Here is a 144,179-nt window from a genome sequence, read left to right on the forward strand (position 1 = left end):
CAGTCAGCCTTTGCTTATGCATTGAGGAAGACGGTGTTTCATTATCTCATCACTAGCATTTTCTTCTTTTTTTTTAAAATTTTTCAACAGATATTAATGGCGAGTGTTGTTAAACAGTGATCAAACTTCAGGGAATATTTTACGATATTCGGCGATAAATATGATTAAAAAACAAACAATCGGCTAGCGCCGATGTATACAAATATAGGTTTTCTTCAGAACAAAAGCCACCTTGTTCACAACTTTGAGTGCACATTCCTGCTAATCATTTTTTTAAAAATTGAGTTTAGTTTGTCTTTGCATATCTTCAACTATTCTCTGAAATTTGACCAATATTTTACTATAATCGGCATATCAATTCGCTGAAAATTTTAAAAAAATGGTGAAACATCATCTTCCGCAATGCAGAAGCATAGATCGACAGTGTTCGGAATACCACTCAGGATAGTTCCGTGGCGTTGCTCTCAGAATAGTGCGGAGTATCGCTCTGGCGCTGCGCGATGTTTGAAGCACAAATTCCGCGCGATTGACTACAAAATAAATGTCAGTGGTGTACACTGATATTCGTATTCACTGTCAGTGCCAGCCTGTTGTGGATACTTTGTTTGGTTTACCTTCATTTTAACAATAATTTATTTTTGTATTCCACGTATTTTCGCATTTTTGTATTCCATTATGTTGAAGTGCTCAAAGTTCAGAATTATTGTTGGACACAGATCCGAGCAAAACAACACATTGGTAACAAAGCATTTTGAGAAAATATTGGTCTCATTTCTATCTACAGAAGGCAAGAACGCCATAATATAATTTATGACAAGTTTAATTATGAACACAACGATATTCTTCATTAAATTTCGCATGCCTGGCAAAAATGTTTCGGAGACAAATGTCATTGTTAATTTGAAAGTGGCTACACAGGTAAGTGATATATGAATGACGATACAGCCTAATAGGAGTGGCAAATACATTTTATTAGCTTATCGACCTGGTGTGCCAAACGGAGGCAATTTGCGAGTTACAATACGCCATTACCCTTCACCCCGTCCCCAATAAGTGTGCATATCTTGCAAACTTAGTATGTTTTAACCTCATCACTGTGCTGGGCACCCAAGCAACTCCCCCCTCCCCAATACCAAAAGTTAAGCGTCTATCTCAAGAAATGGTTACTTCAAAATTTCCGCAAAATCTGTTCAAGTTGCACTTTTAATACTCGTAATTCAAACATGCTTGCGATCGAGGATTTCTCTGTTTGCGTATTGTTTCATACGTAAAAGCGAGTCGATTAAGCATAGTATCGATATGAAGTTAGAGTAACACCCGCGACCTTCCCTTGTTAGTTTTTGAGTTTAGAATAGTAAACAATAAATATACTTTTTTAGAATTAAACTTTTAGAAAGAAGTTTCTCGATGGCAAATACCATTCAAATACGTTCCACAATCTTAAGCATAAAGGAGGGGGGGAAGAAGACGATCACTCTTAACTGATTCTGTTTATTAAAAGTATCCAAACTTCTTTTGTGTTCGGAGTTTGTACCGTATATTCCCCTCATTTCCCTTAATTCAATCGAGAGTCTTTATAAATATTTGAATAAACTTCCCACCACAGCCCTGTAGTGTGAGGTGCTTATGTAGACAATAGAACACTATCGTCCAATCAATCTTTAAAGAAGGAAAGAGGGTTGGGAAAAGAAAAAAAAAAAAGAATGTGAAAGATCTATTAAGCAACACACACATCAATATCACTGATAAAAGCAGAGAACTTGTTAATTAGTAATTTTTTTTTCATTTTCTAACCTTATCACGTCACTTGCAAATTTCATATCCCTCTTTCTTACAAAAAAAAGTAAAAAAAGTAAAAAGAAGAAAAGAAAAATCTATAGACGATCACATATTGTTGACGACATTTCAATCTACGCAGTCGATAATTTATCGTGGACGCGTAATTTGTTAGTTTGCCGACAGGTGTCAGCAGCATACAGTGACGAGGTGTGATGTAGCTGCACAGGATGTTACAACGGACAATCAAGCCACACTTCATCTGTGCGTTGCAAATATTTTTTTTTAAAAAAAAAGTAAGGACGAAACTAAAAAAAGAAGATAATTGGCGAAAACATGCCCACCCTTCATCATAACCGTGAAATGTAAAAAAAAAAAAAAAAAAAAAAAGAAAGAAAGAGAGAGAGAGAGAGAGAGAGAATATTTCATACTGCAAGATGCTGATTGGTTAGTTAGTAATGACGACGTGGTGGTATAAAGGTTTTAAAAACACTCTTATTGACAATTCATGAGTTATCCTGGGGTAAGTGGAAATAATGTATTTTTTAAAAAATGAATCCGTTTTATTGACTCACAAAAAGTGAGCATAATTACCCTATCGTTATAGTGAAACTGTACCATTTTAAGTACTATTTTTTAAAAAAATGTTTGTACTAAGCTCTCCCATATCAATTTGATTTCATTTTGTTTTCGCAGTTCCCAATGCACAGGGTAAAAAAAAAAAAGGAACGGACAGGAAAACATTGGCATTCTTCACCCTTTAGAAGTAATAAAAAAAAACCCTGCAAATATGAAGATTTTTATTGTCAAAGTGTTCATAACTTTGCACTAAATTCAATTGAATTTGACCTACACGCTCTTTCCCCCGCTCAAACATTCTAACGTTCTTATAGCTTTATATTCTATTAAAACTACCAGCATTTTCGCTTTAATAAGATTAAAATTTTATGGATTTTTCGCTTTTTTTCCTTCTGCATAGAAAATATAGTGTAGTTGAAAAAAAAACCTTTATGGAGGCGCCATGTAGACGGTCTAATAACCATGTTTGTCAGTCAATACTTGTTACTTGTTCTTGTTCTATTTGTTTCTATACGTACTCTCAAAGTCAGCAAAATCTCAGCTGCTGACTGTATCATTATATACTTTCTCTTTTGTTCGATTACTAATGGGGAAGTTTGAGTTTCCTACAGGAAACATACAGTGAATATGTGTTTCCTTCAGACACAGTACTTTTTTTTCTTTCATCGTTATCTTGAACAAGAAAGTTAGCAGCATTAGTGATAATTGAGTCAAAGGTTTTTGTTTAAAACTAAGTTGAATAATGATATAACAGTAAATTTGTGTTTAGTTCTTTTCTAAATACCCTGTAAGTACTCTTCTAGGTCAGATAGATGACCATTGATTGCTAAGAAAGATGAGTGAATGAATTGAAATATAAAGCTTCATGAAATAAAATAAAATCTTTGAGTTTTACGTCGCATGGTTATGCCGGCGAGGCTAAAGGAGACGGTGATGATGAGAAATTAATGAAATGGCGTAATGAAGAAGTAGTAGGAAACGGGAGAACCCCGAAAAAAATCCATGCACACGGTATTTTTCTACTACAATGTTCACTTGGCGTGAGCGATCGAAACAACGACTTCATGCACCAGAGGTGAACACTCTACCACTGACCCAACACAGCCCTAATCGTACTTAAGAGACCTCATCCCGGCGAAATTAAAATACCGCTAATTTTACAGTAATTATGTGATATCTTCCAATAGATAAAAGGTAATCGAAATGTGGAACAAGTGCGCCCTAGACAATATTATTTTGCATGAGGTACCGTTATCACAAGTCGCCTAGTGGCATTCCGTTTTCAGCCGGTTAGAAACGCGAAAATAAATGCCGATTCTGAAAATATCTCGAAATCGAAAGCAGATAAGTGAGTCGGGATAACGGTATCTCATGTAAAATGATATTATCTAGGGCCCTATTGTTCCACATTTCGATTATCTTTTTTCTAATGGAAGATATCACATAATTACTGTAAAATTAGCGGCATTTTAATTTCGCCAGGATGAGGCCTCTTAAACGTAGGACATTTGGATAAGCAACAATCTTCAACAACTTAGGAGTTAGTAAACATAACACTGAATACGTTGTTTTCCTCTAACTAAATAGATTAGGTCATAAAACTACAAAGTTATATGCGTTGAAAAGAATGAATTTCTAGTTCTATGTCCCATTGTATTGCTGTTTAAGCGAAAGAAGACAGGTACCCCTAGAGGACCCCTAGTTCTACCACATAAATGTCTGTTGCTGATTCTTAATTTCTCTTTTTGACATTTGTGGCTACTACCAGACTAGACAGAGGCACGAATACAGAAGCATCTAACTAACTAACTAACTCTATGGCCTATGGAACCCGGAGGTTCAATGCCGCGTTCACAAAAGCTCTCCACTGACTTCTATCCTTAGCCAATTGGATCCAGTTTCTACTTTGTATTCCTATCTCTGCGAGATCCATCTTAATATTGTCCTAACATCTGCGCCTAGGTTTCCCTAATGGTCGTTTTCCGATTGGTCTTCCAGTCAAGACTTTGAAAGCTTTTCTACTTTCTTCCATTCTAGCTACATGACCTGCCCACCTAAGCCTCCTAGACTTGACGACCCTAACAATGTTGGGTAAACCGTATAAATTATGTAGTTCCTCGTTATGAAGTTTCCGCCATTCCACATTCCCGTTCCTCTTGGGTCCGAATATTCTTCTCAGGATCTTGTTCTCAAATACTTTCAGTCTATGTTCTTCCCTCAGAGTAAGCGACCATGTTTCGCAACCATACAGAACAACAGGCATGATTATCGTTTTGTAAATTTTAAGTTTCAAATTTCTCGACAGAATTCGCGACAAGAGATTTTGAACCGAATAGAAACACGAATTCCCTGCTTTTAGTCGACATTTAATTTCTTCGTGAATATGATTTTCGTCTGTTAATATTGGTCCTAGATATTTGAAAGTTTCCACTTTATCAAAAGTATTATTTAATATTTTAACGCATCCACAATTTGCACCACAGAAGCATCTAGGGTAGTTAAAAAACTCCTTCGCCATTTAGACGGACTGTCGGTTGCCTTAATATGTTACTGCTCGCTACACCCCATTGGTACCACTAATCCACCGTATCTCCTTTATTCCGATTGTATAGTGTGTTCACTCAATAGGAGTGTAGTTCGGTAATTGTCTTTGAAGTTCCTATGCTGAATTTTACGAAAAGGAGAAGGCAACCCTCCTCCCTCCAACCCTCTTTTGATCGCTTTTGCGGGGTTGTAACACCCACTACAACTGTTCTTTCTTCCCAGCACTATGACTAATATGAAACAGATGTCATTTGGAACTGTGGCAACCAGGAGTCCACGTGGAGTTGACAAGTGACAGTCGATTGTTTGAAGTGAGGTTTCTGGTTGGCCATTTAGTTATTGTGGGTGTTTTTCGCAAAATTCATCCGATGATGACTTATTTATGACATGAGCCACCACATGGCGGCATTTTTTGTATACAAAATGCACTCCGGTTGAAGAAACGAGCTATACTCTAACTTTGGTAGTTGTACGAATTGAAACTATAAATTGAGTTGTCACATGGATTGAACCGGCAGTAACTTCGATAGTTTGACAAATTAAATCTTATTTTTTTTCTCTGCTTATACGAATCGAACACACAAAAAACTTCGAAAGTTACACGGATTGAACATGCTATAAGTTTGTTACTTAAATGAATTGAAATTACAGCAATTTTGCTAGTTATAAGGATTGAATATACAATAATTTCGTAGTGAATAAATTGAACATACCATAACTATTTTGGTTACACGGGTTGAATGTACAGTAACATCAATGGTTATTTGAATTGAATATACACAGGAGTAAAAGTGAAGGGGAACGCAAGACGACATCGTTCACCCACTTTCATAGACCATATGGCGTTCCTGTACTTCCTAAAAAATTGCAATGGGCAATGATTTGCACGGGGAACGAAGTGATGTGATGCGTCTCCCTACTTTTTAGATCCACTTTTAACCCCGAATAATATACAGTAATGTTGATAGTTGTATAGATTGAACCTGTGGTAATTTTAATAGTTATACGAATTAAATATAAAATAATTTTGATAGCTATTAAGGTTGAACATACTTAATTTTTGTAGCTGTATGTATTGAATCTATGGTAACTTTCGTAGTTACACGGATTAAACATATACTACAATAACTTTTTGTTATACTCATTGAACATAAGTAAAATTTTTTGGTTATGTTTGTATATACTGTGAAGATATGTGTATTTGGACACATAATGAAACATTTTATTTACGACTTTGGGACATTTTATTTCAAAATTCAATGCAGTGAAAATCATAATCGTTTATTTAATGTTGAATCACTTTTCGTTTCTTTTTCTAAGTTCGTTTACTTTTCTTACAAGGAAGTTTTCTTGCTATCTGTTTGTTCCTTCTACCAGTGGCGTATTTACGATTTTGTTTCGGAGAGGGCTTTGCTAACTTTCGGGGGGAAGAGCTTTGCCTGAAAATGTGAAAATTCTGCAAGATAATTCATATAATTACTTTACTATAGTAAGTAAGATTTGGGGGGGCTTAAGCCCGGAAACCCCCCTAAATACGCCACTGCCTTCTACACATGTAATTTCTAAATCAATAAAAACGACAGATTGTTTCGCTGTCAGTCATCACCTATCACCACCTCACCTTTGGTTAATCTATGAGCACGCACTTTTCATCGAGACTGAAGAAATAGTTAACAACCCGGGACATTAGCCCGGAAGGGACATCGAACAAAAACCATTGAGAGACTTTTGGAAGGGGTAGTCCGGTTTGGATTGGAGACGAGTCAACATCTAGGAACACGAGCTGCAATTTCGAGTTCATGAGAAATTTACCTTACTCTAGCCTAGAGAGCACCTTGTCTTAGCTGACGTCATAGCTATTAATTATAATGGATAGTTCGATAAAGAGTAATTCGATTTTGGTTAAATTAAATGTTTTCGGAACGTTAGTTTTCCTACCCGGTTTCGCAGACCCTTAACTCATCGACTACCTGGACGCCCAGTAGACCAGAGAGAGAGGATGGACGGACATCAACCCACTGGAAGAATCGTCGAGGAGGAAACACCGAAACCAATCCTAAAAGTTATTCCCTTCTCACCCTTTTCAACACCTTTGACATCACAATCTGTTTCTTTTGCATATGCTCGATTTTATTTGAATGCAACCCAGGTCAGATCCTGTACTTTGTGCCCTACCAAATTAAATGTCTACAAAATCCTGGGCGCAACTTTTCAGTTCTGACATCCCCAATTATACAACTAATTAGCACGTTATCTGAGCTTTCAGACTGACAAGGGGCAACTGCACAATACATTGAATATACAATAACTGGTGGATACACATTGGACACAATAGCTTTCATAGTTACATAGACTAAACAACTAATAGATTTGATGGTAATAGTATGCATAATATAGTAACTGTCGTAGTGATAGAATAAATATGTATGCTTTCATTAATAATACACGTTGTTTCACGAAGAATATTTTAATTTTTAAATCTTCCAATTTTCACCGCCAGTGAATAAAGCTTATAGTATTTTAACGTCAGTAGTTTATAGTTTCAAATAATTGCTGCTAGAATATACTGTTAGCATTCAAACAGACACTTAATAAGATGGCTTATACGCAACGAAAAACGTTTTGTGTTCTATAATTTAGCAAGACTGTATCAGTGATTATGGTGCAGTTTGCATTTCGACAATATTATGGGGTTTATCCATCAGTGGCAAAGAATATTTATCGTTGCCAAAAAAAAAAAAAAAAAAAAAAAAAAAAAAAAAAAAAAAAAAAAAAGCCGAATATTTTGCGATGGAGGTTTTCTTTTCAATAAAAAGCTGGATTTTGGGATCAAGAGAGAAACTTTTGCTTTTTTGACTTTTTGTTACTTTCTTGTTCTAGTACTATCTTTTTCTTTTCTTTTTTTTATGTAGCGGATTCTACAATTAAAACAGCACCTTCACAATACTCACTACTTCTGAATTCTATACTCCGTCAGGGACTGGCTATCCTAGTTTGTTTTCAAAATGCCATTTCTTCAGGTACAAGGAACCGTGAGTTATGCAACCCACATATCTGTTTTGTCAATTTGGTTGCCTAAACACCTAATTCAGTATCTGTAAGTTATACGGCTTGCCATACATGTTTTACGAGTTGCTTAAATTCAAACGTTCAAGCAAGAAACAGATACAATACCATTTCGGTTTTTTGATATACAATTTTGCTTGCATTTACTTCTCCGTTCCGAAACACTATTGCGAGTTTCAGATATTGTATTAGAGCCTATAATAATACAAGTTCACTTTTTTTAAAATTAAATATACTAACGGCAATGCTGGAATGGTGTTAGTCAACGGTCATAACATCATAATTATCCAGAAAACTGCCCTTTTTTTATTGTGTCAATATAATTTAAATAGGAGCCTTGAGTATCAGCTTTCTAACTGTCATTGTCTCTCCCTCGAAATCTAAGGACCTCAATAAATGTCCTCAATGCATCTAAATAGATATTTTTTCCCTGTAATAGCTTCACAAGGGTTTCTTGTCGTCCGATTTTCTTCAAACTTAGCATATATATACTAGACTGAAAATAAATCGACACGTATTTTTTTGTTTCTTTCGAAAAATAGGTTAAGGGGGGCAAAGGCTCCCTTTTCAAAAAAAGGGTCCCCTTGACTAAAAGGGCCACACTAAAGAAACGAAACTCACCCTATGCAAAGATGACTTCAAAGTAGAAAATACAGGTTTTGTCGCTTTTGCAAGAAAAGAGCTTCAGGGGCCATTGGCTCCCTTCGAAATGACAAAGGACCCCGCACAATCCTTACGGAAACTAGATTTCTGTGGAATTGCTTGGAATCGTGATATGTTGTAGATATTGTGTACCTGAGAAAAAGTCTCAATGGGCACAGCCAAAAATCACTGAAAGTTTGGCCACTACAGGGCCACTTTTTTTAAAACAGCCGAAGATAACGATATTCTGGATTTCGGTAAAAGTGACTGAAACCGTGATATGTTGTAGACATTTTGATCCTGAGAAAAAGTCTTAACGGACATAACCACCAATCACTGACCGTTTGGCCACTTTTTGGAAAGCAGCCGAAGATAGTGACATTCTGGATTTCGATGAAAATGACTGAAACTGTGATATATGTAGATATTGTGAACTCAAGAAAAAGTCTCAATAGGCACAGCCACCAATCACTGACCGTTTGGCCACTACAGGGCCACATTTTTGAAAACAGCAGAAAGTAACAGTATTCATGATTTCGGTAAAAATTAATGACACGGTGATGTGTTGTAGATATTGTGGTCCTGAGAAAAAGTATCAATTTGTATAACCATCCACCACTGACTGTTTGGGCACTATAGGGCCAGTTTTTTACAGGACGGATAGGGATTTCAAGAAAATCGCAGACCTTTACATTGGGGCCTTAGTACCTCTTCTAATTGTTACAGTCACATGAACATGTTACAGTCGTTGTAAAGGTTATGGAACGCATATTCCAACGAGCGAACTTTTGTGTTCCTCATGCCGAACTAGTAGGAGAAGACGAAATGTTTGAAGAAAATGAGATTTTTTTGTTTACTGTTACTTGTCATACGCAGGAAAAATATTTTCACGTGTACACCAGACATTGGGTAAATCATGTAAAAAAAAGTGAAAGGCGAAAGTTCAATAATAAGTGAGAAAAAATTCCGAATGTGTTTCCTACTAGAATCACCCTATACATATTTTTCAAAATGTTTTGGTCTATCCTGACGGCCCTAATTGCCACAAAGATATAAGCCATACCTCGTTTAAAAACTTATAAGACACAAGTTTCAATGAGGTTACTTTTGTTCTCCTCGTGCCTTACCCATAAAAGAAGAAGAAGAAGAAGAAATTAAAAAACGAAAAGAAAATACTCTTTTTTTGGAAGCTTGTGGAACTATTGCAACACTATTACAATTCACGTGTACACCAGACATTGAGTACAATCATGTAAAAAAATGAAGGGCGAAAGTTCAATACCAAGGGAGAAATAAATTCCAAACCTGTGTCCTACGAGAATCATCCTATATATATTTTTCGAAATATTTTGTTCTATCCTGATGCCCCCAATCGTCACAGAGATATAAGCCGTACGTCGTTGGAAAGCTTATGGAACACATATTCCAGCGAGATTACTTTCGTGCTCCCCGTGCCTAACCCGTACAAGAAGAAGAAAAAGAAATTCAAAAACATTGGAAAAACATACAATTTTCTAAGCTTGTGGACTATGGCAACTCTGTTATTTTTCGCACCATGGAAAACATATTTTCACGTGTACGCCAGACATTGAGTACAATCATTGAAAAAAACGAAGAGCGAAAGTTCAATACCAAGTGAGAAAAAAAATTCCAAACGTATGTTCTACTAGAATCGCCTTGTATATATTTTTCGAAATATTTTCGTCTACCCTGACGCCCCTAATCGTCACAGAGATAGATGCCTTACCCCGTAGGAAAGCTTATGGGACAAATATTGCAACGAGATAACTTGTGTGCCCCCTCGTGCCCAAACAGTAAAAAAAGAAGAAGAAATTTAAAAAAAAGAAATAAAAATACAATTTCTCGAATTTGGCAACACTGTTAGTTGTAGTGCGCAAGTATGGCCATACGCAAGGTATCATTAGTTAGGATCTTTATTTATCTGTATTGATACTAGTTTTTATGCTTGTAGCTCCTTTGGAGGGAGAGTTTTCCTCCTCCAATTGCTGAGAGGGAGGAGGAACTGATACATCCAACTTCTCCCCCTCCTTTTCCGCTGAAAAATTGGATCTTGAGAAAAAGTTTCAATGGGCACAACCACCCAACACTGACCGTTTGTCCATTTAAGGACCACGTTTTTTGACAACATTAGAAGGTAAATCTGGATTTCGGTTTAATTGGTTGAAACAGTGATGTATTGTAGATATTGTGATCCTGAGAAACCGTCTCAATGGACACATCCACAAATCACTGACCATTTGGCAACTACGGGACCACATTTCTTAAAACACCAGTGGGTAAGGATATTCTGGAATTTTGGTGGAATTGTATGAAGCTACGAAAAGTCATATCCTACAACCCGGAAAAGGGATTGGGAGAGTAGCGGCTAACATCATTTAAGCATAGACAACATTCCGATGTTCATCTTGAGGGACAAAGGAAAACATTAAAATGCTCTAGACAATTTTTCTCTGGATCACGATATCTACAACATATCACAGTTTCAATCATTTACACCGAAATAAAAAAAATATTAAATATTATACTCGGCTGTTTTAAAAAATCTGGACCTGTAGTGGCCAAACGGTCAATAATTGATTGTCGTGTCCATTAAGACTTTTTTTCACGATGAGAAGATCTATAACATATCACACTTTTACTCATTCTTACCGAAATTCAGAACATCATTATACTTGGCTGTTTTCAAGAAAGTAACCCTCTGGTGATAAGTGATCAGTGACTTCTTGTTGCCCATTTAGACTTTTTCTCAGGATGGTAGTATCTACAACAAATCACGGTTTCTGTCATTTTGACCGAAATCCAACATATCACTATCTTCGGCTCGGCTGCTTTCAAAAAATGGCCTCGTACTGGCCAAACGATCAGTAATTGGTGGTTTTTCCCATTAAGACGTTTTCTCAGGATTACAATATCTACAACATAACGCAATTTCAAGCAATTCCACCGAAATCCAGAATACCGTCACCTTCTGCTCTTTTTTAAAAATGTGTCTCTGCAGTGGCCAAATGGTTGGTGATTGGTAGTTGTGTCCAATGAGAATCTTTCTCAGGATCACAATATCTACAACACATAACGGTTTCACTAATTTTACCGAAATCTAGAATACCGTTACCTTCTGCTGTTTTCAAAAATCTGGCCCTGTAGTGGTCAAACGGTCAGTGATTTTTGGTTGTTATGTCCATTAAGACTTTTTATCAGGATCAAAATGTCTACAACATATCACGGTCTCAGTCACTTTTACCGAAATCCAGAATATCGTTATCTTCGGCTGTTTTAAAAAAAGTGGCCCTGTAGTGGCAAACGGTCAGTGATTTTTGGCTGTGCCCATTGAAAATTTTTCTCAGGTACACAATATCTATAACTTATCACGATTCCAAGCAATTCCACAGAAATCTAATTTCCGTAAGGATTGTGCGGGATCCTTTGTCGTTTCGAAGGGAGCCATTGCCCTCTGAAACTCTTTTCTTGCAAAAGCGATAAAACCTGTATTTCCTACTTTGAAGTCATCTTTGCATCGGGCTATCTCCTTTACACTTTCACTTTTTGGACTTAACGGGTTTTTGCTCTAAAGTCTTCAATTGTAAATTATAATGTTGTTCCATAAAATCTAATAGATTATTTGATTGATTCGGGATATAGCATCCCGTTCAGCAGTGAAGCTATATGAAACATAGACCTCGAGCTGAATGCAGAATTCGAACTACGCGAGGTTCTTTTCGGAATCGAACCAAGGTCTCCCGCGCCGAAGACGCGCACGCTAATCATATAGCCACAAGGGAGTTCTAACTACTACATTTTCAAGAACATTAACAAAATATCTACTAAAACACTTGGTAGAAACTACAGAACCCACAGTGTCAATTGAAGTGCATTTTCCTTTCCTATCGAGGAACTGATTTTTCTTTGATTCTTGAATTTTTCGTGTTTTTTATTTCTTCGGAATACAATAATTAAATGTTATTTTATTTTATAATTGAAACAGAAGAAACAATATATTGTTACTTCTTCATTAAAATCGAAATCGTTAAAAAAAAGTACCAAAATTTCCTAGGCAAAAAGCAGTGGAAATAACTTTTTTTTTTGAAAGGCAGGTTTTCCCAAGTCACTACATTTCTAGTCGTTAAGGTGGATCACTAGGTATCCTCGGTGCTATGCTAAACGCTACTTGAGTAGTGCGACGTTGCCAGATAGTGTCGAGTCGGTGTTGAGTGTTCACTGATACCAGATAATAAATGAAGTAATCCTAGAATTCTGCTTGGATACTTACTGGAGAAATTACATTTTGACCCTTACCGCAATTCACAGCAAAGCCTCGCTTCTCGAACTGCAATCTTAGAATCCAGGAATTTTCTTATTGTGACTACCACAGTAAACGTACAAATTTGACAACAACGCATTATGGCGTTCTCCGCAAGTTTCTTCTCAAAATCTATTTCCTTAAATGTAAATTAATATTTAAATAAAATGTGAAACATAACACGAAAAACAGTCAAACAATATATCTATTTCGTAATGAGATCGTTACTATAAAATACTTTACACATACAAATAAACATTTCATAAAATTCTACAGTTCTAGTAAGATCTAACAGTGAGTGCCATCTTGTGTGTTCATTGTAAAACAAATCAAATATTTTCTTTTATTTGTTACATTTTTCAGTATCAGGAGACACAACCAAATGAATCAGTGTCTTGTGCTGTAGCTGAAACAACACTCTATTTTATAGTACAATATTCATAATATGTAACGTTTCATTGTGCAGTAGTTAAGGCAATGAGCTAAAATATGAACTGACTTCGGGTAGTGATCCACCTTAATAGTAATACGTAGAGAAACAAGGTTTTCATATAAGGACAAGCGTAATGAGAATCAGGTACATCAAAGGGAAATGTTTAATGAATTCAAGCGGTCTTTCAGGACAGCCCGCCTTGATCCACGGGTTGTATCAGCTGGGAACTTATCACTTCCCATTAACTATTTGGCATATTCTTATAGACATGCAATCCTCTCTGCAGAGACCGAATCAAATTAGTCTCGCGGTGTCAGGTCCGAGATATACAGTGGATGCATTAAAACCTAGTCAAGTTCTCTGAGTTTCTAAGAGCTCCTAAAGATGCATGCAATCTGACATTGTCAGCATGTTATACGAAACTCTTTATGTATAGCAATTCTTGCGATACCTTATTAATTGCTAGGTGCGCTAATTATTGACAGTATAGGTACGAATCTATCGTTCTGCCAAGCTGTAGCAGGACGTAATGTGTGATGCTCTTCCAATCCTAACAAACCTGGGTGAGTTTTGCCACAGACTATGGAAATTCTCGACTCGATCACGATCTTTATCACACATGTTGTTGTAGGTTTTCTATTCACATATCAATTTAGTGTGGGATTCCCAACACCTTTTGAATGAAAAATTTGTGTCCATGGGGCACTCGCAGGATCCCAGGTGGGGTCCCACTCAAAATTTGCAAATGGAACCGTGGGTCAAGTAGCATATTGTATGAAAGCTATTGTTAAATAAAAGAAGATAGATCAAATCTCAGCTCTACGATAACCCTGTGCAAACTGGCAACTGGTCAAAATGTCAATACAACCTACATCAGAAAATATATGGCCATGCTTCTAAATCCGTTAAGAGGCGACAATAGCAAAACAGAAAAACACGTTTAAAAGTGCAAGGTATTGAAGTAAAGCAAATTACTACAGTCTCTCACAGAGTCGCACAACGGACCTTATCCAAGTATAAGTGTGACTTCGAATGACCAATGGGCCATAAAATGACCATGACCATTGGATTGCGTGTCCGAGAAGTAAAAGGATACACTGTCAATTGCAACCGTCGTGGAGAGTAAGAAGTTCAAAAGGCAACGATATATGCTTCGCAAATCGGAACCACAAATTCGCAGAATGCATCGTGAAATTTCTATCGGGGGATGTGCTAAATGAGAAACATGATGGTAAAGACGAAAAGAATTGACCTAAGCCTAAGGATGAGGGAGATGGGGTAGCAAACGTTCGCAAAGAAAAGTCGTTTGCAAGGCAACTGTTCGAGATTTTGCAAAATTTATTAGGTGATGATCTTTGGTGGAATCGGACTCTACACTTGTACATTGCGACAGTGAGGATGAATATTGCGATATCGATGCAGAAGAGATAGAACCTTCTTTCTGCCATGAAAATGATAAGGATCTTACTGACCTGTTTAGGTTAGACCCTATGCAAACAATTAAGTAGCTTTACGATAGTGGAATGTTCCCCAAATCACTAATGACTTTGTATCCCAAATTTAAAAGCCGCACGCAGCTTTATAGAATTCTGGCGTATGTTACAAGAGAAGGCACCAAACATCAGAAATGTAATCTATCTTAAGAAGGAATTTAGGAAAGCAAGAGACAAAGACTTACCAGTGCACGATGTCGATCTTAAGAGGTGGGTTAGGCAGAAAGGTAGCGAACTAAACGTTTGCAATTTTGTTGCCAGTGAGTTCTTTATCTATAATTTAAAATAAGAGATGCGGGTGAAATCAAAAAAGGTTACCCACATAGTTACAAATCGTCATTTTGCGGAGGAAGTTGATCGCAAATCTGTTGAGGACCATGTAAATGAATGAACGTTTAGCAGAATACGCTGTAGTGTTCAACGCCGATCAGTCGAGTTTTGCAATGGAATTCACGTCTACTCGTACGCTAGCTGATGTTGGCGACAAGGAATGCCTGGAAAGATATCCCGAGCCCACGTACAGGATTGAGTAAACAACTGCGTGAAGGCAACGATACCCACCGAAGGTGAAACATTGGTTGTATTAGATAGCTGGTCCGGGCAAAACACCTTGTACATACAAACACTCCTTGCCGAATTGTTGGATTCAACGATCCTGCCAGATGACGCCGACTACCCCGAAGACTGCGAATGTGCACATGATCATCGGATTGACCTTCTACAATCCCTCCGGGAACAACAGCTTTAGTACCTAATGATGTGTACTTCCTCCGGCAATGGAAATGTTTGGTACGGGCCGTTTATCTTCGAATTTCACTGGAAAGTATCAACATTGCCCAAAACAGGCAGTTTCTTTTAAACGTACAATCTTTGGCACATAACCAATTACGAGCTCTTGTTTTTAGAAACATGATCATTTATGCATGGGAGAAATGCGGATATAATGTTCAACATGTAGAAACTTTTCAGAATGTAAATGAAGTGTGTTTTTCTTTCACAACTGACCAGGAAAAGAGTCAATAAGATAATTGTTCTGATGGAGTGTTTATTCGATGTGTTTATTGTAACAAGTGTATTTGTTTAATACATTTTCTGGAGAGAGTCTGTTTTCATTGAATTTTATGATATTTGTTTTCATTTTGTCTAGCGCAATATGTTTTTTTTATTGAAGTAACTTTCTGTAAATATACCAACACGTATATGCGAAGTTGTATATTTATTTTCTTTGGACATAGTTTTGTTTACTTATATTTCATCCACATATTCTTCCAATAAATTGCACATTGCTGCAAATCAATATTGTATTGTCACATGGTATTTTGTGTGCCAATATTGTATGACACACTACCTTCTGGTACGTTCACTGTTCTGGCTCGTCTCCCACCCCACTTGGATCTCGTTTTCTTTCCCGAGTTTACAATTACCAAACTAGTTTCCAACTTTATATTTTAACGAAATATTATTCTTGACCATTCCCTATAGCCCTAGAAAAGCACACTCCGATATATTTATTTCTGCACCATTATTTCAGTTTTCTCCAACCCCACTCCTATCCAATTTGCTTCACAGTTTCAAAGTCACTCATTTACGTCTTTACTATCATGTTTCTTGTTCAGCAAATCCCCCGATAGAAATTTCACGGTGCAATCTGCGAATTTGGGGTCCGAAGCATATGCCATTGCCTTTTGAACTTCTCACCCTCCACGACGGTTGCAACTGACAATGTATCCTTTCTCTTCTAGAACACGCAGTCTAATGGTCATGGTCACTCTATGGCCCATTGGTCATTCGAAGTCACACTTATACTTGGATAAGGTCCGTTGTGCGACTCTGTGAGAGACTCTCTAGCAATTTGCTTTACTCCAATACCTTGCACTTTTAAACGTTTTTTTCTCTTTTGTTATTGTCGCCACTTAACATATTTAGAAGCGTAGCCATAGATTTTCTGATGTAGGTTGTATTGACATTTTGACCAGTTGCAGGTTTGCACAGGGTTATCGTAGAGAGTTGAGATTTGATCTATCTTCTTTTATTTAACAATAGCTTTCATCCAATATGCTACTTGACCCCCGGTTCCATTTGCAAATTTTGAGTTGGATCCCACCTGGGATCCTGCGAATGCTCTGGGGACACAAATTTTTAATTCAAAGGGTGCTGGGATCCCCATACTAATTTGATATATATTCTCTGAGTTTCCTTACCCGACCGTTTCCGAAAAATCTGACCCGGACTCTGACTTTGTAATGTATAGTATGGAGCTCAATTTCTAACTTTTCACGCTTATATCTCCGCAACAGTTGAGACCGAGGATGTATTCCTTTTCGTGTTATGTTCTTTTGGGTCAAAGTATCCAACGGTCATAGTATCGACTCCAGTCAGAGTTACACTCGGATAGGTTCCCTTGTCAGTTAGAACAACATGTGCGAAGTACACTCCATGCAAGAAATAAAAATTTGCGAACTGCAAAAAAAAAAAAAAAAAAAAAAAAGTACTCTTCACACAAATGCATCAAGATACTTTAGTGAGTGAGTTTTTCAAAGACTTGTGCCAAGCACTGATAGCAGCAAACATTCCTTGGAACAAAGTTCAAGTGCCAAAATACCGTGCTTTTCTGGAGAAGTACTGCGGGCGTCGAATTCCTGACGAATCCACTCTTCGAAAGTGTTATCTTGAAGTTTGTTATAGGGAAGCTATAGATACCATTAGGGCAGAAATAGGTAGTTCATATATTTGGATTTCTGTGGACGAAACAACATACGTTTTGGATGCTCCATCTAAATCCTATTTTATTGCGAGTAAATTGCTGGAACGCACGAATCATTTCACGATTGCTCGCTTTGTAAACGATGGTCTTAAAGTGTTGTGGCCGGGAGGAGTTCAGGAAGAAAATGTCCTTGTTCTCTATACAGGCAGTGCAGCGTACATGTTAAAAGCGGTTAGATCACTTACAGTTTTTGTTACCCTCACTTAATTCATTTCACCTATATGGCCCATACTCTTCAGCGTGTTGCTGAAGAGGTGAGAGACAACTTTTGCGAAGTAAATCAACTAGTTTCTTCCACGAAAAAAATGTTTGTTAAGGGTCCACAACGTGTTCAAATTTACAGAGATCAACTTCCAGACGTGCCACTTCCTCCGGAGCCTGTGGTAACGTGATGGGACACTTGGATACAGGCAGTACATTTCTGCAATGAACATTTTCAAAAAAATTAAGCCTATTGTTCATTCATATCCATCGGAGTCTGCTGTGTCATTTGGCATTGCTCAGAAACTGTTTAATGACTCAAAAGTTGCGTGTGACATCGCATACATAGACAACAATTTTGGTTGACTACCTACAAACATTAAAAAGCTAGAGACTGTTTTGCGGCCTCTTTCGGAATCAGAAAGGATGCAAAGAGACTGCTGCAAGGTGTGTGTGGAGATGTAGGAGAAAAAGTTCGAAAGAAACTAAATGCAGTGCTGGAAGGAAACCCGGGTTACGACATCCTATTGGCAGTGTGTGAGATTCTCAGTTGTGAAACAAGAACCCCCGTGAAGATATTTCCCCCAACTACATCCTCCTGTTGAAATACGCTCCTATTACCTCATGTGATGTGGAGAGATCATTCTCTGCATACAAGAATCCGATCGGCGAAAAAATTTTACTTCTGATCATTTGGAAATGTACCTTGTAACCCATTGTGCAACAACACACAGTTGAACTGCAGGCACATCTTTTGCAAGTACTTTATTTTAAATTTATAATGTTCATTAGTGGAAATATTCTTCAATCTTAGTTCCGCTGGTATTGTTTAAAAGATATAGGACTGCTTTTCCCTGCATGAAATAAATATATATAAAACAATACATTTCGTCTTAAGTTGCTTTTAGTATTTAAATTTGTATATTGCGTATAATTCATTTGAAGATTGGGTCGTGGTGACGGATGTGCATTTAGTGTAAAAGGATCTAGATTTGAAACGGGACCACACCACATCATATGAGATTTCTGACGTACAAATACCGTATACATTGCTTTTCTCGAGGCTTTCCTGTTTCTCTCTAGCCGATTCACATCTTCCTTTATTCGCGTCTGATTTTTATTATCCTGCAATCAGTCACGTCAGTGAAGTATGGCTGTCTCAGCTGTTCAAGAATTTCACTTCATTGGGGGACTTGCATTAACCAGGATAAAGTGTAGTAGATTTTCCTTTTTATTTTCATAATTCCTTTAAATATTGCATGTAACATATGTAACATTACATATCCTTATATAATATTACATATTTCTTACATTTTAAGCGATTTTTGTTACATATTTATATACATATTTAGGGGGTTGATATTACATAAAAATCTGGACTGTAGTCATAATTCACACTTACAGACCGTTTTCTGCAAGCCAAAGACCGAGGCAATAAGGTATTAACCAACATTTTAAGAAAATACCACAAATAAAATTTGTTTCTTACCTCAGGAGTCGGTGGTTTTGCTGTTCGACACTCCAATCATATACTCTGGGTCATCAAAACTGTTGTCACCGAGTAGGTCATCTTCTTCATCAAGATCATTGTTATGTGCGAAATTGTTGAGCAGACCTTTCTCGACAGCCGCCATTTTCCTGTGACTTGACACATTGCGCACAACTTTCCGCTTGTACGTTCCTTTTGGAAAAGGGTACCACGTGGTTGCACGCGAAGGCGACCCCGCACCAGTCCCATCTGTTGGTGAATGAATGAAGCAAAAGTTCATGTACTACGTACTGCACGGTGGATCTCAATTTTGACAGAAGTAAGGGTTAGCTCGTTATTGTACCGTGTCCTTCATTTATTTCTTAATAATATTACAAATCGAAAAATGTCAAATCACCCTGTTTTATTCCACCAGTACACAGTAAAAAATGGTTGTGTTAATTCAACTCAATTTTAACACAGGGCAGTGGTTCCAGCGTGACTACCACTATGCGATGTTAATCCAACACAGACCCTGTGGTGTTGGCGTTTAACACAGGGGGTGTGTTACGTCTTTAACACACAACCGGTGTTGAGCGGTGTTAAATTCGGATCTGTGTTAGTATTGAAGTGTTGATTCGACCACCATGTCAGGTTCAGTAGTGTGGAGAAAAGTGTTGAGTGTTACTTGTAGCGGTGTTGGACTAACACGAAGAAAGTAACACAGTGTGTGGTGTGTTAATTATTTTGTGTTAATATTACATCATGTCAAGTATCAATATCACACAGCCTCTGTGTTATTTCAACATCATTTTCTTGTTATTTCAACACACAATCTGTGTTATAATTCAAGGTCAAAGCCGTGTAAGTAACACCGGTTTGGTGTTTATTCAACACTCCCTGTGTTAAAATTCAAGGTCAGACTACCAGATTAACAGCATTTTTGGTGTTAGTTCGACTCCACTTCTGTGCCACTGCGAAACCTATTTTGGTGATGAAATAACTCCGTGTGTGGTGTTGATGTAACCATTTTTCTGTGTTGGAAAACCATGTGGTGTGCATACTTACGCTTACCGAAGATTCTAATTTTAAAATAAGAATAGTAAACTGCAGAATACTTCATATAGAAAATCTTCATAAAATTTTTTGTCCCCTCCCCCAACATTTATTGTGCAGTATTTCTCAATGGTGCGAGACACAACCTTCACCAACATGTTCAAGAATGATAGGAAACTCTTACCCATATCCTCTAATAAGTTTGCCTCTTAATCTCTGATTCTACTTGTTTTCCGCCATTTTTAAAGCACAGTCCCCAGTGTTGACTGGTTGCAGTGTAGAAGTGACACAGTAATACGATGTTTTTTCTCGCTGTTAACATATTTCTTTAAAAATATTATGTAAAACAATTGAGAACACATCGCGCGGTATGCATGTTGAAATTTTGCGTATACCTGGATTTGTTTAAGTATTTCATTCTACTGTGTTTGTCTGTAGCTTCATTTCATAAGCCTTTATAATTAGATGTCCAACATATTTGGCAATCACGCAGAAAACAACACCGATGATACTACACTTGTGTTAATTTAACCACAGGCTGTGTCATTTCAACTACCGGCATTTGGCACACAACTCCAAATGGAGAGTGAGTTGTTCTAACCATCTTTTTGTGTTATATTTTAACACACTCGTGCTAACACATAGGCATGTCGTTGAAATAACACAACGATTTTTTTTACAGTGTGCACATATGAATCTTGTGTAAAAATGAAAAATAGCATGAGTCCCCAATCCATTTTGCCTTATGATCCAAAACCGAAGGCCCAAGATCACTCGACTCCCTAGAATTCGAGAAGAAATCATCACAATGAAACCAATAAAATTTCATTTCATTTTAAAGATAAGAGAAGATAATTCTATCATATAATTAAACCATGGATTAGAACTAACGTTAGCGCAGTCCTCTCTCACTATTCTTGTGGTTAGTGCTTGTGCCTTTGGTGCACGTGGTCACAAGTTTGATTCCCGTTTGGAGAGCGCAAAAATTTAATTATCACCATCATTTTACACTTATTAACCATACGTCTCTTTTAGTCTGAAAGACACCAACGTAAGACGTTAAACTGAAATTTAATTATATTTCAAAGATATCGCAGGTACTTAGCACAATTAAAGATTGGACACCACTTTACCTTTGCCCCTGTCATTTATTATGCATATACGTACTAAGAATACCGTAATTAAAACACTTAACAACACAACCAGATTCTTTCTTTCGTTTATGATATACTTCTCTTCAAAACTGCTAATTCACGAAATATCTCAAAAATTAATTCTATCTTTCACAAGGAACACTGAACAGAACAGAATAACAAACGTGTGTTTTGAGATACAAAGCATTTATGCGGTTTTAAACACCTTTGGAGACTTTCACATTGTCAAATAGGCAGCTACAATTTCGTTTAAAAAAATCTTTGTTAGGATACAATGGTGGTAGGTAAGCTTTATTAATTCTTAACTAGATTAATGAACTATTCTGTAGATTTTCTAAAGAATGGTCTGGTTGTTTTTTTCACAGTAAAATCCTATAGAAGAAAACAAAAGATGATCTTTAATTTAGCGCCATAAAACATTAGAGCTCTTTGTTCCACAGATTGTGCTGCGGAAATGTATAATTTAATTGATGTTTACTGCGATGTTCACTTATTTGCCACAACTAGAAGATAAATTGCGGTTTTGGCATAGGTCTTGCGGAGATAATACATGAAAGTAGGAGACAAAAGTTTTCGAGCGAGTCTTTTTAGCCATGAACGAAAAGCCTCGTTAAATAGAGCTGTGTCAGTATGTGGACTTTACGCTCTATGAGCTCTGGGGTCGAGACTATGTTTCTCCATAGAGATTACAAGTCTCTAGAGTTGCCCGAGCGTGGCTGCGGTGACGTTTATTTCAGCTACGTCATCCATCACGTGGTAGGGCGTTAATTACCAAGCCGCTACAGAACAAGACCTAAGGGACATTTAGTCCATAGAAACCTCGGCCAAAACCCTTCAACTCGGTTGGTGCTTTTTTAAGCATTGAGTTTCCCCACCCTTGGTTTCTCCTCTTCGTCTAACGGCTCTGCCTATCCACAAAATGTTTCTTTTTTTTTTCGTGCTTAAAAGAACATGGAGACAGTTGCTTGAAGTAATACAAACTAGGAAACCCAAAAGTTATTTCTTTATACCCTAGGGAGTTTCAATTTCAACGCCTAATTTATTTGCTGTCAAAGTATCCTTAATAACAAGAGTTTGAATTTCCATTACTGTCAAAGTTGCAAGCTAAATACACTGTAATGTAAATTTTATTACGACTATTTACTTGCTGTAGTATCCTAAACTAAAAATAATTCCCTGCAGTTAGAGTGAACAAAGGACTATGAAAAGTCAAACTGGTATTCATTGAGTGACGTAGTCAGAATAAGAAATCGATCTTGGGTCTCGGTCATTAAAAGCGCTTGATATTTGACACATTTGTGAAAACATTGTTTTGAAAGCTAGTACTAGAGTAAGGGATTTTTATTTTAGAAATTTCATTCCAGTTAAAATTCTCATGCTGAGTTCAGGTCTTAATGCCTTTATCACTGATCAATCTTTCCAAATGATTTGTCACTCACCAAACAACTTGTAGTTTCTTATTATTATTTCTCACTTTTACAATAACTTCAACTTAAAAACCATGGAAAGTGTGTTTTGAGGTGTGTTTACAGATGGATGATATGAAATTGCCGTAAACCGAGCAATTAAGCAGAACTTTAGGATAAACAGTTTAACATTTATTAGAAGAACAGGACTTCTATAAATGATTTTGTTTCATATCTTGTGCTAAAAATATAAAGCCCAGAGTATTGGAACGTATTATATGAAAAGAAAAGGAAACAAAATTTTAGCTACAAACGTTACAAGTGCTCGATATGTTCTCCTTTAGTCACGTAACAAACATCCACACGGAAGTCTTAATTTCATCCACACATCCAAACACATCGGGGCATATAAAGGTCAATTCTGACCTACACCCTCTCTAATCTGATTCGTCAAAACATCCAGATTAGCTGCAACAGTGGATATCACAGCACTTTCAAAACCGTCCACTATGACAGTGGTTTCCAACATTTTTTTTTTCGATTGACGTTTCATTTTCCACGATATCGCAACACATCTATTTGAGAGCTCATTCGTGGCTAAGGGTTAGTATATGCGCTTTTGGAGTGGAAGACCCGTGATAGGTTCCCGGCGGGAGCTCAATGTGGTTCGGATTCCACATTAATCAGTATATCCACGTTTCATATAGCTTCGCTATTGAACAGGACGTTAAACTCAAAACCAACAACACACCTATTTGATTTTTTTCATTTATAGACTAGTATTATAAATTATAGTATAACCTGTGAGTTTCTATAAAGTGTATCTAGCATTGTTGCTAATAATGGAGTTATTCACTGGCACAGTTTATTTCAAAAATTGTTTTCAACTAATTATGAAATGCTTTCTGATTTTTAAATTCTAAAATTTTGCCACAGAACATGGTTTGAATATAGTGTACGGATTTCTGCTTTCGAAAAAATAACGGAAAATTCGACCTCTCATAAATTGAATCTAATCCAGCAAAACAATTTTTCATCTCTACGCTCATCATGGCAATTTTTTTTCCCGATCTGATCATTTATATATGCCAGTATATGGGTTTTGGTTTTTTTGAAAATATGATGCAAAATTTGATCGACCGTAACTCTGGAGTCTTAAGCATACACAGCATAATATTCATTCACTTATATAGGAGATCGAGGTATACTACCATACAGACCTTGATCCCGATTGGATGAGTTAGGCTGAACTCGTACGATATGTGGTGTTCTTGATTTTTCAGGAGAAAATCAAATAAGAAACTAAAATAGATTCGATGTCGCAAAGGTTGGACCCAGCGGGATTTTGGACGGCGAAGTTTCAGAAAGGAGATTTTGTTCGTATACCGTCGCGACACACCGATTAAGAACCATTGCGCAATGGTATACTAAGTTTTCTGCCTGCCTTTAAAGTAGAATTGCTGTAGCTTCGTACATGAGGTTTTCTAACGCGCACCTAGAGGTCAAACCCAATTACACTTCTAACCACAAAAGGTGGCCTTCCAGAGACCAAGCCCAAAAAGTTGAACTTAGATGCTAATGTTCCTCGGATCTCCTTACAAGGAAATTCTGTTACACACCAATGTGTGCATTTTCAAACAGTCCGTATTCTCTGTTCAAACTGGAAGCGGTTCAAACTAGCCATTTTCGATTTCAACACCTATGGTCTTAGAAGAAAAATGATAATAGATAGTGGTAAGCGGTACTCTGCAATTGATTCAGTGTCTCAAAAGAGCATATCACTACTAACAAACCAGAAGCGTTTGAAATTTACTACTACTTCCAGTTTCAAAACTGATTTTCATAGAGCAAAAATGATAAGATATATTGACGTGCAATTTTTTGCAATTTATTCAGCGTCCAAAATATAAGTTCCACCTTCACCGTTAACCCTCTATTTAAACTAGAAGTAGTTCAAATTAATCATTTCCGATTTCAACATGCATTGCCAGAGATTAGAAATGGTATTAGAAAGCGACAATGGGATTTCTGCAATCGATTCAGCTTCCCAAGAGTAGGCCCTATCTCCTCCATTAATCAGCTATTCAATCCAGAGATGGTTCAAATTAACGATTGTCGGTTTCAACCTTTATCGCTATAGAACAAAGGCAGTAAAACATACCGAGTAATGTTTTTTTTTTTTTTTTTAATATGGTTTCAGTGTTCGAGGAACAGGTTTTTGTCTTTGACTTTATCAATTTATCGCAACCAGTAGTTTATATAGACGTACTACTTAAGTTTGAATGTTGAAATCCCTTAGTTTGGAAGTCTACTGTAATTTCACACTGAGACGAAATTCACATGTTTAAAATTAAGTTTTAAAATAATTTACAACCACATTCTGTTTTGTTCAGCTCTAATCACATTTTATTGGTTTAATTGGATGCAACCCTAATATCTTTCGTGGTATTCAGGTTGCATAGTCACACAGGCGTAATTGCGTTATACTGTATTGCATTATCTTTGTCCGTCGCTAGTTGATTCGCGCGTTTCGCCTACTGAGCTACCAATTTGTTCGATTATTTTTATCTTATCTGTAGGCGAAACGGGTATCCCCGTTAGCTGATTTTCATTTCGCCTATCCTAAATTAGCTAGGGGAGAATTTTCTGAGAAAGCTTCACTAAGAAGATTCATTTCTCAACGTAAACAGGAGTTCTGACGTGATTCTAAATAATTACGTTCCACTACCAGTTCCCAAAATGCACCATTTGAAAAACGACTCTTAAAAATGGTTCTCGTGTATTAGTAATTAACTCTTCAAATTTACTTTCCAGATAAACATGTAACTAGAAAAAGCTGTAATTTTAAACATATTCATTAAGAACTCATTTTTCAGCGTAAACAAAAGCAAGGATAAGTACAAAAAGTGCACTTATAGTAAAGAAAGATCATTCTTAGGATATGTGTAGTATACTTGCAAATATAATTCAAAAGAAGCTCATATGTACTACAAAGTCACAGGTAAACTTACGCTTCAAACTTCAATTTCCCAGGTGTAAGCTGTGAACTACTGTATCTACATAATGTATTAAGTCGATAAATATTGAATGAAGTCTCACCATCTATTATAGGGAGCTAGCTTGTTTACCAGCGGGGGCTGAGGTAAAGGGGGGAAATATCAACAATTTTTCTGCCTGACTCTTGCAATACTCCCTTACCCTCCTTCTATATGTCAGCATTGCCAGGATTAAAAATTTGTCACATGAATGTCATTCTGAAGAGTTAGTGTGAGTTGGTTATTTGTTGTGTGCTGTTGTGGTTGCGGTTTTGTTGCTTATTATTCATTTGACAATGGCTTCACAGCGTAAGAGAGGGCAAACTATACACAGCGAAGCTAGAGAAGCAATAAGGAAGGCCATAGTGCAGTGCGACGAAGAAGCGAGGGAGAAAAAACTGAAGCATTTGTTATCACAGCCTAATTTGCGTGTGTCCACGTATACAGCGATCTTCGATAGGGATTGCATAATTGCATAAACTCTTTGAATTAAGTGAGTATTAGCTGAATTTTTTGACAACGCACTGGCAACCTTGCCCAGGACCGTCGAGTGACCGTTTCTTGGCAACGGGGTGGGGAACCTGCCAATCAAATCTGAATTCCTCAGCCTCGCACTAAAGCTAGCTCCCTATAATACAACATTCCATGGTCCACGTCTATCCATGTTCCACGTATCTCGACAAGAAGACTTAGCAGATAACCTGGAATTCATCAAAATATTGTTTGGACAATATTACGCTTCACGTTGAAAAAACAAAATGAGCCTATTACGTGCAAATTTTGCATAAGTTGAAGGAAAAGGACCATGCAACGACAGCAACAAGATATTACAATATATCGCAGGCATTTAAGTTCGAAGTCTTAATGGAAAATGTTAGTAATGAAGCAACCTCCACGTGTGTGGGTTAGTCAACAGTCACAATTGTAGAAGTTGGGCTAGCAGGAAAGGATTTACACTAATAAGGTTAGTGCAAATCGTAAATGACCAAAAATCTACGTTTGGACACAACATTTACACTGCCTTCAGAAAACTTACGGCTCAACGTCACAGGAATAAAAGACCAATACTAGATTCTGTCGTATTTGAATCACGTCCAATTTGAATTATTATTATGATGATGCAAATGAGACTTCTGATATTGTAATGTTAGCCTTTCTTACTTACTTACCCCCTTTACTACTCGCGATAATTAATTTTTGAATCCCATTTATGTACTAAATAGGTAGAGTGATTACCTCTGCCATATTCGTTACCGAATTCAATCCGTTAATATTTTAACGGGTAACGCTCACTTACGACAGTCTATTAATGTACATAATAACGCTCGAAAGAAAGTGAGATTTTGAAATCTGCTTTCTCAAATAAATAGCTACTGCAATTATTCCGCCAAATTTGTTAAGGGAATCAGTCCGTTAACATGGTAACGGTTAACGGTTACTAACGTCTGCCACCATTACCCAACATGATAACTGTTGAACGAAAGCGAATTTTTAAATTTTATTTTTTTCCAAAGGTAGTAGAAGTTACACATCTCACAGTTAAATGGTAAGAATCGTCCTTGATTGACATCTACCGGACGAAATTAAAACTTCCAGTCTGGGGTCCTTTTTACTGTCCTCCAGGGTTTATTATATAAAGATAACCAAGAAAGTTCTGTCGCTTTTCACCTACACCAACATGTCACCTACGACGTATCTGGAAGATCAAAAATAGTCACCATCAGCATCGACGACCTTCTGCCAACATTCTGGAAGGCCATGGGTTCCATTGCGGTAGAACTTGGTGGAACGTCGAAGAAATTATCAAGTGCATTTTGCACTCTACTAGGGATTTGAACTGGCATCCTCTAAGGTGATTGTCCAAGGAATGGAACAGGTGATAATCGGACGTTGCAATGCCCGGGGAGTATGACAGATGCAATAGTGTGTACCATCCAAGCCGTAGAATTGTGTTCCGGATCATCGTAACCACGTGGAGCTTAGCGTTGTTCTGTAACAGAAAGACCGCTTTGCGATTCAGAAGTGCTGGTCCAGAATAGTTTTTCTTGAACACGGCTCAACTGTACACAGTATATAATTACATTGATGCTATGACCAGCTAGTAGCAGTTCCCGGTGCACGATGCTCCAGCAGTCCACCAAACACACAGGAGGACCTTCTTCTGGTGCAGTGCTGGTGTCGGCTGTTTTCGAACCGGTTCGTGGGATGCTAACCAACGATGACGGCACCGTGGAGCTTCGTAGAGGACCCACTTCTCGTCACATGTCAACACCCTGTCCAGAAATGGCTCCTTCCTCAGACGAGACAGCAAAGAAACACAGGTGTCTGCTCGCGTTGCCTTCTGGCCCAGAGTCAAATCATGTGAGACACATCGACCCAACTTGTAGTGCTTCCCATGTTGTTGGAGTTGCTGCTAAATTATTTCTCCACTCACACTGAATTGTAATCCCAGTTCTTCACATGTTTGGCTACTGTTGGCCCCAATTGCTGCCTGAAGATCTTCATTTTATATATGTATTGGTCTTCCGGTAGGTGGTGCGTCTTCGAATGTTTCGTCATTGTCCTTAAACTTGTTAAACTCCCGTTGCACTGTCCCCGTAGTCACGATGCTCTCACCAAAGTACTGGCATATCTTTCGCCCCACTGCAGCGGGGTTTGACCCCAGTTTGAACTTTTAGAGCACACACGCCCTTATCTCGCTCTGTGGAAGTCCCATGTTCACTCTGTCCTTAAGTAAGTTCACGGTGTAACTGAACTGCCGCAACCAGGTAGTATGTTGTATATACCCACTCCAACAACTTCTTGGTTTTCTAAAAAGGTTTCTTTTCCAGAAAGCTTCTAACTAAAATTAGTAGGTCTATATGAACCAATTGGTTGCTTTCAGTGCTAATGGAATATGTTATTCTTTTAAAATAAATATCGAGATATTAGTCCGCAATATATTTGAAACTCGATGTGAAGTTATCGAATCACTTGTTTTTTTTTTCTGCCTTGAAAATCATTGTAATATCTTCCTTACAGTTGTTATTTAAATTTTGAAAATAAGGAACTACTTGATTGCATACCCTGCACATTGTATATACTTAAAATTTCTACTAGGTGGGGAAGAATAATGGCTAGACATTAAAGTCTGGAAAGAATTATTCTTACGTAGTGATTCCACTTTAATTGCATTCCTTCCGGAAGAGTTGTGGAAGTTTCCTTTTTACTCTTTCTTTTCTCTCTTTTAATATATTATGCACACAGAATGTTTATGTTTTATTTAGAATTGTCTTATGTATATTTTCCACGAAACATCATGAATATTCTAGTTTTTAGGTCTACTTAATTTTGCAAAACATATTTATTTTTCTTTTGCTCATTTCGTTGCTTTTTTTTTTTTTTTTTTTTTTTTGTAGAACCTAAAATTTACGGAATGTGAGCACGCTTCTGTTGTTAGTTAAATTCTTTACGGACAGATGGCTCTGTCTGCCAACGAGATGTTCATTCTGCTTGTCGACTTCAGCGCGACGGTTAGTATGATAGAAAAGCTCCAAGTCAAATATTACGCGTACAGAACAAGATGTTGACTAGTGTTCGTAATCAAATAAATATAATTGCTTATCTGTAGTATGTATGTAGATAAGATAAACTACAAAAAAATATGCGTGTTTTTGTCAATCCTTCATTCTTTAAACTGTGACAGTTTTTCGTTTTTATTGTGCATTATAAAGATATAAATGTTCTCAAGGTTTCTTTCATAATAATCTATCTGGGGTGAGCGGGGTACTTTTAGATGTATGGGGGAATTATCGAAATTACTCAGAGGCGTATTTAGATATATCCATAGGACTTGAATCCTCCTTTCCTAAAGAAAAAACTTAAGTCAAACTTTTTTGGATCAAAAGATCCAATATATTTCAATCAAAAAATTTCTTGTACGCCTTATATCTGTAGAACTACATACAGTGTAGCCAAACCCAAACGATCACTTAACTCACAAGTAAAGAGTCCAAATGAATGAATCGAGTTGCGAGATGAGATATAGTGCGTCTGATAGAGGATGTGAAAATATGTCTATGTGCAAAGTTATAGCGGCTGAACGCCATAAAAAACGGAAAGGGAGGGGGTCAAAGTTGATGGGAGAGTCCTATGCTATGTTATAGAAATTCATCAAATAAACTGTTGAGACGTAAAAATAGTGAAAGATAGACAATACAAATAATACAGTTTCACATATTGGCAAAAGAAGAATGGGCAGAGTAGATCATGAACCTCCGCCGCCATCTTGAAATTCGCCATTTTGAAATCTGTGATATTTTTTGAAATGGAAAGGTAGTCATGTGATATATCAGTTAGGGCCAGCATGTTCTCAAAAATTCAGTTATGAACTTCATTGATCATTATGTGTACTTATTTGGAAGATTTAGGATCAACTTTATAGTTAGACCTATTTACGAAAATCTAGGAGCCCGATATTTGTGTGCTGAAAGTTCGGACTATCACGAAAACAAATTTAAGTTAAACATATCTACAAGCCAAGAAAACTAACAGTGAAATTTGATATCCAAGATGTATATTAGTACATTATTATTTATGATATTACTTCCGATTTGCTTCATATAGTGCCGAAGAGAACTGTTCCGGTCTGTAAGGACTGTTTTCGCTTTGTTTTTTGCTTTTGGTTGAAAACAATGTAGAGTTTATATAGCGACCTTTTGTTAAATGACATACTTACTAACATAGACCATAACACAATAAAATCTGATAGAGTGGAATGCAATTATAATGTACTGTATGTAGACCATCATTTTTTTCACAATTTGTTATATTTTCACTCAACTTTCTTTGTCCACGTGATATCTGGATGAAAAGTGGGCTACTGCAGTCGAATGTATTTTCGTAATAATCCAAACCTTTTTCGTAAATAACTGTAAAGATAATCCTAAATCTTCCAAATAATTAAAGATAACGATCACCAAAGTCCATAATTGACTTTTTGAGAACATGTGGGCCCTAATTGACGTATCACATAACTACCTTTCCATTTCAAAAAATATCACATATTTCAAAATGGCTGATTTCAGGTTAGCGGCGGAGGTTCATGATCTACTCTGCCCATTCTTCTTTTGCCAATATGTGCAACTACTGCTGTTCGCATTGTCTATCTTTCACTATTTTTACTACTCAACACTTTATTTGATGTATTTCTATAACATAGCATAGGCCTTCTCCCTCCAAATTTGACCCCTGCCCCTCCGTTCCTTATGGTGCTCAGCCGCTATAACTTTGCACATACACATATTTCTACATCCTCTATAAGACGCGCTATGTCTCATCCCGCAATTCGATTCATTCATTTGGACCCTTTACTTGTCAGTATGATGTGCTTCCTCCCTAGAAAATACGAAAACTGGATGTAGGGACCCGTTCAGAAAGTTTTCTGGCCCCTCGTCCAAAAATGCAGCAAAAGATCCGACATATTTCAACCAAAAATTTTCTTGTACGCCTTATATCTGGAGAACTACATACAGTGTAGCCAAACTAAACTACCACTTAACTCAGTATGATGTGCTTCCTCCGTAGAAAATACGAAAACTCGATGTAGGGGCATGTTCAAAAAATCTTGTGGCCCCTGATCCCGAAACTAATTATTGGCCAAGATCGCAATCTTTCGATCCATTTTTTTAAAATCATTTTTCAAATTCTTGCTTTTCCATTGGATATGCAATACATAATGATATATTTAATTCAGATTTACTGCTGTTTCGGATTTAGCCCCCTCGTCTCCGAAACGAAATCCTAAATAGGCCAGTGGTGATACTGTTTGGAAATAATAAAGTTCACAGATGAGTTTTTTCTATGGATTTTCCATAATAATGATACGAGACGAAACTTGTTACATTTTTATACTGTTTTGTTTTTTCCTTATTTTTCAAAAACAAAAGAAAAACATTCACACTAGTTCAAATGATTACTAAATAGATTTATAAGCAGTAAACAATAAATCTTATTACAATGCAAACATATTTAATCCAAGTTTAAATTTATCATGATTCTCGAACTGAACTATTTCGAATTTCTTTTTTAAATGAATAACAGATATCAAATAAATTTGTTTGAATTAGACCTAATATCTAATGCTGTAATTCGAATTAGCGTAATCAGTCACAAAACTATTTTTTTTTTATTCTAAACAGTGAACACACATACGTGGAACTTACAAGGTTATCTGCATTTTATTGCAAGCGTCTAATCATATATATATATATATATATATATATATATATATATATATATATAAACACCGTTTTACTTATAATTTATATTAAATCATGTAACAATTTTTGCAAAGACATTCCTTATTTAAAGCAAACGAATACTTCCTTGTATATGGCTCAAGAAACCTGAATTAAAATTTCTTCACTTGGAGCATTTTCTCCTTAACAGATATTCTCTTGCAGTGGTGCACTGATCTGTTTCCTAGTCTATTTTTAAGTCTCGTTATTATTGAATTCATTGTGCTCAAAGACTTTCCAGCGGTACTCCTTAACATAGACACAATGAATATTTTCACACATGGGCGTTTTAGTTCAATCATAATCTACAATTGAACTCAAAATATATTTTAATAGTGTTATTCACACTCTTCACCAAAAATTTCAAGGATTTTACATCTGCTTAAAAATGACTTTCATCTATGTCATGAGTAAACTGACAAATATATTGTGACATCTGGGGTTTTTTTACAAACTGGGCCAAAAACTTCAAATCAGGAGTACAAGGTGATTAAATCTCCTGTATCTCTGTTAAATCTTCTATCAAAGTTAGCTAGTACTAAATCTTCTATCCGACTTAGCTACAGTACTAAAATATCAGTTCAAATTAGCTAATAGTAAATCTTCTGTTCAACTTAGCTAGTACTAAATCTTTTGTTCAACTTAGCTGGTACCAAATCTTCTGTCCATCTTAGCTAGTACTAAACCTTCTGTCCAACTTAGCTAGTACTAAATCTTCTGTCGAACTTAACTAGTACCAAATCTTCTGTCCAACTTAGCTAGTACTGTCGTGGTAAATTCTAGAAATATTTCCAAATATTTTTCTTCTATATTACTAATACAACACAACACAACACAACGATGAACTAACATCATGCCTCCAACGTAACAAACTCTGTACATTTCCAGCAAACAAACTGGGGTACCTAGACAGAATGAAAATGTTCAGTTTAACGTCTCATGATTCTGCCCTTTAGGCTAGGAGAGACGGTTACAGAAAGTGATTGAAGATGAAGGAGTTGTTGGGATGAGAATGTGGAAGGAAACGGAAGTACGCCGAGCAAATCCACAGACAGATGTTGTCCACCACAAACTTACCTGGCCGGGGATCGAACCAGGAATCCGACGCACTAGAGGTAAGCATTCTACCAGTCAGTCCCCGTGCAGTATAAAAGAAGTTCCGAGTGAGTAAGTGATTTATCAACGCCCAGGCCAAACCGCTTAAACTAGAAACTTGAAATTAGGACAGTGCATATAATTTGTTAACTGGGAAAGGATTCTGGGAAACTCAATGAGGAAAGGGAGAAATAAAATAATGTATGGAAATTATTTGATTAAAATCTTTATATTTCGGAATCTCAGAAGGTTAGAGACATAAAATTAAGTGTGATTAGTCTCATGTTCCAGCGTTTGTTTTTTTGACACTTGACCTAGAAAGAAAGAAAAGGGGATAGGAAAGAAAAAGTAGTGGGGAGCACAATTACTAAAATAGAGTGTCCATATCTCGGAATCGCTTCAGGTTGGAGCAATGAAATTCAGTATTTGAACTTCTTATTTAAAACAAATTAGATACGTATTTCAGTGTTCAAATTCCTCATATTTGATGTGGAAAATGAAGAAAAGACAGAGGGAAGAAAAAGGATCAGGGTTACAATTATTAACAATAATATGTCTATATTATACAAGGTGGTCACATTTCAGAATACTTCAAAGCTAGAGAGAAGAAAGTTTCAGCAGATAGATATAGATATAGATATAGATATAGATATAGATATAGATATAGATATAGATATAGATATAGATATAGATATAGATATAGATATAGATATAGATATAGATATAGACAGTGGCGTATTTACGATTTTGTTTCGGGAGGGGCTTTGCTAGCTTTCGGGGGGGCTTTGCCTGGAAATGTGAAAATTCTGCAAGATATTTACTTTACTTTACTATACTAAGTAAGATTTCGGGGGGGGGGCTTAAGCCCGGAAGCCAGCCCCCTAAATACGCCACTGGATATAGATATAGATATAATTATAGATATAGATATAAATATAAATATTTATCTTCTGAGGGAAGAAAAATATAGGAAGAAAGGGGGTTGGAGTTGTAATTATTATAACAACATATGCATATATCGGAATCAGTTAAGGTTAGAAACATGAAATTTGGAATGTGTACCATTAAATTAAAATAATTCAATATTTGTTTAATCATTTTTTTTAAAAAAAAATATTTGTCTTAAGAGAGAAGAAGAAAGGTGAGAAGAAAAAGGAGTAGAGGTTGCAAATTATTATAATATCTCCGAATTACTTAATGTAAGAGACATAAAATTTAGTGTTTGCAATTTTTATCTAAAATAACTAGCCACTTGTTCCAACATTTTTCGATATTTGATCTAGAATAGAAGAGAAAGGGATGGGAATGCTCGTACGAGATGTTCGAGTTTTGTGCAGGCGAATTGTATATGAAAATACAGAAACAAAAACGAAACATTTTGCCCAAAGTAATACATGGGAGTATTTGCTAATATATATAATATTTGCTATATCTATCTATCTATCTATCTATCTATCTATCTATCTATCTATCTATCTATCTATCTATCTATCTATCTATCTATATATATATATATATATATATATATATATATATATATATATATATATATATATATATAGGGTGGGTACAAAGTCGCTTTCTGCAGTATATGAAGGAATAAGTTAAGCTAGGTGACTTGACAATATTTATTGCAACTACAAATACTATTCAAATTATCTTTTACCAAGTTCAATGCACAAGATACGCCCCTTCAGACTGATTTTGCAAACATCATCGCACAACAGAGAATTGACATCCAATCTCTCGAATGATTGTTTGATTATCTGTTTGATGTAACCCAAATGCTGCGGTTGTTCGGAAAGCACCTCATCTTTGACAAGATCCCACACGAAGAAGTCGCATGGTATGAGATCACATTAATAGAGTGGCCACTCTTTCGTACTATAACAACCAATCCAGTTATCGAAATGTTGATTCAAGAAATTCCTCACAATAAAACCAAAGTCATGTGATGACCCATCGTGTTGTCTTCGTAACGAGGGTTATTTTCAAGTTCTCGAATGATAAGTCACTGCAAAATCTAAAAGTATATGTCACTGGTAACAGTTCCTTTAAAAAAGAATAGTTTAATCATACATTCATCCCAAATACTACCCCAAATAGTGACACCAGGGATGTTTAACACTTCTGACGCAACCTCGTGTAGACTTGTAATATTCCAATAAATACAATTGTGTCTGTTTACGCGATCGTCCATCTTGAATGAGGCCTCATCTGTCCACAAAATTCGTTTACAGGAGTCTGTCACGAATGTGAAGTTATTCACAGAACTCAACACGACGGTCCTGATCACATTCGTGCACCGCGTGCAGATGCTTTGGCCAGTAAGTTTTTATCTTCAAATTCTTTGACATGTTTCAGGGCACGTACGCCTCATTTCGTACACTTCCTCGGGCAAGATACATAACTCTCAGCAACAAGTTCAGTATTTCTTCATTTCGTACATTTCGCGGTCGTCCGCTCTGCGGTAGATCATACCCAAGACCTGTAACCGCGAATCGTTGGTTTAGGATTCTCATGGCTTAAGGTTATGGGCGACCGAAGTGGGATCAGGACTCTCCTGGTTCACGAAAATATATTACATTTCTTAAGTTTTCCTTAATACAAATTAAAAATACCAAATGTAACCAGGAAAGTGTCTCCCCCCCCCTAGAAAATTTTCTTAGGTCGCCCATGCTTGAGGTGATTGTGGTTCCTCTCCTGGAAATCTCCTAAAGTCTGCCGTCATCACATTTGTGGTTTTGTTGTATTTCCACTAACTTGTAAAACGAAAACACGTTTTTCCTTTGTTAATTTGCGACCCATTTTAACACTTGTACTATCCGGCACAATTCCACTCACTAAACAACTCTTAAACAAAACACGTACGAAAACATGATTACCAGTTCCAGTCCAATAACACACACAGTGGTGCCAGTTCTGGTACCAAAAAATCACGGATAGCTTGCATATTTTCTTTCCTCGCTTGTTTTGGAAAAAGTGACTTTGTGCCCACCATATATATATACATATACGTCATCGATTAAGCAGACTATTTTAAGTTCAATAACTCGCAAGTGGTCTGAAATGCTATTATATATATTACTTTCAATTTCCAAGAAACGAAAGACTTGGAAAATGAGTAGGAGAAAATTCTTTTCGTAAAGGAGAAACGAATAAGAGAAAAGGAAAAGAAGAAACAATAAGAAAAATACTGTTAAAAGAACAATTCCTTTTTTGCCTATGAAGTGGAGAAATATATCTCGGATTTTTTGTATTTCTTTTCATTTAATTTTGTGCTAAATCTGTGGAGCAAGTTATTTTCTCCTCTCGCCAGGGGTCTCTGTAATACGCCAAGCGAAAACCAATAACTTTCTACCAAGCTGGTGCTGATGCTTCGCAGCTTTCCCAAGTTTTTTTTTAAAGAAAAAAAGAAAAAAAGAAAAAATATTGTAGAAGTTGAAAACAGAGAATGAGGACCAAGCGGCCCTGGAAAACTGGTTCGCTCTTGCCCAGCTACCATCACCACTACTATAGACCATACACTCTGCCCCACCGCTCTCTATATTCTCCAATTCAACTTTTTCCACCCGTTTACCCTACTTTTGGCCATTTTAAGTTCTTGCATCATTTGTGAAACTTACCACCCGAAGTTCATATATATTGCATAGTTCCGTGCTGTTGAATCGAAAAGAATGCAATTTCATATACTTTTTTTTGGTCTCGGTTCTTATTTTTTAAAAAAAAAAAAAAAAAAGAAACGAAAACAGGGAAGGAAGTAGGTTTAACTTTATTTTTTTGTAATGATGCAATCCGGGAAATTCCATGAACCACAAACACAAAGATAGAAATAAAGAAGAATGGAATTGTATGTTTTCTAAACCAGCTTTCTCTTCTTTTTCTCCTATAATACGAGTTTCTCCTAGGGATGGACAAAACCGGTTTTTATAAAAACCGAAAACCGGTTTCTATAAAAACCGAAACCCGAAAAACCGACTTTTCGGTTTTCTCCAAAACCCGGTTCGGTTTTTCACCGAAACCGGTTTCGGTTTTCTCCAAAACCGGTTCGTTTTTTTTACCGGAACCGGTTTCGGTTTTCTCCAAAACCGGTTTCGGTGAAAACTTTTCGAAAACACATAAAATTATTTCTGTGGAAATGGATTCGGTTTCCGGAGAACAACGAAACACCATTCTCTTCAGAAATAGAACAAATTTAAAAAAAACGGAATCGGTTTTGAAGAAAACCAAAACCGGATCTGGTGAAAAACCGAACCGGTTTTGGAGAAAACCGATAACCGGTTTCGGTGAAAACCGAAACCGGCTTTTCGAAAATTTTCAAAAACCGGTTTCGGTTTTTCTAAAAAAACGAAAACCGAAAAACCGGTTTTTGTGCCCACCACTAGTTTCTTCATCTATTTTTCTACTGTCTGTTTAGTCTGAATTCTGCAAGAAACTCTCTGATCATCTTACTAATGTTATAGATTTACAGATAATCCTATGCAAAGTGAAAGGAAGTCTTATAAAACTGTTATACTCTATGTCTGTCTGTCGACCGGCATTCAGAGCATAAAGTAAGAAATTGTAATCGGTCACTTATAAACAGTTTCGGCTTTAGCGGGTAGGTCGGGTAAGCACGGACCTACCCAAAATTTTTGAAAAATATATAAACGCTAAAAGATAGAATAAAGAGTAAATATATTTTCCACTGTTTACGTTAATGGTAGATAATTATTTAACAAATACCATCAACCACTACTGTAAAAGTAATTTCCTCCTATCATTAATCAATCAAATGTGTACATGTGTCCATAAGTGAGGGAGCGGGCCTACTCAAAATTAAATTCCTAAAGCCGCCCCTGCTTATAAACTTTTATTTCTATTGTACTTTGACTTCAAATTTAATGTTAATTGTTAAAAAAGATGAAGAAAGCAAGGAAAAGATTTCAATAATTTCAGGTCAAAAAATCTATTGCAAAATGTTAAAATTTGTTATGTAGTTTTGTTTGCAAATTCGTTTTATGTGCTAAAAACAGTTTAACTTACATAATGAACTTCCTCATTATGAGAAAATTGCGTGGACAAATTCAATCGTCTAAACCAAATTCCATCTTGTACTCGAATCTGATTTTCTGGGCCACTCTTTCGATGGCGTGGTTCTATGTCATAACCACGGGTACTTTGGGTAAGAACCTCAGCAAGAGTATTAATATAAAACCTCAAGAGAGAGCCATGGTGTGTTACTCAATATTATACCTAGGTATTGTTAACTGTCCCCGGTGTAGCTTTAAAACTAAAATTGTATGTTGCCTTCATACTTCAAACATCACAGTCAGTATCTGTTAAAGTTAAAAAAAAAAAAAAAAAAAAAAAAAAAAAGATAACAGTTTCATCAAACAACAAACTTCTCTGTAAATCTCTACTATTTTAAATATTTGTGCTGAATTGCGCTCCAGGTGATTGTGTTGTGGGACAATAAGTTCAATAAAAACGCAGGTATGTGCTTTAAAATATCTGTCAGCTATCAAGCATGTTTCAACACATAAACAATTCAAAAACACCATATTACATCTAATCAAAAACATTAAATCAATCATTCATTAAAGCTTTTTACTTTTTATCACTTTTTATTCATGCCTAAATTTACCAAGTTACATTAATGTTATTAAACTCTTCTATCTAGAGTATAAGAAAACTTTGTAATGTTTAAGTCACGAAAACCTCTCGCAACCTCATCTTGAGCCTCAATTGAGGAGTTTGATGTAATAAGGATGTAAGCAAGTTTACTCTTTTTTTTTTTTTTTTTTTTTTTTTTTTTGCATCAAACGCATTTGTGGCTTTTGCTATGCCTGTTTAGCCTCATGGTAACATTTCAATTCAATATCGGAATAAAATGCTGCATATTACATTGTTTTATGTAAGGAAAAACAAAAACAACTTAAACATTCAACATCATTTTTCTCCAATTGTATGTTTCAGACTTACGCCCTTACTGCATCAAACTCCTCAATTAAGATTTCAAGTGTAAAACTTAAGCTTAACTACAAAATATCAAAACGTGCTATTTTGGAGTCGATTCAGCGTCCCGAGAATAGAACGCATTTCCTCCTTTTAACACTCTGTTTAAACCGAAAATGGTAGAATCGACTATACAAGATTTCAACGTTAATCACCATAAAGCAAAACCTATAATATATAACTAAAATGAATTCAACATCATAAGAATAGGTCGTATTTCTATACTTATATATATGTTACAACTCAGAAGAGGTAAAAATCCACTTTCTCATCTGGTTTTAATAATAATTCCCATGGACAAAAACGGTAAGATGAAACGAGAAATTGCATTTTGATATGGACGCAGCGGCGTCCCAAGAATGAATTTCGTCTCTCTATTCAAACTAGAGCAAGTGAAAATTTATAATTTCGGGTTTCAATAGTGGTCACGACAGTGGGAAATCGGTAATAGAAGGTATAATACAGTTTTCGTTTTGTAAATAGTATTATTATTATTAGCCAACAGCAGAGGAGAAAGTAGGTAAGTCATTTAAACTCTGAAGTAGTCGTGCATACAGCCATCACTTACATAGTTCCCTTAGTGAAACTATTATAAAAAAAAATAATGTATTACCTGCATTGTAACAAGTAATACAATGTACTACTTTCATTCCCTTGGTTTTCACTAATAAAACTTTAATTTTTGCCACTCACACTTCCCTCACAAGCCGATTCTGAATCTTGTTGTAATTCTTACCACAAATCTATTTTCTCAGTGCGAAGAACAGGCATTTCAACTTGTAAGTAAACATATGAATAAAACCTTGTAAATCCTTTGACAATATAGTTGATAAACAACTTAAAGGCCCCAGTACGTGAGGAGCCATCACAGAGAAATTAAAATACCGCTATTTTTTTTAGTAATTATGTGATATCTTAAAATAGATAAAATACAATCGAAATGTGGAACAAGAGCGCCCTAGACAACATTATTTTACATGAGATATCGTTATCACGACTCATTTATCTACTTTGTTTTTCCAGCCATTTAGAAAATCGGCATTTATTTTTGCGTTTCTAAATGGTTGCAAGCGGAAAGCTACTAGGTGACTCGTGATAACCGTACTTCATGCAAAATAATATTGTCTAGCGCGCTCTTGTTCCACATTTCGATTATCTTTTATCTATTTGAAGATATCACATAATTACTTGCAAAATTATCGGTATTTTAATTTCGCAGTGGTTAGGCCTCTTAAATGTAAACTATTAAGTCATTTTCAGGTCGACTTGGACCAACAACGAAAACTGAAGACCACACAACTTGTGGTGAGAAGAAACAGATTGGAGAGCTATACACGAACATCATGCCTGGTGTGCAGAGTGACAGACGATTCTGTTTTCGAGTGAACTCCCCCTTCAACCTGTCCAAGCCCGTAGCCAGTCCAAAAATTTAGGGGGGGCGGTAGAAGTTAGGGGGGGACTGACCCAATCATATTATACTTAATCACCATATTATAGTTCATTTGCAAGCCTACCGTGAAATTTTATGGGGGCCAGCCAAAATTTAGGAGGGACCGGCCCCCTCTTGCCCCCCCGTGGATACGGGCCTGAACCTGTCCTATATATAGGGTCGAACACGCTTAAGACGCTTTAGTGGTAAGCATAAATATCAGTGTGCATTGCTGAAAGTTATAGTGGACAAATGGCACGTGCGATGGTATGGGTCTTCATTTGTATATACAACATGTGTTCTTAGCTACTACATTGAAGAAACTTGACCTGTCATCATACGTAAGAGAACTTTTAAAAGTACAGATAACACTAGACATGAACTTCCTGCAGACAACCCTGGACATCACATTTCATCAGGCCAATACACGACTACATATATCCAGAAATACAAGTCTTCTCAGAATAAGAAAACGGGTGTCACCATTTCGCTAGTCTGCATGACCGCCTGATGTATCACCCGTAAAAACAAACGTGTGTTAACGAGTTGATTGGTAGCATCTCCACCACAGTCCACCAAAAGGCAGTGTTGGTGTCTTATGGTCTTTCATACAAGCAGTGTGGAGGATGATTCCTAAGGAACACTTCCAGCGGTGCAAATCTGTCTTCAACATTGTAGGGACGGGTAAGACTGTTCCCATATTTTTTTTTTTTTTTTAAAGCGATGTTCAGAATATTTATGAAGTTGAAAAAACAATGTTGTGGGGATCAGAGGAGCTGAGTTGTCTTCAACATTAGAAGGCTGGCAGATTTGAGACTTATGCTGGGGGGCACATCACTCTTTCCTTTGTGGCAATCTGACACAAATCATCACATTTCTTCCCCCCCCCCCAAAAAAATAAATACATTTCAAATCGGATTATTGGGTCAAACAGCCCTCATTTCCAAGATTGGAGAGGACATATTTCCCTCATCCACCTCGGGATTTGCGCCAGGGAACGCTTCCAAAGCATGTTTTGTCGATACTGTGGTTGCAACTCTAGAAGGAAAGCTTTAGATTAGCTTGCAGACAACGTGAACTTTGAATGACATGTAAGCGTTATTTGACTTTAAGGCTTTCAAATCTACTTGGAATATTTAGGCAATGTTAACAGCAAATACTTTCATATATATATCTTCTTCAATCTTATTATGCGCTCCATTGAGCAACGTTACAATTCATTAAAAATGGCGTTTCCTGATGCACTATTTGAAAATAAAATAGCTCGCAGAGAAAAAAAAAACATCTGAAATTTTTTGTGTGCTAATCAATCACATCATATGAATTCAGTAGAACACGTCTGTGTCTTTAGGCTATGCTTGAATATTCAGTAACAGAACATTTTGACAACCTTGCTTCTCACATAGAATTGTTATGTAACAATGAGCAAACATTCCGAAGAGAGGATAACAGAACTCATTAATTCTGTGGGTAAAGTTTTCAAAATAAATAAATAAATAAATAAATAAATAAATGTTTGGCTCTTAAGTTATAAATTTATAATTTATACAGTTGTACCAGTGACATAATAAAAGTAATAAGCAAAGTTTTCTTGTTTATAGAAACAAAACGTCAGAATCTATCAATATACTCTCGAAATCTACATAATTCACGGAATACGTCGAAATAGTGTGACGTCATTAACTCCGATTACAATAATTTCTTTCCCAATAGAAGGCAAAGTACGTTTTGTAATCAAATTTCTTCTTAAAGAGGGAATTTTTGGTAGGTACTGAAATTCGTGATAGACTATAATCTCTATGTATAATATATATAATCTCTATGTATATATATATCGCATGCAGATATATGCTAACAGTTAGATGGTGAGTGAAACGTTTTAAAGATAAAAACACAAGCATTGAAGAACAGCCTCGGACCGGTAGTCTACAAACTGCTTCAATGTAACACTGCTCGGAAAGAGTTAACAATATCACTGAAGAAGATAGATGAATCATTGGATATATTATTGCAGCAATTATTGACTGTAAGACATGCGACGCAGGAAATGTTCGTATGGTTATAATATCGAGGACACTTTTTTTTCTCGCTGGACCTCACTTTACTGACAGCTAAAGACAAAAGTGTAGCTAAAAACACGGCTCAAGAAATTCTTCAGGGATAACGAAAGAAATATAATTTTTATTGAGTATTGGGATCTGTGACGAAAGTTGACGCCATTATTATGAACCGAAAACAAAGCGAAAGACCGTGAAGCAACACAATTATACTTTCCAGGAAAAAAAAAAAAGACACTGCTGGCTGCTGATAAAGTAATGGGCATCATCTTGAATGCAGAGAATACATTACAGTTGATTTTTTTTTTTTTAACTTAAAAATTCATAAATTCTCACAAACACTTCACGAGCTCTATCGTGTCTTGTAAAGTAAACGCCGTGGAAAGGAAGTCTTCATTCAACAGGATAATGCGTGTCCGTACTGTGCTCCGTTCACCACGAAGAAAATTGGGAAAATACTGTAAAGAATTTTGCGTCACCTCTCCTATAGTCCTAATATAGGACCGTCTGCTTATAATCTTTCACGTTTCGTAAAGATCCGGATACGAGGCTAACGCTACAAAATAACGGGGAATACGCAAGAAAAGAATTGCGACAACGTCTACGAGAGCTGGAATGGAATTGTAACGCAACTTTATGTTCTCCGCAAAAGTTGAAAAATATATGCTGAGAAGCACGGGCATCTCTGGCAGAGGAGACGAGGGGGACGCGTCCCCCCAAATATTTTGAAGTACAAAATATTCAATATTCTATTCTAATTTAATTTATTTACTAACGACAAAATAATATATAAATGATATTAATTATATTTATTTGGAATGCAATATTCAGTCTGTGAAACGATTGTAACAGAGTTCTTGATATGTCTCAGGGGATCCGTGAAGGTAAACAGAAAGGTAACAAATGGAATCGAAGGTAATAAACAGGTTGGGCTAGGTACTACCATTTAAATCTCTTTCTTTGATGTCTTCACTAGATTTTTCTTGCCAGAGACGCCAGTGCAGAGAAGTTGAGACCTTGTGTAAAGAAGAAATTGTAGATTAGGATGTATGTATATATTATATTTCTTGAATTAAATCTAAACTTGATATATAGCATAAAAGGATCTTATTACTTTTAGTATTACCCTCGTATTAAGACAATACAATGAAACAAATTACAATACCAAAAAAAAAAATGAATTTTCATTTGATTGTATTCGAAGCCAGACTGAATAATAAAATTATAATTTTTTCAGAAGTCATGATATTGGAAAGTCTTTTTTCTCCCCTTAGTACACACGTAAATGAAAGCACATAATCTGCTACCTATTTTTGAAATACGAAAGAAATATTAAAGTTCGTTTTCAGTTTGCGAAAACGAGTGGAAAGAAACGAAAGACAAGTGTGAAGCACGGTACATTAAATTTGGCCACAGCCATGACGCAGACTACTCAAGAAAAGAAACGTTATACGCAGTAAGAGACGAAAATGTGTAATGACCCAAACACACTGAGAACTTTTTTCCTTTACATATGTAAGAAGAAGGAGAATTGCAAAGGAACTTGTGGGTGTTAAGCAAAGACGGAAATACATGATGAAGTGGAAGACGATAAGTCACAGGGGCATGAAACTGAAATGAGAGGGGCGTAAAAAGTAAAATAAAAAAGGAAAAGAGGAAAAGAAATGATTGCAAGCGAATGAAAATAAAAAATTGATATTTTTTTACAGTATTGCCAGCCACAAAACTTATCGAAAACCAACAAGAAAGAAAAATAACTAATTTAACGTCTAACTTCAGCAGCAAAGCTCTATGTAATTTAGGTCTTTAGAGTAGTGGTGTTGAGTGCTTGCACCAACTTTGATTCATATGAATAACTAGTTTTCTCTTTTTCTGAAATGGACTGAAATGTTAGTAGTTATTTTATTTATTTCTTGTTCTTACTTCTTGTAAGTTTTACGTCCTACGCCTATGCCGGTTAATCTAAAGGAGACGGTGATGGTGAGAAATGCATGAAATGGTGGAATCAAACAAGTGGGAGGAAACGGGATAACCCCGAGAAAACCCACGCACACGGTGTTTGTGCACTACAAACTTCACTTGGCACGAGCTGCGATCGAACCAAGGACCCCATGCAATAGAGGTGAACGCTCATCCACTGAGCCACCGTCATATGTACTACCACTCCTGACCAAATATGTAGGATTTGGTTGGGAATACGAAAATATTTGGTTAAAATGATCCAGGTTTGGTTCTTAGAACTAAATAATTTTGTTGCAAATACTAAACCTGCATTTAGTGAATTTAACCAAATGTCCCATGCCAAACTTGATTTACTAAAACATTTGGTAGCAATTGTTAAATACTTTAGTTACAGGTACAAAACTGAAATTAATATGATGGTTATCGCAAAAGTCATGGGACCTTTTCCTAACGAAAATGGTAACAAAGCAAGAAATTATGTAAATATTACGTGTAGGTTGGATGAAAATATATATCTCATAATACGAAGAATTATTTTTACTCGTGCGAACTTACAGTCACTAAAATAACCAACACACATAACCTAACAGTAAAGTAAAATATACGAAAAAGTAAGCATATCTCGAAACAGGTCTATTATGTGCGGTAACTTTCATCTTCTTATGTTGATTACATACTAGTAAATTTTCCGTAGCCAAACAAATACTTTTCTTTTAGTGTTATACGTTTTTTTGTTCCTTCGGATTCTTCCGAGCATACACAACAATGTCACATTAGTCCAACACTAACCGCTAGTTCAGTTCCCATTTTATTCCTATAATTATCCAGAAGTCATGTAAATACATGTGACATTGTAACTAAATATTTTGGTCAGGAAAACCAAATAACTTAAGATTTGGTTGGCATAATAAAATTAATCAACCAAATATTAATCAACCAAAAAAATATAGCGTTAATGACCAAACACGTTTGGTATAAAAGACCAAATTTTGGGTAAACTAACAAATAAAGTGACCAAATGTCCTGACCAAACAAATTTGGTATTCCTCACTAAGTCATTTTTATTTCAGTATATCATCATCATCATCATAGGTATTCTGCCTTTATTGGCAGGTCACTTGCCGCAGCTGAAAAGCTTCCATGCTCCACGGTCCTCCGCTAACCTTTTCGACTTCGCGTATGATCTTCATGTTTTAATATCATCCATTAATTGTAGTCTCCTTCGCCCCCTCCTCCTCTTTCCCTCCACCATACCCTCTAGGACGTCCCTCATGATACAATCTCTTCTTAGGCAATGTCCCAACCAGTTTCTCTTCCTCTTCCTAAGAATATCTAAAAGTGTTCTTTTCTCACCCACCATTTCTAACACTCTCATTCGTTTTCCACTCGACCCAACTAATTCTTTCCATTCTTCTCCACACCCACAGTTCGAAGGCTTCTAGTAGATTTCAGTATATAAGGACCATTATTCATAGATGGTTCTAAACTTGTACCGAAAGTATCCTACCATCAATACAAGAATACGTGTGAGAAATTAATTCAATAATTATCGTGGAATAGTAATATTATTTGAGTTCAATTGATTTTCATGTAGACACAATCTACTCGCGTATGTTTCCGAAGATAATCAAGTTGCCTCATTGTTTTTGATGTTCGGTGGAGTTACATATAAAAAGCTCACTAGTCTTGAAAATCAAAAGGTGACATAAATGTCTCAATCACAATCGAACTTTTTTACTTAATTGAATTTGTTTTATTAACTCCTCCACCAGTGATCCTAGTGTCAGGGAAATTTCCTTAATCTAGGTCAATTTCGTAGGCAAATTTAACAAAAAGGGAATTTTTCGATAAAACGTGAAAAACCAATGAAATTCTGACGCTGATTTATTGACCAATATATGACCAATATAAATACTTAAATTTTTCTTTGTTCTTCATAAATTGCAATAGTTTGTTAATGTGTGTGTGTGTGTGTGTGTGTGTGTGTGTGTGTGTGAGAGAGAGAGAGAGAGAGAGAGAGAGAGAATATCACTAAGTTAATCTTATCACATAACTTCCGTTTATGGGAATTTGATACTCAACAAACTAGGGAAAATTTGTTACGAAAAGGGAAAATTTTGTGTCAGTCGAGGGAAATACTTTTAAGAAAACCTGCGAACACTGTTCTCTACTGCGTGAGTTTCACTTTTCAGTATCTGTTGGAAAGAAAACATGACACAGAAACAATTTTTGATAGAACGACTAGCAACACTGATTTACAAGTAGCGTTACGGATATAAAAAAAGAAAAAAGTGGCAAAAATGATAGAGAATGTGTAACGAGAAAGAAATTTAAAGTGCAAAGAAAGAAGAAAAAATCAACCATAAGAAAAATGAGAACTATGGATGAATGCTTGTTGCTGTGTGGAGAAAATGTTAAGGTGTTGAAATGTTTTAAGAACAGGAAAGAGTGTAAGGAAATGGAAAATATAAGGGAGGGGAAGAAGAAACTGAACAGGAAGCAAAAGAATGATGGAAAAGAACTTGATCACACGAAGGAAGGAAATCGAGAAAATAAACGATAAGAAGGATGAAGGGGAGCAGTGAAATTCAAAAGCGATATACTACTTTATGGAAGGGAAAAATACTTAATGTTCGATATAGATGACCATACTCAGGGACGGACCAAAAACTTCCTTGAGCGGGGAGCGCAGATTTGGGCTTAAATTCAAGATAGTTCAATTATATATATATATATATATATATATATATATATATATATATATATATATATATATATATATATATATATATATATGTGTGTGTGTGTGTGTGTGTTTGTTGTTAAGTTCTAAAATGTTTTCTTTTTGTCTTATTTTATCTATTCATTTATTACTAACTGAACCTGCGCTCTCTACACAGCGCATTATTCACGTACGAGCATGAATCTCCCTGTCATTCCTCACATCTGTATATGGCCTTTTACAAACAAAAGTGAAAGACATCTTGATAAAAATCGGCAAGGGGTATCATAAAGGGAAGATATTTTTGATTATTTTTTCAATATCCAGCACCGTTTGCAAGATTTGAGCCTACTCCTTGTTGGGAGTTTTTAATTCATGTATGATCAGTGCTTTCTTTCTTCTTGTATGCAGTATGTAATAAGCAAACACCATACACTGTTAATTAGAATGTCAGTGATATGTGGTGTTCATTGGACAAAATACTCAAAACAATAAATATTCATCTTAAACTGGAGAGATTGTTATCCTTCGTTTTCCATCATAATTTGGCCATGAAACAAACGCCTGAGAGATATACAACCCCTCTATACAAATATATGGTGTTGGAATGTGGAGGATATGATGATTGACTTTCTTTTTTAAAAATTTCAACACTTCTAGTGTACTTCTAGAAAGGTAATGTTGGAATATAAGAGTACTTAGGTAGAAAGTGTTTAAAAATGTGACACTAGCTGTTTCTAAGACAATTATGAGTATGTGCAAATAGAAAGAAGTAAGATATACTGAAGATATAGATTATTGGTGTTATGAAATGATATGAAGGGGAACAAGATGGCGACGGACATCTTTACACCTGGAGTGTCATGCTCTTCAATTGTGCAATTGTGAATTTGTTCATAATTTTAAATTTTGACAAAATTTAATTTCTTTACAATGTCCTGAGCCTCTAATCCGCAAACAATTTTACAAATAGTGTAAAAACAAATTTACTTAGAACAGGCGAATTCGTCCATGATGGAACGCGCCATTTTATACAAATCTACGTTTTCAAAAACAATTAAAACAAAAGTCCACTGGGCTATAAGGCTGGGACTTTCTTTATAAATCTAGAAATGATATGATATAAGGTTACACGATTACAAGAAAGATTACGATTATAAAGATAAGTATGATTTAAGAGGATTTATGATACTAATGAAATGTATCATAATATTGAGTACTGGTACAGATAAAGAATAAACCAGATTAAAAAGATATATGAAGTAGTGATTTTGAGTAGCTTAAGGTAGAAGTAAGTTAGATGCAACCAAGTAACATTAGATACGATTAACAAGATTTAGATTGAAGTAAAAAAAAAAAAAGTAACCTAACAGGTAATAAAGAAATAACGCCGTTACGGACATGTTTTTTTTAATTATACAGTAAAACCTGTCAACTTGGCCACCTCTCTAAGTTGGCCACCTGCTTATCTTGGCCTGATTCGTCTTGAACCTGCATTTTCAACTAAGACATTCGTTACTTATTACTCTGTAAGTTGGCCACCTGTCTATCTTGGAAGTTGGCCGCATTGAAGCAATGTTTACCTATGATGATAATGATAAATTTACCTGCGTACCTTGTCCACGCAAAATGCAGTTTTGTTATTTTTCTTAACTCCTTCGTATTCCCATATAAGAGGCAGATGTTCTGTATTTGTGACTGGAGGCAGAGAAGCATGGATTCGCACGATTTGTTCTTGGGGATCAATGACCAGAACACTACCCTGATAAAGGGGTGGCGAAGGAGGATATGAATAAGAGAAAGCATGTACAGGAATTCAGGTAATTCCTTGAAATTCTCAAGGTTAAGACAACAATCTCAATTGTCAACTATTGGCACATGACAGCTTGTTGAAAAAGTAGTGGAGGTTTTCAGATATGAATTCCCTTAAGATTTTCTCAAAACATCTTTTGCTCCGAGGGAAACACTTGTAGCTCATTAACAAGGCAAAAAGAATAAAAGAAATAGGTCAACTAGAATGAGTTTGCAGATGATATGTTTCGCCTGGATAACAGAATTAAAGCACATTGGATTTTATCCAAAATGAAAATAAAGCAAACAAAAACAAGAAAGAACAGTAAAAACTAAAAACAAGTGATATAAACTACATATAAATTGTTCAATTTATAATTTTGCTCTTCTTGTTTTCAATCTGAATAACTCAGTGTGCTATATTATCAATTTCAATAAACTGCGTACATATGCTTCTATTTTATGGTTGTTTCTGTTGTTGTGATTTCAGTCCGAATAATTTTCAGTGTATCAAGCTAGTTTTCAGATTAAACATACTGTACTAATTTTTTCTAGTACTGTATATTGTTATTATTACTCTATATAGATTATTTAAAAGTAGCTGTCGTGTCATTGCTTATTAAAATGTTACAATCAAGTAATACTAGAAATCCTATTTTAAAAACACATCAATCACACTTATTTTCTATAAGTTGGCCACTTTTCAATGGAACCGATGGTGGCCAACATAGACAGTTTTCACTGTACAATTAGAAATAAACAATCTACACTAAATTTGGATTCGACCAGCGAAAACGGCACGTTTCTAGCACTTGTGGGTTTCGAGATCTCATTGTCGAGAGGATTGGAGACATATAAACTTTTCTTTTTAGACACACATATAAACCTTTCTTTGAAGACAAAGATATAAACCTAGAATTTTAATATATAGATTGTTATAGATTACTAATAGACCTATCTAGTTTAGTTATGCTCTGAAAGAAAAAAATATTTCAATATAGTATGCAACAGATGATTGAAGCTTTTCAACATTCTAAATTTGAAGTTTAGAAATGGAATTAAAATAAATTATAGTTTCATGATAAGTTAAATATCTCTAGCATGAAACTGCAAGAACTGTTCATTAGATTCTATTATGAACAACACAATTCTAATACAAATGACAGTGCTGAACAAAATAGATTTAACAATCCCATTATTATATTCACTCTTTAGTTCAATATTTGCCACTGTAGGACAATTTTGGCAATTTAATAAATGTTTATCTGGTAGCAAACAAGAAATAACCAACGAAATGCAAAATAAGATTACTGGCGCAAATTTCGCGGGGATGAAGGGGACATGTCTCGCCAATCTTGGAACTAGAGGGGCTGTCCCCATAAAAATTCGATTTGAAATGTGTTTTTTGAGGAGAAATGTGATGCTTAGTGTCCGACTGCCATAAAGGAAAGTGAGATGAAATTGATGTCCCTTTGCTTCTTTCATTTTTTTTTTTTTTTTTTTTTTTACAAAGAATCGTATTCTTTAATATTTCAAACTGAACTTCGTGCTGTGGCACGTTGAGTAATCTCATCAATGTGTATTAATTCCGCTCCCGCTACTTGGACGCAAATTCCAATAAGTTGCAGAGGTAGATATATCCCTCCCCACATGCTGGAAATTTGACATACACATCTTGTATACCTCACGTTCATTTCCTAATATTTTTTAGAGAACTTGTGCTTATCATTGTTTAGTACTGGTGGGTACTTTCCTTTTCCCCTCTCTTTGTGAAATATATACTAGTAAAAAGACATACTGATATGTACCACTACTTCATCTACATCGCCTGATATATAATATACAACAGGTTTACTCAGAAATCAGATTCTACAGTAATGTGAATCTCATCCCGCCCCAAGAATAAGCCTCAAATCTGCCCGCCTGCCTCCCAATGTTGAAGACAACTTTGTTCTCCTGATCCTCCACAGCATTATTTTTCAACTTCATAAACATTTTGAACATTGCTTAATATATATATATATATATATATATATATATATATATATAGGAATGGTCTTACACTCCCCCTCCAATGTTGAAAACAGATTTGCGCCGCTGAGCAACATACATGTGCATTGCAACATATACATTTGGTATAAGAAATCTTTGGAAACAGAAGCAGCGCCAAATGTTATGAAAGAAGGCAATTGGAGATAATTGCGTACTTTTTTTTTTTTTTTTGTAACTTACTGTAGTATAACTTCCATTCTACAGCTTGTAAAAAAAATCTCTATAATTCAATTCGAAGTCGTTTATTTTGATATGTGTGACCAATCTGGGGGAAGTTTAGGTTCATTCACTTTGCTACCGGTTTGAATGTGCCATTTCCAAAAAAAAAAAAAAAAAAATCTTGAATGATTCTTGTACTTTTTTGGGCAAGTTAGACCTTCATTCTAACACGGTTTACATATCTCTCCGTTTTTGCACAAAAGAGTGGAAAACACAGAGGGCTCAAAATATTACACTCTGTATCATATGAGAATGTGAGAATACGAGATATGTTCAAAAAACCATCGAACCTTATTTTTTTAAGCGTAAATTAATGAAGCGTGGGAGACTCTCTTCAGTATAGACGCAGAATTGACACTCATGCGCAGTCGTGAATTTTTTTCCCGCCCGCAGGAAACGTCAGTTGCTGGCAGTCGGCCAACGAACGACCGGAAACTTTTGGAAATATCCTCGTAGATATTAGCTAGTTCGTAGTAACAAAAGACTAAGAGCGTGTCATTGGTCTAATACAAATATATTGACGGAAAAATGCTTTTGTCGGCTAATTTCATTGAAATAACACAAAAGAGTTATATTTTTCCTTGAGAAAGGAGCGCCTTCCATGCCCAATTTGGATCCGCCACTGATCATGTTTCTCCGTAACATTTTATATTTAACATTTCTTCTACGGGAGTTTTAAGTATTAAGTTGGATGAAACGTTTATAGGTGTTACATAGATCAAATATTAAGAACTATTTCCGAGGTAACTTCTTATACGTGTATCGTCATTTGATTGTTTATTTATATAGTAGATAACTCAAGACGTTCATATATATTATACACAATGTGAAATGAATCACATTATCTCTTACTTGGACAGTCACGGCAACACATTTTTGTTTCAAAAATATAAGTGCAGTTCCTATCAAACTTTATCTGCCAATCTTAAAACTCTTGAGTGATACTATATTTGCATACTAAGTGCAGTCAATAGTACTAACGTAAGTGATAGATTGCTTACGTATTGATTTGTTGCTTAATTCAAGCTTAACATTTCTTTCCCATTCCGATATCATAAGGCAGGATCTACTGTTTCAATATTATACGTACCGCTAATCATGTTTGCATCCGAGTCATGGAGTCAACCACCCCCACTGGGAATCAGAGATTAATTGTTTGAATATTCAAGTGAGAACCAAATAATATGTATTCTCAAGAGAATCGAGTTACAATGTCTAGCGTTAGAGAAGAGCCATTTAGTCATGATGGTAGGTATCAAACTTTCTAACAGAGCAATTTGAAATTCAATTTAATGATTCAACTCTATAATTGTAACATTCTAATATTACATTTTTTGTTTTATCTTGCTCACACTAGGGAAATATTAGAACGATAATTAAATTCTGCCGTTTTCAGAAGAGTCAAGTCAATTACGCGAAATCGATTTGGTGCCTCTTTAATAGTCAGAATATTATCTTTACTTCATATGTGAAATAATAAATATTCTTTGTCTATAAAATATCATTATTACACAGTTCTACCCTGATATTACTTACATTTTGTTTATTTTTCTTTTATGTCCTGCGATTATGCTCTACTTACTAACTATGGAAGACGATCAATGAATTGAAAATTTGAAAGACTAGTGAAAACAATTACGCTAATACAAATACAGTAGAGTTTCGAAAACTCGGCACTCGATAACCTAGCAGTCTGGGTAACTCGGTCACACTCTGGCAGGGTGAAAAAAGAAAACCCGCGGGCAGACCCGTTCAAGGTCATTGCCGGGTATTTTTCTTAGGTCTGTGTTATCAGGCTAATTACTGTACAGTGTGTATTTATTAATTTTCATTTTCATGTACACTAAAGGCTCTATGCCTTTATAAAGTACGTACTTTTCCTTTGTTGAAGGGTAATTGGGCAGTTTGTTCTCAGTTGTATTCTCAAGCAACCAATACACATACAAGTACAGTACTATACTTTCTGAGGAAACACTCGTACTTTTCTTTTTGAACTCCATTTCAGATAATCCGACATTTTCACAAACTCGCAAATATCGGCCCACATTAGGCCCAATTTTCGGGACTCTACTTTAACAAGGTCTGGATTTCATTGCTTCTGACAAATCTTATGCTCGCCAACATAGCACAGGTGGCTACTGAACTATACTAATTGGCATTTAGGGAGCAAACATCAAATATTTAATAATGAAACTTAATCAAAACATACTCCTTAGTGTTATTGTCGTACCGGAACTAATTTTCACCTTCCAATTTCTTTGTTTTAAGATTATTAAACGAGGAGCGAAAGCATTACCTTGTGGCACTCCAAAAAAAGCATTTATTTTGTTCTGGTAAGTTCCATTGAGCATGATACGTACGGATAAAAAAAAATATGAAAAGAGATGTGAAAGTGCTGGAAGTAGGATATAAATAGAGTGTTGTAGAAATGAAATTGAAAAAGAAAAGAGCAACGATAACCGCATTAGTACCAATATGAAAGTGTTAACAATATGATTAAGCGTATGAATTATAATACCCACATTGATATATTTATATATGCATTTAAGCAAGAAGAGTTTTGAACTTTGGAGGCGATATTGTTGAAGAAAGAGAAGGGGGTAAGCGGAAGTGTATCTTTCATTGTGTCGGCTTCTTCGGAGGGGGAAAATGGAACAACAACATCCCTTTAGCCTGTTAACTTCGAAGGGAGATTTCGTTTCGTTATATACATGAAGGAATGGGTAGAGTTTCTAACCATTTGAGGCAAGAGGAAAATATATTACCTTTTGCCCCTTGGCCACAACCCTACTTAGAAACCGCCCTTGCAGTATCATCTACTGTCTCTTGAGGGTGGTTGTAGCGAGAAGGGTAAAAGATGATTTCAAAAGCGGAAATTCCTCTCCTTCCATTTTGCTGTTTCTTGCATTCTACTTCCCTCGCGCTTAGCTATGATATTCTTTACCCTCTCTTCTTGTTACTTCTTACCCCTCGTCTATATCTATTTTCTGTATCTTAACTCCTTCCGCATTCGTTTTGGCCCCCACAAAAATTAATTCCGCATCTCGAATTTAACACACAATTACTACCCAGGAGGCCACAGAGCAATGCTCGCTTCCATTCGTCCTTGTTCTCAATATTCAGCAAGGGAGAAGGCTCACTCTGCCCTCTGGTGCTTCTATCTCAAACTAATAATTCGCATTTTCCTCTATATAAGTGTTCATATTTCTTCGCGGAAGTGAAGTTCATATTCTTCACAATATTTTGTTCTCCCGCTATATCGTTCTTCTTTTAAATTTTCTCATCGTTTGTGAATAAATAAAGGATATGAAATAGAAGTTCTAATTCTTCTACTACATTTGGCCATTTTTACATCGAAATTATAAACAACGATTTTTTTTATATAAAATTTGAAATTTCTTTGAACGGATAATGTATCACAGTGATATATTACTTGAAGCGATGAAATAATCCAGACATATAAGCTTATGGCGGTGGGAAGTGGTGCTCCCTGTCTACTTATTAGAGCTTTGGACTCATGTCCACGTGGTTCCGAGTTCGATTCCCGTCCAGTTCATCCTGATTTGGTGAATCACGTGAATAAATGCGTGATGGCCAATTTGGATTAGAAAGCTTCTGATAACGCCTGTTCGAGGCAAGGCAACGACACGCGCTGATTACGTTTTCGTCGTTAGAATGGACGTAGTTCAGCCAGTCGCTAACAGGTGGCGTCGGAGCAGCTGAGATCCACAAAGGGAGTCATGACTACGGTTATTTATATTTATTTTATTATTCTTAGGATTTTCCCTTTTCTTCTCATCATTTTTCTTCGAAAAAGTACTTCTTCGGTTATAGCACCTTAACCACTTGCCTTATTAACCCGAGTATACTCGGAATCCTGTTATGTATAATATATTATTAACCCGAGTTTACTCGTAGGATCTGTAACAAAAGTTTGCATTTTTCCGCGAACCCGAGTATACTTGCTACAGAGTTAACTCGGGATACTAAGGTTAAGGTTTTTGTTAAAGGATTTATGACGTCATAGCACCGTCAATTATATATTTTGTTTCAACCGTTGTTAGTGGCATCAAGTGTAAATTCCAAAAAGCAAATAAAAAAAATGTGTAAAATAGGTAAAATCTTTGTGACTAAAATATGTAAGGCAAGTGGTTAATTGGTAGTGGCACCGTAGGCCAATGGTTTCTCATGGGCAAATGCTCCGGAAAGCGGCCAACTACAGCGTACGGTCAACATTAGCACTTCACTTACCTAGTGATTTTTCATTATTGTGTATATTGTAAGTTCTGTAGTGCCGTAATACATTTCTTCGGGGCTCCGGTACAGGGGAGTATTCGTGGAACATTCAATCGTTGAGCTGGTCTAGGTGTGAGAGTTGAAGCTTGAAGCACGTTAGACAACTCATATTATCTCTCTCTCTCTCTCTCTCTCTCTCTCTCTCTCTATATATATATATATATATATATATATATATATATATATATATATATATATATATATGGTGCTTTTTGTGGGATTCACTCCTTATGATCCGAATTGTGGAATTTGAACATTTAGATGCTAAGCACAACAGATATTCTAAAACACTGGTCCACATATGTTTTGTCCCATACAATTTTGTGTATTTCTATTGTACTTACACTTAGAATTTTATAGATATAAAAATGTGTTGATCATTATTCTAAGCGAAAATTGATTTTTTTTACAATTATAGATTTGAGACATTATTATTGTTTCTTACTACTTACAAGTGGCATAAAGGCCTTTGTAGAGTTTAGATTAGTGGAGGATAATGTGCTGCACACATTACTCTCATTACTATAATTAGTTGGCAGTGACACGGGATTGCTGGAACTGAACAGTTCCTAGAACACTCGAAATCATGCATATTATTGCCGAACCGAGTAAAATTTTGGCGACCGTGTAGCGACTCTTACACTGAGAAAAATCCGTTCTCAGGACATCAGTATATTGCACAAATACAGGGTGTTTCTAAACAACACCGACAACGTTTGGGAGGTGATTCCTGACACCAAAATAAGACGAAAAGTATAAACCAACCTGGACCTACCGTAGTCGAGTCAAGACTTCATTTAGTAACTAATATGTGAACTACCCAAAAATACATGCTTCAGAATCCTAAGGTACTCAGGCATTATTTTTTATACAGGCAGTTTGGCTACGAGCATATAATTTGAAGTATTCACCAACTACCTCTATAAAAATTGCTGCGGAAGTACCGCAGGATTTTGAAACATGGATATTTGGATAGGACACACACTAGTTCCTAAATGAAATCTTGACTCGATTACGCTAGGTTCCCTAGTATTGGAGCTATGGATCTTTAAAATTCATTTTTTTTTCATGTTTTCAGCAGCCTATAACTCCGAAAGGAAGCATTTGTGCACCCAGGTTGGTCTATACTTTTCGCCTTATCTTGGTGTGAGGAATCGCTTTCCAAACGTTGCCGGTGTTGTTTTGAAACACCTTGAATATGGAATCCTCTTGCTTGCTACAGAAATCAGTATGAAGCATACATTAAACATACGCTACGTACGCATTGCCCTTAAATGTTGCATCACGCCGTTGCAGGATGTCTGACATCTAACAGTTTTCCGTATATCACAAACATATACTTATGTTACATCCCTGTGAGATCCTGATCGCCTATATTGTTTCACACGGAAAGTACGTATAGATGAAACACTTATACGGAAAGTATTATAAAACATGCGTACGTTAAGTCCAAATACTATAGGAATTACGCATTTAACCTACCTTCTTAAGTATGCTACCTACAATGTTTTTCTCAGTGTACTTTAGAACAAAATAATAATAATAAAAGTAATTGGAATCAAATTGGATAGCCACTCTTATTTTTAGTTCGAGATACATACTTCTTACCAGTAAAGTTGTGGTCGAGCTCGAAAATGTGTTCAGTAAAACTTTTGGAAAGTTTGTGGTGTTGCTGTAAGTCAACCAAGACTCACAGTTTAGGAATCCCTTGCAGAGAGTGAGAAAGTGTAAAACATCATATTTAAAATATCTTAAAAAACCAGATAAGAAACTTATATATGAACCAACAAGTAAGTATTAGAATACGGGAGGAAATAACAAAGGAATGTGCAGTTGGAAGGGAAGTTCGACAGAGGTGCTGTCTCTCGCCGACAATATTTAATATCTATCTAAAAGAGACAATGAAAAAGAGCCTACATAATGAGGACTTCATTTCAGTAAGACGTAGAATGGCTAGATGTATAAGGTTTGCAGATGATAAGGGGCTTGTTGCGAAATCTGAAGAGAAAATGAATAAGATGTTGGAAAACTTGAAAAAGGGCTGTGTAGAACATGGAATAAAAAATAAATGTGAGAAAGACAATAGCCATGGTGATTGGAACGAAGTGGTCGGTGTCAAATACAGAAGTAGAAAGGGAGAAAATAGAACAAGTCGCTAGTTTTAGATACCTGGGTAGTACAACGGTATGTTGTATTCTTTATTGTATACTTGTATTTCTTTATTGTATACTTGTATTTTCTTCGAGCAATAGTTGGTTTACAAATAAGTACAAGCCAGTTTATTTTATAGAGGAAGAAAAAGAAGAAAATAATATAAGATTAATATATGTATTTCAAATAAATAATTGAAGGTGAATAGGTAACTAAGGACGACGAATAGATGGTTGTCATAGTAACAAAACAAGATTATAATGCTATGTAATGATAGTTTCGCTGTTACATTGTAAAATGAGTTAATGTTTACGAAGCTTCAAAAGGTAATAAAAGAATTAACAAGGTAATTTAAGAATCGGTCAATTTTATTATCTAACGAACCAGTGAGTGAGTTTGTTACATACTAGTAGTATTATTAATGATGATATGAAATGTGAAGGTAAAATAATAGCGAGGATAGGAATGGCGAATTTAGGCTTTCGAAGGAAGAAAAATACTATTTTGTGGGACCTTGAATAAAGAGTTAAGAAGACGACTCATAAAATGCTTCGTGTAGAGCATTGTACTGTATGGGTCAGAAATATGGACATTATGCAAAAATTATATATATATATATATATATATATATATATATATATATATATATATGAGAAAAAGGACTGGAAGCTTTCGAAATGAGGGTGTAGAGAAGAATGGAGTGAATTAGCTTGGTCGAGGTGAATACGAATGAGAAGGTGTTAGAAATGGTGAGCGAGAACAGAACAATTTTAGATATTATTAAGAAGAGGAAGAGAAACTGGTTGGGACATTAGCTAAGAAAGAACTGTATCATGAGTGACGTGCTAGAAGGTATGATGGCAGGAAAGAGATGGAAGGGGCGAAAGGGACTAATAATTAATGGATGATATCAGAAAAGAAAAATCGTACGTGAGGTTAGTGGAAGACCGTGGAGCATTAAAGGTTCTCCGTTGCAGCAAGTGACCTGTCAATAATGGCAGAATACCTATGATGGGAACAATGATGACAAAACAGATACCGGTACCAGTAAAACCGTATAGCATAACCTTACATTATGACGTCTTTAAATAAATGCCACTCTAACAATAACACTCACTGAGTACAAATAAAAATTTTTCTATCTTCAGTTCACGAAATACTAGCATATTCTACAATAAAATAATACACATTTCGCCCTTATCAAGTATTTTAAAAGTAATATCGCCATTTGGAATAAAAGAATGACTTTAAAAATTTCAGTTCTTGATTTCAAGTAACAGAACGATCTATAAAAATATAAATTGTCATCCACATTTGTTTCTTTCCGCTAGAGGACTCGTAATTTCCTATCAAAATCTCTTATTTAGCTTAATATCTCATCCTCTTTGGAATGAACAAATACATAAAAGGAAAATAGACAATAAGCAATCACGATGGATCCGTTGAAAAAAAAACTGCAATAAAAATATTGAAAAAAAAAGGGGGAAGAAAAGTAGGACGATCGAATTAGGCTTATTTCGTCTGAAGCCGGACCCAACGTAAAATAAAAAAACAAAATCACCATCACAAAAGTAGTAACAACAAGCGTGTCTAAAGTGGGTTTTCAATGATATTACTACGAACATCATTGTTGTATTGCGAAACGAAACAAAAGAAAATTAGATACCATCAAACAAAAATCAAGTTAAGTCGTAATTGTTCATGATTGCTCAGCTTAGAGCTTCCGATAACGCAGCGACGTTGGCTTCTGATGGCCAATTTCCGCCTTCATTCCCGGGCGAAATAACGGCTTTTGGCGACAGCAGCGCTCCTGGCGATATAAGTCGGAAACTGCGGGAATCACTTCTTCGTTCTTCAAATTTCAGCGACAGAATGGAATTATAACCAAAAAAAAAAAAAAAGGATTGATGTGATGTGTTCATCGTGTATGAGTGTTTGTTAATGTGCTTTTTATGCCTGTGTGTGCGTGTCCTGTTGATTGTCATTTCGTTAAAAACGGAGACGTTCTGAGAATTGAGCCAGTAGTGAGTGGCAGCTGGCAGCACATTTACAGAGTTTGAATAAATTATCACTTGTATCAATTTACTGCCAATTTTCGACGCTGATGTTTCCATTTCTGAAACAACAAAATAAAACGCAGTGTAGCCTTATTCTTATTACTACAATAACTTCGAATACATATTGTGAAATATAATTCATGATATATGTTTTTCTTTTTTCAAAAGTTCGTGACGACGATTCTGCAAAAATAGTTTGAAAACAAACTTATTTTGATTGTTGATCACCACTTTCTATCAAAAATCTGGTGAATTGCTGTTACAAGAAGTTACGAGTGAAGCATGCGATGGTTCAGTGGTAGAGCGCTCACATCTAGTGCGTAAGGTCTCTGATCAAGGGCGCCAAATTCTCTGTAAATTTGGGGGGCCCATTTAGATGCAGAAGTTATATATATATGAAGATTTTAAGACAAATTGCATTCAAATTATACCAAATATTGTATATTCATACGGTGTAAATACAATAGGGGCCCACATGAGCTTTGGAGGGCCCGGGACCCCCGACTTCCCCAGGATCGGCGCCCTTGTCTCTGGTACGATATTAGCTTGCATCAAGTTAGAAGTTAGAAATTAGGGATGCGTACGAGACAAGTCGAGACAGGATTTTCCTGACAAAATTCGAGTCGAGACACGGCTCTTTCAGTAGAGAAATATGCATTTTTCGAGTCGAGACATCACTTTTACAGCACATTTTCGAGACGAGATAACCAAAAATCTTGTCTCGTGCGCATCCGTATTAGAAATCTTTGAGTTTTACGTTCCATGGTTATGCTGGGTGGGCCAAAGGAGACGGTGATGATGAGAAATGAATGAAATGGTGGAATGAAGAAAGTGGTAGGGAACGGGAAAACCCCGAGGAAATCCACGCACACGGAGTTTGACCACCACAAAGTTCACTTGGCGCGAGCTGGGATAGAACCAGGGACCCTATGCACTAGAGGTGAACGTTCTACCACTGTGCCACCACGGCCTTTCGGAGGAAAGAGTCTTCTCTTATCTCCCAAACTGCCGACTAACAAGTGTTACCGGGTAAGTACTTCAGCATGTAACTTGTACTTAACTGAGGTAAGCAGGGCATAGATTTAACCTCCTAGCTTCCAGAGCTCCCAGAAACGGATTGTAATCATACCGTAGGATTCTGCACTTTGGTGTGTTTTGTCATCAAAACTAAGAGGCAAGCTTGCCTTTAACGCCCTGGCGCTGACAGTGGAGATGGTGGTAGAATCCTCCTTGCATATGTAGTTCCTTCTACTAGAAGGTTTAACTGGAGATCGCGCTAATGGGCATATCTTATTGCCCACTTTTTAATATTTAATACACATTCTTTAATGCTCAACTAATGCAACACACGATGGTTTTATAACCGCCACAAGGTTATAGAAGTATTTTTCTGGACGCTCTGTATATTTCGTAAAGACAGTGATTATTTTTTGAATTTATGCTTTATTCTGCGACGCAAATAAGTTATTTCTTCGGTCGGAATTGCTTCTTTCCACGCACCTGGACAAAGAAGTCTTTCATTGTTTTTTATATGTATATATATATATATATATATATATATATATATATATATATATATATATATATATATATATATATATATATTTAAAACATTGCTTTGTGGTGAGAACGTTTCAGTAAGCGACGAACCTTCTCAGTGTTTCTCCCTGACTTATTAATATGCACACTATATATATTCTACAGTTATTTGGAACTGAATTAAGTGCTTTCTTTAATCGTTTATGGAAATATTGCAGTAGTTAAGATCTTAGTAGACTAGGTGCAGAAACGTCAGATCGTCGCCAGCCACATCGCTTTACCATTTAGTTATCTGTACTTTCACACGCCCAACTTATCGCAATGTCTCGTGCGTCGTGGCCAGTGGACTAATAATAACATAAATATTTTTCCATATTCTGTTTACATGTACATAGAGGTGATTTAACCTGAGTGCTTTTAAGAATAAACTGCCAACTTTGATTAATGGACCAATGCAGTTCGTATCTTGGACCTCTCGGTTCGGGGAGTGTTACTCCACGTTTCGAGGCAGCAACCTCGCACTTTGTGTCGAGTATTAAGTATAATATTGTGCTAAGGGGTATAAGCTATTAGCCGGTGAAGGACGTTTTATTACGGCTAGCCGCAATCAATAGGCCAAAGGTTCATACACCTAGTGCGATAAAGTTATAAACGCACCCTCCAACATTAGCATTTCACTTTGGAGATCATGCGATTTCACTGAAGACTCGTGCCGACTCTTCAGGACTGTTTGGAGCAGCAACTAGATTACTACGTCGGATTATCCCGGCAACATTTTCCCCAGCGCTAATTCCCCAAGTGCGTCAATGGTGTGAGAAAAGCATTTATAGTGAAATCTCAATTATAATCTTTTATATATATATATCAAAGTGATAAGAGCTACAGTATAGTGGAAAGTAAAGTGTGATTTTAATAAAGGAAATAATTATACATAATCGGTGTAAAGTGTTGTGATCGTTTCTCTTCATTATTTTTCTTTTTAATAGTATTCTAATAAATAAGTATGGTCTCATTTAATCCAGTGTGTTTTCGTTGTGTGTGTGAGTGATGTTTGTGTGCGTTGTGGTGTGGATGATCGTCTGATCGTCCGTGAGGTTTTCGAGACAAGACATTCGAACCTCTTGTCGCCTAATGCTCATCTCATCATTGCGACTGACGAGCAATTTGGGAACAATTTTGTAATCCCTTCTTGGAGAGGTCCTTCAACGTCCTACCCAGGTAAGTACAGGTCTCAGGGGAATACTCATTGGCAGGACAACGGAGGACAAACCACGATCAAGCGATTATAGTTTTAAGGTATCAGGTACTGGGCTGAGAGTGGACGCTTGCTTATCCCGTCTTGGGAAAATGTAGTGTAGTAGACACTTTCTGAAGTGTATTCTCGATAAGGGTCGTATTTCTCAGTAATGTTAATAAGTCTGACGCTAGTTCCGGCTCGATCTGGCTCAATCTCACATTTGCTTTCCTCAATGAGGCTTCTTGCACTGGCAAAGAGCATGTGCTCAATAACTTCAATGACTGGTGCTTCCTCGGATTTACGTTCTATCTATCTGTTCACTCATAGGGCTTCGCGTTCATAGGACTCGGGCTCAATTATTGAGCTGAGGCACGACTAAGCTTAAGAGCTGGCTCACACGCACAGTTACTGTCAAAAAAGAAACTTAACACTAAAACGTCTAACATATGTAAGGTTCACAGTATATAACATCAGAAATTAATACAATTTTCTTGTAACTTGAAGTTGCAACTATTCACATTTTGTCTCGCTATCTGTGAAACTGGTTATTCAACTTTTATCGATAAAAGATTAACTGATACAAGGCGTTTAAGTACAGTTATTCGCAGCCGCTTTGTTTTCCTTCAATATTTCTCTTTTACATTCTTGTCTTATCTCTTATCACAGGAAACAGCTTGTTTGAGCAATTATCGCGAAATTTAATATGAATAGTTATTGATAATAATTTGACCGTAAAATTAAGTATTTGCTTTCTTCGCATCGTAAGTGTAAGTTATGAAGTATTATGTTTCTTCGCAATAGCAACTATCTGCGCATATTGAATTCATGAAATTAGTGTAAAAGGTACCGGAGTAGTCTACATAAAATGAATCATATACAATATATATGGGTTTAAATATTGCCTTCGTAAAAGTGCTAAACCGCATTCCTTTCATCTCTGTTTCTAAATACCAGGTAAGTATAACTTTTAAGAATATTCTTTATCTGTCTTTGATTACTAGAAAATAGAGCAATATTTATGGTCACTTTTGTTATGGTTTATTTTTGGTCATTTTTCTCCGTACTTGTGTTTATTTTTGAAGTTCTTATTCGTGACTTTGTTCTCATTTTTCAATAGTCAATCCTGTTCTCAAATCACTGTTGGTGAAGCGGCTGTAATAATAATAATAATATAATTATTATTATATAATAATAATAATAATAATAATAATAATAATAATAATAATAATAATAATTATTATTATTATTATTATTATTATTATTATTATTATTATTATTATTATTATTATTATTATTATTATTTCGACTGATATGATGTTTGCTTGTTTTACATCTCCAGAGTGAAAACAGCTATATGCAAACACAGATTAGGGCTTAGTCTAAGTTCGCTTGATTTACTTTGACGCTTTTAATGTTATTAGCAGAGCAATCAATTTAGGCCAGGCCCGTAGCCAGCTCAAAAATTTAGGGAGGGCCCGGTAGAAGTTAGGAGAGCCCGACCCAATCATATTATACTTCATCATCATATTATAGTTCATTTGCAAGCCTACTATGAAATTTTATGGGGGCCAGCCAAAGATTAGGGGGGCCGGCCCTTCTTGCCCCCCGTGGATACGGGCCTGATTTAGGCTGTTGAGATTCGACTGGGGAGAGTACTAGATTATGTCGATGGGTGTCGTGGGTGAAAGAGGGAGCTAACCAATCCCATTACCATATAGACGTGGCAATGATCATGGAGCTAGAAAGATGGAACAAACTCCACTCGCAAGCTTTTGCACAACTTAACACAAACAAAAGCGGGCCTAATTGCTGCACCATGCGTAGTCCTTGAGATCTAGCATGAAACATTTCCAAACATTTTAGTGTTTTCTTCCTACGACTATCGTCACTCACGTGCTTTACTCGCGTTTTTACCATGTTCTCACTTTTTTCTCCATGTAATATCAGTCATGATTTTTTTTACAATAGTTTATTCACATACAGAATTACTTTGTGGCCTAAGCAGCAATTTTGAGTACTTTGCCCTTCTGAGATATTATGCCCCAAAAATGGCATGAAAATCGGACCCCCATAAATTTACGGTACAAGTAGTATCATAGCTGTGGATGTTTTTGCAAACTCCTTACATGCAATATTATTCAGAACAAAACTTATGAAGCCAAATCCTTTATGTTATCCCAAAATACAGCCCCTCTAAAGTGTAGTTTTTCTGTAGTTTTTCTGGTGATTTTATGTATTAGTTTGCAACCCTGAATATTTATTTAGAAGAAAAATTTTATATTTTCCTTGTACCTCAGTCAATCCCGTAAACATTCGTTTTTGTTTGATGTTCATCTGATTCGTACGTCCTCAGCAACTGTAGTTTTCGTAAACGCTTGCAAATGTAAAAATTGGCACTCCACCGACAACAAAGATGGCCGCCATTCGGGAACACTTGTACAGCCAGCCACAAAAGTAATTCCCCAATTAAGCACTTTAATTCCATTAATTGGGGTCTTTTGCAATTGTGAGATCGCCTAGACAGATGCAACCCAAATTACACGTAACTTTTCTTGGCACTGACAGCAGTTGGTAGCACTGAGTCAAGTCTTTATGCAAGTAAAATTGTAAATAGATGATGAATGAAACATTTCTTCATTCTGAGATCAATCTCTCTGGTTCAGAGCGTGTTGTCCAATCAACATCATATGTTAATCTCAATATTGCTGTGTATGTAATGTATTTTTTCATTATATACTGTATATTCAAAGAAATAAAAACAATGATCACATATGAATCAGGAAATGCTAGAAAGTAGCTGAAAATATCAACTCTAGAACAACTACAGGAAATAACTTTGTAAATCATTGTCTCCATTGAGAGACCTTCCCAAATTCTCCTTATTCCAATATTTTCTTTTTTCTGGAGAAGAGATCTTGCTTGTCACACTGAGTATGCATTGAAATTGAAATTGAAACAAAACTTGAAAAGCTTCAGCCTGGCCGGGACTCGAACGCGGGTCCACCAAATAGAAGTTCAATGCGCTAATCACTCACCCACCACGCCATTTAAATTTCCACCCAAACTAAATTGTTATATTAGTTCCTACTTAAAATCGTTTCATGGAAAAATATAAACAAGATACTCAAATATAAACAAAAGAAACAAATATAAACAAAATATAAATAAAAATATAAATAAGAAAATATAAGCAACTTGTGTGAGTGTCTTAATGACTTACTCGAGATTTCCTTGTTTAATTCGAAAACAAGTTATATAGACGTTCCTTAATGAGGAAAATACCACGAAACGTTCTTCAAGTTGAGGCTACGCCATTGTCAGAACCATAACTTGTGGGGGCAGGGGGCAACTGCTCCCCTCAGAGAAGCTCCCCGCCGTTCGAGAGGGCTAATTTTGAGACAAAATTTTCTTACTCCATATACGATAGGAACATGAAATTAGAAATGAAGCATCAAATAAGGTCGCTACATTACATAAACAAAACAGCACACAAAAGGTAAATAGAAGAAAAATTAGTCGTGAACCCATTTGAGTAATATTTATTCGTATGGCTTTGAGACTTATCAATATTGTCCCCTTAATAATTTTGATATGTATGGAATGGGCCCAAGGAGTAACTAATGGAACCGCAGACCTTGCCCTGCGGGAGGGCCCACAGGCTCCGGTGGCCTCATAAAGATTAAGAGAAAGTTGGAGAGAGGGGGCTCAATAATTAAAAATCTACTTTTTCTAGGGGGCCAAAATAAGCTTATTAGTGCTTGCCCTCCCAGTAAAGAGTTGAGTTGATTTTGAGTTTAACGCCCCGTTCAGCAGCGAGAGTATATGAGACGTGGATAACCGTGGAATCCTAACCACATTAGCTCCCGCCGGGAATTGAACCCGGTTCTCTCACGCCAAAGCCCCCCAGAAAACAATCTAACTTACGGCGCTGGTTATCACTTGCAGGGATGGTCCCGATTTACATTACATTTGTCTTTAATATAACTTTTAATTTCCAAAGAAGAAAAGACGACAGAAATTATTTTCACATTATTTAAGTTGTATCAACACGTGTAGAAATAGACAGTTCTATGTTTATATTCCATAACTACTAGTTTATTTTCTTATATCCATGTAGGACTTTGTGGCAAATTGAGGCCACATTATCATGAGACTGCTGATCATGAGACGCAATCCACTAGGGGCTCGAATTCCTCTGAAGAGCAAGGTCAGAATTTTAATTGTCCTCAGTATTTCTGTGTTTGTGTCCCTGTAGTGTTTGAAATAGGTCGAAAGCACATGAGGTGCCAGTGGCGAAAAATATGCGGTTAGGGCGATTTCTTGTAAAAAATGTGAAAGGAGGAAACTCTCATTGCAGCTACTTGGATTCAAATCCCGTTGTGGTAATTAGTAATTTTTCTTAATGGGAAGATAATGCTTATGTAATTGGTATTGTAATTATGTTATTCCTTTATTATTATTATTATTATTATTAATTATTATTATTATTATTATTATTATTATTATTATTATTATTACCTCAATGGAAAGAAAAAGTAACATAATCGAAGGTATTCATAGGAACAGAAAAGATATAGATTATGTCAGATGTTTCTTAGGTTTACACATGAACGCAATAATATTATTACGTTTACGGATTTACAGATAGAAGTATCATTTTATGACAACAAAAAATGGAATATAAAGATTTGTTAGCTGATAACAGTAATGCATTTTGTTCCGCCCTTCTTCTAAATAGAAAGATGAGGTGACATCTTAAATATGATCATCCTCGTGACTAGCGATCGCTATTGTAAGTTCGATCACAATTTGCAATTTGTGCACAGCTACGAACAATTCCTTGGTACTCATTTTTGGCCCATACTACAGCAGTAAGGACGTTTTTAGCCCTTATGTATTCATCAATTCTTGTCCAAATACGTTACTTGCCAGACAGTTACGAAGGTTAAAAAAGATGACGTAATTTTGTGTTATTGACGTTTCACTTGTAAAGGAAGTTGTCCCAACTGTTAGACCCAGAGAAATTGAATATTTTTCATGTTACTATACATCAGAAATATCAGTTTCGTAGATTGTAAATATTTACTGAATTGCCACACTCGGAATCGAACTCGCGCCCCCAACATTACGAAACTAACGCTTAAGCCACTACAATAAGACATCACTGTTCTGGAAGAAGGAAAAATGGAGCTGTAGTGAATTCAGTAATTACACACTTTTACGATTCCAGTGTAGTAATGCTGGAACTTTCTGATTTCAGTCATGATAAAATAGTAAAGTATTATGCAGAAAGAATAGTCCAGAGAAGTCAACTTTAAATTGACAACTCATATGTACCGAGGCGCTGCCATATGCTCTCGCCTCGGGTCCTGATTTTTCACGGCACGGCATTGGGCAGATAGTTATATTGATTAGAATCTAGTGTTTCAGGACACTGGATTATTTTTTAAGTTAATTAATTTAACGAACCTTCCTCAGTGCCTTGGTTCCTATTTCTACGCGTTTTACTCAAATTTACAGTTTCTCCACTAACTCTTTAAGAAAAGGGACAAAAACACAGAAACAATGAGGACAGTAAAAATCACAAACACTATTCGCGCGTTCTTCCCTTGCCTGAAGTAAAACAATAAAATATGGTGAACATGCAACTTTTGGTGTTCCATTTTCTATGTGGTGTCAAATTCATAGTTGGTGTGGGTCAATGGGTCATTGACCAACAGTATGTGACCCACTGCGACCAATCATGCACCATGATCCACTGCGACGCACCCACACCGTGACACATCACTCACTGTGACGCACTCTGACCCACCGACCCTCTCTGCTCACTACATTGTAGATTGCATTTTCTGACGCGACAAAACGCCAATGAACCACAAAATTACTCCCCCAAAATATGTTAAATCGCCTATATGTGTGATTTGATTACATTAAGGTGAGTCTAGAAACACTAAAAAAGTACCAGAAAACTAAAGCGGAGGAGGCTCGAACCGCCAACCTTATAATTACGGGCGGGTGTTCTTCAGACTTCGCTATGGAGGCAATGAAGGAGAAGTCACTTGTAAAGGGATAAATCGTAGAGATCGTTTTAATTTGGTCAATCAGAGTGCTCTTTTAACTGTATATATGAGACGATAACTGTTTTTGATAAAATGAGGGCTGTAGATCCAAAAATGGCAATCTCCACTCGGCCGATTTTTTCAGGACGAGCGATTAATTGATATCTCGTAAACCCCATAAGATTTTATCGTACAGATTTTTTGGCATAGTAGATCCTAGCAATATTAGAGGGTTGAACACAAATTTTCCCCATAGAAAGTCCCTCATTTTTTGTAACTACTGTTTTAAAATTGGAGATTACAAGTTCTGAAAATTAACGTGGACTAGTGAACTAGTAACGACTTGTTGACTCATTACAAACTAATGAGGAAGTTTGGAACGATTCCAGGCAAGCGACACGGTCGCTATTGCAACGTCTGACGCCAGCTGGCCTCTGATTGGCTGAAGTGGAAATTGTCACTTTTGAACCGCACCGGACAGTGGAGATTGCAAGTTTTGCAAAAATTGTGATATTCGCCTTCAGTTTTTACTGGCAGGATGTAGGTTGTGATCCAAACAGACTTCACCGCTCGGTCGGGGACACTTGAAACAATACACTCACATCTCCAACTCAATTTCTCAAAAAATTGGAGATTACCACTTTTGCATCTACACGCCTCAAATGCGTTCGCCATGTAATTTTATAACAAAATGACGCGTGTCTATTTACTTTATTTCATAGTTCTCCCATACTCACTTTCTAATGATCTAGACAGTTGCCATCCACATTAATACAGTTATCACACTCAAGATTTTTCACTTCATGATGAGGCAGAGGTTATTCTTGATCCCCGGAGCTCACTTTAGAAACAATTCGTCAGGAAAAAATAATATATAATGATAACCGCATACACATGACTGGCGATAGTTCATGTTAGTCCCTTCGCAATTCTCCGCGACCAATCGAAGGAGCGCGGACAAAAACGAAGTCCTCGCTGTGACGCGGTGGTAACTTCAATACCCTGACGCGAGATATCTGTTTTGACTCGACGAAACCCTGCCGGCAGTGGGACACTAGCGGCAATCCTTCGACTCGTCTCTCTACGTTTACACGCAAGTGGGCCACTAGGTATTGGCGACGTTTACGGCATGGGGTAGGTCCATTTTCACATAGCCTCGCTGCTGAAAGGGACGTTAAAGTCAAAATCAACTCAACTAAACTCAACAAAAAATACAGTGCTTCCCATCATATATCCATATATGCTTACCATGAGCTTTATAATAATTGCTAAAAGCTTGTTTATTAAATGGAGCGCTTAGAGCACAGAGCAATCAACCCATAAAGTTGTGTGAAAAATAGACATAAAATTTGTAATGTAAGCTACTGTATGTTGGTCTACGTCCCTTGATTTGGGAGTTTCAAATTTCATCCGCTTTTCCACTGAGAAGTATCGATAATTCAACAAGGAAATAATTAGACCATGATAATTTAATTGAAATTCATGGTAAGTTTGCCCAATGACATAAAGATCAGATCCATCATTATTGTAACAGAGCGGTGCTTGAGGAATTGACCGTAGAAATTCAAACTCCGATTAGTTAGGATTTGACAACCTGTTTTATTACTAGTTTAAACTCTTTAGTCGGTAGAAAAAAGGACGTGGGTCATGTGTCAGAGTTGATGACGATGCGTTTTGGTGGGTTAGTGGTTCATGGTGGGCGGCGGGTCGGAGTGGGTCATGGTGGGTAGTGGGTCAGAGTGGGCGAAGGTGGGTGATGAATCATGGGTCAGATTGAGTCGCGGTGGGTGGTGGGTGAAGTTTTCATTGACCCACGCTATCTCTGATCAAATCTGTAAAACCAAACCAAACAAAGAGCATTGCCACTACACAAAACGCTCAACATCTTAGCTATTCATGACAAACTATTGCATAATCCGAATAACTCTAGTATATCCACAAATCATCATTTGTCATATTTTACCGGAATACGTCATGACTTTTTTGACAACCTGATATTTGAAATGTTGTTAGTATGCAAAGTTCATTGATCTCAGCACTTATTCACTTATTCTCTTATGATCATCACAAACTTTAAGGCACTTCCCGTAGATATAGAAAGGTGAAATGTAGTATCCAGACTTAGTGTAGCGTGCAAGTAAACAAATGTAAAGCAACAGGATAATATTTCCCTCCTCCAATTCCCCTAAAGTGGAGTGTGTTGTTTATTCAACAAAAAGACTTGAAATCCAATCAGAAAATTCATAAAATATGAAATATGTAGCCAAGTCTTGACTTTGCAATAATAATAATAATAATAATAATAATAATAATAATAATAATAATAATAATAATAAAGAAATAACAGAATTACAAAATCAATTACGTAAACAATACCTTCCAATTAAGAAAAAATAATTGCAACGACGACGGGCCGTAACTTGTGGGGGCAGGCAGCTACTGCCCCCACCCCAGGGAAGCTCCTCCGGGGTTCCCATTTTAAGACAAAATTGTCTTACTCCATATACGATACGAAAATGAAATTATAAGTGAAGCATCAAACAGGTTCACTACATTACATAAACAGAACAGCACACTAACGGTAAATAAAACAATAATGAGTCGTGGGCTCATTTCAGTAAAAAAGTGTCTACTGTTAGGAACACTAGAAATAATATATATTCATATATTCTTGTTAAATTGGTCAATATGGTCCACTTAATTAATTTGTCGTGTATGGAACGGGCCCAGATACGTAACTAACGATCCCGCAGACCTTGGTGTGATGGAGATTCCAAGAACTTCAGATATCCTCTGATCTTATTGGCCGATAGAGATAGAACATCAAGAGTTATGACCTACATATAGTTGAAATTAAGGCAAACTGCTGTAGGCCCTCGTGGCCGAGTGTTCTAGGACAACGTTCTAGTAATGAAAATACTTTTGGCGTGAGTTCAAACCTTGCTCAGGGATTTTTTAAATTTTCATAACACTTTTTTCATTAAAATAATCTTGCAGTTTTACTATACGGATTCATAGCAAAGTATTAATAATAATAATAATAATAATAATAATAATAATAATAATAATAATAATAATAATAATAATAATAATAATAATAAGTAGTAGTAGTAGTAGTAGTAGTAGTAGTAGTAGTAGTAGTGGTGGTAGTAGTAGTAGCATCATTGATAATAATTATATTGTTTATGTAGGCTACTTGGAGAAAGTACTTGAAACTACACACAGCATTTGGCTCGATTTTCTTCGTTTTGACTCGAATCGAATCGAAACTCTAGTCAAATTCGAATCAAGTGAGGAAATTTTTCGAGTTGAGTTCTCAAGTCGAGCTCAAAGATGTCTGTTTTCAGTCGAGTCGAGTTTGAGTGAAAACTCGCTCGAATTTGCTCGTGCCCATCCCTACAATTCTTCTTTACCTTCTAGTTTCCAAAGAAGAAAAGACGATAGAATTATTTTCACATTCTCTGAATTATATCAACACGTATAGAAATAGTGTGCGCTATGATTATCTAACATAACTACTAGTTTCTTATCTTGTTGTCTCAGGAATTGATGGCAAAGTATGAGACCAGAGAACTGCCATTACAGTCACCCTGGTTCGAATCTCAGTGTGGCATTTATTATTTTTTCTTGATTGGAAGATATTGTTTACGTAATTGATATTGTAATTCTGTTATTTCTTTATTATTATTATTATTATTATTATTATTATTATTATTATTATTATTATTATTATTATTATTATTATTATTGCAAATTCGAGAATTGGCTACATATTTTATATTTTATGAATTTTCTGATTGGATTTCAAGTCTTTTTGTTGAATAAACCACACACTCCATTCAAGGAGACTTGGCGGAGGGAAATATCATCCTGTTGCTTTTTATTTGTTTACTTGCATTCTACACCAAACCTGGATACAACATTTCACCTTTCTAATGTACGGGAAGTATCCTAAAGTTTGTGATGATCATAAGAGAGTAAGTGAATAAGTGGTGAGATTAATGAACTTTGCGTATTAACAACATTTAAAGTATCAGAATGTCAGAAAAGTCATGATGTATTTCGATAAAATATGACAAATGATGATTTGTGAATATACTGGAGTTATTCGGATCATGCAATAGTTGTGTCATGAATAGCTAAAATGTTGAGCGTTTTGTGTAGTAGTTTTGCTCTTTGTTTGGTTTGGTTTTACAGATTTTACAACACATAGAAAATGGAACACCAAAAATTGCATATTCTCCATATTGTATTGTTTTACTTCAGGCAAGGGAAGAACGCGCTAATAGTGTTTGTGATTTTTACTGTCCTCATTGTTTCTGTGTTTTTGTCCCTCTTCTTAAAGAGTTAATGGAAAACTTTAAAAGTGAGTAAAACGTCTAAAAATAGGAACCAAGGTATTGAGGAAGGTTCGTTAAATTAATTAATTTAAAAATAATCCAATGCCCCGAAACATTAGGTTCTAATCAATATAAGTATCTGCCCAATACCATGCCGTGAAAAATCAGGGCCTGAGGCGAGAGCATAAGGCAGCGCCTCCGTACATATGAGTTGTAAATTTAAAGTTGACTTCTCTGGACTATTCTTTCTGCATAATACTTTACTATTTTATCATGACTGAAATCAGAAAGTTTCAGCATTATTACACTGGAATCGTAAAAGTGTGTAATTGCGGTAGTTTCATAATGTTGGGGATGGCGTTTCGTAATGTCGGGTTCAATTCCGGGTATGACGATTCAGTAAACTTTTACAATCTACAAAACTAATACTTCTGATGTATAGTAACATGAAAAATATCCAATTTCCCTGGGTCTAAGAGTTGAGACGACCTGCTTCACAGGTGAAATGCCAACAACACAAAATTACATCATCCGTATAAACTTCATTCGTAACCGTCTGCAAGTAACGTCTTTGGACAAGAATTGATGAATGCATAAGTGCTAAACACGTCCTTACTGCTGTAGTATGAGCCAAAAATGAGTTTCAAGCAATTGTTCGTAGCTGTGCACAAATTGCAAATTGTGATCGAACTTACAACACTAGTCACGGGAATGATTCTATTTAAGATGTCACCTCATCTTTCTACCTAGAAGAAGGGCGGAACAAATTGCATTAGTTTTATCAGCTAACAAATCTTTAGAGTCAATTTCTTGTTGTCTTAAAAGTGGTAATTCTATCTGTAAATTCATAAACGTAATAATATTATTGCGTTCATGTGTAAACCTAAGAAACATCTGACATACTCTATACCTTTTCTGTTCGTATGAATACCTTCCACTGTTACTTTTTTCCAATGTTGTAATAATAATAATAATAATAATAATAATAATAATAATAATAATAATAATAATAATAATAATAATAATAATAAAGGAACGACATAATTACAATACCAATTAAATAAACATTATCTTCCCATTCAAAAAAATTAATAATTGCTACGGGATTTGAACCCAGGTAGCTGCAATGAGAGTTTCCTGCTTTCACAATTTCTTTTAAACAAATCGCCTCAACCGGAGTATTGTTCGCCACTTGCACCTCACGTCCTTTCGACGTATTCCAACACTACAGGAACACGAACACAGAAATACTGAGGACAGTTAAAATTCCGACCTTGCTCTTCAGTGGAATTCGAACCCCTAGTGGATTGCGCCTCATGATCATGAGGCCTCAATTTGCGACAAATTTTTCGTATGAACGTAAGAAAATAAACTAGTAGTTATGGAACATAAACATAGAACTGTCTATTTCTACACTTGTGGATGCAATTTAAAGAATGTGAAAATAATTTCTGTCGTCTTTTCTGTTTTGGAAAATATAAGTTATGTAAAAGACGAAAAGTAATGTAAATCGGGACAATCCCTGTAACCGATGACCAGCGCCGTAACTTAGATTTTTTCTGAGGGTGGCAAGCATTAATAAGCTTATTTTGGCACCCTAGAAAAAGTTGTTCTTGTTATTCTTGGGTCCCCTCTTTCGAACTTTCTCTTAATCTTTATGGGCCTCCGGGAGCCAGTGGGGCGTGCCGCACGGTAAGGTCTGCTGTTCCGTTAGTTACTCCCTGGGTCCATTCCATACATGACAAGATTTTTAAGGGGACAATATTGATAAATCTCAAAGCTATACGAATAAATATTATTTCTAGGGCCCCTAATGGTAGATATTTTTTTGCTGAAATGGGTCCAAGACTCATTTTTGTTCTATTTACCTTTTGTGTGCTGTTTTGCTTATGTAATTTAGCGACCTTATTTGATGCTTCGTTTCTAGTTTCATGTTCCTATCGTACATGGAGTAAGAAAATTTTGTCCCAAATTGACCCCCTCGAACGGTGGGGAGCTTCTCTGGGGGTCAGTTGCCCTCTGCCCCCCAATTATGGTTCTGGCAATGGCGTAGCCTCAACCAGAAGAACATTTCGTGATATTTTCCTCATTAAGGAACGTCTATATAACTTGTTTTTGAGTTAAACAAGGAAATCTCGAGTGTCATTAAGACACTCACACAAGTTGCTTATATTTTCTTATTTATATTTTTATTTATATTTTGTTCATATTTGTTTCTTTTTGTTATATTTGAGTATCTTGTTTATATTTTTACATGAAACGATTTTAAGTAGGTATTAGTTTGGGTGGAAGTTTAAATGGCGCGGTGGGACAGTTGAGCTCGTCGTCTCGAGGTGTTCACATCGTGAGTAGTGTTGGTCCCATTAGAGTGCCTGATATCGCTACTCATACGTTAGTTGAAAAGGCTCGTGCTTTTTCCACAAGTTTGTGCTTTAGTGTGCTCGGTGAATTCTCACCCTGTGTGTACAGTGTTTTGCAGTGTAATAGCTTGTAGTAGTATGGAATATAAGAAGGACTTACAATTTCAATTAATATTTGACCGACGATATAGAAATGTAAAACCTAATGCTAGTCAAGTATATCAGTGGTTGGAAAATAAGTTTCCTCGTATCTTCGACAACATTTGTGCGCTCCAGTTACATGCGGAATCATATAGCATATATATTAAGTTTAAAGATTTACAAGCCTATGAACATTTCGCAGCAACAGCTCCTTCGTCTGTAGAATTCACGCATGTGTCTGGGGAAACAAGCACAGTAAGGATAGTCCCCGCTGATGACCCCATTCGGTTGGTGCGTATATATGACTTTCCTCTTGAATTACCGTTATCATTCCTAGAAGACCATTTCAAAAGTTATGGTAAAGTGCGCAAAGTGGAACCACAATTATGGAGTGCCCCTTTTCCCCCTGGCATAGACAGTGGCGTACGTATTGTTCATATGGAAATACATAAGCATATACCATCCCGTATCATAGTGCACGGTTGTAAGGTGAGTGTGTCTTATGAAGGGCAGCCTATTACTTGTTTCAGATGTCAGAGCAATTTTCATACGATAGCCACGTGCCATTTGAAGAACGCAAAACCAACTACGGCCGCCCCTGAACAGACGTCTTTACACATGACGGAGATTGGCAAAGTGCATCGCTCTTTTCCCTCTTCTGGCCCGCCTTCGCTCTCTGTCCCTGCCCCCCGGGCCCCTGCTCAGAGTTCCTCAGGCTTGCCTTCATTGACTGATACCACCGAGTTTCCAGTGTTAGTACGAACCCCCGAAGTGAATTCATCTCTAACAAATAATGTTCTAGTTATGGAAGATTCTGAAGTGAAACTGCGACCCCCGCCTTTACAGAATACGCCTGTGGATGTCATGGAACTTGACTCGACTCGTCCGTCGGAGCAGGAAGTGTTAACAGTTCAGTCTGGTTCTTCGTCTGAAGTGCAAGACAATAATGCCCCGTCTTCAGCTGAACATACTGTTACTTCTGTGCAAGCTGATTTTTCTTCACAACAAAAAAGAAGGAAAGTTACTCGAACGTCTACACGAAAGAAGGAACAGTGTGCCCTTGATGTTACACGAGGGATAGACCAAGCTGAGCCACGCGAATTACGATCACAACATCGGGCAATATCTGACTCAGAATTGCCCTGAGGCGTGGTGTGTTTACTCTTCGCTATTGACCTTCACACCTGCTTTCCAGGGCTTCGTCCGCATTGTCTGTTATGAGGTATATGGCAGTGTTAGTTTTTGTGTTCGTACAAAAAAGTTCACTCGGTTTGTTTTCTATTCGTCTCAAAATGCTTCACTTTACTAGTGTTCATGGGAAAGAATTCCTTTCACCTTTGTAAGTACTTTTTTCTTTTTGTTAAAGTTTTCTTTTTGAGTGCTTTTATAATGTTACCAGTAAATTCATTTAAGTTAATATCACTCAATATTCATAGAATCAGTTCCGATCATAATAAGGCCCTTCTAAAACAGTTCATCGAAAGCCGCCGACCAGACGTGTGTTTTCTACAAGAAATAAGTTCTCTGCTTACATCTTTGGATTTTCTTACCAATTATCAAGTTATTATTAACCGCGACCAAGAGACTGGGGTTGCGATTTTGGTGCGAAAGGGTCTGAGTTATGATCGTGTTGTGTTAGCCCCCGAAGGAAGGGCTATACGTTGTTATATTCAGAACATTTGTTTTATAGCATTATATGGTCATTCTGGCTTTACACGTACAAAAGAGAGGAACGAGTTTTATGCAACTACCATTCCTTCTTTACTTCCTCCGGGAATTCCTCATTGTATAATTGCCGGAGATTTCAATGCAATTGTAGATCCCCGAGATTCTCTGACGCCTACCACGCCTTGTCCTACTTTGTCAGAGCTTATTCGTGTCCTAAAGTTAAAAGACGCTTTAGTTGTGTCAAACTCTAAGCATGTATTCACCCACTGCACTACTACGACGAAGAGTAGAATCGACCGCGCTTACATTTCAGAGAGTTTATGCACTGCGGTGATACAACAAAATACAATTCCTGTGGCGCTGTCCGATCATGCCTCGATTGAAGTAGCCTTTAAAATGCCTTTCTTGCTACCACCGGCCCGGGGCCCTTCCTATTGGAAGATTAATAATGACATCATGTCTCGCCCGCAGGTTGTAGAGGAATTCTCGCGTCGCTTACCTTATTGGTGCAGCATGCAGCGGTACTACCCCTCTGTTATTTCTTGGTGGAATTTATATTGTAAACCTAAATTACGCAGTTTTTTTCAATGGCAAGGGCGGGTCGCGAGGGAAGACGACCACCATTTACATGAATTTTTATATCAAGCTCTCTGTGAATTTTGGAATGCTCCGCCTTCTCTGGAGAACCTGGCTTGTATTAACGGTATCAAACACCGATTGAAAACTATTTACTCCCACACGTCGATTAGTGCGTATTTGTCGGAAGACTTTTATCATCGCTTTCCGGAGGAGACTATAACTATTTATCATGTTGATAGGATTTTGCGACAACGGCGTTCCACCGCCATTCATTCTCTCATTCTGGGAGATGGCACTACTACTACTAATTGTTCGCAGATTTTACAAGAGTTCACGCGCTACTATACAGACTTTGCACGTGCGCGTCCCATAGACTACTCATATGCCCCGGAGTTTTTGTCCACGTTATCTCACCATCTCACGGATGACGAGTGTCAGACATTGATCAATCCCATTAGTGCGGAGGAAATTTTCGCAGTCCTCAGGCGGGCAAAGGGCAGTAGTGCCCCCGGAGAAGACGGATTAAATATCCAGTTTTATAAACAGTATTGGTCTCACCTCAGTCCCTCTATTACCGCTTTATTCAATGCTTGGTTACAAGGCGAAGCAGTGGGTCGTAATACCGCTATCTTAGTCCTCATTCCGAAATCCCGCACAGCGCATTTTGTTCAGGACTATCGACCTATTTCTTTATTGCCCGTCGATCTGAAGTTGTTCACTAAAGTGCTTACAGCCAGACTTCGACCAATCATCCGTCACTACATTAGTCCTTATCAGGCAGCACTCCATGGTACGCATAACCTGTCATATACTCTTCGTTCTTTGCGCGATATTTTTGCTTATTTTCATTTTCGGCAGGTGCTTGCGGGTGCATTAGCTGTAGATTTAGAAAAAGCGTACGACAGTTTGGATCACAGTTTTTTGTTGCAGGTGCTGGAAGCCTGGAGGTTTCCTTTAGCCTTCCGCACAGTCATTAACAATTTATATACCACGGCCAATTTCCGTATACAGATTAACGGACACCTGTCCCCTCTTATTCCGCTGAAACGTGGATTAAGGCAAGGATGTTCTTTGTCAACGATACTTTTTGCACTTGCATTAGATCCTTTACTTCGACAGTTGGCCACCCTGCACCCCCCTGGACCCTCCCGTTTTTTGAGTCAAAATATATTCGGGTATGCGGATGACGTCACCATCACCGGAGTGGATCCTGTTCTTATGGCGCGGGTTTTCGCAGTGTTGCAACGTTTTGCACTTTGTTCCGGATTACAGTATAATGTACAGAAAACTAACCTATTACAGTTCAATGGTTTCCATTTACCTGCTAACGAGCCCGGGGTGCCGTGTGTACCTCACGTCACTTCCTTGAAGATCTTAGGTATCCCGTTTACGTCACAACCTACTCCCCTTTTCGAGGAGATTTGGTCCCCGTTGTTGTTACAAATTCGGCAGCTTTTGTTTTCACAGCGTTTCCGTCGCCTTCATTTAATTCATCGTATTCACTTTATCAATATTTACATTGCACCCAAGCTGTGGTACCGGGCTCGAATTTTCCCCTTACCGGAATTGTTCGCTAAGCGGTTTGACTCCTTATTCCTATGGAATATATGGCGTGGCTTCTATTTTCGTATTCCACGTGCAGGACTCTATCTTCCCCGTTCACAGGGAGGGTTGGGTCTAGTACATCTCAGATTGAAATGTCAAACTCTGTTTATGCTCGATTTCTACGCGGCAGTTGCTATTAACGAATCCTTCACACAGCAATGGATACGATGTTTTTGGCCTAGTTATGAATACCCTGTGAGCCCCCCGTTTATTAACTTTGCTGATTGTTGTCCGACGTACATTACTTCACTAATACGTTATTGGACATACAGTGGTGTGGTTCTCTGCCCTACAGGATACAATTCTCGCACTTTGTATAACTTCCTTCTCTCGTTGCCTAACGATCAGATTATTCTCCGAATTCCTCACCGATATCCTCAGACTACGTGGTCACAGGTATGGGCTAATATCTTTGCCCCGGTATTACCTTCATACCTACAGGTTGAATGGTTTCAAGTGGTGCATCAGTTGGTGCCTACGCGCTCTCGTTTATTTGAGCTGAAACGTGTTCCTGACCCACTGTGTTCTCGATGCGCCAAAGAAGATACTCTATCCCACCGGTACGATCAGTGTGTGGGTGCTCCAGCTATCTGGAACTGTCTCACGTCCTTCTTAGGACGAATTTGTCGTCGACCTCCACACCAGTTCACAGTATCCTATGTTTTGTTTCCGGATTTTCGTTATTTTCCACAGACCAAACACCACGCTGTGCTTTTTATACTGGCTTGTACAATTGTGTATATCCATCGCCATGTGCCTTTGCTGGATGCTCGCACCTACTTGGATTTTTTAAAACGCACTCGCCGAAAGCTCTTTTCCCCCGAGTTGGACAGGCAGTATTTTAGTAGGTTTTTAGAAGTGGTGTTGCAGTAATCTCCTTCCTTCTCGTTAAAAAAAAAAAAAAAAAAAAGCTACAACTCAGGATGTAGGTTTATCTTTTCGTTTCTATTTTTTTTTCGTGGTTATTGTTATACTTACATTTTCCTTTTCTTGTATGTAAGACATATTGTATTGTAGTACCCTAGGAGTCAGTCTGGTTCTTGTACACTTTTTGTATAAAGACAAGCATATGAACAATAAAACTAGTGGGTGAGTGGTTAGCGCATTGAACTTCTATTTGGTGGACCCGGGTTCTAGTCCCGGCCAGGCTGAAGCTTTTCAAGTTTTCTTGTTTCAATTTCAATTTCAGTGCATACTCAGTATGATAAGCAAGATGTTCTCTCCTCCAGAAAGAAAAACATATTGGAATGAGGAGAACTGGAGATGGTCTCTCAATGGAGACAATCATTTACAAAGTTATTTCCAGTAGTTGTTCTAGAGTTGATATTTTCAGATACTTTCTAGCATTTTCTGATTCATATGTGATCCGTGTTTTTATTTCTTTGATTATACAGTATATAATGAAAAAATACATTACATACAGAGCAATATTGAGATTAACATACGATGTTCATTGGACAACACGCTCTGAACCAGTGAGATTGATCTGAGAATGGGGAAATGTTTCGTGCGTCATCTACTCACAATTTTACTTGCATAAAGACTTGACTCAGTGCTACCAACTACTGTCAGTGCCGGGAAAAGTTATGTGTAAGTTGGGTTGCACCTGTCTAGGCGTTCTCACAACCGCAAATGACCTGGACCCCAAGTAATGGAATTAGAGCGCTTATGGAGGGAATTACTTTTGTGGCTGACTGTACATACAACAACGTGAATGATGTTATTGACCTTCTCATACATTCGATTCATCACACTTCAATTTTCATAATTTTCGGAGATGGTCGAACAACCACTTTCACTATTTTTGGCCCACTTCAAATGGATTGACCCAGCTCGATAAATACCCTATGCTAGCAAACATTCAATGTTATTTTTAACGCAATAATAACTACAGATATTTTCAAAATTACTAACATTTGAGTTGACCAATACCAATAAGTAAATAAATAAATAAATAAATAATAAAAGTCTGAAATAAGATCGAAGTGTAATGTTCATCACAAAACTATATTGTGACTTTTATTTTTATATGCAGTATGTTTAGGAGTTCGGTGACCAAAGTTCGTGATGTGATTTCTTACGTAAAATGATCGGGAAAAAAGTTCAATAGACGTGGATCGGTAGACACTTCGTTTCAGAGTTATAAACCCCCGAAGAGGCGAAATAGTACAATGTAAGTGTGCTTGGCTTGAATACTAGTGTAAAACGTTATAACCTATAAACCTTGGTCATTATAAAAACACTTTGTTATTAAAACTTCTCAAACACAATAAAAATATGTAGTCTGTGAACACAACCTGGAAATATTACCTATCATATGAGATTTTATTATGTCACTTGGTTCGAACTGGTAGCCGTCCTTGCTAGCCTAGAGATCACCACGGGCGCTTTTGGATACGGGCTTCCATCTTCCGTTCCCGCTGGGACAGCATTGAATGCAGTACGGTAGTTCGGATTTCACCTTAAGCTGTTTGTCTACGTCTTGGTACTGACAACGGACATTAAACTTCGAAAAACAAATAAGTCTAGTGTGAGTGTACCTATTTTAAAAAAAAGGGAAAATGAAAATTTAAAAAAAAAAAATGATTTCACACAACTTATCGCTTATATGTCGAGTAATGTCATAGTTTACATTAATCAAAACATGAAAAATTAGACAAAACTGATGAACACGCCTGAGTCAGCCAATCAAATTGAGAGGTGATTCCTGTCACCAAGATAAGGCAAAAAAGTATAGACCAAACTCGGTGCACAAATGTTTTCTTTCGCAGTTATAGGCTGTCGAAAATATGAAAAAATGTATTTTAAAGGTACATAGCTCCAACACTATGAGACCTAGCGGAGTCGGGTCAAGACTTTATTTAGGAACTAGTATGTCCCCTATTCAAATATCCATGTGTCAGAATAATGCGGTACTTCTGCAACAATTTTTATCGAAGTAGTTCGTGAGTATTTCAGATTATATGCCCGTAGCCAAACTGCCTCCATAAAAATTGTTCCGTGAGTACCTTAGGATTCTGAAACATGTATTTTTGGATAGAGCACATATTAGTTCCTAAGTAAAGTCTTAGACCGATTGCGGTAGGTCCCATAGTTTTGGAGCTATGGATCTTTGAACTTCATTTTTTCATGTTTTCGGCAGCCTATAACTAAGAAAGGAGTCATTTGTGCACCCAGGTTGGTCTATACTTTTTGTCTTATCTTGATGTCAGGAATCACCTCCCAAACGTTGTCGGTGTTGTTTTCAAACACCCTGTATAATAAGGTGGTGCGGAATCCAAACCTGTTGTCGGTATGTTACCACTCACTGAACAGTGTCATAAGTGATAACGTAATCAGGAATATATATTATTTATATAAAGAGTGGTAATATATATTATTTATACAAAGAGGCTTTGCAGTATTTCTTTCTTATAACAAGCAATAGAAAGAAGCAGAGTCTCAGGTAGGTACACTGGCGGATCCACGTGGGGGGCGGAGGGGGCGACCGCCCCCTCAAAAGGTATTTTAATTCCAGCTTTTATCGTTCCGAAATACAAATATTGTCTTTTCCCGGCCGATGCAATCAGTGTGACAAGCCTAGCAGAGTCGAATCAAAATATATGGTAGTTAATACAGAGATATTTGAATTGTGAATACTTCTGTCCCTAGTTCCTTGAGACGGTCACCAAAAGCCGCAAACGAGCAAGAATGATTCATTCGTTGAACGAACAGCTGTAGGAAGAAGTAAAGACGGCTCACTCTTTGAACTAAAAATGTATATTTTAAAATTGTGTCCTAAAAAAAAAAAAAAAAAAAAAGATGTGGGGATGAAATTCAAAACCTGAAACTTCAATTACCTTTACCTTGAATAAAGAGAAATATAGAATGTTCAGCGCTCCTTACCGTAAAGCTCTCTGAATCTGAGAAGAGACTTTTCGGTTGGTTGAATGATTGATATGTATTTACGTCGTTTGTCAAGAGCTGTGCTGTACAGAACGAGAACTACAGTTTAAAGTTGGATCTGAACCACTGTAGTGCGTTCGATGTTCACTCACAGGGTATCAAACCACAGAACTTCATGCATCAAAGATCAAAGGTACGTTCGCTAGCTACTACATTAACAAAGAACTGACTTTTGGGGTTCAACACGGAAACAATCATTGTGACTTTTAATGGCATTTCATCTTTTCTTGGGAAATAAGACAAGCTGTTATTGTAGTATAAAAGATTCGTCTTGATCTTCGCACAGGCCAAACCGCTTAAGCTAGAAACTTGAAATTCGGGCAGTAGATAAGATTTATGATCTAAGGTATCACCAAGGAAGAATTTTTTGGGGGGAAATTCAAAGAAAAGAAGGGGGAATGGGGTGGAAATTATTTTGATAAGATGGTGATCTCTTCGAATCCCTTAAGATTAAAGATTTGAAATTTGGATTTGGATTGCTCATTTAAAATAATTTGACACGCGTTTCAACATTTTTGATAGTTTAGTAAAGTGGCGAAAAGAGGTGGAAAGAAAAGGGGGCGGGGATTGCAATCATTATAATAAGATATCTAAGAATGTTTCAAGGTTAGAAACATGATGTATTTACATAAGATTTAGTCAAACGGAGTAAATATTAAGTCACCTCTGTCTATCTGTCTTAAAAAAATCGCCTACATCACTTTCTGAGAAGTTGCAATAACTGAAATTTCTTGCTTGGCGGAAAGTTATTTTTCTATTCTGACAACTGCTCTTTTGTGTTAGAAAAGTAATAACCATATTTCATCTGTTTGTGACAATTAACGAAACAGAGACCATTGGTGACGTCTCCATATGTTAACGCTGACATACATATTTCTTCCCGCGCAGCCTTGTAGTCAACAATAAGCAGTTGGGTAATCAAACTTGAAGAAACTTTTCTCAGTTTTAGATACTGAAGATATATCCCATGAAGATGCTGTCTAGAAGTAATATCACATACACCTACATTGGTATTCGTCAGTCCTCCACTCGTGCAATCATGTTAGTCCGACTTGTCAGCGGTCGAGACTGCCTGGGTTTGTTATTACATAATGTCCGTCCTTTTTTAAATTCCTACACCAACTATTTCACAATATTTCACATTCATTACACTATTATGTCCTAATGACATGGGTTGTAAATGAATGTCGATATATTTTATACCATGCAGGTGGAGAAAAGGGAAGGTCACATACTTTTATTGCACACTAAACATCGCGTTTTACAATATAGGAAACGCACAGCGGCTAAAGGAACTACAGGTTCTGCATGGTGCTGTATAAGTTAAAAAACAATGTTCGCCCATTTTAAGGTTAATTGCATTTTTCCTTCTGTTCACAGTACATGAAAATAAATAGCCGACCTTATAATTGAACGCACGTAGTAATCTTATCGTCCGTGGTATCATGTTTAAATTTTATCAAGAAAGCAAATATCATTCTACTAAAACATGATCCAAAATAATTAGATTAGTGCGAATAAAATATCTGCTGTAACTGTATTGAGAAACTGCACCGTCCTATAAGCGACATATAGGGGTGTATTGTATCCAATATCAGGACACAATGATTGTTGACCATACTGGATGTTTGAGGGCAAGTTTGTGGTGTAATTTATGGAGTTAACAATCCATATGGATGGTTTCATCTTAACGAAGAAAGCACGTCACGTCTCGTGATGGTCAGTGGGAATATTCCCGGTGGGCAGGAAAATAAAAAATGGGAATATTCCCGGTTTTTTCCCTGGCATATAAATTCCCGGAAGGAATTTATTTCAATTTCTTTACTTTATCTTCCAAATTATAAGAACCATGTGTCTAATTACTTTATTTTCATTTATTATTATTTACTTCTAGGTTTTAAATAATTTGGAGATTTAAAAAAATAAAATTCTTTTTAATAATATGATATTTAAAGTTCCATTTCCATTTGCACTAAAAAGAGCAAAGTACTAATTTAAAAATTAGGAAAAGGAACCCGTTTGTAAAGCAATGTAGAAATTATATAGAAATAGAGATGAAGTACTCTCAATACACCCCAAACCACCGTTAGTAATAGATGTCGGTCTGGCTCCTGGCTCTGATTCAAGTTTCTGAAAAGGTGCTCAGACTTCTCTTACGCATGAAATTTCGAGAAATAGGTAAGAAGAAAGATCGTGTGTTACAATGTTACGTGCTAAATTATAAAACTAGGTCAGTATCTTGCAAATATTGTGAACATAAATATGTATGCGCAAATGTGTCTTCTTAGACATGGTGAGACATATGTCTTCTGACAGCTAACCAACCTTATTTGTATATAACATATAAAAATTTAATATGTTTATAGATAATATCAATAGTAGAGTCAAGTTTAGAAAATCCACTTACATATAAACTGTTTAGCGGTGTAAAAGTATGTGGACTTACTATACAATTCTTCCACATATTTACTTGCACAGAATATATTGTAAGAAAATATACATTTATGCGTATTCTCTAAATATAATAAAATATTAATAAAATAACAATGCCGTTCAGAATATACATTTTGAAGAATCCTCTGGACATAACAGTAATAATATACTGATAAGAAACGAATTTACCTTTGAAATCATAATATAGTGATAGAATTCAATTTTCTTTGTGTTTGTACATAAATTCCCGGAATATTCCCATTTTTGGGAATCTTCCCGGGAATTTTTCCCAGGGAATATTCCAGAAAAATATCTTCCCGGGAATTTACCCATTACTAGTCACGTCTACCAGAAATTCGACGAAGAAAATAAGCTACCCAGAAATTCGTATAGTCGATTTTGTTGCAAGCAAAAATAAAAGTTCCAATTAGGTAGTGGAACAGAATACAGAAACAAACTAGCGGGGGCACGGTGGCTCAGTGGTAGAGTGGGATCCCTGGTTTGAACCTCGACCAAGTAAGTTTCTGGTAGACAAGATCACGTCTGTGGGAATGTCTTGGGATACTTCCGTTTCCTTCTACAATTTCATTCCATCAATACTTCCATCATCATAAACTTGCCTTAATCATCGTCTCCCTTAGCCTAACGGTCATAATTATGGGACGTTTTATTTCGTTCCTTGACAATTTGCTTCTTTTCCGTCTAGAGTATGTCGTTCCGTTTCTAGCACTTGAAAAATATAGTAGCTCTTCCTGCAGTTTTTTGTTGTTATTTTATATATCGCATATTTCAAGTTTTGATAAATGTACAACTGTGTTACGATAGGAAATTTTCATGATTGCAAATTTATCAGTATTTGAAAAATACTATGTTTAAAATAATTATGGAAAACATTAGAGTCTGAACCACCATGATTTCTAACCGATTTGATTTCTGAAGAACTGGTTCCACGTGATATTGAAAGAGCTGTTCCGGGGATCAGTTCCTTAGGAATCGGATAATTGAACGGGCCAATGAATAAAATAAAAACTTGTCCTTAACTTTGATTGTGGAAAATTTAAAAACTACAATCTATTTATTATGTATAGTATAGAATATACTTTTGCTTTCAGGGAACAACTTTATTAAACGTCTGTTAACAAATGATAACGAAAAAAGGACCAAACAAACGGAAATTACTAGCATATAAAGAAATGGCATGCACATTACACACACACACACACACACACACAGAGAGAGAGAGAGAGAGAGAGAGAGAGGAGAGGATATCTCTAATCTATTCCTGAATCTGTGTTCCCCGCTCAACGAAATTTAAGATCCACCTCTGTGAAAAGTATATTTGAGGTATCATAGTATACGAAAGTCACTTAATATTGAGCAAATGAGCCGTTCACATCGTGACGCAGAGTACGGACAAGACTTGTAAGTGTTGAAGAATGTGGATTCTTTCCACTATATTGAACAGAACATTCATATTTTCCTGTATACAAGAATAATAATTAGATTAGTAGTGTTTTCCTCGCTGATTGCGTTTTAGTTTCAAGCACTTTCTGAGAGTCGTGGAATTTAAAAACGACTTACAACACAAATTTATGTTTGATCGTCGGTTTTGAAAGAATCGTCCACAGTTATCAGTGGTTCGAATCTACCTTTTCGTACGTTTTTGAGAATACTGCGTTACATTTGAATGCAGATAAGTATTGCATATATACAAAATTAAGATATCAATGTATATGAACAATTTGAAACTACAATCCTTAGCTCAAAAGAAACATTTGACGGATCCAATTTAGATTTAGACAAACTAGAAAGTGTTGTACAGAAAATGTGGATGTAATTATGAGAATCAATTATGTTCTATACCAAACATTAAAAGGAGACATACTAAATCTCGTTCTCTTTAAATGTGTTGGCCATCAACTATGATGTTTATGCTGTAATTGAAATCTCAACAAACCAAAGAGTCCATTGAAGGAATTACAGTTGATGCTTTCCATTTCCATGTCTACTGGAGTTTCCATTGGCCTTATAATATTTTTAGTAGAAACTTGGTGGTTTCAAATTATTAATCTGGTGGGAAAACGTGAAAAACTGTTGGCAATACTGGATAAAATAAACAAAGTATTGTTAATGACTCAACTAAAATGATAAATTGTCATACGCTATTTCGCCATATTAGAACTTCAGTTAGTTTTTCACATAAAACTATAGAACAATAGAAAACAGAAGAAGCATTTAATTAACAAAACGATTATAATTGTAACGTTGCTGAAAGCGCATTCTTACATCGACAATGCCTGATGCCACTTTTCAGTGTTGTCATGGCTATTATTCATGAATCCGGATTTGAAGTCGTTCCTGCTCTACTCTATTCACCAGATCTGCCCCCTCAGACTTCCATTTGTTCCTGAATCTAAAAGAAGACCGTAACTCTATGACGATGCTTAGAAAGTACTACTTATGGCATTAAAACAGTGGAGTAGTTCTTGTTGAAAAATGAAGGTATTGTCAAATCTGTAGGTCTTTCAGTTTCCTGAAGGCTGAAAATATTTCAGTCATTTCTCATGTATATTAGATTGAATCAAAATGTAGTGTACACTACGGTAACTCACTTGTGAAACGCTCACTTCTCGATCCAGAGATCTTTGATTTAGTTTTAGGTTATATCAGTTTGTAGTAGTTATCATCTTATTCATATTTTCTCTAAATTTATCTGGTTCATCTTACTCTTTAGATTTTACCATATCTTCAACTATCATGGATCACTAGGTGTTCTTGGTGCTATGCTAAACGCTGCTTGAATAGTGCGGCGTTGCCAGATAGTGTCGAGTGTTTATTGGTACCAGATAATAAAGGAAGTAATCATGGAATTTTGCTTGGATATTTACTGGAGAAATTAGTTTTCGATCCTTACTGTAATTCACAGCTAAATTCCGCTTCTCGAACTCCAATGCTCGAACTCGAATCCAGGAATTAAACGTACAAATTTGGCAACAACGCGTTATGACATTCTGCGCAAGTTTCTTCTCAAAATCTATTTCCTTAAATGTAAATTAATATTTAAATAAAATGAGAAAGATAACATGAAAAATAGTCAAACAATATATCTAATTCGTAATAAGATCGTTACTTTAAAGTACTTTACACATTCAAATAAGCATTTCATAAAATTGAGCACTTCTAGTAAGACCTAACAGCAAGTGCCATCTTGTGTACTCATTGTAAAACAAATCAAATATTTTCTTTTATTTGTTACCTTTTTCGATGTCAAAAGACACAACCAAATGAATCAGTGTCTTGTGTTGTAGCTGAAACATAACTTTATCTTATAGTACAATATTTATAATATGTAACGTTTCATTGCGCAGTAGTTAAGAGAATGAGCTAAAATATGTACTGACTTCCGGGTGATGATCCACCTTAATTCAATTTTTGTATTTGCTATTGTTTATATATTTTAGCCAAATGCTTGACGATAAATTCAACATTTAATTTTGTTTCCTTTTAGTGAATGAATATTTATACATTTTCATAGCATAGCTTATGTTGTAAGAAGAAAATTAGCAATTGTGAATAATGTCCGTGAACCTGATTCCACCCACACCCATACTAATTTTAAAACATATGTCAAAAATTAATGCCCAATTACTGCGGACTATCTACAAGGTTAAAAATTTTTGCTGTAACTAAAACGTCAACAATGCAAGAAAGATTCTGGGTGGGGCTAAGTTCACGTTAATCACCTATACGCAAAGCTAGTTTTCAATTAGTGCTGACGATGCATGCTATTATCAGAAAGAGAAAGAAAATTAGTGCTATTATCAGAAGGCTAAAATTTATTCGAGAATCTTTAATGGGGGCATCACCAGAGAAAATAATCGATCTCTCATTTTTTATGATAAGATAAATAGCATTAATTTTCTTTCTATATGGTATCATCAGCACTAATTTTTGAAATAGTTTACAATATTAGTGCTGCATTATTAAAAGATGTTGGGCTCTCTTCTCATGAACCTGACCCAATCCATACCGGCACTAATTTTAAAACATACTTGTATACTAAATGTTAGTGCTTAATTATTACTGATGACCTATAATATTTTTAAAAATGTGCTATTACACAAACGTCAAAATACAAAAAAAAAAAAAAAAAAAAAAGAATGGGTTCGCGGTAGCCCCACCACTCAACCGATTGAGATGAAATCTATACACAAAGTTAGTGTTAAATTAGTGCTGAAAATATCATATGAAAAGAAAATCAATGTTATTGTCAGGAAGCCAAAATATATTCGAGAACCTTAATGGTGGCATCATCAAACAGAACAATCGATGCTTCCTTTTCATGATAAGATAAATAGCACTAATTTTCTTTCTATGAGGAATCGTCGGCATTAATTTAGCACTAATTTTTGACAGTTTACAAAATTAGTGCTGCATTATTAAAAGTGGGTAGGGTTACCTTCACGTAAACCTGGCCCCATCCACATCGGTATTAATTTTAAAACATAAGTTAAAAGTTAGTGCTGACGGCCTATAATGTTTAAAATAATTGTGCTGTTACACAAAGTGGTAAAAAAAGATCTGGGTAAGATTCTAGGTTCACGCTAGCCCCACCCACTCAACAGATTGAGATGAAACCAATACACAAAGTCAGCGTTAAGTTAGTACTGATGATACCGCATGAAAAGAGAATTAGTGCTATTTGTCTTATCATAAAAATGAAGTATCGATTGGTATCTTTGATATTGCCGTTATTAACTATTTTCGTGTACCTTTTGGTTTACTGATAAAAGCACTAATTTTACTTTTATGTGATATCTTCAGCACTAATTTAACACTAACTTCGTTTTTGGATTTCATCTCAATCGGTTGAGTGAGTGGGGGTTTCGTGAACGTAGCCCTCCTCAACTTTTTTGTTATTGTTTTTTGACGTTTGTGTAACAACACAATTTTTTAACAATACAAGTCGACAGCACTAATTGAGCACTAATTTTTGACGTGTTTTAAAATTAGTGCAGATCTGGGTGGGGCCAGGTTCACGGACATTTGTGGATATCGTAAAATTCTATTTATTCGTTTTGGTATTAGTAATGTTCTTTTTTACTATTTTACAGGTATTGTCTGCGCTGAACAGTGCTGCTATGGCGAACTTTTTTCAAATTCTTGTCGCCCATTTAATGCTTTGTAACACATTACTTCTGGTGTCAAGCACAGAAGATAATCAGTGTTCCTCTATGAAACTATGTGAGTGTTACAAGAATAATAAGAATGGTGATTATAGTGTGATTTGTAACAGTAAATCACTAGAGACAATTCCAGATGATATTATTAATGAAGTAGTACGTCTCAAAATATCTAATAATTCGATCGTGAACTTAAATTTCCGAAACTCATTACCAGATCTTTTAACCTTGGATGCGTCATACAATTGTATCAATACGATAGATGAAAGCTCATTTGATAAGGTGAAGAGTTTAACTTCGATTACATTATCTTGGAACAATATTTCCAGGATTGAAGAAGGCACTTTTTATAATCTGGTAGACCTTACAGATTTGGATCTTTCTCATAATAACATCAAAGATCTTTTGCCGAAATTATTCTCTAGAAATTCTAACTTAGAAAAGTTAGATCTATCAGCTAACAATCTGAAAATACTTCAAAGTTCTATCTTTGATAATGCAGTAAGATTAGAATTTCTCAATTTAAGCAAAAACAGTTTGGAATTGTTCAATATTAAAACAATTTCTTCTTTACGAAGTCTTCAATATTTGGACATAAGTTATAACAATATTAGTAGACTCTCCAACAATAAACCCGACATAAAACTTCCAGGTATTACGTCTTTATACATATCTCATAATAACTTCTCAGGAGAAAATTTTGAGGTAATAACAGATTTGTTTCCTGATCTTATAAAGTTAGATGTTACTAATTGTAATTTAAATTTCTACGAGGGCGAAGCATTAATTAATCTAAGCAATTTGGAAGTTTTATTAGCTTCTGGTAATATACTAAGAGATTTTCATGTTACAAACGAAACTACTTTACAAAATTTGGAATATTTGGATATAAGCAATACACATCTTACTAAATATTCACCAAATTCATTTAAGAAATTAAGGAAACTTAAACGTTTAAACTTGTCGCAAAATCAACTTCAAATTAGTACACTTTTATTCGATGAACACTTGGAATATTTAGATATTACGGGATGTAATATGCAACACTTTGAATCGTCTAATTTCCAAACGCTTCACACTCTAAAGATGTCAGGAAATTCTTTAGCTGGTCGAAATGTTTTCAATTTACATCGACTTACCAGAATAAAACATTTAGAAATTAGCAACTGTAAACTTACAACTGAGTCTATATCAGAAATGTTAGTTAAGGCATTAAAAGATGTGCACTATTTAGATATATCTAACAACAGGATAAGTAACTTCTCTGAAAATTTCTTCACTGCACTGAGTAATTTAACCCATTTGGATATATCAAACAATGGTATAGAAACTTTGCCAGATAATTTTTTGTCAACACAAACTAAATTAGAGCACTTGGACATTTCCAATAATTACAATCTTAGAGTGGACTTAAATAATATTAAGTTTGCGCAAAATTTAATTTACGTCAGTTTAAAAAACTGTAATATCCGAAATCTTTCGTTAGATCTATTTCTTCACTTACCAAATTTGAGAACTTTAATTTTATCAAACAATCAAATTCATGAGGATAAACATGCGCACGAGTTACCAAAGTTACAGCATTTAGATATTAGTAACTGTGAACTCAGTTATTTTCCATTGATCTCTGCCATGGAATCATTACAAAACTTAAACCTTTCTCATACCAATGTAAGTGAATTTCGTATAAATGATTCTACAAAATTACCAAATTTGGAAGTGCTTGATTTAAGTTTCTGTAACATAACCGAACTTTCTAAAGTTATACTAGAAAATAACCAAAAAGGAATATCTTTAAATTTAGCAGGTAATAAACTTCAATCTCTAGAATCTGGCAGGAAACTTAAGTTTGGAAATGTAAAATCTTTAGATCTTAGTAAGTGTAATTTAAAAGAATTTCCGGAAGAGATAATATCAGTACATGTTGAATCTTTATATATGGATAATAATGACATTGAATTTATTAGTTTAAATTCAATGGCAAATATGTCATTTTTGAAATATGTAAGTCTAGTTGGTAATCCAATACATTGTAATGCAGAAATTGACAATTTGAATACTACTATTTGTGTCAACTCAACAAATATTCATTGTTACAAAGTGCCAAATACTAACAACGAAGACATACTTATAGTACTGGATAAGTGTATAACAACTACTACCACCACCACAACACCAAGTACCACAACAGAGCAAAGTACTTCGACGTCGACAGCAGGTGTTACAGACATTGTTTCAGATATTTTGGCCATTGAGTTCGAAAAATCAACTTATACTTCCATTACCGTCTGGACTTTCAACAATGGACACGAAACAACATCTGAATCGACAAATACCCAGAGCATTATTTACTCTGGTGGTGAACACATAAGCGAGAAAACAAAATCGTCAATTTTGTTCACAATGTTGTTCTTAATAACTGGTATTTGTGTGTTTCTGTGTATAGCGATTACTCTTGGTATCATTCTCTTCAAAAGATCACGCAAAAGGGCAATGAAATTCGGCAGCAGTAGCATTTCCAATAACAATAATACGTGGAAGCAAAAAATGAATAATGGTAGCATACATGTCTCTGAAGAACAATCATTGTTAGTCAAGTACACTTCCCGTCCACGACCTACACTTACAAGTTTAACGTCTAACAGCAGCTCGCATTCAAGAATCCAAGAAAATTTTCTCAACAACAATGAAGCAATAAGTGACAACAAACAAAATAATTTAAATATTGTTGAACTGCGAACACCACCTCCGTTACCTTTATCGCCTCCACCTATAAAACCTCCACGAACAAGATTATGTACGAGTAACGAACCACTGCACAACATTTTTACTTATAATTTAGCTGCCAATTCGGGAACGTCCACACCAACGCTTGATACTTATCAATACAATGATGATCCAACTTTTTCAAATGTAAGATTAGGTTCAGATCCAAGTTCCAACAGAATCCATCATCTTGTATCCGAAGTTTGAAGGCACAAATCAGTTGATGCCAAATCAGAAAGAAAGAAAGAAAGAAAGAAAGAAAGAAAGGTAAATAGATAGATAGATAGATAGATAGATAGATAGATAGATAGATAGATAGATAGATAGATAGATAGATAGATAGATAGATAGATAGATAGATGACTCTCATCGTGTTAAACAAAATGATATAAGTTTACCTGAAACTGAATCCTCATATGCAGTTTCTGAAAAGATGGACGACCCAATCTTTATGAAACAAAATAGTGTGTTGTTCGTGGCCGGTAAAAATATATTCGGAAACACGTTTTCTATTAAAATGAAACTGAAACATAAACATAATCGTTGATTATGGTATTAGCAAAATCACAGTATGGTTAGGGTTGACAGATTTCAAAAATTATAATCCGGGACGCTACTAAATTACGAGAATCTTTGAAATGCTTAAAATGAAAAGAACTGCTATATAATAATTTATTTTGTTCCATTAGATAGAGTTGTTCAACTATTACGTAATCACATTTTTAGTCATTTTAGTACACCACCTTCTCCCTAGTTAAGTAAACGCAAGCAGGTGATTTATCCCCTTCCCCTGGAAATAAAATTGTTTTTTTTCAATTTCTCAGGATCTTATGTTTCGTGGCTTTCAGAGTCTGAAGATATTCAGAAGTTGAAAAGAATAAATATATATCTAACTATAATATTCCCTTCCTTTCTCCTTCTCTGAAATCCGGAGCATTTAAGTGTCCCAAAAAATATTTTCGGGACGCATATCTCGATTCCGTGACAGTCCCGGATTTTCCGGGACAAATGGCAACCCTAAGTATGGATCATGAGATAATACCTGAAAACTATCATTAAATTTGAAACTTTTTCATTTAATTATTTTTGAAATTAATCATTACAGTGTATATTCTGAAAATAAATTTACATTACCGATACAATTTATACGAACATTAGAATAAAAATTATACCGATACTTTAGTACAAAAAATACATATCGTTATATAGGTATTTCAGATTTTATCTTTCCTTTAATATTTCCAGAGTCATTCATAACTCTTGTAAATAAATATTACGAGCCAATGTTTAAAGTAGGAGATACAGATTAAACATTTAACAATTATATCTTTCTAATGTAAGACTGTGGAAATTGTTACAAATACATTTGTACTAAGATTTCTTTAAGCATAAGCTGAATTATTGTATGATAACAACTTTCCACTTTAAATTTTTGAAATTAGCTATAATGATTGTATAAGAACAATATTATTAATCAACGTACACGTGCAATAGAATTTAGTAAGTGTAATATGTAAGGATTTTAGATCTGATAAAAGATTTCGGGAAATTAAGTGCAATATTAACGAATCTGAAAAAGGTCATTAGTAGATTCTTATCTTTAAGAGTAAATACCTACATTCGAGACATACTAGGAGGGTATGTTGAAAAATAGTATCTGTATGGCATGAGAAATTGAGCCCAGCATTATACTATCAATTAATATAAGTTTTCTTCGCAATTGGCATCACCAGTTAAACATTTATCCCAACACGAGACAAATAGCAACAAACTCTCAGTGAACAAAAAGGATATTGGTGTATCTTCCAGGTTTGATAAGTCAGGATTCTAATCTTTCACAACATTTGCCCATTTTCTAACATTACATTGTCTCAGATTGAGTTACATTACACAGCGTAGCGTGAAAATGGAAATTTTTATGGGTAAAATTTATTACATCAGAAAGGAACAGTAATATGTAAAGTACGTTTTTTTTTTAAATGCAAGTGGCAATCATGTAACTAGCCAGAAATGTCATAATAGTAATAGTAGTAAGGTAAAAATGACATAAAATCTAAGCGAGATTGCCACATAAGCCTCCAGAAGAGAAGTATTGCACTCGTTATATATAAACCAATCACTTATATGTACTTACTGAAGGCATTTTAATGATCAATGACTTTAAGCAGCACCCGCAGTAACTTGCTGTGTTACTCATCTTCTTTCATTCACGGACATTTCCTCAGACATCCACATTTCTCAGTGAATTACAACATAAATTTCCTCGCCCGAGTCAAATTTTCTTAATTAGCTTCAGCAGGATATATTGTTCTTGTTGTCAATCAATTGGCAAATGGAACCACATGCCAAGGAGAAGGAACCTTAATAACAGTTCGTTACTTTATTAACGACACGTTCCACTATCACTTTCAGGAGCTGCAATGTTGATATTCTATATTGCTGGGAATCACCGCTAAATGAACTCAAATAATACTGATTTCAGGTAAATCTCCAAAAGCGTTTCTAACCTAAATTGTTCCTTCATCATGAAAGTTATTGCCATTGGGAAGTTATTTTCTCAATAATCCCTGTCAATTAAAATTTCAAACTAAAATAGTTTACACAATGCCAGGAGCGTATAGTAGGTACATATTATTGGTTCCAGTGAATTATCAATATATGTAAATATGTAAATATATGTATTCTGTGAAATTGTTTAATGTATAACATATTTGTGTCTAAAATATTTATTTGTTGTAAAAAAGAGACACAAGAAACATTTACATGTACAGGATGAATGAAATTTGATTTGGTATGCTGTGTATATCTTTTAATTAAAATTTGTAGAAAGCTATTTCTGTATGAATGTTACGTGCTTGGTCACAACTCTTAAAATAATAAAGATTCTTTAAATAATTTTGTTATTTCATTTGTATGATCTTTCTCTTAGAATTAAGGCAAGTTTTCACAAAACTCGTAATGTGCAAAGGCAAGTTTTCACAAAACTCGTAATGTGCAAATGCAAGTTTTCACAAAACTCATAATGTGCAAAGGCAAGTTTTCACAAAACTCATAATGTGCAAAAATAATAATAAAATATATATATGTGAAAATTATAAATTTTGAGGAGACTCACTTTTCGGAACTCAATCTTCAAATGCTAATAGGAAAACTACGGACTTCGATAACTTTATAAATTGTCTAAAAGTTATGCCATCTGATTTTCAAGAAGAAATATTCGATGAACTACTAATGGTTGTATTTAGGTAATTTATGACACATGCGGTTCAATTAATTCAATTTATTGTTCTTTCTTAATGATATTTGAATACGTCTTAACTTAAAGTTGCCTTCTAAATTATTTTTGTGTCATGTATTTAATGAAGAACATTATATCGATTTATTAAAAAACAATTTATGGAGTGATGAAAGTGTCTAACTTAGCAGTAATAGCAGAGTAACCCTTAAAGTATCAAGCCTAAAATATTACGTAAAGTACTAAGCCTGGGTCATTTTGACCCAGTCGAGTTTTTTTGTTAAAAATATATCAAGTTTGATTCAAGGAGTTAAAATTTCCAACGTTCAATAAAAAGGGCAATGTACCTGATAGTTCTTTATATTACAGTAAATTTTATACGTTGTATAAACTGACAGTGACGGCTCGTGACACTCTGAAACAATACCTGAATTATAGTACTGTAACATGAAAAATTTATACATAAAAACACGCTGTCTTTTCAAGGAGTCACACATGGTATTTTGATTACACCTGACAGTCCTTACAGGGCGGCTCGCTGGTGCAGTGTCCTTTGCATACAAACTTGTGGCAGATTGCACACTTTTGAGGGGTGAAAAATCACATGGCTTGCTGAAAAAAAAAAGCCAAATATTGTAGGAAACTGAAAAATAATGTAGCAATTGCTGAGAAAGAAATGTACAGCGGTAAGTGTGGAGGGGGGAAAGGGTGGGAAAAAAGAGTTTGCTAAAATAAAACTTTCTATTATTTTCACCTCAATCAAAGCTCGGTAGAACGCGGAAGTGATTGTTGAAGGTTAAAAAAATGTCGTTTCAATCAGCTAAATAATAATAATAATAATAATAATAATAATAATAATAATAATAATAATAATAATAATAATAATAATAATAATAATAATAATAATAAATATGTTATTTGTGTGTGTCGTGCCACGGAGTACCAAGACTGGGTCAAATTGACCCAACTACAATTTCTGCCATATTTTTTGGTATTTTGTGCTTATTTTATATATGAATTCTACTGAAATGGTTTCCAAAAGTGAAAATGGTTGTTAATGGAGGAACACCTAAAATATTAGCCCAGTACGGATCTTTGAAATTATAGCATTTCTTTATAAAAGATCATCTGGGTCAAATTCACCCAGTCTTGGTGCTCGAAGGGTTAATTCGTGAAAGAGAATATCCAATTATGAAATTTTGTAATGTTCTCAATTAATAGACTTGCGGTAGAATTTCTACTTGTATGTTGGTATTAAAAAAAAAAAGATAAATATCATAAATGCATGACGAATGCAAATTTTTAGTTAAAATGTAAGCATTTATTAACTTGTATTTTTAATTCGCAAGAATTATTATTACTTTATTCTCGCTGAAATAAGTTTGTTTATTTTTATCTTAGTTGTTAATTATGTTGATTACAATCTAGGCTTATTGTATGGAGATCGGAATGACTTCCCAAACATTAACTTCATATATTAAAGTTACGATTAAGTTTAGTTTTGTTCTCCATACAAACTGTTCCAAAAATGTACATACATTTTAGAAGATATGGTTTATCGATTAGTAGTAAATTATCTATTGGATAGTGTTGTTCCAACTCACTGTTCCGATTATTGTGATTTGTTTACCTGATTTTTCACGTACTCAAATACCATGTAATCAGTGTAGAGAATCGGAACATTCAATCGCGTGTGCCATAAGTTATAAGGAAGTACTAATTGACACATATTTCCAACAAATATTAACCAGGTAACAAATTTGTTTCTCGGACTGCTGCAGTGGCGGAGCCAAGGGAGGGCCAGGCCCCCTTGCTCAAATTTTTGGCCACCCTAGTGCCTCCCCCCCCACACACACAGAGTGATACTACTATATCTCGACAAACGGTGAGTTGATAGTGACCACAAGTGAAACTGTTACCGAAACATCTCTCGACAACAGAGTTACCAACTGCAGAATACCGTATGTTGCAGTAGTCTGCGTTCCGAGTAATAAGCTCCAGGCTCGTTTTTGTTTGTAGTATAACAAGATCTAATTCATCAAAATCTGTAAGGTGCATGCATTGACCTCAGCATCTGAACGTTCCTTTTAACTTCTGTCCCTTACGTGGTTTTCTTTGCTTTCGAAAAAAAAAAAAAGCAAAATCACTTGGCATTCTCATTTGCTTTGATGTTAAAAGTCATACTAAAATAAGAGATGCTTACTTACAAATAGCGTGCACTTAGTAAATCATACACTTGTGTCGGACGAAAGAAGTCTTTATACACTAAGTGATTAATTTTCAATGATTGTGGCGACATATAACAAATGCATAGCATTCATTAAATAATTTGGTATTATTATTATCATTAAATAATATCGATCCGTCTCGTTTAATATACAGTAAAAGAAGAGAACAAAAATTTTATTATTTCTGCCATTCTCTCTGTTGTTCGTATCCGAATCGTTCGAGAAAATTAAGATGCTGAATACTACCAACATCTACTATTTGCCGCTGATACTGTTTCTCCTTCTCGACTATCTACTGGTCTTGTCTCTAGTACGTCGTTTCCTAACGCTCTTGGACGTTGGCAACTCAGTAGAAACTTTCTGATACGATGTTAACAAGCGATACTAGAGATCTCCAAGGAAAACGAAGTCAGCGCTTAGTGGACCTATACTACTAACTAAGGCCTGGGGAAATGAGACTAACAAAAATCAATGATCCTTTATAAATAAATCGTTCAGAAGTATTTTCTTTTAAACACTGTTAACTAGGTTAATCCCGAAACTGCTACTACTAGAGAAATTCCGAAGTTTATCACACAGCCAGTGCTACGAGATCCTGATTAATAACCATCATGTAAGATACCGAGATGATACAACTTGGTCGCGGCAGTAATGCTATTAGTGGTAGTTACTCCTGTGACCAGATTGTATCATCCCATTATCTGATGTTTAGTAATCAGAGATATATCAGGAGTTTCTGGGACTGGTCCACAGATATTCCATTCAGTAAGTTCAGTCAGTGAATACCCATTTTTATCACATATTTATATGTGTTTTTTGTCAAAATATGCATTTCTGAGAAAATTACATTGTAGGAATTATGCAGAAGAGTAAATCAGTGGTGACATGAATTTTCAACAGGATATACTAATTAATGCCCCTCCGTCAAGTATACTCTCAAAACGAATAATATTAATTTAGCGTCGACTACAGGATAGTAGCGTTAAGTTATTTTAACTACATTTGAATTTATTTTAAGGGTTTGAAACATTCGAGATTCAGAGGATAGAAATGAGGTAAATGAATCAATAGGGCCATAAAATTTCCCTAGTGACACCGGGGAAGAATCTTGGAAATCTCCTCAATCGAAATATTTACCTACGAGGGATCGATCACACCATCTTCCGAATTTTAAGCTGATGTTCTACCGCTGAGCTTTGGCCATTTGGTATGGGTGTGAAGTGTTCGTGTATTTGAATTCACGTCAAATTCTGAAAACTAGTGAAGGTAAAAAAACGAAAAAAAGAAAGAAAGACCACGTACACTTCTTTTGCTGTAAGGAGTCTCGATTAAAATTTTTGTTCTAACACTGTTTGATATTAGGGAAAGAAAAACACACTTCCTCTTTTTGCATCAAAGAGTGTTCACTTCATGATTTTAATAAAGTAAAGGCACATTCATTACTCAGTTTTAGAGCTCAAAGGTAAAAGTAACCAAAAATAATTTAACTACAGCCAGATCAAAACAAGATGCCGCAACCGGGACAGTTGCCCCGGGCGCCAGCAAACTAATCTGAAAACTGGTGTAGATGCAGATGAAGGGGGTGCTAATCGCAAAATTTGCCCTGGGCACCAAATGTCTAGTTTCGTCACTGATTAGGCTACCATATTTTTAGAGCATGAAATCGGGACATTCTTCTGAAATATTAAGAATACATGATAATTATTGGCAGTTTACTTTAAAGTAAAACTTAAGCTTTAAGAGCAAGGCTTAAAATTTAAAGTGGACTGGGACGGCCAATCAGTGTTCTGTTGGAGTTCAGTTCCTGTTTCTGTGCAACGTTTGCCTCTTAAGAACATTTGTCCTTGTCCATCACTTTTTACTTTATTATTATTAATAATACAGTTTATCTACCAAACAACTATTTATCTTATTATGTAGTATTAAACCAAATCTGGAACTTGTGATATTTATTTACTTCCATCATTTTATCCGGCAAATTAGTGTAATCTGTACGAGAGGGAATGTTTTCGGGCTGGTAAAATTTGAGGTGACTGCTGCCATGTTATAACTTTGAGCTTCACCTTATCTCAAGTAGATGCAGATATGTGAAAAGGTTTGATTCTTGTAGATTCACTAGTTCAGACGCTGTCGAAGATGAGGTCTGGGGAATATGATTCTAGACTCTCAACGAACAACATTCGAACAAATTAATCAAGAATGTTTGGAGATATGCAAAGAAAATGGTCTTGATATTCAAGAGCCGGAAACATATAGACTAGATCAATAGGGGTTCCTCGTGGAAACGAACTAGACATTCGCCATAAAGATAATATACTAAGAGACATTTTTCTGTCTACTATTTAAAAGGCAATAACTGAAATGAAAAAATGCTTTGGATCATGTAGCAAAATCATTAGAGCAATCACTACTCTACATCCAAAAAGTGAAAACTTTCTAAATTACAACACTGTAGAACCTATGGCCCAGTATTATGGAAGTGATCTGGAAATATTCAAAATATCCCCAAACACAGTTAAGTTGTATGAAGACGAGAGAAAATCAAAGTTGATTCCTTGATGAATTTCGTTGATCTTTGCGTCTATAAAAACGCATTTTTAGAAACCTACAAACAAGGTATCATCTCTGGGACTATATCAGTTTCTAGTGCTACATGTGAAAGGCCATGTTTGAAAAGATTAAAGACATATACGCAATTCAATGATTGATGATAGTTGGAAAAACTTAGGATTACTTTACATTGAGAAGTAAATTGCTAGATTCGTCAGATGTTGAAGTTGTTGATAAGTTTGTTGCTGCCCACAAAAATAGAAAGATCATTTTCTTTTAAGTAGAGGCATGGACCTATAAGTTATTTTCTTTACCTGTAAAAGTGTATTTCTCTGCTTCCACTTAAATCAAACAGCCACATAAACTTTAAACGCTCTGATTAAAGAACTACTTACTTATATTAGAAATCAATTGTATTAATGTATCCTAGTTGAGGTAGTAAATTCTTACATTTTCATTGTAGAAGAATAAAATCATGAACAACAAAGATGAACACAAACACACACTATATAAATAGATAGATAGATAGATAGATAGATAGATAGATAGATAGATAGATAGATAGATAGATAGATAGATAGATAGATAGATAGATAGATAGATAGATAGATACATAGATAGATAGATAGATAAATTTTTTCATTCATTGGAGATGGCCCTCTCAAAATTTTCTTAGGCCCTTCATTGCCCCCCCTGAAATAAATTCTAGCTACGGTACTGGACTGCTGATAGCCGAAGGAAATCTTACTGAAGCGACACGAGAAGTTTGCAGAAAAACTCAGCGTTGTTCATTTGGCACTAGCATGGCATTCGGAAAAACTCGAAAAAGTGTACCAAAGAAATCCACTTTTTATATTTGCTCAACATGACTGCTACTTGTGCACTGCGAAAGCCTATCCATTCTTCGAACTATTCTGATAGGCAACGAAAACTAAATCTTGTACGCCAACCGGTATGTTGTATCAATGTTTAGATGAAGTTATACATGACTAATCGACAGTTATGAAGAGCTACTGTATTTTCAAATATGAAAAAGAAGAGAATTTTGAACAAATAATTTTTGTGATATATTTTTTGGAACATTTAACTTTCTTTTCTATCTTAGAGACGATACTACGGTACCATAGCAATATATATATGGTGTGTTTCAATTACATACATATATGTACGACAATTTTAGAATGATATTTTTCAAATCACTTTCCTCGTCTGTCTACTCAACATTTAACCCAATTTTATAAGTATTTTGAACCTGTATTTACAATTCAGGTATAGTTATAACCAATGTTCGAAAAAGTTTCTTCTGATCTAGGCGCCACTTCTGAAAACCAACTGTCATATTAATGCAATTCTAATTTAACACATTGTTTCGGCACCCTATATGTTTCGGCAGTAAGTTAGAATAGTGTGAGACTTGTACAGGGTTCCGAAATAGGACTGACAGTTTTTAAAAGTGTATAGTTTTAATATGGTCAAAGAAACAGAAGAAATAGCATGCATTTTGAAGGAGAGCTCAAAACGTTTATTTGGTCTTACTTACAAGTCATTTTAACTCAGTGTAACTCCACGTGAGCTCCATTTGTAACTCTTACAATATCTAGCCTCAACTCAATCTCTCTCCACGTATTCTGTAACATCTGAGGAGTTACTGAAGCAATCGCATTCCTAATACGGTTCTTCAGTTCATCAAGGTTACGCACCTTTTCACCAGAATACACAAGGTCTTTCACATACCCCCACAGGAAGAAGTCCAGGAGTAACATCAGGAGAGCGTGGAAGCCATCTAATTGGCCCATCACGATCCATCCAAAGGCCAGGAAATTTAGTATCAAGGTACTCCCTCATTTGTAGGCTCCAATGTGGCCGGGCACCATTTAATTGGAATATCACTTGAGGTTGCAAATGGTGTAACTGGGGAACAGCAAAGTGTTGAAGCATGTCTAATAACATATTTTCTGTTGGGGTTTGCTCTATGAAAAAGAAGGGACCTATAACTGCATTATGTGTTAAAGCACACAAAACATTCACTTTGAGACTGCCTCTAGAATGTTCTATGTACGCATGCGGATCCTCAGATCCCCATATCCTAACATTGTGTCTGTTAATACAGCCAGACAAGTGAAAAGTTGCCTCATCAGAGAAAACAACGTTCAATAGGAAATTATGGTCATAATCAATCCTGTCCAGAATTTCAGTAGCAAATTCTCCTCTCTGTGGCTTATCGTTGGGCTTAATTTCTTGCAACAATTGCACCTTATATGCGCGCAAACGTAATCGTTTCTGTACCACATTATGCACAGTTGACTTTGGAATTGCGAATTGCCTGCTCCTGCGCTAATTGGCTTCCTCGGGCATTGTGAGAAACACTCTCTTATTGCTTCCACATATTCTTCTGTCACAATCGATTTACCACCACTGTGTTGTTTCACTACACTCCCCGTTGATAAAAATTGATCCTTCCACGCCTGAATACTGTTGTGTGATGGAGGATCCTTGTGGTAAACATGTCAAAAATTTCATTGAACTTGAACAACACTTTTGTCTCTGCAAACCACCACATACATTGCGCGTTTTCGACTGCCGACGCCATTTCTGTTTATCGGCGATACTAGCGCCGTCACCGGTAGATGTTCAAGTACAAAAATTTGCTGAACAAAATTTTTTGAGTTTTCCTTCAATATGAATGTTTTTTTTTCTTCTGTATCTCTGATGATATTAAACTATACACTTTTAAAAACCGTCAGTCCCATTCCGGACACCCTGTATTTCCAGTTGCCATAGAGATATGATACCCGAAAAAAAATCTCTTTTCATGGGGACCTTGCCCCCAGATTCTTGTGTTTGGTTGGCCTAGGCCTCCCACCTCATATTTCAGCCTTTGCTTCAGTTCACGGCACGGTAAGAATATGTTTATGGTATCATTCTTTACTAAAAATTTGAATCCTTTTACCCCTTAGAATACGCATTTCAAACAAAGTGAAATGATTAAAAAAATCCATGTTATCACGGGGAACAAGTGGTCCAAAAATTCATTTCCAATGGTTCATTGGTTTACCTTTGATGATGAAAATGAAACTGACAACCTTGAAGTCATTTTTCTATATTGAGGAAAAATATATATATATAGAAATTGACCCCTTCTGTCGTTAAAAGTGGAATTTCTGAAAACGCTGTGACGAAACTTCCGGGGGACTTTACATATCAAGCGTCATATTCCTAACATACAGTGGCGTATTTAAGCGGGGTCTTCCGGGCTTAAGCCCACCCCGAAATGTTATTTACTATAGTAAAGTAAATTAAATATCTTGCAGAATTTTCACTTTTTTCCCAAACAAAATCGTAAATACGCCACTGCTAACATATATATATAATCTTAAGTGATTTGGACGTATAGTCACTTTTCTGACCACTGTTTTTCGTTCCTTGTAGGGAAAATATAAAAGTATGTTGAAACATCTCTTTAATTATTTTAAATGAACAGTATAAATATAAAAAAATATATATATATATTTAGCCTTATAGAATTTCGACATACGGTCATCTTATATTAACTGTAACCCGACATTTCGCTTCCCGCCTACTTTTCTTCTCTTCTAGGGGAAATATAAAAACAGTAGGCTAATTATTTTGAATGCAAAGTTCATATATCAAATTCCATGTTCCTACCATTCAGAGATTCGGAGATATGGACATTTTACTAGAAAAATTGCCGCCATATTTCCGTCTTTCTTCGTTGAGTTTCCAAAATACTGCCTTAGTCGTACCACAAGTTCACAAGTTCTACGCACTGCCAAAATTAGCCTGGGCGTTCATCTGTTAGCCAATTCCTCATTCGCTCACTCAGAACATAAGTTTTGTATTGCATTTTCGGTAGTGTAGGAAATTATTATTATTATTATTATTATTATTATTATTATTATTATTATTATTATTATTATTATTATTATTATTATTATTATTATTATTATTATTATTATTATTATTATTATTATTTAATACAAACAAAATTTTACACTTAACACAAACAATAATGGTAATGAAAATGCAAAGAAATTTTTTTTTATAACTACCAACTTTATGCTATAGACTATCAAAGTTGGTAACTGATTTTGAATGCGTCCATGTGGAATTTTCTATTAAGTGCTGAATCCATATCGCTGTCATGAAACGGAGAATTGGAATTGTGCAGTGTACAAAGTGAATCTTCATTTTTACTATAAAAACACAATAAATAAAATCCATAACAAATATTCATTTTCTAATTGATACATGCTGCTCGGATCCAGTCTATTTTCGCTCTTTCGTAAAAGTTCTGAACCATATACTATTTTTATTTTTACATTTTCAATGGATAGTAACAGGGCTTAAAAAAATACTTCTGGACCAATGTTATGTAACAACTAGATGGATCATTTATGAACTCCTTATTAGAGCTTGAAATGATTATGAAGAGATAGAAGGGCAGAAGTAATTGTACTACCAAAATCTTGAATATTTTTGCTACTGATTTTGTTTCCGAAACGTAAGATGGAGTCTTACATCTGGAAATCTCATTAAGGCGCTTTATTTCCAGATGCAATATAATCTCAAATTACACAAGATGTCTTTGTTCTCAATTCTATGACCAGTCTCCACTAATATGGTGTGTAGTCCGTAGTGGATTACTTTGTGTTTTTAATAACCTAAAATGCACCTAATAGCAAAGGATGAGTCTCCGAGCGAGGTGATATTTATCACAAGACGTTTTCTATTATATGTGACATCGAAAGAGAACCATTCTACCCTGAAGGAAAGTCCATGATATGGTGCTTTTAGTTGCAAAAGTAGTTCATTTCGGTAATAAATTATGATCATAAGAGTGTATCTTTGACATGAAACATTTCGTTTGCATTACATTTCTAGGGTCTTGTGTCGCAAACTATGATGTAATGACATTTTTTAAAAACGCTTATATACTGCTATTAGGTTTTGTTGTGACAATTTCGACCTGTGAGATTTGGTTCACAATATCTCCGTGGCCGGCATTGTTTCAAAATCCGGTACATATTTAATGTTCTGAAGCATCGATCAGATTGTACCTTATAAAGAAAACCTAAATGTTGTTTTGTTAAAATGTTACAAAGATTTTTTGGTTGTTGAAAAGTACGAAAAGTTGAAAAGAATAGTAATGTTAGAAATAGATTGGACTACAACACACACATTTAAATTCTAGAACTCGAATGGCCTTCGTTTGGATAGCATTACATTTGGAGAAACTTCTGTATACATTGCATGTTGTTCCGGGGACATACTTAAAACACGTCAAATCAGTTGCATCAAAATATAGTTCTCTGTTTTTTCATTTCTACATTTTTACCATAAAGTATAGATAACAGAAATTGTATATAGTGATGAATATCCAGGATAGAGGAAGATAGAGAGATTTCATTTTTCGAAGTAGTTATCGTATTCCAGCTCAAGAGCTGTTACTCCTTCACGTTCTAAAGTATTCCTCCAATATCATTATACAATGCCAAATATTTCTAAGAAAGAAAGTTTTAAATAAACTCTTTTTGCCGAAAGATGCCAGGACAAAACAATATGATACTCATAGAAACCAGAGCCTTGGTTTGAGCTCCGTCAGGACTAAGAAGTTAGCACTCGCGCCTTTAGTATGGAAGAACAGGGTTCGATTCCCGGCGGGAGTTTTGTGGTTCGGACCTCGCGATTAACTTGTAGGTTTACGTTTCATATAGCCTCACTGCTGAAAGGGACGCTGAAATCAAAATCAGATCAAATTGAGTCTTGGATATTATTTTTAGACTTCCAAATTTTGCTATGCATAAGTATCGGAAGGCTCATAGAACCGCCATATTTGTCCGTCTATCAACTAATATCAGAGCAAAAACCGCAAGAGATATCGAGAAGCTGTTTTTTTAAATCGATTTAGCATCCCAAGAATAGATTCCATCATAATCCCAAGAATAGATTCCATCACAACTCTATTCAAGCCAAGAGTGGTGGAAATAAACCATTTTCGGTTTCTACTTTGATCGCCATATAACAGGATCAGTAACAGATAGCTACTAGTGTTTTTCTTTCTATCTTTTTTCTTATTTTGAATTGATACAGCGTCTCAAAGTAAGATAATATCTTAACCCGTATCTCTCTGTTAGTATCAAAAGAGGTAGAAATTTGGTTCCCCGACTCAAATCTTGATCAGTAATTAAAACAAAAACAGTATATAATCAAATTACCTGAGCTTTGTCCTTTCATGTTACTTCAATCTGCTAGTAGTAAACTATTTACTTTTTGCTTTTTGTGATTTCATACTCATAATAACCACAATGTACACTCATGCCAAAAATGAGTGTTGCATATATATATATATATATATATATATATATATATATATATATATATATATATATATATATATATATATATATATATATATATATATAATTGTCTTCTTGTAAGAATATAATTTCATAATGTTTTGCAGGGTACTTTTAATACTGATACTATCTGTATAATCGGGAAATGTATATTTGTGGTAAATTCCATAAGAAAAGAATTATAAATACGAAAATTAGAATGAGCAAATACCAAATGTTGCTAAATCGACAAGAAAGTTTTATTTTCATTTTATTGTTCTTATTTACTGCTCTTTTGACATGAAATTTGCCACATACTTGTCTTTGCCGATTATACACATACTAATATTGTAAGAAATACCGGGCGAATTCGTTATCAAATTATATTCCTACAACAACATATTTATAGACATGCGACAGTCATTTTGGACATGAGTAAACACATTATTTTCTCTTGTTTTCACCATCGTCAAGTTTTATTTATTTATTTATTTTTACTGTAGGCCTACCTATAGTTCTCACTTGAAATCGTATCATCACATCCTTCAGGTTGTCGTGGGAGGTAAATTTGGGTGACGGCCCTATGATGACTACGTATAACGAAGTCGATCGTGATTTTCAAACATCTTTCATTGCACATATACATTTTAAATTCTATATCCAAACTTGTCCGTGAAAGTCTGGTGCGGGTATCTCACGCAACATATAATTAATTAAAGTTATCGTAAGTTTTTTTGATTCAACAAATTTCTTCTTTATTAGTGATTTAGATTTTTTTAAGTATTGGTGTGAAGGGAGAAGAGCACGTCATTGATCCATTTTGATTATTACACATTCAGTCCTGTGTCCTGTTGGTGCTCATTTTATCATCCTCCTCCAATATCACTAATATAATTCGCACATCCCATAAATCGCATACGTTAAGATTAGAGAAAGAGATATAGTAATGAGCCTTATGCAGAGTCGTTCTAAAGCGTGACTAGTGCCATATTAAAGAGTTCGACTAACATATGTTTCCTGCAAGAGTCAGGCCTTTAGTATGACACTAATCATACGTCAAAACGACTCTGCATAAGGCGTAATATGACTAAATTAACTCATATGTTGCTTTGAGATTAATAGTATATTAAAACGATTATGAAGTCATTGACCCGGAAACTGTAGTTTACTTTTTACATACTGATTTTGAAGTGCATAAGATGACGTGTAATGATATTGTATAACTTATCCTTATCAGAATAAACAACACTTTGTTTGTTGTGTATTATGTTTATCATCTTGTAATCCATCATGTTGATGTCATTTTAAAGAATAGAAATATACATTTCACTTCCTGCACGCATTAACGTTCACTCTTATATATCCTGTTACGATTATTTACGTAGCTCCGAAGTTTATCAGGGAATGATTCATTCAAGGATTTGCAAGGCATAAACCAGCAAATAAGTAATTTAGTTTATGGATTAAAACAAACCTTTGTATAAGAAGTTCAGTGCACAAAAGAATCAACTCTACTTTTTGGTACTTTCGGACATTTCATTTTTAATATTTCTATCTGAGCTCCTTTCAGAATTTAAAATATTCATGTCGAGATATTGTAAATAACTTTTTTTAAAAAAAAAAATAATTATAATACATTGTTAACTTCCCATATACTTAAACAGTACGTACAAACTTTATATTTCTTTATCTGACAACTTTTTTAAAATTTGATTTGATTTCGTTGTGTTCCGAACGGCCCATATAACCTTGTTTTAATCGTTTCAAAGTTTTCTTTTTTAACAATAATTAGTAACTAGCAAATTATCTTTACTTAGTATCATTCTTACACAGAAGAATGAACATATCCAGATAGTATCTGCAAAATAATATTTAACAAAGTAATTACTGTTTACGAGACTTCCAGTACAGTGCACAAATTGAAATGTCCAAAAACTGTGCACACAAATTTCTATTCTACATTTGGTGGGGTACAATCCATCACAAATTTTTTTGTTGATTGCTAGTTGTCGTTTTTGTTTTGCAGGTCTTGGAAGATTCATCGTGGAAAGATTGAGTCCTGAACACCGCACGAAGCTGATAGAACTATACTTTGAGAACTAGAAATCCATTATTCTCGCTCAGACGACACACCATCGCAACTCTTCAAAGTGTACAACTCTCCTCATTAGACTATGATTCTCGGTCTGGCAACATGCTTTTGGCAACATTATTCAGGCTGCGGTTACCCAAAAAAAAAAAAAAAAAGGGAAGATCACGTTCAGTTCGAACACTCGAAAACATTCAACGAGCGAGGGAGAGCATTAATGACAATCTAGAAACATCAACCCGACGACATCCCACTCGGCTTAGGATGACGAGAAGTTCATATTGCAAGAAATTCTGGAGATGGAGTTGAAATTTTCGATTCCCGGCGGGAGCTCATGTGGTTCGGATTCCACGTTAATCAGTAGGTCCACGTCTCATATAGCCTCGCTGCTGAACGGGACGTAAAACTCAAAATCACCTCACGGAGTTGAAATTAAATGCAACTGGTACAAAGATTGAGCCCCGGAGATACAACAAATCCGTCTCAGGTGTGCAGTTCGTTTCTACGGAACAATGAAGTTGTCAGCAAACTAAATAGCCAAATATGGACAAGGAAAACTATCACATTTTGTATACCGCAGAAAATAAAGGAATGAATAACATATACTAGCAAACTATATTATATACTCGGAATCAAACTTAAAGTTTGTATACTTCAAGGTCTTCCTTAATTACACGTTAGGCCAATTACCTTTAACGTGTGAAATAACAGGTCAGGCATCGCCGTGATCTACTGTTAAGACACGAGTAGGCGTCGATGAGAGTGGTGTTTATTCTTATTGGAGCAGATGGTTATCTTTTAGAACAAACTGTTCCAATAACCAGTTTCCAACACGAAAACTCAAATTGTGTCACGGAATTTTACTTTTTTCTTCCTTTCTTTTTTCTTTTTTTATAAACATCGAAAATGCGGAAATAATAGAACTTTACGCTAGGCGTTACTCTTTTTTTTGTTTTGTTTTGTCCAGTTTCTTCCGTCTTCTTTTCCCCTTCTTCCAATGTTAAAAATCCACCTCTGTATTTGAGATTTTTTTCCTTGGACCTGTCAAGTTTTCGTTAGGCTCTTGAAGGAAACAAAATAAGCAAAAAAAAAAATAAAAAAAAAGAATGACGATCACGAGAGCGTCACAACAAAAATGGCCTCCACACGCACACATGAACGAGTAAGAAACAAAAGAACAAAACTTTGTGAATTTGTGAACGCAAGATAGAAGTCGAGATGTCTCGTAGCATGCTCATGTGTTTCGATAACCAGACTTTCTTTTCCCCCTTAGGTAATTTGACACGTACTTTCCCTGTATATGCTCCAGAGTTTGTGCAGGAATCATGCATTTGTCAGCCAGTATAAAGCCCCTGTTCCTTTGTAATAATAATACTACTAATAGTAAAAATCGTGCAGAACGTAAAGATTTCATACTATTAGCCATATACACAAAGGACTTCGATGGGCGGGTCCTACTGACAACGTAGTTAGCTATGAATTGTAGATATTCTTCCCATGAGATATTGCTTTGTCTTAGGACTAGCACACTGTATATATACGAAGCCAGTCCCAAAACTAAGGTCTATTTTTTTAAAAAATGAAATAGAAGGAAACGATTATTTTCTATAATGTTTTCATCATTTTGAAGCCTGTACATTTATTTATTTACTTGTTTATTTATTTTTACATAATCGCAATTCCAGTGCTTTTGTAAGCCCTGGGGCAGTTTTTCGTATACCCTTGTCATACCAGTTTGCCACTAGTGTTTGAGTACCGATAAAAGATGAACCTCATCTTTTCAACTTGTTGTCGTTGCTGAAGCGCGTTCCGGTCAAAAATTCTGTTAACTTTGGAAAAAGGTACTATTCCCTGTTCGGCGTAAGCTCTAAACTGTGATAAACAAAGCCACGTGAAACTAAATTTAGCTGATTTGCTGTTGTACTACCGACGCTTGTACTCCTCCGCAAAATAGTTCATATGATTTGATTATTACTTTTACTATGAAGCACCATATAAAACTGCTACATTATTATAAATGACAAAAATATAATGCAGATTATCTAATAATACTGCAATCGAGTGTGGTTAATGAAACAATAGAAATAAACACTAAGAATGCGCAGTAATTATGGCGCCAATTCATATGTGAAGGAGTGTTCTGCTTTTAAATTCTGAAAGATGGCTGGCATGAATTCCGGTTCCGCGAGTGCTGTGCTGAAACACCAACAAGGTAAACCTTTAATCACTAAGCAACAATTATTTACCAGCGAAATTCATTTTTTTTATCTTTCGAGTTTTTCTCTTTTCTGCTGCTCAGAGATGGAGTGGGTCAGTGGGTCAGTGGGTCAAGTTTTCTGAGTGGGTCAGTGGGTCGTGGGTCAACATCATGTGACCCACTTTGACCCACCACCCACCATGACCCACTGTGACCCACCACCCACCGTGACCCACTCCGACCCAAAACCCACCATGACCCACTGTGACCCACCACCCACCGTGACCCACTGCGACCCACCACCCACCGTGACCCACTGCGACCCACCGACTCAGTATGATCTACCGACCCTCTCTCCTCACTGCATTGTAGACAGTATCTTCTGAAGACTGGTAAATTTGTCTCTTTTACTTTCAAGACCTTCATTTCCCTTTCTTTTCCACTTGTTTCTGTCTACTTACCTGAGGTGAGTATATCTAACCAAGTGAAAAAAGAACTTCGGGCACTTTTGGATATTGATATTTTTAATAGTAATAATAGCAATAGGACTTACACTACAATTTGGCTTTCGAGACCTGTGAGTTTTTAGAGCTAACTACTGGAAAAAATACATTTTTGAATCACTGTAATATATAAATTATTTATTAAAAAAATTGAATGTAACTATGTGTGCCTGATCATCACGGTCAAATTACAAAGTCAAATGAAATTACTTTTGGTATATAGTTAGGCCTTAATCCAAATTGGGATGTTATATTGCTTTTATTATAATGCATAATATCCTAAGGAGGTAGTGAGGATCCGAATTTTTGCGAAAAAATAATGAGTATCTCGCAAGCCGTTAAACTCACGGAGCTGAAATCCAGTGTATTAACTCTTTATTGAAAATAAACAGAATGTGTCCTAGCATTTTTTTAAATTCTCCTTTATGTGGGGGGGGGGGGCACTTTCTATATATGGAAAATTGGTAGTGAGTTAGTTTATAAAAATGATCGAAAACGATCGATGTTATTTCAGAAAAAAAATCAGAAACAAAAAATACAGTGCTTAGCTTCATATATCCATTGCTTTCTGTTATAATAATTGCTGAAGCTTATGTTTATTATATGGAGCGCTCACAGCACAGGGCAATCAACCCATAAAGTTGTGAGAAAAATAGGCATAAAATTTGTACTGTAAGCTTAATTGCACGGAAATTTGAAGTTTGGATTGTACGCATAATTGTATGGAAAATTTTACACTTTTTTCCCTTTACGTTGGTCTACTTACTTTGATTTGGAACTTTGAAATTTCATCCTTTTTTCCACTGAGAAGTATTGATAATTCAACAAGGAAATAATTATACTATGATAATTTAATTGAAATTCATCGTAATTTGGCACATGGCAAACAGCAGTGTGGTAATTGAAGTTGAAGAAGGAACGCAATTCCCATTCACCTCTGAATACTTTCCAGGAACCTCGTTCCCTTTCGCTTTCTAGACGGGGGAGGGAACTTGGTAATGATATCAAACCTTCATGTATAATTACAAAAATTAAATTTATAAACAAATAAGAAATCATCAGTTTATCAGGCTTTAATTGATAATTTATTCAAAATATTTCCTATCAAAGGCGTGGTAGATGTAGTTTCTGTTTGTTCTACATTGGTCGACATTGCCAACTGACATGGTCGATATGAAAAAGATGTTGTATGGTGATAGAGAGATGATACTTCTTGCTGAGTATTTCAAAACTGACCGAGAAAAATCGTTATCAGACTTAAGTCTAACAAGTAGATTGTCGATGAGAAGTTGCAGAAATCGGGTAGAAGTATTATCAATTTCCACAACAGAGTGCGAACGGGGATTTCCCCTTATGAATTTACAGATGACTGATATTAGAAATAGACTAAGTGCTCAAACATTGTCTAACTTGTTGCTCATCAATGTTAATGGCCCACCGCTAGACAAGCTCAAAGTAGACGAGTTAGTTATTTCTTGGCTGAAGGATGGACATCATTCCACTGCGGATGATTTACTGCCAAAAAGTTACCAACAGGAAATAAATCCGATTTCAGATTTGTTTTAAGGTGGAAAATTACGAGTTACGGAAAATGTATACTTGTATTACTAATGGCTTATTTGTCTTATTCAACTTTGTACCTACTTTTTAGTAACTCTATTCTTTGCTTTAGGTAAACTACTTTTGAATAAATATTCATAATAATTGCAATTATGCATATTTGTAACTTAAATTTAACATGGTGTTTTAGTGATTACACAAATTACAATTATGAGCATACTTTATGAAGATGCTCTCACATAGGGTACCCGAGCACCTTTATACCCTATGAATAACTGATTTTTCAAGTCTTTTGTGAGAAAAATACTGTGAACTGAGAAATCATAACCTTTTCCATATTGTACAGGGATATTTTCCTACGAATAGAAGTTTCTTGTGGAATGCGTTCAGAAATTAACACTTGCAAGAATACTCTCATAGTACAAGTATATTTTAGGCACACACTAATTTCCCCCCACCTCGAACTGTTTCAATTTCCTCACTGACAAACACTTTACCATTTTATACCGTAAAGGTCAGATCCACCGTTATTGTAACAGAGTGGTGCTTGAGCGATTGACTAGAAATTCAAACTCCGATTAGTGACAATTTCACAGTTTTGTTTTATTACAAGTGTAAAGTCTTTAGTCAGTTCAGAAGAGGCCGTGGATCGTGTTCAGAGCTGATGACGATGGATTTTGGTGAGTCAGAGTAGGTCAAAGTGGATAAGAGTGGTTCATGGTGGGTGGTGGGTCAGAGTGGGTCACCGTGGGTGGTGGGTCAGTGGGTCGTGGGTCACGGTGGGCGGTGGGTCAGTGGGTCGTGGGCCAAGTTTTCATTGACCCACGCCAACTCTGCTGCTGCTGCTGTAAGTATCTGGACAACACTAGAGAGTATTGTCAAAATGCACGTGTATAATTTGCTCCTCCCCGTGGGGAGTGGGAGTGATACATTACTAGCCAATCGTAATTGTGACAAGCGGAAGGATACAAATATTTTGTTTATCGGAGTTTAGAGCTTACGCTGAACAGGATATAGTCACTGGTTCGCTCAATCTTCGCGCCTATCTCGTCCGAAATTGACGGTCTCTCGCTAATTATTTCTTCGTCGTGAATTTCAGTACTAACACTTGCAAACTCTGTACACCACTTGCGGACGTTTTCAACATCCATGTACGACTCGTCACACAGTTCCGTTAATTAGCGATTAATTTTAATGGGTTTAATACCTTTTGCGCTCAAAAACCGAATAACTGCGTGAACATCGTACTTGTTGGTAACGTCAAGCAAGAGTTTCATTACAAAACGTCTACCAAGCAGAGACTACTCTCGTATATGTATATATATATATATATATATATATATATATATATATATATATATATATATATATACGATTTTTTTAAAATTACAGCGAATACAATTATACACGACAATTCCAAAGACTCACATAAAAGAATTGAAATAAGAGTAAAGAGCATATTTAAAAATTCGTTCCTATTAAAAAATAAAGTGATAAAATATTCACACCATCCGTGTAAAACTGTTTACATGTGAGAAGCGAACTACAAGTAAATGCATGGATAGAAGCGAATTGACTAAGTTATTAAACACGGCACGTAATTCACTCATGGATCTCTGTAGTACACCTATGGTTTAATGTTTGTGTACTGTAATTCTACAAAACAACTTGTGTATTTGTAGTTTATAGACTTTCGTACGCTGAGTGTAAATGATATTGGGCCAGGCAGTAGTGCCAAGAGCAGAGAATTATCACCAAATTTGATGGTTTTAGGTAGGCAATTGGCGGCGAAACTTGATTTCTACAGGTTAATAGGGGGTAGAGACATTTGAGATTGAATCGTAACATTAGTTTTAGAGATTCAACGTCAAGCAGCTTTTATACATACAGAGTGGCCCAAAAGTAGGTATGCACCCCCTGCATTGATCAAATATAATTGCCAATAATGATATTGCTTCGGATGTTCCGAGCTTAAGATATAAGTAAAAAAAAAAAAAAAACATTAAGAACAAATAATAAAGGAACTAAGTCTACCTGATGAATAACAATAAGAAATCATATAAAAAGCAAAGAATTTATCAGTACGGAACTGCATACGTACTTTTGGACCACCCTTTATATCATGTAGCCTACTGGAGTTTATGTTTATTTACAGAATGTATTTGAAAGTTTCTCGAGGAAAGAAATGGAAAATGAAAATGAAAAATACTGGCCATTATTTTCTTTAAGAAAAGAAAAGATTAACACTTTATAGCGAAGTTCAGAAGTTTGAAGATGAAATTGGAGAAAATCTTTTCCATGGGCTTTCTAGTCCTTTTCTGTTTTTGTAACATTCTTTCGGTCAAATACTGACATTCATTTGGTTGATTCGAGATTAGCATTCCTTTTTAACACTGAAGGCTTACAGTTTAGGATGTAATCCAAACCACCGTAATGCCTTCAAACCTTCGTAATGCCTTCAAACACTAAGGATCGAACCTGAAACGCTGTGTGTGGAAAGACTCTGTGCTAGCCACAAGACAGTAAGGAAGACCCTGAAACAGTGATAGTTTTCTACTTGCTAAACCTAGTGGTTGGTCACTTTGAAGTTCAACGTCCCTTTCAAGACCGTGGCTATGTGAGAGGTGGACTTACAGCTTCTCGTGGGATCAAAATAAAATAAGTTCCCACTATTAACAGAATCCAGATCTCCCGCACTGAAGATACACTCATGTCAAAATTATTGTCGCATATCTATAACTGTTTTCTCATAAGAGTATACTTTGATAATAATTTTGCAGGGTACTTTTAACACACATACTATGAGTATAATCGGGAAATGTATATTTGTGATAAATTTCATAGGAAAAGAATTATAAATACGAAAATTAGAATGAGTAAAATAAAATGTTGCTAAATAGACAAGAAAATTTTATTTTCGTTTTATTGTTGTTATTTACTGCTCTTTTGACATGAAATTTGCCACATACATGTCTTTGCCGATTATGCACATACACAACATTATAAGAAATACTGGGCGAATTCGTTATCAAATTATATACCTACAAACACATATTTATAGACATGCAACAATAATTTTGGACACGAGTGTATATACGCGAACTATATTGCCACGACAGAGTTCTGTTATCAAAGTCTTGTGATGACTAAATATCGCAGTAAACTTCCCGCAGAACTGCAAGACAGATTCATATTGTTTCAAGAACGAGAGGACTCTGCATTAAATTTTCAAGTTCATATACAAATTATTGTGAAGAAAAAAATAAAAATACTATTTAACATACTTCACAATTTCGGAATTTAATAACACCTGATATATGTCTAACTTCTTTTTAGGATCGTGGTGTCCCAGGGGTAGGGCCACATTAAAGAAACGAAACTCTGTCGATGCAAAGATGACTTGAAAGTAGGAAATACGGGTTTTGTGGTTTTTGCGAGAAAAGAGTTTCAGGGGGCAATGGCTCCCTTCGAAATGACAAAAGACCCCACACAATCCTTACACAAATTAGATTTCGGTGGAATTGCTTGAAATCGTGATATGTTGTAGATATTGTGTACCTGAGAAAAAGTCTCAATGGGCACAACCAAAACTCACTGACCGTTTAGTCACTACAGAGCCACTTTTTTGAAAACAGCCAAAGATAACGATATTCTGGATTTCGGTAAAAATGACTGAAAACCGTGATATGTTGCAGATATTTTTATCCTGTGAAGAAGTCTTAACAGACCTAACCACCAATCACTAACCGTTTGGCCACTACAGGGCCACTTTTGGAAAAGCAGCCTAAGATAGTGATATTCTGGATTTCGATGAAAATGAATGAAACTATGATATGTTGTAGATATTGTGATCCTGAGAAAATGTCTCAATAAGCACAGCCACCAATCACTGACCGTTTGGCCGCTACAGGGCCACATTTTTTAAAACAGCAGAAGGTAACGGTATTCTGGATTTCGGTAAAAAAAAAAATGAATGAAACCGTGATATGTTGTAGATATTGTGATACTGAGAAAATGTCTTAATGGGCAAAACCACCAATTACTGACCGTTTGGCCACTACGAGGCCACTTTTTTGAAAGCAGCCTAGCCGAAGATAGTGATATGCTGAATTTCGGTCAAAATGATAGAAACCGTGATAGGTTGTACACATTGTCATCCTGAGAAAAAGCCTCAATGAACACAACCACATGAACACGCCACTAATCATTTGGTCACCACAAGTTTCTTGAAAACAGCCAAGTATAACGATGTTCTGGATTTCGGTAAGAATGAGTAAAAGTGTAATATGTTATACATCTTCTCGTCGTGAGAAAAAGTCTTAATGGAGGCAACAATCAATTATTGACCGTTTGGCCACTACAGGTCCAGATTTTTGGAAACAGCCGAGTATAACAATATTTTTTATTTCGGTGTAAATGATTGAAACTGTGGTATATTGTAGATGTTGTGATCCTGTGATGAAGTATTAACAGACCTAACCACCAATCACTAACCGTTTGGCCACTACAGGGCCACTTTTTGAAAAGCAGCCCAAGATAGTGATATTCTGAATTTCGATGAAAATGACTGAAACTATGATATGTTGTAGATATTGTGATCCTGAGAAAATGTCTCAATAGGCACAGCCATCAATCACTGACCGTTTGGCCGCTATAGGGCCACATTTTTGAAAACAGCAGAAGGTAACGGTATTCTGGATTTCGGTAAAAAAATGAATGAAACCGTGATATGTTGTAGATATTGTGATCTCAATTTGTACAAACATCCATTACTGACCGTTTGGTCACTATAGGGCCAGTTTTTTACAGAACGGATAGGGATTTCAAGAAAATTGACTTTGGCGGCCTAGTACCCCTTTTAATTGTCACAGGGACATGACACTGGCAACACTGTTACTTGTCGTACGCAGGAAAAAATATTTTCAAGTGTGCGCCAGACATTGGGTACTGTCATGTAGAAAATTGAAGAACAAAATTTGAATACCAAGTGAGAAAAAAAATCCAAACTTATTTCCTACGAGAATCACCCTGTATATATTTTTCGAGATATTTTGGTGTACTCTGAAGCCCCTAATTGGCACAGACATATAAACTATACCTCGTTTGAAACTTATGATACACAGATTCCAACGAGGCTACTTTTGTGCCTCTCGTGCCCAACCAGTAAAATAATTATTTCAAAAAAAAAAATTCTCGGAGTTGGCAACACTGTTATTTGTCGTGCGCAAGAATGGCCTTACACAGGGTATCCTTAGTTAGGATGTTTATTTATCTTTATTCATTCAACTTTTTATGCTTGTAGCACCTTTGGAGGGAAAGTCTCTCTCCCCAAATGCTGAGGGGAAGGGGAAACTAAAACATCCAACTCTTCTCTTACCCTTCCGCTGCTGATCCCCGATATGGAAAAATGCACACCGTTGAAAAGTTTGATTCTTCCTAAAGAGACAGATACCTAAGTCATCTCTTTTGGTTAATTAGGAGCGAAGTGATGGAGGTTTAAACTTCTTGAGCCTTTCGTCCTGTTAAGTTTAAATGACAAGATAACAGTATTCTGGATTTCGGTGTAATTGCTTGATGCCATAATATGTTGTTAATATTGGATCCTGAGAAAAAGTCTCAATGGGCACAATCACTCATCACTAACCATTTGACCACTTAAGGACCATGTTTTTTGACAACAGCAGAAGGTAGGTCTGGATTTAGGTGGAATTGGTTGAAACAGTGATATATTGTAGATATTGTGATCCTGAGAAACCGTCTCAATAGACTCAACCACCAATCACTGACCATTTGGCAACTACGGGACCACATTTCTTAAAACAGCAGTAGGTAAGGATATTCTTGAATTTTGGTGGAATTGTATGAATCCACGAAAAGTCATATCCTACAACCCGGAAAAGGGATGGGGAGAGTAGCGGCTAACATCATTTAAGAATAGACAACGTTCCGATGTTCAACTTGAGGGGCAAAGCAAAACCCTTAAAAAAAGCCCTAGACATTTTTCTCAGGATCACGACATCTACAACATATCACAGTTTCAATCATTTACACCAAAATAAAAAAATATTGTTATACCCGGCTGTTTTCAAAAATCTGGACCTGTAGTGGCCAAACGGTCAATAATTGATTGTTGTGTCCATTAAGACTTTTTCTCACGACGGGAAGGTCTATAACATATCATACTTTTACTCATTCTTACCGAAATCCAGAACATCGTTATAGTTACTTAGCTGCTTTCAAGAAAGTAACCTTATGGTGACCAAACGATTAGTGACTTGTGGTTGTGTTTATCGAGGCTTTTTCTCAGGATGACAATATCTACAACATATCACGGTTTCTATCATTTTGACCGAAATTCAGCATATCACCATCTTCGGCTAGGATGCTTTCAAAAAAGTGGCCTCGTAGTAGCCAAACGGTCAGTAATTGGTGGTTTTGCCCATTAAGACATTTTCTTAGTATCACAATATCTACAACATATCACTGTTTCATTCATTTTTTTTTTTTACCGAAATCCAGAATACCGTTACCTTCTGCTGTTTTCAAAAATGTGGCCCTGTAGTGGCCAAACGGTCAGTGATTGGCGGCTGTGCATATTGAGACTTTTTCTCAGGATCATAATATCTACAACATATCACAGTTTCAGTTATTTTCATCGAAATCCAGAATATCGTTATCTTTGGCTGTTTTCAAAAAAGTGGCCCTGTAGTGGCCAAACGCCGGTCAGTGAGTTTTGGTTGTACCCATTGAGACTTTTTCTCAGGTACACAATATCTACAACATACTATGATTTCAAGCAATTCCACCGAAATCCAATTTGTGTAAGAATTGTGCGGAGTCCTTTGTCATTTCGAAGGGAGCCATTGCCCCCTGAAACTCTTTTCTTGCAAAAACCACAAAACCTAGTATTTCCTACTTTCAAGTCATCTTTGCATCGGCAGAGTTTCGTTTCTTTAATGTGGCCCTTTTAATCAAAGGGCACTTGTATGAAAAGAGGGCCCTTTGCCCCCTTAACCTATTTTCCGAAAGAAACAATAAATACGTGTCGATTTATTTTCGGCCTAGTATAAATGTGCCAAGTTAGAAGAAAATCGGATGACGAGGAACCCTTGTTAAGGTATCTCCTTTACACTTTCACTTCTTGGACTTGACGAGTTTTTGCACCAAAGTCTTCAATTACAATTCATTTTTAAATTATTGTTATGTCACTCCTTTAGGAGTTAATAAATATTGTAAATATTCGAGAAATTGAGCTAGATAACTTACCACCATTTCTTCTTCTTCTTCTTCTGCTTCTTCTTCTTATTATTATTATTATTATTATTTGCATTCGTTTCATATTACTCTGCTAATAAGTATGTGTGTTAATGGGTGTGTAACCGAATAATATTTACAGAATCGATTGAGAAATTCAAATCAAAGAAGTAGCTTGAGAAAGTGTTGACAACATAAATTGATTTACTCTAATAGGATATTTTGAATTCTTAGCGCTGAGTAAACTATTTAAAATTAACTTCGGTAGTTATTTCGGTGCGTAAAACATGTAGGTCTAATTGATATATGAAGCTGCGATTCCAAATCCGTTGTTATTTTCCTGTAATATTTGAGCCTTACATTAGAATTTAAAGTAAAAAAATAATCAGTGGAGGTTCTAATCAGGTGGTTGGTGATTTAGCGAAGGCAGGTGGCCAGATATTTTTGCTGGGAAAAATCCAAGCTTGGGTGGGGATTGGGGTGTTCAATATTCAAACCACTACGTATATTTAATATTAAACGGATATTATTCTGCACCCGAAAAGACGAAAAGTACTTCTAAATATTTCCACCTATATTTCAGAAAAAATGATAGAACTACATAGTTTTTTTTTATAAGAGAAACAGTACAGATAGTGTAAGAACTGTGGCTCCAGAGTTTTGAGTTTTTCTTGAACACAGCTCAATTGCTGACAGTGCATAATTGCATTGATGCTCTGACCAGTTGGTAGCAGTTCTCGATGCACGATGAAAGGAACAGTCCACCAAATACACAGGAGGACCTTCTTCTGATGCAGCTGATTTCGGCTGTTTTGGATCTGGTTCAAGGGATGCTAACCAATGACAACGGCGAAGTGGAGCTTCGTGCAGGACCCACTTCTCATCATATGTCAACATCCTGTCCAGAAATGGATCCTTCCTCAGACGAGACAGCAAAGAAACACAAATGTGTAGGCCTATTCGCGTTGCCTTCTGACCCGGAGTAAAATCATGTGGGATCCACCGACCCAACTTGTAGTGCTTCCGAAATTGATGGAATGCTACCAAATAATTTCACTGCTCACACTGAATTGTAGTCCCAGTTCCTCACATATCTAACCACTGTCCGCCTCAATTGCTTCATGAAGATCTTCATTTCATACATGTGTTGTTCTTCCGGCAGGTGGTGCGTCTTCGAGTGTTTTGTCACCGTCCTTAAACTTTTAAAACCACGCTGCACTGTTCGTGTAGTCACGACAATCTTACCAAAGTCCAGGCATATCTTCCGCCCCACTGCAGCGGCGTTTGATCCGAGTTTGAACTTGTACAGCATACTCGTACAGCGAACTCGTACAGCATTCACACTCTGTGGAGGTCCCATGTTCATTCTGTCCTTACGCAAGTTCACGGTGCAACTGAACTGTCCCAACTAGATAGTATGTTGGATATACCCATTACCCACACCAACAACTGACCTTCGCCTTTCTCCGCTTGCATTCAACTCACGGTGTGAGGGCTAATTGAACACAGACCTCTACAAAAAACGAAGGAACTTTCTTGGGTATCTTTATAACTCATAACTACATTTTAGCGCTGTAAAGACTATCACTTATTTTATTTATTAAAACGAACGGAAGAAATCCGATTTACGGGGAAAGTAAAAGTTGTTTAGCGTAAAGCACATCAGAAAACTAAAACTTAACGCAAAAAAAAGCAATATTTTGTAAATTTACTCTTGTAGAATGCTGGAACGGCTAGTGGATAATTCTGACATTTCTTTGAACAATTACATGTAAAGGTTTAATAAAGAAAAACTTGTAATGAACCTTACATAACATTTTCTTTTAGCAGTATGAGAAACTCACCGTGATATCGTTATCAGTCAAAACATATGTTTCATTGGGCTGCTATATACATATATAAAATTCTTTATTCGGGTAATCTCGCGAAGATAACAAGTACAGCAGCCGGGTTGTTTTTGGAGAAAACAAATGAGTTACGTCAGTGCGAAAACATTTGCCTCTCAAGTGTAATCTTTCTTCAGTTTTTCCTTCTTTTCTTCAATTCTCCTTTTTACTTTCTTTCTTTCTTTCTTGATAGTCTAGTTGCTTGACGACTTTCAGCTCGTGATGTTATCTTTAATTCAACGTTTTGTCACTCTGTCCAATGGTAGATTTTTTTTTTTTTTTTTTTTACTTGATTCCAGTTTTGTCCCATTTCTTAAATTGCCACATTTCATCAAAGTTAACGACTCAGAGTGAAAGAAAGAAATATGTTTTTATCTGTAATCAGCTAAACGATTGCATTACACAGATATTTTCTTTTTATTGAAAGAGAGCAATGTAATAAATTTGATAAACTATGCTTTTTTAAAACACTATTATACAATAAGATAATTTAAAGGTATTATTCAGTTGATAATTGTTATCTACGTATGTACGTAAATAAAATGGCAAGTGTAGCTTTAATCATCGTAGCAGACGCTTGTATCTTTTCACTTTGTTACATAATTATCATGAGGTGAAAAATTCTGAATCAATGTTAAAAATGATCTTCTCATCTATTGTTGATTGTGCGAATAATTTTATTAATATTTCAATAGTAAGACTATTCATGGCTTTGGATTAATTGTTTTAACAAAAGAGACACTGACCAAAGCTTAAAACTTTATTTTAAATTATAATTTGTAACTGTTTCGGATATCTAGCATATCCTTCTTCAGACACGATCGAAATTAATGAAAATACAGACATATATATAAATGTTGTTATAACAGGAATTTAAACTCTGTTATAACAACATTTATATATATGTCTGTATTTTCATTAATTTCGATCGTGTCTGAAGAAGGATATGCTAGATATCCGAAACAGTTACAAATTATAATTTAAAATAAAGTTTTAAGCTTTGGTCAGTGTCTCTTTTGTTAAAATAATATTTCAATGTTTTAAAATGAAATCAAGTGAAATCTTTAATTTTATGTATCACGATTTATGTCCTATAGGTTAAAAGAGACGATTTGTTAAATAAAATCGATCGATCATGAAATCTCTGCCACTGAGCTACGTGCCCCACGTTTACCTTGGTTGATTTTCATTTCTCATATAACATATTTTCTTGATTTTTTTTTCCCAATTATACTTCCTTCAATGTATTATTAGCTTTTTGAAACATGGGACTATTTTACATTTTCGGTCCCTGGTTCGATTCCAGCTCGCGCCGTGTGGACTTTGTGGTGGACAAACACCGTTCTCGTGGGTTTTCTCGGGATTCTCCCGTTTCCTCCCACTTTCTTCATTCACCATTTCACTCATTTCTCATAATCACCGTCTCCTTTAGCCTAGCCGGCATAACCGTGGGACGTTAAACTAAAAGATTTCATTTCATTTCATATTTTACATTTTCTCTTTCTTTAACTTTTATTCGTACCTATGTATCCTAACGGAGAGAAAAGTTTTAACATTTCCATGTTGCCCTGCAACCTATGGTTGAAGTAAGAAAGAAGATCCATGTATCTCTAGCAAGGGCGCTCGCCCCCATCATCCAGAGGACAAGGTGGGGCGCTCGCCCCCACCTAGAGGAAATTGTACTTCAGAATATCGAAAACCCAATAGAATTTTTACATTACTTACAGCAAAATTTGAAACTATATTTAAAACGTCGCTTATACTTGCCCCCCCTTGGAAACCACAACATGGGCGCCCTTGTTGTTCTAGTGTTTCTTCCACGCATATGTGGGGCCACGGTGGCACAGTGGTAGTGTTCACCTCTGCTGCATGGGGTCCCGGGTACAATCCCAGCTCCCGCCAAGTGACCTTAGTGGTGGACAAACACTGTATGCGTAGGTTTTCCCCGGGTTTTTCCCGTTTCCTCCCTCATTCTTCATTCCACTATTTCATTTATTTCTCATCATCACCGTCTCCTTTTGCCTAGCCGGCATAAGCATCGGACCTAAAACTCAAAGATTTAATTTTCATTTTCTTTACTTCCAGGCATACTACTTCTGGGTTCTATTGCTCATTTCCACGAAGAAGCCAACCATCCGTTCCCCTTCTTTACCGGAGCTATAGATAAGATAAATTAAATTGTGATAACATGTCGATCTTCTGCAGTGCAAATCCTTTAGTGAATAGTGTCCCATTATAGCCCAATCATATTTTGATTTTGCTTTCCCGCACTTTGTTTTAAAGATAGGTTGACTACAAGAATGGCTACAGGTCCTCACTCGAAGTAAAGATAAATTTAGTTACGATATAGCCTCGCTGCTGAAAGGGACGTTAAACTCAAACTCAACTCAATATACGTGGTACTCTTGTGTGGGGTACTTCGTTTAATAAATGGTGTCCCAGTGCTGCCTCATTATATTTGATTTTGCCCTGGGGTTGCCATCTTTTCAAAGCAAAATATAAAGATTTCATGCTTTTAATTATTAAGGAAGAAATGTACTAACCTTTATATATATGATGATTCATTTGATATGGTGTCTTCGTGTCCTGCCTAATGACCTTCCGGGAGTTTGTAACACTTTTTTTTTTACCTAATCTTATCTTTAGGCAGAACAGGAATTCCTGTTCTGCCTAATTAACTTTCTGCCTCATCTTCGCAAAAAGGGTTGGCGCGGTGGCTTAGTGGTAGAGCGTTCACCTCCGGTGCTTGGGGTCTCTGGTACGATTGCAGCTCGCGCCAAGTGAACTTTGTGGTGGATAAACACAGTTTGTGTGGGTTTTCTCGGGGTTCTCCCACTTTCTTCATTCCACCATTTCATTCATTTCTCATCATCACCGTCTCCTTTAGCCTTACCGGCATAACCGTGGAACATAAAACTCAAAGATTTCATTTCATTTGTGTATTTAAATCTTTATTTTTAAAAATATTCTATTTCAGAGAATCATAAAGGAGACGTCTAATGGCATATTTATTGTCTTAATACCAAAAATTGGCATCGATCTAAGGTAGCAAATATTAATAAAAAGCATGGGAATAACATGATACAAAAAATACTATATTTATTGAAACGGACAAAGAGAGTGAAAGAATTAAAACAAATTTTCATTAATACGATTTCTTAATCTTTTTTAGTCCTTCCTTCAACATCAATATGTTACATATGTCATATGGTCTCGCTGCTGTAAGGGGCGCTAAACTCAAAATCAAAATCAAACATTATTAAGTTAATGCTAGAAAAGTTTATAACTGTCTCCAAAGAAAAGTTTATATGTATGAGATATCAAGAACCGTCGATTCAACGTCCCAGTTTCAACGTTGATATCCATAGAGCAAAAATGGTAAGAGGTATCAAGAACTGGTTTCTTGGAATGAATTCAACGTTGATATCCATAGAGCAAAAATGGTAAGAGGTATCAAGAACTGGTTTCTTGGAATGAATTCAACGTTGATATCCATAGAGCAAAAATGGTAAGATATCAAGAACTGGTTTCTTGGAATGAATTCAACGTTGATATCCATAGAGCAAAAATGGTAAGAGGTATCAAGAACTGGTTTCTTGGAATGAATTCAACGTTGATATCCATAGAGCAAAAATGGTAAGAGGTATCAAGAACTGGTTTCTTGGAATGAATTCAACGTTGATATCCATAGAGCGAAAACAGTAAGAGGTATTAAGAACTGGTTTCTTAAAATAGATTCAACAATCCAGTTTCAACGTTGATACCTACACAGCAAAAACGGTTTGAGGTATCAAGAACTAGTTTCTTGGAATCAATTCAACGTCCCAAGAATAGGTTCAATCTTCTCCATTAACCCTCTATTCAAATTAAATTACTAAGACCAATCATTACCGGTTTGAACGTTGATCGCCAGAGGACATAAACGGCATAGATAGCGACAAGCTATTTATTGGAACCGATTCAGCATTTCAAGAAAAGATGCTGTCTCCACCTACACAATTCTATTAAAAAAGAAAATGACAGATTTTACTAGTTTCAACGTTTATCTCTATAGAGAAAAAACGGTAAAAAAAATAAAACAGTAAGGGAAGCAATTTCTCCTAATAGGGTCAGTGAATAAGTTTCTATCTCCTTTGTTAACCATCTACTTAAACTGGAAGTAGTAGAAATGAATCGTTTCTTGTTTTAACTTGATAGAAAAAAAAAAAAAAAAAATGGAAAGCAACAAATGCGTTTTAGAAATCGATTTTCCTTCTTAAAAAAGATATCAACACCATTTATATTACTACTCTAAAACCGGAAGTGGTGGAAATTTACTTATATTTTCGGTTCAAATATTTATCGTGGTAGAGCAAAAGCAGTAAGATGTTATGAAGCGGTTTCTTGGAGTAGATTTTTCGTGCCAATAATATGTTCTATCTACTCTATTTAATCCTGTATTCGGTCCGGTGCTTGAGTTATGTTTGATGGGACCAGGCCCGTGCTGGGATACTAATGAGGGCGGTGGACAAGTCTGCTAAAAGGGCGCCCGTACAAATGGATATATATATATATATAATGGGTGCCATTTTATATCAAAATCACCACCAAATTTGTTTAAGTGGTTAAATAGCTAATTTGTGGAAACCTCGAATCGAAATCCTCTTTACTAGAGAAAAATCTTTTAGTTCCTATAACATTTCTGTCAAATAAAAAGAAGCTAAATATATCAACAACCTAATATAGCTCTATGGCCTATGGATACAGGAAGTTGAGTGCCGCGTTTACAAAAGCTCTCCATTGATTTATATCTTTAGCCAACTGGACCCAGTTTCTACTTTATATATCAATCTCTGCGAGAATCATTTTAATATTGTTCTCCTATCTTCGCCTCGGTTTTCCTAATGGTTGTTTTTCTATTTGGATTTCCAGTTAGAACTTTGAAAGCGTTTCTAATTTCTTCCATTCTGGCTACATGATCTGCCCACCTGAGCCTCCTAGACTTGATGACCCTAAAAATGTTTGGTAAATGTATAAATTATGCACTTCCTCGTTATGAAGTTTCCGCCATTCCCCATTCCCGTTCCTCTTGGGTCCGAATATTCGTCTCAGGATCTTGTTCTCAAATACTTTCAGTCTATGTTCTTCCCTCAGAGTAAGCGACCATGTTTCGCAACCGTACAGAACAACAGGCATGATTATCATTTTATATATTTTAAGCTTCAGATTCCTCGACAGAATTCGCGACGACAAGAGATTTTGAACCGAATAGTAACACGAATTCCCTGCTTTTAGTCGACATTTAATTTCTTCGTGAATATGATTTTCCTCTGTTAATATTGATCCTAGATATTTGAAACTATCCACTTGATCAAAAGTATTATTCAATATTTTAACCATCCATAAAATTCAATATTACGATCCCGACAAACTTCCATGTATTTAGTTTTCTCTGCATTTACTTCTAAACAAATACCCCTGCAAGCTTAATTAAGATTTCTGCATTCCTTTCTATTGTTCTATCATCCCCTATTAAATTCACCTAATCAGCGTACGCCATAACCTGGTAAATACAATTCAGCTCTAGGACCTGATTGCTGTCTTTGATCTTCCTTATAGTGTTCTCTAGAACAAAGTTAAATAATAATGACAACAACGTATCTCCTTGTTTCAGGCCATTCTTAACGTGAAAGCTCGTTAACAAGAATTTCTCTCCTCGAACCTTACTTTGGGATTCATTTTAACATATCTTAATTAATCTACCCTTTTCGGTATTCCAAATTCTGTAAGCACGTTGTACAATGTTTCCCTCTCACCCGAGTCTAAAGTCAATAATTGATTTGCCAGGATATTGTATTCCCATTTCTTTTCAAGTACTAGTCGAATGGTAAATATCTGGTCAATAGTTGATCGGTTTTACCTAAATCTCCTCTGATCATCTCCAATAATTTCATCTGCGTATGGAATCAATCTTGCTAATAGAATGTTTAAGGGGATTTATTGGATGTTGACAGAAGAGAAATGCCTCAATAATTATTACAATCAATTTTGTTACTTTTCTTCTGAACTGGAGCAACGATTGATTGTTGTAATTGCTCCTTGTTCCAGATAAGGAGAATGATTTTGTGTATCTTGCTCTACAATATTCCCCCTCCAGCTAAAATTAAGTCAGCCAGAATTCCGTGTACACCCGGAGATATGTGTTTCTTTAATTTTTAAATAGCGATTTCTGTTTCTGTCTGGTTAGGTTCCGGAATATACGGTTATGATGTATGCATTTCATTTTCTCCTTGAATATTAGTTTTTGGCTATGTGTTAAGCAAATCGTTAAAGAAATCTTTGTATTTATTTAATATGCTATCCTGGTCAGTGAGAACTGTTCCGTTGGCTTCTTTAATATATAAGCACGAGGTTGATAGCCTTTCTTAAGTTCGTTGATGCATTTTTACATGTCTCGAATGTTTTTGATTTTACTATTATCTTCAAGTTAATTAATTTTAGCTTTCAAAAGTCGCGTTTCTTTGTTCTAAAAGTTTTGGAAGTTTTCCGCCAAATGACAATGACATTTTATGTAGTTATTTTATTCGGATTTTGTAGCCAACGTTGTTTCTCCTGTTTCCTCTTCTCTGCTACTTTAGTGCATTCCTATTTGAACCATGGTTTGTTCCTACGTATTTCTGCGTACCCCGATACTTCTTTTGCTGAAATTTTAATGTTATCTCTAATTTCAACCAAGTATCCTAAGCACTAGTGCACTCCGAATCTTCTAAAACAAGAATCTATTCGACACTTCAATCTAGCTCCCCTCTCCTCTAATTTCTATAAATTAAATCTATCCGTTTTCAGATATTGAATTTTTCCGTTATTCAACAATAGTCTCTCTCTTATTATCGCTGCTACCAGGTGGTAATCAGTATCACAATCAGCTCGTTTGAACGACCGAATATCAGTTGTGCTAGACTGTTTTCCTCTGTCTATTAAAACGTGATCAGTTTGATTATGTGTTTTTTCATCTGATGAAATCCAAGTATATTTATGAATGTCGCGATGTGGGAATTTTGTAATCTTCACAATAAGCTTTCTGGATGTTGCAATGTTCACGAGTCTAACGCCGTTGTCACAACTTTCCTCATGCAGACATTTATTCCCTATAATCGGTTTGAAAATACCCTCTCGTTCTACCTTCGCATTGAAACCGCCTAACAGAATTTTCCTATGGTATTTCGGGAGATGATCAAATATCCGTTCTATTCTTTCGTAAAAACTGTATTTTTTATCCTCATCCTTATCTTCTGTTGGGGCATGTGCATTTAAAACAATAATATACCGACCCTTAAAAGAAGTAAAAGAAAATCTATCATTAACAAATTTAACCCATGTAATTGCTTATATTATTTGTTTGCGAACGAAAAGCCCTGTACCTAGTCGGTAATTTTTAATTTGTTTCATGTAAAAGAATGTGAAATTTCCGACTTGATTCCTCCATTCCCTTCTCATCTAACTTCCTGATACCAAACTAGGTCCATCCTCTATTTCTAAACTCATTCGTTACAAATTTTAACGCGCCTGTCCTAAAGAGACTTCTTATATTCCATGTTCCAATTCTCATGTCGATTTTACTTTGCTGTGTTCGTGCCAAGTTATCAGTTTTGATCCGAGGATTCTGCGAATATACCTGAACAAGCCTTTAAAAAAAAAAAAAAAAAAAAAAAAAAAAAATAGGATGAGTTTGTTAGCCCCGCATCAAAACCCCAAGCTGGAAGATCATCCCTTGTCATCTGTCCTCGACTGCTTCTTCAGTATATTCGCAGCTAAGCTCTGTATCTAGAGGCCTTCTCCTCGATCCACAACCTGAGGACGCGCCATGCCGTGGTGATAGGAAGACCACATTTTACGGAAATTAATATAGCTATATTTTAATAATATAATAGGTACTGATTAACCGAAGACTGCTTTAAAACACACAGGAACAATCAATATATCGATCTATATTAAGACTGCGAAAGCTTCGATGCCGTAAAAATCGTAAATTAGAGACTAGTGTCAATGTAGTATTTGATGAATTCATCGTACGTTTGATTATCCGAACTATTCTTGATGTATCATATTTCTATTGTTTCGTTTTATAGCTACATAACTTTATACTATTTTTGTAAGTGATTATACTCTTTGTTCTCTGCCAATAGCAACTGTATGAATTTATAATACACAACTGAAATGCAGAGGAATACATTTTGTGATATTTCGCAGGGCATCTTATGTAAAGGACGCTTTGTATCCTTCACAGGTTCTTTATTAACAGTCACAATTTGACTTTATTATACAAAGCTGGCATACAGAATAACTTAAACCACTTATCTATAATGTGATGTTTTGTAGGGCGCTTTATGTAAAGGGCGCATTATACTTTTCACGGGTTCTTTACCAATAGTAACTGTATGTATTTATTGTACAGAACTGTGGTATACAGAAGAGTGAATAAAGTCGTTCATCTTTGACGTGGTTTTGCAAGGGCGCCTAATGTAACGGGCGTACTGCACTTTTTACGGGTTCTTTACCAATAAACCTGTAAGAATTTATTACTAAAAACTTGTACCTTTATTTATACTGTGATGTTTCGGAGGGCGCACCGGGACACGTCCCGGTGCCCCGGTGGGCCAGCACGAGCCTGGATGGGACCCTAAGCTATTGAAAGGGGCACTTTATACGTCAAGCTTTCTTTTTCAGTGACAAATTGTTGCAGATTTTTAGGTTTGAATATATGCAATATGCTAAGTTATGGACGTAATGAATATCTATCTTGTAAATGGAAACAAGACCCCATTACAAGCAGGACTGGGAAACGGGTCCTCCATTATAAGTTGGGCTCGATAACAGGGAACTCATTACAAGTGGTGACTGAGAAATAGAGCCCTATTACTTCCTTCATAAAAGCATAGTACATAACAATACAAAACACCATTGTTGTATCTGCGTTTTATTTTGTTTGCTTTTTCATGGTATTTGGAAATTATAGCACAATCAGTTTTTTAAAATTTTTTTACCCTCTAAGTGGAGCCCTAAGCTATAGCTTATACGTAAATCCGGCAGAGATTTGGACCATAAATGGAAGAAATCAACTATTTCCAGCTTCAACGGTGATCACCACTAAACAAAAACAGAAACAACGACATTTTTTTAATCAATGTGAACGTCTCAAGAAATGATAAAATATCTATATTTCTTCAGGTTTCAACATTTAAGTCCATAGAGTAAAAATTATAAGAAATATCTAGAAATTATAAGAAATATCCAAAGAGTAAAAAATTATAAGAAATTTCTAGAAATGCTTTCTTGGGATCATTCAGAATTCCAAGAATAAGTACCATCTCCTCTGTTGAAACTCTATTCAAATCAGAAGCGGTAGAATTAAACCATTTCGGTTTTAGCATTCATCACTATAGAACTAAAACGCTAATTTACAGTAACAGATGTTTTTTTTTCATGTAATCGAATCAGTGTCATCAGAAAAATTTCCATCTTAACTTATTTCTCTGTACTAAGATCGGAAATAGTAGAAATTTAATGTTAGTTTAAATATTGGTTCATCATAGAGCAAAAATGATGAGATATCGAGAAGTAATTTTTCGGAGTAATTTTTGAGTGTCTCAAGAAAAACTTTCTTCCTATATGTAAGCAGCAAATGGTCGAAATGTATGAATTCGTTTCAACACTGGTCAAAATAGTGCAAAACGGTAATCAGGGACGCTCCCACGCAAGGGGTCCAACAAGTCTGGCTCCCCCTTCCCCCCCAAAAAACTTAATATACGTTTGTACACTTTCTTAATAAAAATTTACTTATTTAGCAGAGAAATGAATGATGCAGCATGAAGATTTGATCTTACATTTCATCTGTAGTCTCTATCTTCTATAAAAGCAATCTAGTTCTATCATTTCTTCTGAAAATATAGGTACAAGTACTTTACAATTGTTTATCGTCTTTTTGGGTGTAGTATTGGACCTCCCAGACAAAAAAAACCTTGGACCACTCGTAACAAGAATTTCTGAGTGCGCGCCTGATGGTAGTAGATATTGAGAAACAGTTATTAACAATAGACTGAAATAGTGTGACGTCACATCCGTCTGATTGCCATGGTGATCGTAGTTTTATTTTCTAAACAAAATGGCCTAAGAATCTAAATACGAAGCGAAAACAGTGATGTGTTAACTTCCGGATTGCAAATACACCGGTGTATTAGAGTAAAACGAACACTTGTACATGTTTAAAAAAATCTAATTAATGAGACTACAAAAACGTAGAAAAAGCAGAAAATTAGGTAAATAATATGTTAAAATATGTCAAGCTTTGAAAGTGAAATGTTTCATCTGATATCGTAGATTTTGTGATTTATACATTTGGAGGTTACGTTAAGTGTCAAAATATAGTTAGCTTATTTATTTTCGGATATTAAATTTATTAAATAATTCCGGAAAATTTTTATAGTACCATCAGTATCACACATTACATTCCAAACATGTAGGTCTACAGAAATAGTGCTTAAAACTTTTAAAACGTATCCTGAACCACTCATGATTGGATGTTTTTTTGCTGTACTATCAGTATATATATTTTTAAGGTAAGTAGGAAATATAAGAAAAGATCCGATGAATGTTAACTGATCAGAAATTGATCCAGATTGAAAATTCTCAGAACACATATGGTTAAAAGCTTCGTGTCTTTTTTTTTTTTTTTAATTCATTGCTTGTTTACTTTGTAGCCACTGCATCGATGCACTCATATTTTAAAGGATGGGCATAAAATATGTAAATGCACCAATAAAATTAACATTATTTTCAAAATAGACTATTATTTTTCCTTGGAGAAAAATCGTGTATTGTTCTATTGTCATTGTGCCGACAGCTCATCAGTCTGCACCTTAGAGTTTTTACACTATGTATAGTTGCTTTTGTTCATTGTGCAATACGTGATAATGGCACTGGCTTTGTTTATGCAATTTCTATTTTATCAGGTTACTTAGAGATGTGGCCCCTGTAGAAAAAGGTTCCTTATATGTTACTTCGTTAATTACTAGATTTCACTCGTAAATTTTCTAAATAGTGGGTCCATATTCTTAATCTGTACCTTTTCCTGCCAACTTCACTTTGTCCTCAAAATATTCTAAAATTATTATTAACTCTGTGCTTTTATTAACAGCAGCTATACTTCATAAGGCTCCTATCGCTTCATGCATTTGTTTAGGAAAAAACATGGCGATCACCATGGTAACGAAGAGGAAATGACGACATCACTATTTCAGTCTATAGTATTGAAATAATACCGCAAGAATAGTTCCCATCTCTGACTATATATACCTCAACCGGAAATCGTTGAGATGTAATTGAGTTTCTGATATTGGTTTAGTTTTTCAAGAAGATGATTTGTCTTTACTTGATTACTCTATTAAACCAGAAGTGAGGAGTAGCTTAGTGGTAGACCACTTATCTCTGGTTCGCCAGGTCTCTGATTCGATCCTGGGCTAAGTAAGTTTGTGGTTGGACAATATCGTGTTCGTGAGTTTTCTCAGTTCACTCCCATTTCCTCCTACACTCTCATCCCACCATTCTTCAATCATTATTTACTGGCCTTAATCATTCATCATCTCCTTTAGCCTAGCATGTTTAATCATGGTACGCTAATTCAGAAAGATTTCATTTCATAAACCAGAAGTGGTGAAAATCTACGATTTCGTTTTCAGCGCTTATCACGACAGCGAAAAATACTTATAATTTATACCGGAAGCAGATTTTTAATATGTATTCTATGCCACAAGAATAGTTTAATCTCCGACTTTATTCTTTTACTAGAACAGAAAATGATAGAAATTTACTGTTAGCCTAGGCTATTGTTATAGATCGAGACCAATAGCAAGAGGAGACAAATGATTTTTTAAGGATTGAATATCCTGAGAATAGATTTTACCTCAGTTTTATTCTTCGGTATCCAAAGAATAGATTTTATCTGAGTTTTATTCTTCAGTATCCAAATAGTAGATTTTATCTCAGTTTTATTCTCAGTATCCAAAGAATAGATATTATCTCAGTTTTATTCTTCGATATCCAAGGAATAGATTTTATCTCAGTTTTAGTCTTCAGTATCCAAAGAATAGATTTTATGTCAATTTTATTCTTCAGTATCCAAAGAATAGGTTTTGTCTCAGTTTATTCTTCAGTATCCAAAGAATAGATTTTATCTTCTTTTTATTCTTTAGTATCCAAAGAATAGATTTTATCTCAGTTTTATTTTTTGATATTCAAAGAATAAAATGAAATGAAATCTTTCAGTTTTACGTCCCACGGTTATGCCGGTTAGGCTAAAGGAGACGGTGATGATGAGTAATGAAGAAAGTGGGAGGAAACGGGAGAACCCCAAGAAAACCCACGCACACGGTGTTTGTCCACCACAAAGTTCACTTGGCGGAGGCTGGGATCGAACCCGAGACCCCAAGCACCAGAGGTGAACGCTCTACCACTGAGCCACCGCGGCCCCTATATCCAAAGAATAGATTTTATCTTAGTTTTATTCTTCAGTATCCAAAGAATAGATTTTATCTTAGTTTTATTCTTCAGTATCCAAAGAATAGGTTTTGTCTCAGTTTATTCTTCAGTATCCAAAGAATAGATTTTGTCTCATCTTTATTCTTTAGTATCCAAAGAATAGATTTTATATTAGCTTTATTCTTCAGTATCCAAAGAATAGATTTTATCTCAGTTTTATTCTTTGGTATCAAGAATAGATTTTATCTCAGTTTATTCTTTAGTATTAAACGAATAGATTTTATCTCAGTTTTCTTCTTCAAGATGCAAAGACTAGATTTTATCTTAATTCTATTGTCCAGTATTCAAAGAATAGATTTTATCTCATCTTTATTCTTTAGTATCCAAAGAATAGATTTTATATTAGCTTTATTCTTCAGTGTAAAAAGAATATATTTTTCTCAGCTTTATTCTTATTTATCCAAAGAATAGATTTTTATCTAATCTTTATTCTCTAGTATCTAAAGAATATGTATTTTATCTTAGTTTTATTTTTCTACGGAAATAGAAAGTAGTAAGAAATAGTAGAACTTTTTCAGATTCAATATTGATTCATATATAGTAATAATTGCAAGAGAAGTGGGAAATTGTTTTTGATATATATGGATTCAAAGTCACATGACACAGGTTTTGTCTCTTACAATATCCCTCTATTGCGGCCGGAACTTTTAGATACACCACTTCCGGTTTTAATGTTGAATTCGTATAGTTTGGAAGTCTTCTGAAGTTTCACAAATGAGAAACGAAACTAACATTATTATTATTATTATTATTATTATTATTATTATTATTATTATTATTATTATTATTATTATTATTATTAAATAGTTATTAAATGCTTCAAGACGTATACTTTTTGTCAGTGAGTTCTCTCGGGACATTCCTGTTTCCTTATATATTCTTTCATCATGATTCACTTTGCCTTAATTCATCATCATTCACTTTCATTCATCATCTTTCATCATCATTCACTCTCGTCTCCCTTAGCCTAAGGAGCATAAACGTGGGACGTTAAACTGAAATATTTTATTTCATTTTCAAGGCGCATAGCTTTAATAGTATTTGCCCACTGTTTGCGGACCAGCAGTTGAGAAACATAATTGGTACTACGATATTGGATTCTTGTGCTTATTGTTTCTAAAGCGTACGTGCTGACCAACCTAACTAGATATTATATTTAAGGGGTCACAATTCAAGCTGTACACGTGAGGCTACTAATTTGTACCACCATAACTTTTCCAGAAACAACAGGTTCAAGTAACAACGACAAAATAGTGAGACTCGCTCTCTACAAGATTCTGCCTGACCTCGGCTTTAAATTTTACTTTTTTTGTCTTCATTTTTCTTGTCATATGATTCGAGTACCCAGGAAGTGTAATAACACAGCCACCAGCGCTTCCCCGTTCCCCTCTCTGCGGCTCTGTGTTTGTAATTTCTAACTGTTCGTATCCTCGCAAACAAGAATACATCATAATTTACTGCTAGCGACCTGTCGCGTTGCTTGTTTCTGAAACTATGGCCAACTTGGCGTTGGCGCTGTTGTGTCAAGAACAGAAAGCCGTTTTCCAATGTAGGTGTCGCTACTGTCGGGTGTTTCATGTTTCGTTTAACTTCCTGCATGTCTGCTTGCCTGCCTCTAAGGATAAAACTTTTTGTTTTCCCTAAAAAGTTTGCTCGCTATGCATATAAATAGGGAGGCACACGTGGATTATTCTACTGTACAGCATCTCTTCATACCTTTCCCTACACTATCAAAAGAGAAGTAATTATAATTATAAGTTTTATGTACTTTTAAAGATTTGGTAAGATAGAACAATGCACAGTAAACATGTATTTAACTAAGGGGTCACAGTGGCCCAGTAATAGAACGTTCACCTCCAGTGCATGGGGTCTTTGGTTCGATTCCAGCTCCCGCCAAGTGAACTTAGTGGTGGACAAACACTATATGCGTGGGTTTTCTCGAGGTTATACCGTTTCCTCCTACTTTCTTCATTCCACCATTTCATTCATTTCTCATCCTTACTTTCTCCTCTACCCTAGCAGGCGTATCCATGAGATGTAAAACTTTAAAATTCCATTTCATTTCATTTGTTTTCTTCAATTACTTTCCGAAACATTGGATGAGAATTATGTCTCTCATCTTTAGTTCAAAGGACCTCTGGTTCAATTTCAAACATATAAATTTGGAATTTAGAGCTTCTAGGAGTTGTTGAGTTGAGTTGATTTTGAGTTTAATGTCCCGTTCAGCAGCGAGGCTATATGAGACGTGGACCTACTGATTAACGTGGAATCCGAACCACATGAGCTCCCGCCGGGAATCGAACCCGGGTCTCCCATGCCAAAGGCGCGTACGCTAACCGCTTAGCCATGGAGGAGCTCTTTCTAGGAGTTGTATCGTTTCGTTTCATTAACCCTCTATAGTCTACACTGTTCTAGTGCTCAGCGCGAGCGCGCCTTTGGTGCATGTACTCTTAAGTTTGATTATGGTGGAAAAGCATTAAAATTAAAACACATTACGATGATTCCACCTTAAATTGAAGGCCCTCGTCTCATATCGCCTCAGAGCTAAAAGGGGACACTAAAATTCAATAAACGATCTTCATTAGCTTATTAGTGCGTAATAATTCGTTCGCGTTTATCAGCTACCTTTAACTCTATAGAATGTGACTGTGGTATAGTAATTTTTTTTTTTTTTTATTTCTGGGACCCATACCCTATGATAAGATGATTTATAGTTTAACGTGGAACCTGAAATACATACAAAGTTCGTAAATGAAATGCATACACATACAAAGTTCGTAAAAGAAATGAACACACAATGATCAGTGTTTCCCAATGATATCAAAATTGCGGACTCTCCTTTCTATTTTTAAGGCAAGGTATAGACCCCCATCACTTTAAATTTTGTATCTGCATAGTAGTAGTATAGTAGTTGAGCGGTACGTTACCATATTAACAATTAAATGGCATTCTTTTATGTTAAAAACGTATTCGAGAGTTGTTTCTTCAACCTCCGTTAACTTACCAGAGGAGATCCACGTGACACGACACAATACGGATAAGCCAAGTCTGTTTATTGGAGCTAATCTTTTAACCAAGTCTGTTTATTGGAGCTAGTCTCTTAGCAAGTCTGTTTATTGGAGCTAGTTTTTTAACCAATTCTGTTTATTGGAGCTAGTTTTTTTTAACCAAGTCTGTTTATTGGATCTAATCTTTTAACCAAGTCTGCTTATTGGAGCTAGTCTCTTAGCCAAGTCTGTTTATTGGAGCTAGTCTTTTAGCCAAGTCTGTTTATTGGAGCTAGTCTTTTAACCAAGTCTGTTTATTGGATCTAATCTTTTAACAAAGTCTGTTTATTGGAGCTAGCCTTTTAGCCAAGTCTGTTTATTGGAGCAGGTCTTTTAACCAAGCCTGTTTATTGGAGCTAGTCTTTTAGCAAAGTCTGTTTATTGAAGCTAGTCTTTTAGTAAGGGGAATTCGTGACCTCCAGTGAACAGATTTGGCCTATGTGCGTTTCGTCATCTCACGTGGATCTCCTTTGGTGGTTTAACGGAGGTTGAAAAAGAAACAACTCTCGTACATACATGTGTTCAATGGTATTGTCTTTATCTTTTATATATTATGAGATATAATTAATGCCGAGAATACTCGGAATTTTTTCTCTGATCTCTAAGGATCCGCAGATCACCAATTAGGAAAGAATATTATAGACGGTATTTGCGTATTCTTTTCGGAGTCGAATTGTATTATCATTAACATATGCAGTGTGGTGTTCCATCAACAGATGTCGACACTATTAATGTCTCACATTTATGGATCGAGGCTGACGGAGACGCTGATTGATGGAAATTAACGAAATGGTGGAATGAAGAAGAAAGATTAAAAACGAAAAACAGCGAGAAAACCACGACACGGCTTTTGTGCACCACAAGGGTCACTTAGTACCGGCTGGCATACAACCAAAAACCACACGTAGCAGAGGTGAGCGGTGCCCCCGTGTCTACTTGCTTTGTTATGACTATGTCATGTGACATATGACATGTAATAGTGAAACAAAGTAGGCGGTACAGAATTGACATTTGAGAGATGAAAGTCCATTTAAAGTTTGTTTCAAGTTTTAAAAATGTTAAAAATTTTACGCCGGTGGACGCAAAAGTTTGATATAAAACCGTTTAGATGCTTGACATTTATATGATTTTGTGTCAAGTTGGAATGGTCCCATTTGTGAAATACGCAAGTCAAGCTCTAAGTCCTGCTTCTTTGGCTATGACAACAGTAAAAACTTTGCAACCACTTCAAGCACATTCAGTAACTGTATACGTGCATAAATCATGTATCGTGTTTTACTTCCATGGTAGCACGATCTAGTTTCGTATAGTTGTTCAGTTTTCTCCACTTCTGAGAAATTATTTTGATCCCTCGTGGGTAAAGGACGGAGGATTGGGCACCAAACAAGAGCTTCGCAAAACCAAATAAATTTGAGAGCGTGCTGATGGTGAAACATACGCAACGGCTAGGATGTATTTTATGGTTTACGAAAGGCATATGCTACATTTCATTTGATTAGTGTTTGAGAAGACTGCTCTATAAGTTTTGGTTAGAAATAACTTTTAATCTTATACTCTATAATGGTTAAAAGTGAATTGTAACTAACTCTTATAGTAATAATATCAAATATATACAGGATGACTGGTGATTCGATGCATTCCTTGCAAGGGGATGTTGTACAAGTACTTTGGAACATTTTCACCTATATGAACCAGGGGTCGCAAATCAATAATTTCTGAGTAATTTGCACATGTGTAACTTCTTTGAAATTATTCGGATAAACGAGAGGTGCGCGAGAAGGTTTTACTTTGACCCACTTCCAAAGATCGTAGAGAGATGAAATTTTACGTGTGTAATCTTGCATACTTATTTAGGTCATGTGGTAATGTACAGCTCGTAACTCTGCACCGTTGCTGTGTTATAAGTTCGAACGTGAAATAAGGTGTAGTGATCCAAAATTCATTACTGCGCATTACAAAGAGGCCTGGTAACATCACAGAAGTACTTGCCAATAGGAAATGACTGCATGATTGGGAAGAGATGGAATGAAGATGATGTCTGGTCAAGAGAAGACGCGAACTATAACGGATTTCATATCCAGTGTCGTGCATCTGTCAGGCCAACATGCGAGCAGTGAACAGGTGCGTTGTTTTCAAGAAGGTGAACACCTTTTGTCAGCATGTCACGCTCTGGGATTTCACAGAATCCCGCAACTCGCCCAGCAGTGATGCATAGTATATCCTGGTAATTGAGCAACCCTTTGCCTGGAAAACAAGTAGTAATACCCCATGCTTATCCCAATGTAAAATGATCATTACTTTGGTCGTTCAGAGTTGAACACGGACTTCCTTTGTTGGTGGTACGTCAGCACGCTGTCATTTGTTTGACTAGATTTTCCCTGGATTTCTTCACTTTTATCAGGCGAAGGCCAGAATGGTACCTTCTAGAAAGCCAGGCCCAGTTCCTTCCCAAACCATAGACCCACCTAAAATTCCGATTTGACCCCGGCGTTGGAGGTCCGAACCCTTCCTTGAGTCATTCCCTTGCATAAGTACATAAATAAATAAAGAAAGAAAGGCGGGAAGAAAGAAATAGTAATCGAATATATCGCTTTAATAACTTAAAATCTGGGAGTCCGTGTTCAACTCTGAGCGACCAAAGTAATGATCACGTTTATTTGGGATTATCAAAGGGTATTACTACTTGCTTTCCAGGCAAAGGGACAAACAATTACCAAGATATGTTATGCCTAACTGCTTGGTGAATAGCGGAATTCTCTGAAATCCCTGAGCATGACATGCTGACAAAGGTGCCCGCCTCCTGGAAAACAACGCATCCGTTCACTGCTCGAATGTTGGTCAAAGAGATGCACGACCCCGGGTATGAAATCCGTCATAGTTCGCGTTTTCTCTTGACCGGACACTACCTTGATTCCACCTCTTCCCAATCATGCAGTCATTTCCTATTGTCAAGTACCTCTGCGGTATTGCCAGGTCTCTTTCTAATGTACATCAATGAACTTCGACCACTATACCTTACTACAAGTTCGAAATTATAACACAACAACGGTGAATTATAGGTGAACATTACCAAATGATCTACATGGGAATGTAGGATTACACTTGTAAAATTTCATCTCCCTACGAATTTTAGAAATGGTCAGGATAAAACCTCCATGCGCACCTGTCGTTAGCCGACTAATTTCAAAGAAATCACACATGTGCAAATTACTCAGAAGCTATTGATTTGCGACGCCTGGTTCTTCATGTAGGTGAAAAAGTTCCAAAGTACTTGTAGAACACCCCCTTGCAAGGAATGCATCGAATTACCAGTCACCCTATATATATATATATATATATATATATATATATATATATATGTGTGTGTGTGTGTGTGTGTGTGTGTATGTATGTATGTATGTATATATATACAGGGTGCGGCACGTAAAGTGAACACATAAAATGAAATGTAATGTATTGAATATGACTACTCACCTTCACAGCAGCCTTCACAGCAGGTGCTGAAAGTGTCCTCCGCCCACTTCAGCACACATGTGAGCACGATTGAGGAGATTCATATATACCCTTGTCAGTTCTTGTGTTGTAATGCTATTGGTGACATCCTGGATCCTGGTCTTGAGTTCTTCAATTGTGTGTGGATTTGTTTCGTATACTCTTCCCTTTAACAGTCCCCATAAGTAAAAGTCACACGTGGACAAGTCTGGTGACCGAGGAGGCCACAAGCCTTTGCTGATTGTCCTCTCTGGTGTAAACATCTCATGCACAAGGGACAATGTTGCAGCTGATGTATGGCATGTTGCACCGTCCTGCTGAAAGTAACATAACTGACGCTCCTTTTCGGTCAAGTGTGTATAAAACTCCTCCAGGATTCCCATATACACGTCACTGTTCACTGTCGTCTCAAAGAATATGGGCCTAATAACGCGTGTGGCGGAAATGGCACACCAAACACCAATCTTCTCATCATGCAAGGGTACCTGGTGGATTGCGTGTGGATTTTCTGTCGACCAATACCGGTTGTTTTGGGAATTTACGTACCCAGACAGGTGGAACCACGCCTCGTCACACATGATGAGCATTAGTGGATCCAAGAAACCACTGGCAACATTGCTCAACAGCCATGAACAGAAATGCATCCTCTTCTGCAGGTCAGGCTCCTTTAGTTCTTGCACAACACTTATCCGGTACGGTTTTAACTTATCCGGTCCCCTTAAAACACGTCTGCAACTTCTCTCACTCGCATGAACCTGTTGACTCAATCTCCTGGTTGACTTTCGAGGACTTCTTGCCATTATCTCCTCCACCTGCATCTTTAATTCAGGTGCGCAGACAGATGGTCGTCTGTTCCTGGGAGCATTTTGAACCGATCCTGTACGCCGCCATTTTTCAATCAATTCCTGAATGGTGCTTTTTGCTGGCACAGAACGTCCTGGAAATTTCTCCCGAAACAAATTCTTTGTTTTCACAAAAGATCCAATGAGAATGAGCCCTTCAACAATGGCAACACGCTCGGGTATCGAATACGGCATTATCACACACTGACACTCACCCGGCTTAACACAACGAGGCCTTTTTCTCAACTGGTTTCGACAAGTTTCACTGGCTGCGGCTGCACGTGACTGCTGCAGGTCACGTAAGTCGACCCGACCTCGACACGCCATCTCTTGGTAGGAAGGTAGATTATTTAAGTGTTGCCAAAGACACAATATACCAGAATATTACGACGGGCCGGTTTTACGTGCCGCACCCTGTATATATATATATATATATATATATATATATATATATATATTGGGTGCGGAAAA

Source organism: Thermobia domestica, chromosome 4, assembly GCF_964235325.1.
Source record: "Thermobia domestica chromosome 4, izTheDome1.hap1.1, whole genome shotgun sequence".
Lineage (NCBI taxonomy): Eukaryota > Metazoa > Arthropoda > Insecta > Zygentoma > Lepismatidae > Thermobia > Thermobia domestica.